The 124757-nt window shown below is 32.5% G+C and overlaps 14 protein-coding genes, 1 long non-coding RNA gene and 1 pseudogene across 19 annotated transcripts; 7 read left to right on the forward strand and 9 right to left on the reverse strand.

Moving 5' to 3' along the window:
- Positions 1–696: 696 nt before the first annotated feature.
- On the reverse strand, positions 697–2169 carry LOC105795232 (protein IRX15-LIKE). The gene has a single exon (XM_012624759.2). The coding sequence runs from the start codon at positions 1816–1818 to the stop codon at positions 859–861; it is 960 nt and encodes a 319-aa protein (XP_012480213.1). The 5' UTR covers positions 1819–2169; the 3' UTR covers positions 697–858.
- A 5964-nt stretch (positions 2170–8133) lies between these two features.
- Positions 8134–11184, reverse strand: LOC105795233 (CBS domain-containing protein CBSX2, chloroplastic). Its single transcript, XM_052628686.1, has 8 exons — positions 10664–11184; positions 10473–10560; positions 10337–10401; positions 9973–10021; positions 9203–9255; positions 8803–8918; positions 8659–8716; positions 8134–8554 (listed from the first exon to the last, which is right to left on the reverse strand). The coding sequence occupies exons 1-8, from the start codon at positions 11180–11182 to the stop codon at positions 8486–8488; spliced, it is 1017 nt and encodes a 338-aa protein (XP_052484646.1). The 5' UTR covers positions 11183–11184; the 3' UTR covers positions 8134–8485.
- Positions 11185–15778: 4594 nt separating this feature from the next.
- On the forward strand, positions 15779–19801 carry LOC105795234 (polyadenylate-binding protein 8). Its single transcript, XM_012624761.2, has 9 exons — positions 15779–16415; positions 17188–17306; positions 17418–18074; positions 18157–18234; positions 18305–18394; positions 18498–18632; positions 18718–18891; positions 18985–19188; positions 19316–19801. Exons 1-9 carry the CDS (start codon positions 16178–16180, stop codon positions 19562–19564), a joined length of 1944 nt encoding a protein of 647 aa, XP_012480215.1. The 5' UTR covers positions 15779–16177; the 3' UTR covers positions 19565–19801.
- A 1162-nt stretch (positions 19802–20963) lies between these two features.
- LOC105795236 (probable E3 ubiquitin ligase SUD1) lies at positions 20964–27155 on the reverse strand. 2 transcript variants are annotated; one of them, XM_012624763.2, is made up of 9 exons: positions 26666–27155; positions 25205–25894; positions 23832–24599; positions 23527–23738; positions 23077–23442; positions 22355–22512; positions 22112–22275; positions 21875–22021; positions 20964–21744 (listed from the first exon to the last, which is right to left on the reverse strand). In XM_012624763.2, exons 1-9 carry the CDS (start codon positions 27026–27028, stop codon positions 21244–21246), a joined length of 3369 nt encoding a protein of 1122 aa, XP_012480217.1. In that variant the 5' UTR covers positions 27029–27155; the 3' UTR covers positions 20964–21243. The 2 variants fall into 2 exon arrangements, with proteins under 2 accessions (XP_012480217.1, XP_012480216.1); XM_012624762.2 differs by having other exon boundaries at positions 22355–22515.
- A 2118-nt stretch (positions 27156–29273) lies between these two features.
- On the forward strand, positions 29274–32896 carry LOC105795237 (filament-like plant protein 7; the record flags this gene model as incomplete). The annotated part of the gene is made up of 4 exons (XM_012624764.2): positions 29274–29602; positions 30087–30202; positions 30308–30440; positions 30528–32896. Coding segments are annotated over exons 2-4 (2601 nt in total), but the record flags the coding sequence as incomplete, so codon positions are not given.
- Positions 32897–32898: 2 nt separating this feature from the next.
- On the forward strand, positions 32899–36328 carry LOC128039870 (filament-like plant protein 7; annotated as a pseudogene).
- A 293-nt stretch (positions 36329–36621) lies between these two features.
- On the reverse strand, positions 36622–39763 carry LOC105795239 (wax ester synthase/diacylglycerol acyltransferase 11). 2 transcript variants are annotated; one of them, XM_052628687.1, is made up of 6 exons: positions 38701–39763; positions 38072–38144; positions 37916–37983; positions 37754–37810; positions 37005–37142; positions 36622–36935 (listed from the first exon to the last, which is right to left on the reverse strand). In XM_052628687.1, the coding sequence occupies exons 1-6, from the start codon at positions 39445–39447 to the stop codon at positions 36780–36782; spliced, it is 1239 nt and encodes a 412-aa protein (XP_052484647.1). In that variant the 5' UTR covers positions 39448–39763; the 3' UTR covers positions 36622–36779. The 2 variants fall into 2 exon arrangements, with proteins under 2 accessions (XP_052484647.1, XP_012480221.1); XM_012624767.2 differs by having other exon boundaries at positions 37598–37810; positions 38701–39760.
- Positions 39764–46066: 6303 nt separating this feature from the next.
- LOC105795240 (40S ribosomal protein S16) lies at positions 46067–46770 on the forward strand. The gene has a single exon (XM_012624768.2). The coding sequence runs from the start codon at positions 46153–46155 to the stop codon at positions 46588–46590; it is 438 nt and encodes a 145-aa protein (XP_012480222.1). The 5' UTR covers positions 46067–46152; the 3' UTR covers positions 46591–46770.
- Positions 46771–46985: 215 nt separating this feature from the next.
- Positions 46986–49966, reverse strand: LOC105795238 (wax ester synthase/diacylglycerol acyltransferase 11). Its single transcript, XM_012624766.2, has 6 exons — positions 48933–49966; positions 48712–48784; positions 48536–48603; positions 47955–48167; positions 47715–47852; positions 46986–47615 (listed from the first exon to the last, which is right to left on the reverse strand). Exons 1-6 carry the CDS (start codon positions 49962–49964, stop codon positions 47460–47462), a joined length of 1680 nt encoding a protein of 559 aa, XP_012480220.2. The 5' UTR covers positions 49965–49966; the 3' UTR covers positions 46986–47459.
- A 1327-nt stretch (positions 49967–51293) lies between these two features.
- On the reverse strand, positions 51294–52578 carry LOC105795241 (caffeoyl-CoA O-methyltransferase 2-like; the record flags this gene model as incomplete). The annotated part of the gene is made up of 3 exons (XM_052628968.1): positions 51294–51819; positions 51928–52059; positions 52474–52578. Coding segments are annotated over 3 exons (561 nt in total), but the record flags the coding sequence as incomplete, so codon positions are not given.
- A 6640-nt stretch (positions 52579–59218) lies between these two features.
- Positions 59219–60923, reverse strand: LOC105795242 (U-box domain-containing protein 26). The gene has a single exon (XM_012624769.2). It carries the CDS (start codon positions 60711–60713, stop codon positions 59463–59465), a length of 1251 nt encoding a protein of 416 aa, XP_012480223.1. The 5' UTR covers positions 60714–60923; the 3' UTR covers positions 59219–59462.
- An 8405-nt stretch (positions 60924–69328) lies between these two features.
- On the reverse strand, positions 69329–71260 carry LOC105795243 (thioredoxin M3, chloroplastic). Its single transcript, XM_012624771.2, has 2 exons — positions 71004–71260; positions 69329–70076 (listed from the first exon to the last, which is right to left on the reverse strand). The coding sequence occupies exons 1-2, from the start codon at positions 71200–71202 to the stop codon at positions 69757–69759; spliced, it is 519 nt and encodes a 172-aa protein (XP_012480225.2). The 5' UTR covers positions 71203–71260; the 3' UTR covers positions 69329–69756.
- A 3352-nt stretch (positions 71261–74612) lies between these two features.
- Positions 74613–77671, reverse strand: LOC105795245 (ABSCISIC ACID-INSENSITIVE 5-like protein 6). 2 transcript variants are annotated; one of them, XM_012624773.2, is made up of 5 exons: positions 77486–77671; positions 75621–76651; positions 75455–75526; positions 75334–75363; positions 74613–75072 (listed from the first exon to the last, which is right to left on the reverse strand). In XM_012624773.2, exons 2-5 carry the CDS (start codon positions 76608–76610, stop codon positions 74998–75000), a joined length of 1167 nt encoding a protein of 388 aa, XP_012480227.1. In that variant the 5' UTR covers positions 76611–76651; positions 77486–77671; the 3' UTR covers positions 74613–74997. The 2 variants fall into 2 exon arrangements, with proteins under 2 accessions (XP_012480227.1, XP_012480226.1); XM_012624772.2 differs by lacking the exon at positions 77486–77671 and having other exon boundaries at positions 75621–77213.
- A 3789-nt stretch (positions 77672–81460) lies between these two features.
- Positions 81461–85168, forward strand: LOC105795246 (pentatricopeptide repeat-containing protein At4g33990). The gene is made up of 2 exons (XM_012624775.2): positions 81461–81596; positions 82388–85168. The coding sequence occupies exons 1-2, from the start codon at positions 81589–81591 to the stop codon at positions 84828–84830; spliced, it is 2451 nt and encodes an 816-aa protein (XP_012480229.1). The 5' UTR covers positions 81461–81588; the 3' UTR covers positions 84831–85168.
- A 4616-nt stretch (positions 85169–89784) lies between these two features.
- On the forward strand, positions 89785–90667 carry LOC105795247 (uncharacterized). Its single transcript, XM_012624777.2, has 2 exons — positions 89785–90301; positions 90405–90667. Exons 1-2 carry the CDS (start codon positions 89902–89904, stop codon positions 90494–90496), a joined length of 492 nt encoding a protein of 163 aa, XP_012480231.1. The 5' UTR covers positions 89785–89901; the 3' UTR covers positions 90497–90667.
- A 3509-nt stretch (positions 90668–94176) lies between these two features.
- On the forward strand, positions 94177–99705 carry LOC105795248 (uncharacterized). 2 transcript variants are annotated; one of them, XR_008194625.1, is made up of 6 exons: positions 94177–94321; positions 95158–96280; positions 96469–96652; positions 96743–97035; positions 97273–97431; positions 97518–99226. It is a non-coding gene; the product is annotated as an uncharacterized LOC105795248 (long non-coding RNA). The 2 variants fall into 2 exon arrangements; XR_001134224.2 differs by lacking the exon at positions 95158–96280 and having other exon boundaries at positions 97273–97383; positions 97518–99705.
- The last annotated feature ends 25052 nt before the right edge of the window (positions 99706–124757 follow it).

Below are 124757 nucleotides of genomic sequence, written 5' to 3' on the forward strand. Positions count from 1 at the left end.
TTTACTCAAATCCTTCCAAATTTAGAATTCAGATATGGATGAAAACCACATAATATGTAATAACCATGTTTTATTGCTACACCGACACACCTCTTTACCTTTCCACTCTTCTGCCGAAACGTACGCTTTTAATCACGTGGACCACGTGATCACCCTGGTACGAAAAGAAAATAAAGACATATCTTCAGAAATAGATAAATCAGTTCCCCGCAAAAATACCGGGAAGCTTCTTATCCGCACGCGCCTCTAAGCCAATTATTTTAAGAGTTGACATTCATACACCCTCGTAGCGCGTACCGCTCTAATTCCAGATTTTTAAATAGTAGTACCCACCGGGGTTCGCTAATCTTACGCCGCTGTTTCTTACATTCATCCTCAGCCGCACCCTCGCTACCAAAACTCATAATGCTATCCCTCCACCGACGCTACGCCTACTTGTACTTTTTACGTCAAAATACCTTCCTTTTTTTTTTTCAATTTTACCGTTTGGTTGCTGAGAAAATAACAAAATTTGATGGAAAATTTCATTTTGTCTTGCATGGGATTCTTTTTATATTTATGAGACCTTTAAAATAAAATTCAAATATCATTTTCTTTAAAAAAACAAATTCAAATTCAAATTTCAATTTCTTACTTTCCCACTTTATTTTAAAAAAAATTGATATTTTCCCCTATTTTCTCAGACACCAACCACAATTAATTAAATTTACATTTCGTAAAAACTAGATTATATATATTTTGTGGATACACTTACAATGGTTAAAAGTTTTAACCTTTTATAACATTACATTTCTGTACCTGGAAAAAAAAAAAAAGAAAAAGAATTGCCAAAGAGATTAAACGCCGTCGGAAATTCACTCAATCAACATCCTCACCCGACGATGATGAAACCGACGCCGGCGACGATAACGTCGTGTTCTTACAAAACCCAGAATTTTTACCATCGTTGGCTTCTCGTTTTTCCACGACGAAATGACCCAAAGAATCCACAGTTTCCACCAAGTTCTCGTCGCATAGAAACTCGTCACTAAAAAGACTTTCAACGTCCCTTTCGAAATCATGCACGAAAACATGCGTTTCCCTCCCTCGTTTCTTGCTCCTCGCCAACACTCCCGCCGTAAAAATCGGAGCCATCCTCCCCGGAGCATCGGGAAAGTACCCACGTGGACCGTCAATCAAGATCACGTCCCAGCTTAAATCGTAAATATGGTTCGGCATGTCGTTGATGGCAAGCTTACAATCGGAAAACAAGAGGTTTTGAACCGGTCTACATTCGTCACCGACATGGGATTTTGCCGTTGACAACAAGCGCGACATTTGACTCACTTTGGTACCGTACTGTATATCATACGCTTCGATTTCCGGGTGACTCCGCTCGAATGAAGAAACCAAGTACTCACTCTCGTCGAGAAACACGGTGTGGCCGAGGATATTAAGCGAATGCCAGAGGAGAGATTCATGGGTAAGACCGAATACAAGGAACCGACAAGGTGAGGAAGGACAGTTATGAAGAGCAGAAGCAATGACGGATAGTTCAGAAGACGACATGTGATGGGTAGTAGAGTTGGCCGCCGCGGTTGAAGCATAATGGAGGAGCGCGGCGGTTACGGAGGAAGGGAGGGAAGAAGAAGCGGCGGTGGAAAGAGAAGGTGTGACGGAATTCGAAATGGAAGTGGTGGTGAAGAGTGTTAAAGAGAAAGCTAAAGCGAAAAAAGTGATGAAGAACAAGAGGAAAAAACGGTGAGGGGAAGAAGTGGGTTTGTGGATTGAAGGGTGGAGAAGAATGAGTTTAGTATTAGGGTTGCCGGCGTTCTTCATATTTTTGCTCGCCGTGGGTTGTTCTTTTTTCAGTTGGGGGGTGTTATTTTTGAAGGGAAAGAAGGCGGAGGAATCACGGAGAAAATTGTGAGGAAGTACTGACCCCAAAGCACGAATCCCGAAGGGAAAGTGAAAGGGATTGACTGAGAGAATAAGGAAATAGTAATGGGGGGGGAGGGAAAGAGCTGGGGTGTTTTTATTGGAAGAAGGAAAGGAAAGGAAAGGAAAGGGAAAATGGTGGTGGAGCCGGTGACTATGGTGAAAACTGAAAACACTTAAAAAAGGGGTTGTCGTCGCTGTTGTCTGTTCTTAATTAATCACGTAAAAAACGGAAGAGAGAGAGGGTTTATTAATTGGTTAAAATATGACTACAGTCCCCGTACTTTCCAAAAATTAGTAATGTAGTCCCTCTACTTTTTAGATTTCAAAATTCAGCTCTAGCTGTAAATACTGCTAAATTTATAGTTGTGACATTTTAAAATTATGTGGAGTGAGTCTCCCATTGGCATGGGTATTATTGTTAATGCAGAAAGATGTAGATTCGAATACGCTGAAGCTCATTATCCTCTAATTTATGGGTTGAAAAATAGTTATAGTTAGTTCTAGACATTATATTAAAAGAAACAGATTAGTCAGGACTTACTCGTTTTCTTTTGTTTGTTTCGAGAAAAAAAAATGGTAATTGTAAATTTTCTTATTTTACTTGTTACAAAAGAGTAAAACATTTTACAAAAGCTTTCCCGTGTAAGTTGATTTCACAAAATCACGTAATCATTTTTTCTCATTTTTCATGCCATAAGTTGATTTAATTGCATGAATTTTGTTTCATGCCATTTTCATGCCCTTTTGCTTCTTCTTTTTTTCATTTTATTTTATTAAATTTAGGTAATTTGATTTATATTTTTCATGCCATTTGCTTCTTTTTTTCTATTATCAAAGTTTTAAATCTCAAATTAATTATGAAAATAGAATCTCGATAATATTGTATTTGTTTCATTTGAAACTTCATTTGGAAAATTATTTAAGAAAAATTTATCAAACAAAATTATTTTATACAGAATCGTTTAAGCACCAAAAATATCAAAATTAAAAAAATAATACAATTTGTAACATTCCCAATATCCCCAATTTGTAACAATGTTAAATCGAGAGTAAATAAGTTAAAATTGAAGAAGAAAAAACGAGTTAAATATAGATATAGATATTTTATTTTTAAAATTGGAAGTCTAAATTCAACTCATATTTTAAGTAAGTCTAAATTTTTTATCTAAACCCAATTTTTATTCTAATGATTTTTATCTAAACCTTCTCAAATTTCAAACAAATCTTCGAATGACACTTGAACAAGTATATGCTACAAAATTAAGGCTGCGTGGAAATTTAGAGACAACAAATAAAACCAAAATAGAGGGACTAAATTCAGAATTAAACCTTTATGGTGACAAGGTTGTAGACAAAATTTTCTCCATTTTTTGAAATTTGAATGGGTCTGTAATTATTAATAGAGGGTTTAAATCTGCAAAAAGAGCTTGTGAAATAGACAGTAGTAATTGATGGGGGATGTTGGAATAGCCAAAGTAATAAAAAAAAGTATGCATTTATGAGTTTATGACACACATAAGGAACTACCTTTTTTTTCTTTTAATTTTTGAAATTGATGAACTTTCTGTACTCTACTTTATTTTTCTTTTTACCAATAATAATAATAATGAGTTTGGAGATTTGGGTTTTACCTAAGTTCAGCTATATAATAATAAATGTTTCGGATGTTCGAGTCTCATCATGTGTAATTGTGATGTATATGTTTCTAGTCTTATCTTATGTATATGTCATGTGTGGGCTTTGATAGGTTCTTCCCATTATAATTCGATTTTTGTCAATTCTTTGTTTACTATATTTTATGTTGATTTAATTCTATATTATAATTAGTCGAATATCCTCTATTACCCGAGATAATCAAATATTCTCCTACCCACAAATACTTTATAAATTTACATAGAGATGAGTAAAACTCGATTCGTGTTTCAAGTTCAAACCGAATTGAATTTTACAATTTGAATAATTAAAATAATTCAAAAAATGGTCTCTCTCTCAACAAAAATTACAAAAAAATCAAATTAATTTTCAAAAATTAAAATATTTATAAATATTCCAAAATTTATATTTTTAAAAAGTTCTAAAATATATATAAAAAAGTTAAAAAATTAAAATTTTCTAAAATAGTAATTTTGGGACCTAAATAGGTTAATTAATGATTCGAGTTTATCGTACTAAAATTTTTCTTTTTTTTTATTTTTTGCTTTAAAAAGTTTTCAAATATATAGTTTCAAATTTATGTGATCTAGCGTGGAATTAGTTATACTATAACAAAATTTAATTTGACAAGTTAAATTTTTCAATTTAACTCGAACAATTTCACTTAACTCAATTCAAAAAATTTCAAATCAAATTAAAATAATAAAATAAAACTCATCGACTTAAATTTTTTTCACTCGATTGGATAAAATGCTTACCTATTTGCATATATGAAGTCAATGAGAGGGTTTAAAAGAAAATTCATGAAATATGAAACCAAAAAGTTTGGTTTTACGGTTGTGCCATTGACTACAACAGTTAGGCATGGTTTTGTAGTCTTAACTATGATTTGTCGTGTATTTACTCCGTGTTTTACGGGATTTTCTGTTATGGTTGTTACCACAAGCTTCCTCGAGCCTTCAGTTTCTTACATCCTTTACTAATGTCCTCTAATTAGGGATGAAAAAGAAAACCCTAATCGAGAGTTTTGAGATAAGATTTCATTTGATTAACATCCGAGCTTTTATTAATTAAATTTGGGTTCTTCGGGAATGATTTTGATTCGGATTTAAACTAAAAAATTATAATGAAATTCGAATTGAAGTCAATTGCGTGTAAAAATTCAATAAGTACAAAATAAATTATACAATATCCAATGAACCTATAATCTAATTTCGAGAGAAATTATGAACTCCACTTGAATGAAATCGGTTATTGAAAAGAGGAAGCAAAGAAGCTCAAAAAATCTCATAATCCTTCGATGGATGCCATCATCGAAACACAATAACATCAAGACAAAGCCATTGGTTTCGTTCTACTTTAGTCATCAGACTTTTCGAAATCAAATATTTTGGTCACTCTCGTGTTAAATGAGTGCGGGAAGCTAATGTGAGCTTTTATTTATTGGTCTAATAAGAAAATTAGTCCACTAATATTGACACAGTCTATCATTCTGATCATAAATATAACATATTCAATAAACTTAGTCCTTACTATTTAAAAAATTTATCAATTTAGTTCGAATTCTAAAAAATTCAAAAAGAACAATGGAATTCTTAATTTAGAGTGAGTTTGGATGAGCAATGCATTTACTTGCGGTCAGTGTAAAAATAATGATGACGGTGAGCTTAGGTACTGTAATGATACTGTAATAAAAGATAGAAAGTAAGCTAAACGCACCGCACATCCGAACTCACCATTAATCAATTAATAGTTGAGTAACTAAAAAGGACTTGAATCTTTTATAATAATAATAATAATAATAATAATAATAATAATAATAAAAGACTTGAATGTCAATTAAATAGATATTTTATAACAATTAACCTTAATTAAATTTGAAATTCGAATATCCATATTTATAATTTTTATCGTGTTAATTTTAAGGAAAAGAATTTAAACACATTTGACGTGTAATTATTTAATTGGTGTACTGCAAAATTAGAAATAAATAAATAAAATACACGTGAAGCGTAATCTACCTTTGAAGCAATGTATTAAAGAAAAGTAGAAAAAGCCCCACGACAATTAAAAGATATATTAAAAAACATTTTTTTCAAAATTAAAACTAATTTAAAAAGAAAATCCAAAATGTGCCGACAAAATCTGAGATACTTCTAATTGCATTACAACGAGATATTTCAATAAATACCTCATTTATTTATTTATTTATTATTTTAGTTATGAAAAACAAATATTTTATAAATTTTTCTCACCACATCATTTACAGTTCCTTTTCAATTATTTAATGATATTTTAGTAATTTTTTTCATATTATTAACACATAAATTTGGTAATTTTTTTACTTTGAACCTCGAACTCCGAACTTAGAACCTTGAATCCTAAACTCCGAACCTGAATCTTGAACCCTAAACTCCAAAATCGAACCTCGAACTCGAATAATGAACCTTGAGCCTTGAACTCAAGTTTTGAGATTTAGAGAGTTTGGGGTTTAAATTTTGATGTACAGAGTAAAAAAAATTATCAAAATTATGTGTCAATAATATAAAAAATTACTAAAATATTATTAAATAATTAAAAATAATTATGAATGATACGGTGGAAGGGTTCATAAAATAATTTCTCCATCGAATCTTTATTTTTTTCATTTTTTTAATTAAAACCGAACATATTTATATATAAAAAAGTGTTAACAAGTATATTTAGAATTTAAAATAGATATAAAATATGGGTTTTAATATATTAAAATATGAATTTATATTTTGTATACAATATTAGGGGCGGAGATAGGAGTAATACAGATGGAACCAAAGTGTCAAATGATGTTTGATAAAAATTTTAATCATCGCTCTGCTTAAATCAATACAAATATGGGTTAATATTTAATACACAAAAAGTTTTTATTTTTATTTTTTAAATATTTATAAATCTAAAATTGTATAAAACATTTTAAAAGTTTTTGTTAAAATTATTACAACTCAATTAAGCACTAAACACAGGGATTAATGATAGCAAAAATAAGACATCGTGTTTGAAAAAGTTTTGTATTGATTAAGGAAAAGTTGAAACTAAATAATAATGGTTGGCATTTGATGACCTTTTTGAAAAAGGTGTAGGCAACTTACCCTACACCACTTCCATTTTTCAGTCTTTTAATCCAATAATATATTAAATAAATTTGAAAATTCTATAATAAATAAATACACTTTAGTGATCTTTTATTTTATTTTTATTTTTATTTTTATTTTTAAATTAATAAAGACATTCTTTAAACTTTAATTAGTTGTAAAAAGTGGAATTTGGGCACTAAAGCTGAAAAAGTTCTCCTTGATTTCTTCGAGGGTTAATATAATTTTTAGTCCCCGAATTTAATAATTAGGTCCGTTTTAGTACATATATTTTTTTGGTTCACTTTAGTATTTAAAATTGACAAGTCCGTTATGGTCATTGAACTTGACAGTTATAAAAAATTGATGATGTGTCACTTTGAGATTATAACATATCATCAACTGAAAATTTTAAAAATGTAATAAAAATCTAAGTGATGATGTGGCACAGTATCATAGTACCACATCAGGTGTTGATGGAATCCAAGTTTAAAGCCCAAAATGGTTTTATTTGCGAGGTTTGGGTACAAAAGTGGACCAAAATATACAAATACCAACGCCTAAGAGTTTACTAATCCATTACTCAATATATAGAGAGCTAAAATAGGATTGTTAGGCCCATTAACCCTTAAGCTCAAGTGGTTAAGGAATTAAAGAAATCTGAAGGCCCAAAGCCTAGATCTCGTTAAGCCCAACTCAGCATTTCTGCTGAGTCCAAGGATGGCCTTTTGTACCCTAGCTCAGAGGTGACCCACTTTATGAGGTCTAAGACAGCCCATGCAGAAACCCGAGTCAGGAAACCCATCTACATCGACCCATCTTTTAGAAGGATCATGTCTGCCATTCATCAACCGATTTTCAACTCAATTAAAAAATTACTGAAAACTCTATTCTTTCATAAAATAATAAATATTACTATAAAGGGTATTTTTGTTGTTTTTTATTGTACGTAAAATCTATGAAAAAAAAAAAACACATAGTAGGATTTAAACTTAAAACATCAAAATCATTTTAACCAAAATCTCATTTTCTTTTAATAAATATATTTTTGTATAGAAAAATTTCACTAATCTAGTAGTTATATAAGAGGGATTAATTAGGAAAAAAGACCATTAAATAACCTACTAAAATGCCACTAAATAGCTATATGTAAGAAGCTCCATCCTTCCCCTATATGGTCCAGATGTTTAATGTCGATTATTGATTCATCTTCAACAGCATATAGATGAATGATTCGACATATTCCAAGCTTTTCAAAGCTTATGGACGACAATAGTCTGTTCGTCGAGTGGCAGACATGGCGGTATTGGATATGTCGATGTTGCCCTGTAACCGGAGAGTTTCGATAAAGATTGATGACTGGATTGTTGGTCATGGTGGACGGATTTTCGATGAAGGGGTAGTCATTGGTCTAAATTATCAGCAAGAAATTACCAGACACTGAAACATGGGCTTCTTAAATGTCGTTCATGGAACATGCAAATCTTAAATGTTGAAAAAAGTGTAGCCATTGTTGTCCAAACTAAACTATTCTATAACAGTAATGTAAAAAAGCACTCTAAATATTAATATTTAGATACAAACTACAGGTAATATGGTTTACTGCAATGGCATTACTGATTCTACCTAAGCTACTGTTGCCCTGTTTTAACACGCTCACGATTTCGTGTATAAGTTGTACATGGCAATGGCAAATGACCAAAAGGGAGATCGAGAATACTTGTTTCATCTGTATATCAAAGAAAGAATCATGCCATCAATTTGATGCCCCGAGATCGCGATCATCTCTGGATATTGGCATCATGTCAACTTTCAATCGAACGTTTTATCTGCAGGGCAGCTCGAACAACGTTTCCCCTTGTAATGATCCCGACCTTCGAGATGTAAATAGATATCGATTAAAATCATCCCAAGCTAATATGAATCCGATAGGCTAATTGTAAGAGAGAACATATAAACATGACAGAAAAGTTCTTACTAGTTTGCCATCAATATCTACCACGGGTAGTCGGCGATATTTGGTCTCGAGCAATAGCCTGATATGAAAAACATCGAATTAAGAACATCTAGATAACGAGACAAATGGGTTTGATGCATTAGGAAAAGCGGAGAAAAAGAATACCTAGCAGCATCTTCCAGGTTTGTTGTTTCACGAACAACGAGCGGTGAAGGTGTCATCAAGTCTCCGACCACTTTTCCGTTATTTTTGTTCATTAATTTCTGTATTTCATTGAATGTCTGCATAACAACCCGGAATTAGAAAAAAGGCAACAATTGTGCCACAAAATTCACGATCTAGACCTCTTTTGCCTGAAACCCAGCATTCGATATACAAAAAAGGAAATCAAAACAAAACGGCAGGAAAACGGACAATGTGAACATGCTCAGAGGCAAGCACCATATGCTGTTAAGTAAACTTATCGAGTTTGTGACAGAATTTAGCATCTGAATATTGATAATTTAAGACATTATAGATAAACTTCAAGCAAAACTGAAGAATCAGAAAGAGAATGCTTACGTACTTTCCAAGAACTATCAACATTAGGAAACAAGGTTGTGTCATTTTGACTGCTACCTGATAGTTCAAAAACAGAACGAGTAAGTAGCCATTTCAGAACTATTGCAAGGGAAACCAAATATAGAACCAAGGTGGCAAAACTCCATAGCTCGTTACATCAATAACGAACAACAAAATAACACAAACGGAAAAAATATATCATTGATGTATCATCGAGCTTGCATGTGGATACTAGATGGAAATAAACTAAGAAAGGGAAACCAATCCGTCAAAACTCCGAAGTAGGTGTAGCATTCACCTCTAATTCCAATTTCTGAGGTGCTCCGATTTCTTAACACTTTATAAATATGCATGCTAGAAAACACTACTCTAAGCAAGCCTTGTACACATTTTGTTATGAAGCATCAAAAGCAGCTAATGTCATTTACCTAGGCAAGGAAAGTTATCGATAAAACAGAGTTCATGAATAATAATGACTTTAAACTCACGGTGTATGTATCCGAATACCAATCACTCGTAATGAAAAGATGTTAGAAACTGATATCAGTAAATTTCTTTCACAGCGATTTGAAATAAACTTCAATAATCCACTAGCAATTGCAAAGATGAAAAAGCCTATTTCAATGATCTATCACTAAAGAAATGTTAGGATGAAAACAATCTATCTGCTTTCGTCCTTAAATAAAACTCAAACAAACAAGGAAGGGAAAACACCAAATCAACCCGAGAAATTCAAAGTTTCCAATCAGTTTCATAATCATCTTATAAACTTACCTGAAATCGAGTCGAGTGCCAACAAATCATAATCGGAAACAACGCCAACCTGCAATAGGGGAACCGGTCAGTACAATGAAGAAGGCAATAGCTCAAAATTCCCAATCCCGGACGGGTTATAGACCAGAAAAACCATCTTTCTCACCACAAAACAAATCGATATCGAACAAGATCATGATCATCAAGTAAAGAAACAGCAAATTTGTGCATTCATGTACCAAATCAACATGTATGATTCTCAGCAAAAGTAAAACAAACAAGATCTTAAGTCCATATGTGAGGTAAAAAGTATGGGATCTGGTAACATTTTCTGAAAATAAAACCCAAATTATATAAATGATGAAACAGTAATTAAAGAAGTTACCAAATTCCAGTCATCATCGATCACTGGGAAACCAGTAACTCTCTTCTCCACAAGTGCCTCCAATGCTGCAATTACAGAATTTAAGTGCAAAATTAGACCCAAAAATGGTAATGATCAAATCATCACCAGCTAATACCTTCATCCACACTTGTTGTAGCTTTGACAACATGTAAATCCTCTTTCCTGGTCATAAAATCACCCACGGTATAATTTCCATTTCTTGACTACAAAAGAACCAAAAACCAGTAAAAAAAACAACAACAATCTCTTTAAATAAAAGAAAAAAAAACCCAAAAAGAAAATAAGGGGGGGGGGGGAAAGGGATACGGGAACAGAGTTGGTGATGAGTCCAGCAGCAAGACGAAAAGAGCCATCTTTGGGTTTGGGGAGAGACAAGCAGGGTGCCAGTGCCACTTTATGGGAATAATGGTACATGGAGACAATGCAGGGTTGCTTAGAATGAAGAAAGGAATTGAAAGAAGGGAATAGCTTCAGGGTTTGAGAATTAACGAAAGAAATGGAACCCATTTTCGTTAAAAACACAACCTTTTCCCCCAAAAAACAAAAGAAAGATCCTAGCTGTATGTTAATGCTATGACGATTGTTTATGATAAACAAAAAAAGGGGGGGAAAGGGAGGTTTGGGTATTGAATAAACAGTGGGGAAATTGAGAAGTGGATATTGAAAGAAGGAGAACAACGAAAGGGGGTGATCAGATGTTACTTGTTCCGCTGAAACAGGAGACTTGGAAAGTGAGAGGAAAGTGAGAAATGGTCGGCTCATTAATGGGTGAGTTTGCTGCTTGTTCTTTCTTGGAGTCCCCACAGCCACGAGCCAATGATGCATTTGTCCATGCTTGTGGATATATTCGGTGCTTCGCAAGAAAATTGAGGCTCAACTTCGAAGGGGGTTGGTAGGTAAACTATCCTTTTCTCATTTACTCGAAATAGAAAAATGAGGAGTTTATATGATTTGGATTTTATGTTTTAATGGGTTTAACTTAACATGTTGTACTTCTAATCCTAATAAGAGTTAATAAGAGGTTGTAGTGGGTTATGACGGCTCATTCGAGTGTGAAAAGTCATAAGAAGGTTAAGATAATTAAAATTTAAATCGAGGGTTGAATAGGCGATTGGCGAATAAAGAGTTAGAGCTTTTATTTTTAAGAAGAGGAAGTGTCTTGGCCTATTTTTTAATGCTCGAAAGACTTTAAGGGTTTTTTTTTAAATAATTCTTTGAGGTGTCATGTGTCACCCACATATTAGTTTTGGATTCCTTACAAATTAGTTGGCCTTCGACTTAAGCTGTCATATCTATAGGTGTTCATCGGTTGAGCCTAGGCATGATATTAGCACTTGCCTAAGCTTAGTTTGGCTCGAAATATAACTTAAAATTTTATCCAAACCTGCTTATATTTGTAAATAGTTAACCCAATCTTATATTCGTTCCGCCCATATTGTTTAATTTTTTTTAAATATATTTATTTATTTAAAATTTTATATATAATCTCTTAACATTTTTTTAATGTTTACATTATAATAATATTATATACTATTTAATTTTTATGTGTTATAATAACATTATTTATTTGTAATTATCGTATTATTACGATTGGGTGTATAGTTGGGTTATGCTATGGAATTGAGTGATCCGATTTAAATGAGTTGCAGGGATGAATTCGTTTATTAGAGTCGAATCTTTCTCACTCGCAAAGCTATCCAATGAATTAAATCATAGGATTTGTTCTTGAAGTTATTTAATTAACAAACGTTAATTGTCGGATTATTCCCGCAATTTATTTATGACTAAAGAAAGATAGATGGTGTGAGGCTGTTCCTCCATCACTTTTACTAGCTTATCATTGAGCGAGAAAGTATTTGCAGTCTATGATCAATTCCGAAGCTGCAACTGCAACTGATGTCATGCATGAGGCTAGAGACATGTTCATGGGCAATGCTACCTGCTTAAGTCCAATGGCTTACCTGAATTTTAGGATGATTTAGATAAAAATATTAAGATCAAAACATGGGATTGAACAAAAAATTATGCCCGTTTTAAATAAGTGTTGAGCTTGTACTTGAACATTCAAGGCTTGAGCCCAACCCGTGTTTTAAATTTTTAATGTTTTATATTATGTTATTTTTATATATTATGCAATTTATTACATGTAAAAATTAAATCTATAGTCATATATAATACTACTATACGAAAACATTAAAAAATGTTAAGATGACTATTTTAATAAAAATATAAAACTACTAAATGTTAAATTAAAAATAATATAAATATTTTAAAATTTTAAAATAATATGGATGAACCTGAAATAAGCTTAGGTTAACCATTTACAAATATAGATGGATTTGAACAAAATTTTAAGCTAATATTTCGAGTTGAGCCAAGCTTAGGTGTTAGTATCTTATTTAGGCTCAGTCCATGAATACCTCTACCGATGCTGAAACTTTCATCCGATCAATTTATTCTAACTTTTATCGTTATTTAAGTTTTGTTTACTCATTTTTGCAACAATTTTAGAACCCTTTTTATTTATTTCACAAGTTTGAAAAAGCTTTGATCTCTTTATATTGTTGGACCTTTCTACTCGATTTTGATGTGTTGTTAAGATATTATTATGTGATATTATCTTTTAGGAATATTTAAATATATTATATATATTTAAGAATATGTTTAGAAATATTATATATATATATTTCTTAGCTCTACGTGACTGTTATGGTATAATTATGAGGTATTCTCTTGAAGTCTATGAATAAGATTGAAAGAGATTATCCTATTATACTCATATGTTTTTAGGTGTAACATATTTTATTTTGGTGGATTCAACACCCATCAATAATAATAATAATAATAATAATAATAATAATAATAATAACATTTTGCATAATTATCCAAACAGAAGAAAAATATTTTTGTTCAAAAAATCATTTTATTTTTGTAAATCACTTCACGAATGTTGTTTTTAGTAAAATAAACACATCCTAATTAAAAATGTGAATATCGAGTAATTTATCAAATAATTATATTTTATTAAAGGGTAAACTACAAAAATAGTCACTTTTGTTTACTTCATATTACATTTTAGTCACTTATGTTTAAAATATTACGTTTTAGTCACTTACGTTATCGTTTTTTTACAAAGTAGTCACTCTACATTAAACTTCGTTAACTCCCTAATGGCAGTCCAAATGAGTCTAAATTGGCAATTAAAACCCATTTGGACTCCCACATAGGACTATCATTAGGGAGATAATGGGGTTTAACGGTAAAGTGATCACTTAGTAACAAAACGATAATGTAAGTGACTAAAACGTAACATTTCAAACATAAGTAACTAAAATATAATTTGTGGCAAACAAAAGTGACTATTTTTATAATTTATCCTTTATTAAATTGACAATCACTAATAAAAAAATTTGATTATATATATTTAAATTCACAATCAAATTTTTTATATATATTAATAAAATATGTTTTTTTTAAATATAAAAGGATGACTTTTTTTTAGCACACCGCCTTGTTGTCTGATAGGAATAGTTACCTGCTGAAATCACCTCACACGTGTTTTTCCTAAATTTACGGTTATCAATGTTTTCATTTTTCTTGTGGGTTAAGTTTTAAATTAATCCTCCAAATTTTAAAATATTCTAATTAAGTCCTTAAAGTATATGTATTGTATCGATCAGGCTCTTCTATCAATTTAACTATTAGTTTGGGCATTAAATGTTAGCTCGGATTTTAAGCTAAGCCTATTTAAAACCCGTTGATCAAATTATAAATACATTTCTACGTATCTCACGGATAGCTTAGATCTAGTGTATTAAAAAGAAGCCATCTTGTCATTACTTGTATGAAGCTGTGGCTGAAGATTTTGTTAGACGCCTGTTTGGCACGAGTTTGAGTCGTGTTATCTCCATCTCCAACCTTTATTATTGTATATAAAAAAAACCGATCTTAAATTTTAATAACACTGTATTTTTTAACACTTCAAATTTGATAACGAACGGATTCATATTTTTTAGGCAATTTTGCATTTAGATAGTTTAAGAAATAGAGATATGCAACCCGCTGCCATTCCTATGATGTTCTTATCCGATGTCATACACTTTTTGAGGGAAATTGAACAAAATTGATGGTTTAGGATACAAAAAAAAAACTTTATTGACCAATCTGTAAATTTAGCTATAGTTAAGGGGCAATTTAATAATAAAAGTTTTTTTGGGTAAACTACACTTAAGGTTACTAAACTATTAGTAAGTTTATGTTTTTGTTACTCAACTTCAAGAAGTTACAAAATGGTCATTGAACCATTCACAAAATTTTATTTAAGTCACTAGGTTTTTAAGTTTTTGTTTTTATTCTTAAAGTCTAACTAACAAGCTTCAAACAATGATTCGATGACCGATACGATGGACCAGTACCCATTGACAAGTAGATGAATATATTTTAAATTCAAATTGATATGGTGATTAGTGCCGGAGATCAGAGAATAAAATTATTTGGATTTTATTGACAGATTTGTGAAGTTAAAATTTATTCATGAAAAAAAAAGGTAAAAATTTCTCCCCAGTCCCTCTCAATTATGATATTGAACAAGTTGGTCTGTCTCAAAAAAATCATAGCAATTTAATCCCTGTCAATTTTGAAAGCGAGCAACTAAGGACAATTAATCACAACATTAATGTTTTTCGTCAATTTTACATGTATTTGACTGGTATAATAACAATTAGCTGTTCTAGTTTACAAATTCTATCATTTAGGTCATGATTTAACAATTTTATCCCGCAATATATTTGTAAATGTGTAAATATCGAGACTAAATTTGTTGAAACTTTTTAAAATCAATACCAATTTAATAAAATATGTAAGCTTTGAGGGCTAAATTTGTTAGTACATCAATCAAAATTATGCACAATTGACAAAAGATATTAACACCATAATTAATTGTTCTTAATTACTCACTTTAAAAATTGACAGGGATGAAACTGTTCCAATTTTTTTAGAGGGACTAGTTTGCTTAATGTCAAAATTGGGAGGGATTGAAGATGCATTTTTATTGAAAAACTAAACTATAAAAGAGAAGGGGATGGAGAGTTTTCGATTAGTGTAGGCAATGCAAATAGAAAAGGGCATATAATAACGATTTTAATAACCTAATGACTTAAATGAAAACTTACAAATAGTTTAGTGACAATTTTATAATTTTTTTAAATTTAATAATTAAAACATAAACTTACTAATAATTTAGTTAACTCGGCTGAAGTTTACCATTATTATTTTTTTACTTTGTCATTTGGGGGGCCCAAAAAGAAAAACCCTCTCCTACCAAATCCAAGGGTGGAGATTTCATCCTGAGATCCCATCTTAGGGTTTACTACAGAAACAAACCTCCGAACATATATTTACTCATTTATATGTTCAGTTCTCTCGCCTTATCAGCTACACCTTAAAAAATCTCTCTTTTTCTTCTTCATTTTCCAACATCACCTTCTCACGCGCCGCCGCCGCCTACTCTTCCGCCGGCGGGAAATATCCATTCCCTTTTCTTTCCCTTCCCTCTCCTCCCTTTTATTAAAAAAAAGAAGAAAAAAAAGGTCACCTAAACAAAACAAAGTTTGCTTCTTTAGGAAAGGTTTTTTCAAAAGCACTTGAGATTTTACCATATCATTTACTATCACAATTATTTTACTCGTTAAGGTTTGTTTGATTAATAACAAGAGGAGAGGGAAGAAAGAAGAAAAAAACCCCAAAAAAAAGAAAGAGAAGGAAAGAGAAAAAAGAGTTTTTTTTGTTGGGTTTTTAGCTGTTGGTTTAGGGTTTTCAAAGATGGCGCATGTTCAAGTTCAGGGACAAAGTGGGGGCGTTAACAATGGATCTGGTGGAGCCAATAACCAGTTTGTAACCTCGCTATATGTTGGGGATTTGGATCCAAGTGTGACCGAGACTCAGCTTTATGAGTACTTTAACCATATTGGTCAGCTGCTTACGGTTCGGTTATGCACCGATTTGTCGACCCGGAGGTCCCTTGGTTATGGTTATGTCAACTATGGCAATCCCCAAGATGGTGAGTATTTAGTTTTTTTTCTCAGCTTAAAGTTCCTTTTTTTTATATTGTAGATTTGATGATTCACTAATAATGGATAGTTGCTTTAGTTAGTATTTTAAACAGTGTTCACATATATATGTTTAGTCGATTTGCATCTAGTTTTAATGAATGATAGAATGAAAGAGATTAAGTGATTAGTTTTGCTTCAATTATTGTGAACCTGATATAGGCAGGAAACTAAGATGTAAGTTTCGGTTGTGTTTGTTGAAGTTTATGCTCAATGTGCGGTTTTGCTGATGATTTTCATGTTCAGATGAGGATTCTGGCTATGTTATTGATTATATACATGTAACAAAACACCATTTTGTCTCGGTTTGGATTGTATGTATTGAGCAGCTGAAAATTTTCCTCTGGAGGTTTGGACCACTTGGTTGATGCCGTGTGAGCCATATTTATCAGCCAAATGTAAACTATGTCTATTTAATGTCGAGGGTATGACTATTTAACCTTAAGCCGGAGATAAAATAGGAAATGCTATTAATGTGCTTGTTAAACAGATAGTAAAGGAGAATGTTTGTAATGATTAAAAAAGAATGCCGGATAACGGCCTAACAGAAATCGTGTTGTCCGTAACATATTTTTTGCTGTTAAATGATTTTTTTGTTACCTTATCAGGTTTCCTTGTAAATATTATTAACTAAGTTGGTTTCTATCAGCAAGATTGAGATCAAATTGAGCGTTAGCTTTTCATTATCTTAATCACTGAATCCTCAACTCTGTTTACTTACAGCTGCAAGGGCATTGGAACTTCTGAATTTCACTCCTCTGAATGGAAAGCCTATCCGGATTATGTATTCCAACCGTGACCCCAGTCTTCGTAAAAGTGGTGCAGGGAATATATTCATCAAGGTAATAGAAGTTGTCAGTCATGTGGATTCTTTTGCTGCTTTGTTTTAAAAAATCTGTTCTTAATGTATCTCTTATGGTTTGTGTTGTGTTTGTTCTCCGTGAATATGGCAGAATTTAGACAAGGGAATCGACCAAAAAGCTTTGCATGATACGTTTTCTGCATTTGGAAACATTCTCTCTTGCAAGCTAGCCACAGATTCTTCCGGCCAATCAAAAGGTTACGGGTTTGTACAATTTGACAACGAAGAATCTGCCCAAAAAGCAATTGAGAAGTTGAATGGTATGCTATTGAATGATAAGCAAGTCTATGTGGGCCCTTTTGTTCGCAAGCAAGAAAGAGATACTTCTACTAGCAAGACAAAATTTAACAATGTCTACGTAAAGAATCTCTCGGAATCAACTACCGATGAAGACTTGAATCAAACTTTTGGTGAATTTGGTCCGATCACTAGTGCTGTGGTAATGAGGGATGCTGATGGGAAATCCAAGGGCTTTGGGTTTATCAACTTCGAGAACGCAGATGACGCTGCTAGAGCCGTTGAGTCCCTCAATGGAAAGAAATTTGACGATAAGGAGTGGTTTGTCGGGAAAGCTCAAAAAAAATCTGAAAGGGAGGCTGAACTGAAACATCGATTTGAGCAGACAATGAAAGAGGCAGCAGATAAATTTCAAGGAGCGAACTTGTATGTCAAGAATTTGGATGATAGCATAAGTGACGAAAAGCTTAAAGAGCTATTCTCTCAATATGGTACCATAACATCATGCAAGGTGCGTTACCTTATTCTCTAGAATAGCTAAGTTCAATGAATTTTGGTACTGAGTTGGCTGATCCTGTCATTAAATGTTACAGGTTATGCGGGACCCTAGTGGAATAAGTAAAGGATCAGGGTTTGTTGCGTTTTCGACCCCAGAAGAAGCTTCTAGAGCTGTAAGTTGTTAAAGGTATACGTATTCCCATGACCTTATCATGTATCATAATCTTTCTCTTGGTATAACAGCTTGCAGAGATGAATGGCAAAATGGTTATCAACAAACCTCTCTATGTTGCACAAGCTCAAAGGAAGGAAGATAGGAGAGCCAGGTTGCAGGTGTGTTCTCTTGATATTTTCCGTATCTTGACCAAATTTTAGCAGCACAGAAGGATGGTTTTGTTTCTTTAATATGCTAAAGTACGTGCTGCACTTTTAACAGGCTCAGTTTTCTCAAATGCGACCACTTACAATGGCATCTTCTGTTGCACCACGAATGCCGATGTACCCACCTGGTGGTCCAGGTCTTGGACAGCAAATATTCTATGGTCAAGCACCTCCGATTTTCCCCCCTCAGGTACCTATTGATATAAGTATTTTATAGTCCTATGGGCTATATTTTTGAAATTCATGGTTTTATTTATGGCTTTTTCTTCTGTTAGCCTGGATTTGGATATCAGCAGCAGCTTGTTCCGGGTATGAGGCCTGGCGGTGCTCCAATGCCAAATTTCTTCGTACCAATGGTTCAGCAAGGTCAACAGGGTCAGCGTCCTGGTGGGAGAAGGGCTGGAGCTGTTCAGCAAAATCAGCAACCAGTTCCATTAATGCAGCAGCAGGTTTGTTTATGACTTCTCAGATTTTGTAAAGCTCTAATACATAAGTTCATATCTTTAAAAAACTCCATCTGATTACTTCACTAAAAATGTCAGATGCTACCCCGAGGGCGGGTCTATCGCTATCCAGTGGGGCGTGGTCTACCTGAAGTTTCGATGCCTAATGTTCCAGGAGGCATGCTTTCTGTTCCATATGATATGGGCAGCATGCCAATGCGTGATGCACCACTTTCTCAACCAATTCCAATTGGAGCTTTGGCCTCGGCTCTTGCAAATGCTACTCCAGAACAGCAAAGAACGGTACGTTGCATAATACTAGTCCCTTTCAGTCATTTGTTAAAAGGGTTAACTTGCAAACACCATGCTCAATGATATTACTTAGAAGTATCCTAGTTAAATGAAATGTTCACATATGGTTAAATTTTAGATGCTGGGGGAGAATCTCTATCCACTTGTCGAGCAGCTGGAACCCGATGCAGCAGCCAAAGTAACAGGGATGCTTCTGGAGATGGACCAGACGGAGGTTTTACACTTGCTCGAGTCACCAGAAGCTCTAAAAGCCAAAGTTGCAGAAGCAATGGAAGTTCTGAGGACTGTAGCACAGCAACAGCAGCAAGCTGGTGGAGCTGCTGATCAGCTGGCTTCATTGTCTTTAAATGACAACCTTGTTTCATGAGTTGGTAGTAGTGTTGGCCTTTAATGTGCTAAAAATGAGTTGGCTTGGTTAGAAGGATTATTGATTCAGTACTGTTTTGGAACTTGAAAAATACTGTCACTGTTATGGGGTTATAGTTGTGACTGAACTTGGTTTTTCACTGTTCATTTTTATCTTTTTTGGATTTGGAATTTTTATTGTGTGCCTTTTGGGTGAAAATTTTTGCAGATTCATTGGCTTTTTTGAGATTGTGATTAATTTTGTTTTTTTATTTTTATTTTTATATTGCTTTTCAAGTTTTATGAGCTGATTCTGATTTTAGTTCTACTTGTTGAAAAGTGTTGGGGTTTAATTTCATGTTCCAAAAAGAGTTGAAATATCCATTTTAAACTATGTTAAAAAGTAAAATTAATTTAAATTATAATTTATGAAATGTTAAAATTACATATCTTAATTTTGCAAATTCAAATATATTTTAATTTATATGTCATAATTTTAGAATTTCTTTTTAGGTTAGAATTAACTTGGGAAATATATTTTAATTTATATATCATAATTTTAGAATTTCTTTTGTAGGTTAGAATTAACTTGGGGTTTCACCTAAATTAGAAAAATTAATTGCAAAATGGGGTATTTAAGAGAAGAGTATGTTTTTACGTCAACGTGTCAAGAGCACTAGTTATAAAAATAATTATTAAATAATAAATTAAATAAAAATTATGTTAATGCAAAATGTGTGGCACCTTTTAGTTTTTTTTTTTTATAATTTGGGGTGAAGTTAAAATAAAAATTAATTTTAATTTTCATAAAATAGAAGAATAAAATTTAAAATTATACCTTAATCACCCCAAACTAAAAGGAAAAAATTAAAAGTGGGAAGGAGAAAAGTTGTGCACTTGACATTTTGGTTTTATCCTTTTTTTCTTAATTAAAATAATATTTTTAATTTATTTTATTAAAATATTAATTTTATAATTGATGCCACTTTGATAAATTGATGGCATTTAATTTTACTATAAAAACATCATTTTCATAAATAATCTATAATATGCTCCATTTTGTAATATCTAATAAAACCCATTAATTTGGGATTACCATCAATATTTCTTTTGTTAAAATAATCATATCTATATTTTCTTTAATAAAATTTATCATCAACACATCCACATACTCATATCAACATATCAAATATAGACAATATCAATAGTTAAATTAAGATTTTAAATTAGAAAAAAAGGAAAAAATAAATTTGAACTTACGTAGAGAATATATTAAACGTTAATTTTTACCTAAGTTAAATGCAAAGTGTTGATTGAGTTAAATTTAAATATTTTAATATTCAACTCGATTAAGTTTACAGAAAATTTAATATTGAAAAAAGTACTAATGAACTCTTTTATGAAATAATTGAATCTAATAATTGGAGATAAGATATTAACTAAATTTGCAATTGAGTTGTAAATAAATAACAATTTGTTTGATTTCTAAATTGCTGAAAATTTGAAGAGGAACCCTAACAGCCGTGTTTACTATGCACAAGATTAAGAAGCCAATTATACTGTTTTTAACACCATTCTTGGCCAAATACTACCCAGCATTGTGAAATATCAGCTTGTCAAATTATATTTGAACAATGCATTCATACAAGCTTTCCAAAAAAAAAAAAAAACCCTTCCTAATGTGTTTCGTTAGCATCATTTTTAATTAACATGCCTCAATCTCAACCCGACATCAGCATCACGGTCGAGCTGCCGGATTATTCCAGTGCCCCTCATATTAGAAACCAGTGGTGCTTCAGAGGGAGTCCCTGCTTCACTTTTCTTCTCTTGCATGTCTTCACCGAAGTTATGAAGTCGACGACCGATAAGGTATCTGTCGTCCCTAATGGAGTTGTGGAGGTTGGTGAACCAGACATGGAATCTCTTTGCACAAAAGCACAACAAGCTGAAGCCAAGGCATCCTAGCCATGCAAATCGGTAGACTGCTGAGTTAACCACTAATGGGTAGCCGAGTACAGGAAACACCCCTCGGGCTAATACGTAAGGTAAACACAATGCTGTTAGCAGCTTCATTATGATGGGAAACACAATCTCCCGCAATACCCAGAGGCCCTGAAGCCTAGAGAAACCATCTTCTCTCACCCTTTCGAACTTTATTCGCCAGCTTTCATCTACCAATGGCATCATATGATCCAGCATAACCTGTGATATAAGATATCAACTTTTGACTGTCATGGAATAATATCCTCCTATGTCTATCACGAAAATCTAAGACATGTCGGAACAATTTCTTTTTTCTATTGTACATAATAAATTTTGGTATAACACTTACCAGTCTAGTCCATATCTTCAGAAAAATGAGACCTAATGCCCAATCCTGATAAAGAAGGAAAACTGGACTCTCATCCACAGGCACCCGCATGGGCACAATCACCAAAAGCTCAAAAAGCAGACCGATAAGAACAGGTATGACGAAAATCTGGACATTATAGTGCCAATGAAGATTTCTTAGTTAGGATATTGGGAACAACAAAACAAGTAGAAAACCAGATTATGCCAGATCACATACCCATATTGATAAGAGCACTGAGCTCTTGATGACAATGGCACTCCACTTCCAGATTTGGCTCAACAGAACTGCAGCCCTCTTTGTTCTTATGTGCTCAATGGTGTATCTAGCCCCAGCCATGGCTGTCCAAATGAAATAGCTTCCAATGACGAAAGCATAAAGGTCTACAATGAAGAAAAAAACCCATTTAGCACCAAATTATAAAGGAGACATTATAAGGGGGAAAAAGTGAAACTACATTACCATTGCACTTAATGCCATGAGTTATTGGGAGAAGAGGAATTGCATTGAATAGCGCGCGTCCAAGTGATATCGGTACTACTATTAAGGCAGAGTTAAATATAAGCAGGGTCATCCAAGCAATGACCAGCAACAGCACAATGCGAAGAACAAAGCTGTACCTGCTAAAGAATACATCAATAAAATTTACAAAGCTAATTAGAAACAAAGACAAAAAGGAACAAAGCAGAAATTATGATATCAATATGTGTGTGTATAAATAACTGGCGAAGTGATATAGCTGCCAACATTGCACATTGACAGGCACAGAATATCCAGTCCTTAATTGCAGGATTTAGAAATTAACAACTAACTACTTGAGAAAATTTATTTGGATGAATCGGATATAAAAGAATAACTTGAATACTCATCCCAGAAAATGGTAAAAATTCATATCATTCTAATACATCAAAAAGAAAAGGGAGTTAAAATGTCCAGCAAATAAATCTAAAGCCTACACACTATCCGACGTCAATAATAACATTCCTGTAATGCATAGTCAATGATTTTTTTTAAATGTTTAGAGTTTAAGTAAAGCCTACACATTCTAGTAATGAATGTACAATCTTAGAGCAGAGGTGCATGGAAATATACCGTCAAACAAAATGAAGACAGACTAAATACTGAGTGCAATTAAAGCAGACACATCAAATAATATTGTCAATCAAAAGCACCATATAACTTACTCTGAATCAGTTTGTTCATCCTCATCAAACTCCTCCGCAACACTAGAGTTCCCTGATGCCATGAGGCCTCTATTTGGATCATCATCAGCAGCAAATGCAACCATGGGCTGTTCCTGTCCACCTAGTTGCACAACCTGCAGTCTATCCTGTTGTCCTGGTTCCACATTAACATTGTCTTGGCCACCATTCTCCTCAGGGCTGGGAAGTAAAAAGTCTGTTAAGCCTAATGCCCAGCCAACTGCAGTGAACCAATAGCGCAAAAGAGACTTGATTGTTGCCCTCAATTTAAAATGCTCAACAGCAAAAGGAATGCATATTTGAAAGAGAAGCATGTCAGCTGGAATCTCGGTAAATGGATCAGATACCCTGCAACAAACAAGTCATTTAAATGGAAGCTAACAAGAAGTATACATGAGTGCAGAAATGAGAAAAGGTATGAGCAAATCTTACGATATATCAAGTGGGAAAATAGAGGGCACCATCCTCATAGCAAGCTTGACAGGCAAAAATACCAGCATCACAATCAAACTCCCATAAACAGCAACAGATAACAAGACCCTCCGAGCATGCTTGTGTACAGGATCATCGATTAAATCACGGAAAGGGTTGTAGTTTGGATCGGCTGGATCTCGCAGGAAGTACAGAACTCCATTTCGTAATACCTGCCCTTAACAAAAATGATATTATAAGACTCATGCTACAATATGGTAACAGCTTCCAAATAAAATAAATCATACTATGGAAAAGAGGATTACCCCTCGAAGAAGGCTGACAAAGATGCTTATTTGTAGCATGTACACAATTCCTACAACCCAATGTATCAATGAGCTTGCTAAAGGTGAAACCGAGAAGAACTGAACTCTTTGAGACATTGATTTCCCAAACATTCTTATAGTACATACATCTAGCCACCATCCACACATCAAAGGGAACACCCCAAGCTCAATTACAAGCAGGAAAGCAACTTTAATCATTGTCATCAGATGCCTCATTGCTGCCAAGAACTGCCTGAAGAGGGATGGCATTGTCTCGGCTATTGAAGCAATTCCATAGAATCTCCCCATTGACAAAGGCTCGCCCCTAGTGTACCTAATCAAAGTGACAATACCCAGGTAGAAGAAGACTAAAGAGAATATAAACATGTAGCCAATAGCAAGAGTTGTAACATCAGAGAGTCTTGATGCTCCAATGGTTACTCCTTTCAAAAGATCTGCTGAAAATGGTGCACTTGTGTTGCTTGAAACTTCAGCGATTGCAGTAGAGTTTGCTTTCAACATTTCTGCAACCTGGCCACGCATGCCATTTTCTTGGCCTTCAGATGTTAAATTCGTAACAGCAGTTAATGCATTCTTCAATGTGATGTTTGCTAAGGAAAGGGCAGTATCTGTCAGTGGCATGACTACTGACAGCACCGGACCACTTGCAGAAGAGAAAAGCCAAGATACATAATACAGAATGATCCGGCCTATAGAGAAAGGCACAAAAATTACAACACCAAGGAATATCATATTGCTTGCTAGAACCTGCGGGAATGGATCATCAAGTCATCAAAGAATATCGTGCTAACCAGGGAAAAAGGCTAAAAATTAAACATTGCATTAGCATCATGGAGATTGAGAGTTCCTAGCTGACATCATGCAATTCAAATTAGTACCATATAAAGGAACACAATTATAAGATTATATTTAGAGCCAGGGTAATGCATAAAACCATAAAATCATAGAATGCCATCTATTGTCAGTATTTTGGAAGTGGGTACATTTAAAGGAATAGTAATAGACGCATGAATTGCACTCTTAGAGACAGCAGAATATTCAGGATGAAGTTTCCTCCATTAAGAATATAACAATGCAAACAATCATCAGGCATCCAACCAAGAAAACAGCGGAAAACCGGTCATTTTGATCACTCAATGAAGTCCTAAGCTATAAGTCTTATCAAATTTCAATTTACACTAAACCTATGCCACTTGACACAATATCACTCAAATCATCCTTTGTTTAGATCGATGATAAGTGATAAGCTAGTCTCAGTGCCTAAAGGTTCCCAAGAAAAATCCCAAAGAAGAAGTCAAGTCAAGCATTAATAAGAAAATGTCAATTAGAACTTAAGAACCAAAGAGACTTACAGTAAATGCATTCTCAACCAAATGGAAAACAGGACCCTGCATGCCGACAAGCTCATCAAAAGGTACATCCTCAGCACCATCAGCATCATCCAGGCCATCAAACATCTGTTCAACATGAGCTTCAAGACGAGCTGCCTGCATTTCCCAACGTGCAGCCACATTTTCAGCATTCCTTCTGATCATTTGACCGGCTCCACCAATAGCTTGTGCTCCACCAGCATCTTCACCATTTCCATCACCAGCTAAATTCCTATTAGCTTGTCCTGGGGGTCGTCTAGCAGCACGAGCACCATTCCTATCCACTTCCTCTTCTCTCTCAACATCTCCTCCAAGCTCTTGCAAATGCCGAAAATAATCCCTCAAAGAAGTGGCTCCAAGAAAAATAAACACAATGCTAGCAGAAAGTAGGAACCCATGCAAGCAATCAGTAAGAATGACCGTGGTTGAAATATGGCTCAAGAATAATCTCTGAGCTTCACCAAAACTCCTCACAAAAGCCAACCGCCATATCCAAAAGGTAATGAAAGGTATAATGAGGAGCCAAACTGAAAGTACAAAACTAAGGCGCAAAAAGAACTGTAGAACATGACAAGCTTTCATTGCCATCCCAACAACAAACTCCTGAAAAGGAAGCCTTGCTGGAGCATTCTCAGCATACACGGGAGAGAAAGAAAATGCATGCTTGCAAACCTGCAAAGCAAGTCAAGCATAGTTTTAAAATCACATATAAGAAAAGGGGACAGATAGAAAGATACAAGTAGTAGAAGCTTAGAGAAAGACAGACATAAATAAACAGAGACAGGAGTTAGGGAACTGGCTCTCACGCAGCTAGTATTATGAGATGCCATATAAAATGAGAAGCCATGCTCACAACATGGAAGCAGAAAGTATCCCTAGATCAGCAAACTTCCCCAAAAGCTATGAACTCCATTCATATTGTGGTACTAATGCGGAATCAACACTTGTGCATGTCCTTTTAGCCATCAAAACCTATAAGTTCAAGGCTAATCGCTAACAGCATTAAATTTATGTCTTTGATCATGTGTTAGTCAGTTTGAAATAGGTGTGTCAGAACGCATGAGAATCATTAGAAAACCATGCTTCTCATCAACCGTATGACAGCAACCACCATCCAGTTGGAAGCATAGCTTGGCAAATTAAAATAACAAAAGTAAATTTGTTCTTTTCAAAGTATACGGACCTAGCAAGAGAAATCTCCCAAGATTTTCATCTTCAATGACATTCTTTATTATAAAGATAACCAGCAAAAATAAATTAAAAGAAAAGCCAACAATTGTCTTAATTTCTTAATCACCTTTGTTAATCATCAAATAATCATACCAAAATCAAACACCAAATCATGAAATTTAATTAAAAATAAACCTAAAACCCTAACTGAAATTAACCTAATCAACGAAAACAGCTTTCATACAAAAAGCGATTACAAAAAAAGAATCTAACCTCGCATTGGCGAGCATTGCTGTGATTCAACCATTGAAGAAGGCACTCCTGATGGACATATTTAATACTGCCGCTACACGCGCAAGGGTATCGAAGCGGATTCTCTGCATCGCCTGGGTTCCGGCAGATCCTGCAAACGTCTTCCTCTTCCTCCTCCTCCTCCATATCCGCACCATACTTCGCCTCCGCCGCCGCCCCGAAAGACATCGACGATGACGTCGCTTTTTCTTCCATCTCTGACGATGCGGACGACGTTGATGGCAACGGATGTATGTTGTCTGCGATAACGGCAACGGTCGAAGAAGCGGCGCTATCGCCGCCCGGAGGATGAGGAAGAGGCGGAGCCGCGGGAGCGATCTCCATCGGGTTGAGTTTGCGAACGACGGAAGGAGTCGGTTGAGTCTTTGTGGGATATTTGCAAATATTTTTTTACGAATTTTTTTTAAAATTTTTAATTTTTCCTTTTTTCCGCTTATGAGGGACAAATGGATTGAGGCTGAGTTTGAAACGAGTTATATTATATTGCGGGATATGTCGGCAACTCGGATTGGTTAGCTTTTTAAAAAATAAAGATAAAAATTAATGAGAGATTAAAATAATAGATAATTAATTTGTATTATATTTTTAAACAAATCTCGAGCTCTAGTTCTAACACGATAAAAATAAATTTTCTATAAAATAAAATAATCATTTTAAATTTTTTATACGATTCATATTTTAATAATTCGACTGTTAAATTTATTAAATTCGAATATTGAAGATTTACATTATTAGGAGAGGCAACTACGAACCCCAAGTATGAACTATAAACGAACATGTAGAATACAAAAAAACCAATCTAAAATATTATTTATAATAATATATATTTAACAGTTGATTTGTTTTTACTTAAAAAGAATAGTTAGAAATTTTAATTTATGCCAAACTTAACACGCATGACCTATATGAATGGAGTATGAAATATGATGATTAGATTGTTTAAATATTAGTTTTATATTGATGTAAAAGGATCTCGCTCTATTTTTCTACTATAAAGTAAATTTTAAATTGATCTAATTTAGATAAATATTTTAAAACTATATTTTCTTTAATTACTAATTCTTAAATCGAGAAGTTGATCATTTTACTTAATTTTTGAGGTTTTATTAAAATAAAAAGTCAGTCCAATGGTTGATAAAATATATGAAATTGAACTATTGATAATTCATTGAACTGTTAATTTTTTATTAATTTCACGCATATAAATTACTAAATCGCAAATTTCTTAAGTAGCAAATTACGGTAAAGGTTTAGCAAGGTTAATAAATTAGATTAATTTATTAATTGCCAATGATGTTTCGATTTGTTGTAATATTAAGGTCTTAGAACTTTGATGGTCGAAGTTCGAGTCTCGCTATGTACTAATATTATGTGTGAATTTTATACAAATTTATTTATTTTATTTTAGATTTGAATACATCCCGATTTTCAATAAATTATGTTTTTTATTAAATTTATTCTACTTCTAATGGATAAAATTTATATAGTTGTACTTGTAGATTCCTTGAAAAAATATAGTGTTTATTTTTATTTTATAAAATAAAAGAATAAATTTCATAATTAAACTCAATAAAGTGAAATATTGAAAAAAAAATAGTGATATAATAAATTAAAATATCTTACCCAACATTATCATTATTTTCCCAGCTTTCACCATGACGCGCGTGGCTGCCGCCCACTTTAAAGCAAACTAAAATTTAATGCAATAAAATATGGGTACCTTATTCAAGGCCCTGAGTCTAACCAGATTTATTTTTAAGTTTATAATATTTTATGTTATGTTTATTTAAAACACATTAAAATATATATATATTAAATATAATACGACTCTTATGTAAATATTTAAATAATATTAAGATGACTATATAAAAAAATTTAATAAAATAAAATTAAAAATTAAAAAAATATAGACGAGCCTAAAATAGACTTGGATTAATCTTTTATAAATATAAATAATTTTAAACAAAATTTTAAGTCCATATTTTGAGCCAACTTGAACAAACATGAGGTATGTTAATCTCATGCTTAGACTCAATCCGAACACAGCCATGAGCACCTCTACTCCCGTACAAACCCTTTTCCATATTTTTTATTTTTATAATTTCTTAATTTTTCTTAATTAACATCAAGTCTAGGTTGGGGAGAGAAAAATACGTCACGCCTTGCCCTGTTTTTATTTTAACTCTAAACACAACCAAATTTTATTTTTGATATAAAATTCCATATTCAATAATCATATTGAACTCCGATTAAATCCGAAATTTAAATTTGTACCCTTGAACCAAAACAAAGCTCTCTTGACCCTATTTACCTTGTACACAAAACTCGAACCCAAAACCCAACCTCTAACAGCGCGTGACACCACCTTTCTTTTATCTCCTCCTCCCTAAAAAATAAAATCCAAGAATCCCACTGCATGAAAACGACTCCATTTTTAATGGCACTTTCTACTTTAATTGAACCCCCCAATAGATCCTCCGTTGATCTTTTGATGATGATGATGATCATACTAACATTTTTCTACCCCACCTTTAGAATAAATTTCCTCCCTTTATCACCGCTCAGCTCTTTATTACTCTCTTTCACCATTTTTCATGGCTTTTTTTCCTCAAACATTTCTGAAGATTTTAACTTTGTTTGGTTGTTTGTCGGTGGAGAGTAGCATCCAATGTTATTAAAAATAAAAATAAAAACCTGCCCTTTCAATTAAAACCCAACAAAAATCCAACTATTATCATCCTTCTGGTTTCTGGGTTTATGTGGTTTGTAATTTAAGCCACAATCATTTCAGCTTCCATCACTTCAAATGCCAGTTTCTTCTTAACAATTCTCTCTGTAATGTTGGTTCAAAGCTTTAGCTGTTGTTGAAAAAACTTGATTCTCTGCATAAAAACAAAGGTGAGAGAGAGCCATTGAACTGTTCTTCTACCTATTGTTCGTGATTACCATGATAGTGATGTTGATTTTGACTGTATCTTGAAAATAAACCATTGTCACTTTCATATATAAGTGAGACTGTGTGTGTGCATGGAAAAAGCTAGCATCACCATTGTTTAATTACTTAACTTTCCTTCTTTAGATGCATTAGTTAGCAAGTTGATTTGTTCAAAAATGGTAACTATGTATGGCATGTAGTATTTGGAAGGTATACTTTAATGTTTTAATCCCTAAATACATGCATTTGTTAGAGATGCTTACAATGCCCTTTTAATGCTGTTTATAGTGATTGATTTTGCTTTTACATCTACTCGTGTTTGTGAAAAGTACTGTGTGAAGTGTATACATGGGAAATGCTTAGTGTTTGTTTTGGCCATTGTTTTATAGATTGGTTAAGATGCCAACTTATTTGATGGCCCTATAATTAAGCTGTTCTTTTGTTCAGAAACTGAAACTAGAATCATGGACCACAAATCATGGCTTTGGAAGAAAAAAACTTCGGAAAAGACTATTGTTGCTACGGATAAGGTCGATGTTTCTGTGAAACGAATTAATGAAGAGGTAAACCAAAAAGCTTTAACTATCTTGTTTCTTGATTCTTGTTTTGAGATTTTTATTTTTATGATCTATGAAAATGACCCGAGGATTGACGTTTTTGCTTGCTAGGAACGAATGGAGGGGGGACGAGATAGAATAGTAAAGAATCTAAATGAGAACCTTGCTTCGGTTCTCCTTGATAATCATGCTAAGGACGATTTGATGACAAAAAATGTGAAAATGGCACCGGTACTGAATGCAGGTATCATTTGAAGATCAGCTTATTTTGTTTGAAACGTGCACTTTCCTTTGGCTTTGTAGAATCTAATAAGTAGAAGTTTTTGTTTAGGTCAGGACATGGCTGAAGCAGATGCATTCGCTCTGAAGAAAGAGCTACATGAAGCTTTGAGGCAAGGGAAATTGGCAAATGAAAAGTTGACTCAGTCGGAGGTTGCGTTGAAGGAATGTATGCAACAGCTAAATTTTGTTCGAGACGAGCAGGAGCAAAGGATCCGTGATGCTGTTGCAAAGACATCAACTGAGTTCGAGAAAGAACAGAAAGCATTACAAGACAAGTTGACAGACACAAACAGAAGGCTTGAAGAGTTGACTATCGAGAATTCTCGGCTAGCTAAAGCCTTGCTAGTCAAAGAAAAAATGATCGAAGATCAGGAGAAGCAGAAATCTCAATCAGAAGCAGAATTCAGTGCACTAATGGCTAAATTAGATCTCACTGAGAAAGAGAATGCATTTCTCAAATACGAGTTTCATGTTCTCGAGAAGGAGCTTGAGATCAGAAACGAAGAGATGGAATATACCCGTCGATCAGAAGATTTAGCACATAAACAACATTTGCAGGATGTAAAGAACATTGCTAAGTTGGAAGCCGAATGCCAAAAGTTACGTTTACTTCTACAAAAGAGGCTGCCAGGTCTGGCTGCCGTGGTGAAAATGAAGAATGAAGTCGAAATGCTGGGAAAGGACAAGTCAGAGACAAGAAGAAGAAAGCTGAACCCAACTAGAGATTTGATCGTCAGAGGCTCCACTGCTGACATATCTCCTGAAAATCCAATCAAGAGTATCAATCTCTTGTTGGAGCAATTACACAATGTGGAAGAAGAAAACAAGAATCTCAAAGAAATAATGACCAAGAAGAATGCTCAAATCCAATCATTGGGTTTAATATGTTCTCAAACATCATCCAGGCCAACAACAGAAATTGGGATTCAGCCTAAAGAGTTGTTTAAAGGACAAAAGTCCATGGAGCTGGTAAGGAGTAGTACGATATCAAGTGAACTATCCATAACATCAGGTTTTGATATTGGCAGCTTTGATGGAACTAGCTCTTCTTGTTCATGGGCTAATGCATTGTTTCCAGAATCTGCACGCTTGGACAAAAGACTTAAGAATCCAATGGATCACAAGGTCTTTACAGTTCCAGAAATGAGATTAATGGACGATTTTGTAGAGATGGAAAAATTAGCCTTATCGGATGGTAAGGAATTGGTGCCATTTGAGCAAGGTCATGGTACCTTCAGCAATACAAAGCAGATGCAGTCAAAAGATGTAGCAGGTGAAAGATCATTTGATTGGCTTCAGGTTGTTTTGCAAGCTATCTCCAAGCACAAATGTATTTCCAACCGAAGTTCAATTGAAATTCTTGAGGACATCAAAATTGCTTTGGGTTGTAGCAGTCTTTTAAATGCTCCTGATGTTGATAAAACTGCATGTTCAATGCATCCCATAGAAGCTGATGGTCCCCATATCAGCGGCTACATAGCCTGGAAATCCCCGAACGCTTCTCCTAGTACAGGTTCACTAAGCGGAGCTTCTAGTGTTGAGACCTCAGCCGAAAAAACAAAAAAGCCACTGTTTCAGCCTGATCTGAACAAGTCAATCGGTAAAATCATTGAACTGATTGAAGGAATTGGACTAACATCTTCCGATTCTTCTGACAGTTGTCTAGAGAAAAATCAAACCCCCAAACAATCACCAGCTCATGCAGACTACTTTGTTCGTGTTTTTCAATGGAAAAGTTCAGAATTAAGCACCGTTCTACAACATTTTATTCGTGCATGTAACAATATGTTGAATAAAAGGGCTGATCTTGAAACTTTTGCTGAAGAACTCTCATTTACTTTGGACTGGATTGTGAACTATTGCGTTACTCCTAAGGAAGCTTCGAGTGCGAGGGATAAGATCAAAAGACATTTTGGTTGGAATGATTCACAAAGTGAAAAAGAAGTTGCTTATGCAAGCCATGGTGTGGAATCAGATGTGACCCACATTTCTAAAGAACAAACATCACTTGTAGACTCCTTTGCTTCTTTGCCTGATCAGAGTCACAGTGTTATCCCCCCACTGGAGGAAGAAAACAAGAGATTAAAAGATGATCTGAAGGATATGAAAACGAGGCTGGAGTCAGAAACAGACAAGAGTGAGGCCCTGATGTTACAACTTCAAGAATTAAAGGAAAGCATCGGAAGCTTACAAGCAGAACTTAATATGTTGAAAGAATCAAAGGAAATGATAGAGGAACAGGTTGAAAATCAGAAATCAATTAATGAAGATCTCGATACACAGCTCACTGTTGCCAAAGCTAAACTAAACGAGATCTTCCACAAGTTATCATCTTTGGAAGTTGAGTTGGAGTACAAAAATAGCTGTTGTGAAGAGCTAGAAGCTACTTGTCTTGAGCTTCAACTCCAGTTAGAGAAGCAGATGCATTCGCTCTGAAGAAAGAGCTACATGAAGCTTTGAGGCAAGGGAAATTGGCAAATGAAAAGTTGACTCAGTCGGAGGTTGCGTTGAAGGAATGTATGCAACAGCTAAATTTTGTTCGAGACGAGCAGGAGCAAAGGATCCGTGATGCTGTTGCAAAGACATCAACTGAGTTCGAGAAAGAACAGAAAGCATTACAAGACAAGTTGACAGACACAAACAGAAGGCTTGAAGAGTTGACTATCGAGAATTCTCGGCTAGCTAAAGCCTTGCTAGTCAAAGAAAAAATGATCGAAGATCAGGAGAAGCAGAAATCTCAATCAGAAGCAGAATTCAGTGCACTAATGGCTAAATTAGATCTCACTGAGAAAGAGAATGCATTTCTCAAATACGAGTTTCATGTTCTCGAGAAGGAGCTTGAGATCAGAAACGAAGAGATGGAATATACCCGTCGATCAGAAGATTTAGCACATAAACAACATTTGCAGGATGTAAAGAACATTGCTAAGTTGGAAGCGAATGCCAAAAGTTACGTTTACTTCTACAAAGAGGCTGCCAGGTCTGGCTGCCGTGGTGAAAATGAAGAATGAAGTCGAAATGCTGGGAAAGGACAAGTCAGAGACAAGAAGAAGAAAGCTGAACCCAACTAGAGATTTGATCGTCAGAGGCTCCACTGCTGACATATCTCCTGAAAATCCAATCAAGAGTATCAATCTCTTGTTGGAGCAATTACACAATGTGGAAGAAGAAAACAAGAATCTCAAAGAAATAATGACCAAGAAGAATGCTCAAATCCAATCATTGGGTTTAATATGTTCTCAAACATCATCCAGGCCAACAACAGAAATTGGGATTCAGCCTAAAGAGTTGTTTAAAGGACAAAAGTCCATGGAGCTGGTAAGGAGTAGTACGATATCAAGTGAACTATCCATAACATCAGGTTTTGATATTGGCAGCTTTGATGGAACTAGCTCTTCTTGTTCATGGGCTAATGCATTGTTTCCAGAATCTGCACGCTTGGACAAAAGACTTAAGAATCCAATGGATCACAAGGTCTTTACAGTTCCAGAAATGAGATTAATGGACGATTTTGTAGAGATGGAAAAATTAGCCTTATCGGATGGTAAGGAATTGGTGCCATTTGAGCAAGGTCATGGTACCTTCAGCAATACAAAGCAGATGCAGTCAAAAGATGTAGCAGGTGAAAGATCATTTGATTGGCTTCAGGTTGTTTTGCAAGCTATCTCCAAGCACAAATGTATTTCCAACCGAAGTTCAATTGAAATTCTTGAGGACATCAAAATTGCTTTGGGTTGTAGCAGTCTTTTAAATGCTCCTGATGTTGATAAAACTGCATGTTCAATGCATCCCATAGAAGCTGATGGTCCCCATATCAGCGGCTACATAGCCTGGAAATCCCCGAACGCTTCTCCTAGTACAGGTTCACTAAGCGGAGCTTCTAGTGTTGAGACCTCAGCCGAAAAAACAAAAAAGCCACTGTTTCAGCCTGATCTGAACAAGTCAATCGGTAAAATCATTGAACTGATTGAAGGAATTGGACTAACATCTTCCGATTCTTCTGACAGTTGTCTAGAGAAAAATCAAACCCCAAACAATCACCAGCTCATGCAGACTACTTTGTTCGTGTTTTCAATGGAAAAGTTCAGAATTAAGCACCGTTCTACAACATTTTATTCGTGCATGTAACAATATGTTGAATAAAAGGGCTGATCTTGAAACTTTTGCTGAAGAACTCTCATTTACTTTGGACTGGATTGTGAACTATTGCGTTACTCCTAAGGAAGCTTGAGTGCGAGGATAAGATCAAAAGACATTTTGGTTGGAATGATTCACAAAGTGAAAAGAAGTTGCTTATGCAAGCCATGGTGTGGAATCAGATGTGACCCACATTTCTAAAGAACAAACATCACTTGTAGACTCCTTTGCTTCTTTGCCTGATCAGAGTCACAGTGTTATCCCCCCACTGGAGGAAGAAAACAAGAGATTAAAAGATGATCTGAAGGATATGAAAACGAGGCTGGAGTCAGAAACAGACAAGAGTGAGGCCCTGATGTTACAACTTCAAGAATTAAAGGAAAGCATCGGAAGCTTACAAGCAGAACTTAATATGTTGAAAGAATCAAAGGAAATGATAGAGGAACAGGTTGAAAATCAGAAATCAATTAATGAAGATCTCGATACACAGCTCACTGTTGCCAAAGCTAAACTAAACGAGATCTTCCACAAGTTATCATCTTTGGAAGTTGAGTTGGAGTACAAAAATAGCTGTTGTGAAGAGCTAGAAGCTACTTGTCTTGAGCTTCAACTCCAGTTAGAGAGGTAAAGTGTTGCTTCCTAGTTTTAATTCCTGTGATTTCTAAAGGAACTTGTCAATATAGTTTCTGATTTATGAAACATAAACTCACAGTGTGGCAAAGAAAGAAACACCGAAGTATGTCATGGATCAAGAGGGGAAGCAATCTCAAAATGTAAGTCGTTAACTATTTATCCTATCATTCGCCTGCCTTGCTAAAACTTTATCTGGTCTTTGGTATTTTTCTGATATGTAACTTTTACAGTTGATATAGGTAATAGGCCATACCAATATTATATGGTGCATTGGCAGTAATATGAATGGCAAATGGCAAACTTTCTATATTAAACACTGATATTATATGTCTGCATTTTCGAACATACAGGGTTGGGAAATTACAGCAGCTTCAGTCAAGTTAGCAGAGTGTCAAGAAACAATTCTGAACCTAGGTAAGCAATTAAAAGTGTTGGCCTCACCGCAAGAAGCAGTACTATTCGACAAAGTTTTCTCCAATAGTAAAGCCGCTACCACGGCTATAAACAACAGAAGGGTGAACAAACGTCTCTCCTTGCGCGATCGAATGCTAGCCGACAATGGTAGTAAAGTAGAAGATGCAGAAAATTCAACCCTTCTCCACTCCGATAATCGCAAGACTTCAGGTTTGTTGTTACATGCCTCGGGATCATGTCTTGGTTCCAAGAATGAAAGTGCCAATGCCGGAGTTATGGCTTTGGCTATCGTACCAAGCAAGAAGCAAGGAGTAGGTTTGCTAAGGAAGTTGCTGTTTCGAAGGAAGAAAGGTTACACTAAGAAATTTCGTTACCAACACTGAGTAGCGACCGGTAATACAGAGTGATGATATGGCAACTCAAGGTAATCCTCCGTGTGTTCATAGTGTGGCAATTGGTTTTTTGTTTGCTGTTTTCTTGTCCGAGTTAATATCGTATGGTGAGAGCTTGTAGTCCTTTTGCAGAAACTCATATAGAGGTGTATAGTAATCTGATATGGCTATGTATATTTCTGGATTGAAGGGCTTTCCAAAAAAAACCCAGATAACTACAGTTTGAGTCGGTAGCTTTAACAAGAGAAATATCATTTGGGAGATTTGATCATAAGTTTATTTTCTTTGAGATGATATCACTGCAAACTTAAGATCTTGCCTTTATATTAGAAGTCAAATTGTATGTTACTTTACTCCAAAAATTGATAAATTAGTTTTTTTACATTAAAATCAAAGAGCAAATTAGTCATTTCTTTTAAAAATTCTATTTATTTGTACGGTTAAAATATTAGCGTGGCTGATGTACAGTGATAAGTTTTTAACAGTATAAATGAATAAAATTTTTAATAAAAAGATCGTTTTGCTTTTTGATCTATTGTATAAAGATTATTTTATTTATTTTTTGAGTAGAGAGAACAAAATGCAATTCGATTATTAATATGAAAATCTGTATGATACTTTTACCGTTTACAAAACAAAAGAAACAGAGGAGGGTAAAAAAAATTTCATGTGGTATATTGTAATGTTCATAAATTTTCACTTGTACACCTATCAACTTTTTTTGCCTATGCTTTGTCCGCCTCCTTTGCTGCCACTTTCATTTCAAGTAATGCATCTTCAAAGCATTTAGCTAGAAACTCTGGGTCAGGGATGATATCTTTAGCTACAAGAATTTGCATTTCGGCTTTACCGGCATAACTCACCATGTGCATCGTTAGAGCCTGCTTTTAAACGTAATTTATCATACTTCTAAGAAAAATGAAGAGTCCAAGCAACAGTTGGTGTTGTACCTGTGGTAGGCTAGAAGTAGAGACCTTGATGCTAGAGATAGGGTTGCCTGAAAGTGTAATGTCCTCTAAAGGGCCAATCAAGTTTGAGATAGTGAAGGTTGTATTACAAAGGAGCTTGTAATTAATCAAAGAAGCATACTGCAACACCAAAACACATAATTAGTAGGCAAAAACGGGTAAAAGTAATATGGAGGTCCTTGTATATTAGTCTCTATTTAAAAATTGGAGAAATTAGTTTCTGTATATTAGTTTAAAGAGTAAATTGGTCCTTTCTATTAAATATTTCATTCATTTGTACTATTACAAACTAGCAGGACTAATGGAATAACTAGACATTGATATTGACTTGCCACGTGTATCTTAGTTTGTAACCGTAGAAATGAATGAAGTTTTTAATAGAAGGTTCAGCTTGCTCCTTAATCTAATGTATAAGGACTAATTTACTCCTTTTTTTTAGTGAAAAGAGAAAATACAATCCGATTCTTAGTATAATAACCTCCATGATACTTTTACGGAAAAAAAACATCTCCAGATCAACTATCTTATAGATGTTTCAATATCGTTTTTGTTCTGTTTTTTTTTTTTTACTACACCTTTGTTCCTAACAGGGTCATTGTAAGATCCCCAATCCTGTAAGAAAAGTAAGCTTCCAGGGACTGTTTCTTCCTATCGACCATCACCTTTGCTCTCTTCAAATATTCCAAAGGATCATTACCACTTTTATGATAAAAGACAGGTAACAAAATTACCCCAAATCTGTTTCCCCATCTTGTTTCTGAATTATCCTTCATTAATTTAGATATTTCCTGACAAAGAGAAAAACCAGACATGACAAAGAGAAAAACCAGACATGATGGGCAAAATCTGAAACCGTCGTCTGTCAAACACAGTGTGTGAAACCTAAAACTAACCTGCAACCCTGGTTTTGCTCTTAAATTAACCATAGCTACACCTGTCATACGAAGGCCTTCATGCAAGGCTATAACAAGAACAATCAATGAACTCCAAATCAGTTTCTAGATTGGCACCAAGTGTTTGGTTATAGTTTTATGAACAAATTTATTTACCATTTGGTGTGCTGTGATCCAAGTATCTTGATAGTCCACATGACACTATCCCAAACAGGACATCATTAATCGTCTGCAAAAACAACGAAAGAGTTAACACTTTTCACTATTATGGGTTAATTAAGCTCAAAAACAAAAACCCATTATGCTAAATCTCATTAAAAATTGTTCTTTTAGTCCCATAATTTAGGGTCAAGTCAACCTCATGTTAGGGCCTTTGAACCAGAATTATATGGGACAGTTACATTTATTGGTAAATTCTGCTATTATTCGTTTCTGTATTTTATGAAATTATCAATGCTAAACCTTATATTTTTTTAATTTTGAAATTAGTACTTATATAAACTGATAAATCTATTTGGTTAAATTCAATTACTATATGTACACTTGACGAATCATTTTAATTCCTTATATATTTTGATTTTTGAACTTTAAATCTTTTCATAAATGATAGTTATTAATCTATTAATTGAATATTTAGTGAGTAATATGAGAAAATAACAAATAGAAGAACTCAATTTTAAAAATTTAAAAAGTATAAGGACTGATAGAAATTAAAATTCAGTAGTAATTGAGAATTTAACCTTTTCAGGTTACCTACTGTATCGGATACGGCAAGAGTTACTTACTGCATCGGGAATGGCCTTTTTGACCTCTTTCATGTCATGAAGCAAGAACTTAGCGGTGGCTAGTTTCCTTGGCCAGAGTTCCACGCCATCGCCACCAGAAACCGCCGTTTTCCGGTCAGAAACAAAGAGACTCCTCAGTAAAAACTCCAACACGAATACCAAAGTGAGCCAAGCCATCTTTAAAAACCCCCACATGGAACCCAACAACCATGGCGAATCCCGTCTTTTCTCGGTCGTCTTCTCGGGAACCATCATGGGAAGCGCGTCTGGATCACTCACCTTCCTACAACTAGCCATTAACATGGACATTAAAGAGATCCCATCACCTAAAGAATGGTGGATCCTAAACACAACGTGCTTATGCGCCGTTAAAAGATGAACTTCCCATAAAGGCTTGTCCGTACTCAATGGACTACTCACTGATAAATCAGCTACATACCGATTCACTGCTACTTCATCATCTTCTTCATCTTCATTAACCCGGTTTTTAACAACGATAACATGTCGGTCAACGTCGAGCCGGGTTTTTCTCCAGTGTTCGAATCCATTCTCGTCACGAACCAGTAAGCTACAAAATCTAGGGTGCTGCCCCATCGGCGAAGACATAATAGTCGCTTTTGCACCGTCTACGTCGATGGGGTTTTTGGTACGAGCAATACAGTGGATAACCACGTCCGTTTTCCGTTGAAGAAAAAGCCGACCGGCTGGACTCAACGGTTCGTCGGAAAAAGTTCCCGGACAAGCCATGAAGGTTAAAAAAAGAAAAGGGTAGCCGCCTAATCGGATTCTTCAAAACTGTACCGTATTTTGGTGAGAAAAAGTGCCGAGTTTCCTCTGATTTGTTACTTTCACTGTAACACCATTTTCAAGGTTTGTTGCACAAGTTTTGAGACGAACACTTTCATGTATTATCGTCGTGTGTAATTACTGACAATTTTTCCACTTTCAGAAACTGTCAATGAAAGCAACATTTTCAGACTAGTACAGATACAAGGAGGAGAATACAGTTGAATATCTTTAATATAATGCTTTTGCCATGCGGAAGCGTTACGAACGCGGGTTCTCCGTCCATCCGTTTTAATCCCTTTTTTTTTTTTTTTATCTCACTATATCTACAACTATAAAGAACTTACATTATATTCAAATCGACCTAACAATTAATATTGAAAATCAGAGAAAAAAATTATTTAAATTTTGATTCGTAGATTCGTGACATTTAAAGTTGTTTCATGAAAAAAAATTAAATTGTAGAAGAAAAAAGGAAAGAGAACTTTCGATTGATACAGAAAGTGCAAACAAAAAAAAGTCATTTATAACATCGATTTTAACAATCCATTGAGTGAAATGAAAACTTTTGAATAGCCCGATGACCAAATTGTAATTTTTTTAGTTAAGTGACTAAAACGAAAAATCATTTATAGTTTAGTGACAACTGATATAGTTTACCTAATAAAAAAAAGGTGTAATTTAAACTAAAATTTATAAATATATATAATTTGGTTTAATAATCGATTCAATCGGTTAGTTTATTTTGAATCAAGTGGTTTTTCTCTTTTTTTTTTTAACAATCTTATTATAGACTTTGATCATATATGATTTTTTTGACACTGCTTAAAACTACTCAATGTCCCTTCTCAACCCATAAATAGGAGGATAATGCGCTTCAGCGCACTCGAACCCACGTCCTCCTATATTGACAATAATGTCCATGCCAATTATTAATAATAATACTTTATATTTTGTTATATAGAAAAAAGTTAATTTTAATATTATGTATTATATAATATTTTTAACAATAAAATATTTTAAATTAAAAATTATTAAGTATTATTAAATTAAATAGTTTTATTATGGCTTAATTAGATAATTGTTTTAAAAGAAAAGATAAATTTTATTTATAAAATAAAATAAATTTTCTCTTCAAATCTAGTGAATTCATTGCATGTGCAACACGTGTCACATTTTATATTTTTAAAATACATCATATTCTTTTTTTTTTGAACCTCAAAAAATACATCATATTCTAATTCCACTTGACAGGGACGATTTTTTTTAATAAGCGGATTTTGAGAAAAGTCGAGCTTAGCATGAAAACGTCTACTCGGAATATTTACAAAATTGAGCTTTTATATATTTAATATTAATTAAGTTAAAACATCTTTGAAGATTATTACTACCAACATCATTTTGTCCCATTCTATGTTTAATATATTTTTGGTTTAAAGGTAAAAAAAAACAAACTCCTTAATAAAAAACTAATTAAGTCATTACGAAAAAATAACACTCAATCGAGTCTTTGGTGACTTAAAAAAAAGTCAATCGGCCCATTCCGTTAATACAAACTATCAATTAATTGGTTTGACTGTTAATCTCGCTAACATGGTGGATGAGAACCACCAGACATTGCCATGTGGCAATATGCTGATGTGGCATGCCATAATGATTGTATGGTGGCTTTCTTTCGTCACGTCAGCGAAGTTAACGAGCAAATTGGTTAACTGACAATTTTCGCTAATAAAAGTATCCAATTAATTTTTTTTTTACAATGGTTCAATTATTTTTTTTATTGATGGTTTTTTTTTTTACCATTAAGCTTACATTTTTGTGCTTAGTTATCCCAAGAATGGTATTTGTTGTAAATCATAGCAGCTCCAAAAACAAAGAAGACAACAAATTCAATGAGAAGTGGTGTAAAAATTTTAATTTAATTAATCGTAATTTTAAGAAAATAGAAAAATTGAACTTAAATCAATATCCAAAACACAATTTATTTTTAATTTCAAGTAAATTTATCTATTTAAAATTAAAATCGAGTCAAATTGGGAGGCAGACAAAAATGGGCAACATGTACCCCACTAATCCTGTTAGATGACGAGATTGGAATGATTAAAGAAAATCCACTTTTACTTAAAAAATGAAACATGTCTTATAAATAAAAGAAGCAAAAACATGAAAGGAGAATTTACATTTAGAGCCTTCATTATACTTAAAATTTAATATTTCTAAATTAATATAATTTTATCTCTTTTTATAATGTCGGAAAAAAATTAACACAATTAAATGATGGCTTTAATTATTTTCATCGAAATATTAGCATTATAAAATTGAATGATAAAATTATAATAAATTAAATTATAAAAATTTGAACACACTGAACAGACAAAATAAAAAATCTAAACTTAATTAGCAGACACCATCGGACCGTACGCAACTTAATTCTAAATTCACACGCAATGAAATTTGACCTTCAGAATTCAAAATAAAAAGGTTTTATTCCTAATTTTGCTCCTAAAATATACTTTAATTTTCATATTGGTTCTTGAATTTTCTGGAAATTTTTGATACTTACTAATTTTATTCCTATTTAACCAAAAACAATACCAACCGATAAGAAAGTGACATGCGGCATGAAAAACTAATAATTTAAGTATTACTTCCAAAAAGAAAAACTTCAAGGACTGATCTGAAAATTAAAGTATAGTGTAAGGGTGAGTTTGCAATAAAGCCAAATCAAAATGGCTGATTGAATTGTCGTGTTGGGGTTTTATCAGCTTTCAATTAAAAGCATTGATGACAGGCACAGTTATCTACCACGTGAACCGTCTTTGAGGAAATTAAAGGCGGCCCGAAAATAAATATTTAAAATAAAGAGTGACTTACAACACTTAGTTTGAATTGAAAATCAACTTTGTAGGTCTTTGATGAAGCACCCAAAGAAATTTTAGAATTTTTACAAAAAAATATAAAGTTAATGTTACTTTTATGCAATTGATGTAATTCATCTTTTCTTTTCACCAAAAAAACAAAATAAATGAATATTGGAATTAATAAATATTTGAGGAATTGGAGTTTTCTCGAAAGATGGTCTTCTAATCTAGCGGGGTTATGATAATATGTTAATTCAATTTGATTGTTTTGAAGTGGTTATAGCTATTTAAGAGAGGTCTTCTGAAGGGTCTAACTCTGCTTTGATTAGAATGGTTCATCAGATGCTATTGCGGTTCAAACAGTAGAGTATTAGCCACATTTCTAGAGAAGAAAATCAGGGAGCGAATTATTTGATCAAATTAGTCCAACATAGAACTAATGGTTTACACTTGTTTGAGATCTCCCGTTGGAGGGGTTGATCTAGTTTATGTAATTAGTTTATTTATTCTACTTTTTCACCCCAAAAAAATACAGATTTAGGTTTAAAAATATATAATAAATAAAAAATTGAAACTAATAATAATATATACGTAATGAGCGTCAGACGATATCAAATGATATTATAATAACATATAATAAGTAATGAAATGTATTGTTTGAAATTGAACCCGTGTACTTGTCAGATGGTTAGAGTGTTCATTGCCCCATGTGTGACATGGGTTTGAGTCGCGTTGCTGTTAATAATATATAATAATATATACGTAATGAGCGTCAGACGATATCAAATGATATTATAATAACATATAATAAGTAATGAAATGTATTGTTTGAAATTGAACCCGTGTATTTGTCAGATGGTTAGAGTGTTCATTGCCCCATGTGTGACATGGGTTTGAGTCGCGTTGCTGTTAAGGCTTTATCCTCATCTTGTAATTCACAAAAAAATGTATTATTTGAAACTAATTAATAATAACACATTAAATATGTACGTTACTTTGTGGCACAATCTCAATCAATGACATTATTAATACTAGATTTTATCACACCCACAATGTGGGTGCACAAAAATATTTTGTATTAAAAATATATTTATAAAGATATATTAACAAATGATTATTAGTAGAGACAAATGAGTTTTTATATGAATTTCTTGGTTTTGTATTCAATTCTTAATAATATTTTAATTGTTTTATTTGAATGTTGTATAAAAGTATGAAAACATGAAAATACTCTTAAAATAACATTAATTACCCTTCAAAGTAAGGGTATTTTGATAATTTCTCGTGACACCGACTCAATCAAACACTTTATATATATAATAAGTATAGATGTATGTAATTGATGGAAGTAATAAAGTGTACATGATAATATTGAAATGTATAAAAATATAAAATGTCCAAAGTACTCTAAAATAATATAACTTATTTTAAATACGAAGACATTTTATAATTTCCTTAAACGAGCTAGTATCGATTAACTCGTGACACCAGTTCAATTAAAATTTTGAATATTAGTATATATATATTAAATCATTCAAACCACACATAAAACACTATAGATTATTGCACAGATATTATTGTTTATATAAAAAAATCAAGGAGAAACAATCATGACCTTGCGGTCGTCAAACTAACCCAACAATAATTTTCGATTAACTAATAAACTATTGTTAATAGCTCAATCGACATGTCGTATTACTTATGTACAAAAAGTTAAGCTTTATATGCAAATTATTCTACTATTCGTTTCAGAGTCTAATCTTACAAAAACCATCATAATCAATAGTGGATATTGACATTAAGATTAGGGTCACAATAAAAAAATCAAAATAACTTGGAGGGTTTAATGAGAATGTTCAAAAATTATTAAAGATTAAAAAAATTAAAAAAAATCTCAATTCAATTACCAGTTCAGCCGATTCGTATCGATTCTCAATCTAACCATTTAATCAGATTCAAATGTCACTTTTCAAATTTACCAACCCAAAATAATCAGATCTGTACCATTTCTTATTTTAGGTCATGATTAAACTATATCAAACAAGTATGAGCCAAAAAATAGCAAATATAGTACATCAATCTAAAAATTTTAATGAAATGTACATCTTTTATAAGTACTTTCTATATTAACATTTATATTTAAATTCAAATTTATGTTATCTATACTACTATAAGTAGAAGACAAGTGTTCTTTTTTTTCTTTGCATTATTAATAATAATGGTTAAATTTTAATTTTAATTATTCTATTTTCGTGTAAAATGATAAATTTTCAATTCAGTTTCTATATTATACTCAATTTTGAGAATTAATTTTTATATTTTTATTTCATCATAACTTGATACCTCAACATTTATAATGTCATTAATTAATTTAAATATTTTATTTTAATTAAAACGCTAACATGAATTTTAAGAATTGTTAGCATTATTAGAATTCTTTGTTAAATTCAAATCTATTACAATATCAATTTTTCATCACCGATTGACGAGTGAGTACTTTTAAATCCTAGAATGTCATACCAAGAATTTAATAGTAGAATTTTAAAATTGTCAACAACTGAACTTGAATTTTAAATTGAAAAACAAATAAGCTAATTAAAAAATTAAAACCAAAAAATTAATTAATCCAAAAAATTAACCCAGCGCGAACTGTGAGTCGAAAATCATACTAATATAGCTCAATTTTTTATTAATTTATTATACAAACTTTGTAAATAAAGTGTTCATCATATATTCAAGTAAGATTACTTTTTTTCTATTTATTGCCCGACCCCCGATGAATTCGATAAAAATAAATGTTATAATTCCTAAATTAAATTAAATTAAATTATTATATGATGTTAATAGTGAGGTGTATGACATGGTGATTAAATATAATGTGATTAAAACAAAAAAATGTTATATAATGTAATTAAATTAAGTCATTAACGGGTCTCATAATTATATACTAATAATTAAGAAAATATTTTGGAACTCGAAAACTATCCCAAAACTTAATGTTTTCGTATATGCTCTCATACCTTCTTTTATATGGTATATACGATATATATGATTGTTGCATGCAATTATATTATTTTGTAATTTGTGTTGAGATTTTAGTTTTAAAATTTAATTATAATTTAATACATGATGTTTAAACAACAAAAATATTATTATTATTAATGACAAAAATTAATATTAAAAACTAAATTTAAAAAGCGAGACCCGCTTTAAATATAACTAAAACAAAGAAGTATTTTGGAACTTAGAAAATTATCAAAACCTCAAAAATTTCATGTATATGATATACATGGTATGAGCACGTTCATATTCATTTAAAGTAAAATTTGACATTTTGTGTATTTACTTCGTAATGATTTTAATTTATTATATCATGATTTAAGCTTTAATTTTTGTCAATATTGCAAATGTTGGTTCAAGATTTTCAGAATCAGATCGGTGATTGTTGTTCGATTCAACTGAATAAATTAAAAAATTTATTTTTTTAACCCAATTTAACTATCATTTCAATCGATTCGCACCGGTTCATGAGTAAAGTGATTGAAACCCTTATTCCAACCCCTTTAGAATTCTAACAAATAACCCGAAGTTTAGTTGGTATTCCTAATGGACTCATACTACGCTGGTTTAATTAAAAGCCCAAAATGATCCAAAACGCACCGTTTAACGCTTTCAAAAACCCTAATGTCCTAACGCAGCCTTTTTATATATAATCCTCTTAACGCCGCGCATTTTTGCAGTGCTAGGGTTTTTGCTTTAAGGTAAGAGTCGATTGATTCTTCGAAAACCATAAACGAAACCAAATATGGCGGAGAAAGCAATCGAGTCGGTTCAATGCTTTGGCCGGAAGAAGACGGCGGTAGCCGTAACACACTGCAAGAGAGGCCGTGGTTTGATCAAGATCAATGGTTGTCCCATTGAGCTTGTCGAGCCCGAGATCCTCCGTTTCAAGGCCGTCGAGCCAATCCTTCTCCTCGGCCGTCAGCGTTTTGCCGGCGTTGACATGAGGATCCGAGTCAAAGGTGGAGGTCACACTTCTCAGATCTACGCTATCCGTCAAAGCATCGCTAAAGCCCTTGTCGCTTTTTACCAGAAGTACGTTGATGAGCAGAGCAAGAAGGAGATTAAGGATATTTTGGTCGGGTACGATAGGACTTTGCTGGTCGCTGATCCCAGGAGGTGCGAGCCTAAGAAGTTTGGTGGAAGAGGTGCCAGGGCAAGGTTCCAGAAGAGTTACCGTTGAAGAACTGTCATGGTTCGTTTTGATGTTGTTCTTAGTGAAATGATATGGTTATGCTTGTTTTGAATTAAGGTTTTATTATATGGATTTAAATTAGCTGTGACTGAGTTTCTGAATTTTTGGATGTTTGTTTTGGTTGCTTAAATTTATAGATAAATGCTTAAGACTGTTATTGCCTTTTTATATTTAATCGTGTTTTTTCAAGTTTTATTATCTGGCTGCCATTCAATGATTTTTTGGGGCTCAATGCTAATAGCTTTGAGATGTATTGTAGACCCTATGTTAGCTTATATATACAATTTGGTATGTAAATGTTTGTCTTTGCTTCTGAGTCTTGGTAGACAAATAGATTTCTTCATCTTGCTATATACCTATAGTTTTATTTTGATGATTAGTTCAAATTTAAGGTTTAGATATTCCTTTAGTTTTGTGATATGTCTTCTGCTATGACCATAATATGATAAGAAACTTTAAAGACCTCCCTGAGTATAGAAAAGGTACTTTGTTGAAGGAGATGGCCTTAAATAGATGTGTATGAATGGGGTTGAGTCATGCGCTATAAACCTGAAGCTTTAGCTTTAGAGCAAGTTGCATTTTAGGGGCTGAAGTTGATAATTTCATCATCAAATTACTTTTAGAATAATCCTCCTAAAGCCACCAAATAAATTAACATTTGATGAAGTCAATGGGTCCCGATACTGATGTAGTAGTCGGAACTCAAAAGTCCTAGGACTTGGAGTCAGACTAAAAAATATGGATGGTCTTAAGAGCTTAAAGAACAATAAAAACAGAAGGTAAAAGGGATTCCACAGATTCATGTGATAAATCGTAAATGTGATTGTTTTTCTCGTGCTGTTTGATTTGAGGTTTTTCTATGCTTTATTGGTTGCAATTGCTGCCGTTTTCATTTCAAGTAAGGCATCTTGAAAGCACTTAGCTAGAAACTCTGGGTCAGGGATGATATCTTTAGCTACTAGAAGTTGCATTTCAACTCTACCAGCATAACTCAACATGTGCATTGAGATTGCCTGTATTAAACAACATTAAAACTTGTGAGTGTCGTGCATATAAAGTGTCATGTGCTTGTGTAGATATACGTATTGAACATGAGTATTAGATATACCTACCTGTGGTAGGCTAGATGTATTGAACTTAATGTTAGAAACCGGGTGGCCTGCAAGTGTGATATGCTCTAGAGGGCCAACGAAGTTTGAGATAGTGAAGGTTGTATTGCAAAGGAGTTTGTAATAAAGCAAACAAACATACTGCAAAAACCAAAGATAACAATGCAGTCATTAGGGTATCTAGTATCTCCAAATCAACTGTTGTATGATATTTTCATTATCTGCTTGTTTCTTTTGCTGAACCTTTGGTCCTAGCAGGGTCATTACAAGATCCCTGATTTTGTATGTGAAATAGGCCTCCATGGAGTGTTTCTTCTTATCATTCATCACCTTTGCTCTCTTCAAATACTGTAAAGGGTTATTGCCACCTTTGTGATGGAAAACTGGTATCAAAATTGCACCAAATTTGTTTCCCCATCTTGCTTTTGAATTCTTTTCCATTACTTCTGATAGTTCCTGACAAAGTGAAAATCAGTAGTTCACCTTCCGCAACCCATTTTAAGGTCTCAAAGCGCCAATTGCTAACATCAATAGTGTTTTATCTATTATTTGAGCCGGGCTGAACTTGAGTTTGATTCAAACATCAAATTTTAAGCTCAAGCTATCGAGTTACTCAAGCTAGATTAAAGTTTGTGTATTGATTTATGCTCGAACTTGAGCTTGATTTAAGTTTTGTTCATTGGACCTTTTCATAGTTAACTTCTAAAAATGTTTATTGCATAATAAAAAATGTATTAAAATTTCATTCAAGTATTACTGAGTATAAGTTCGATTAATAGCTTGAGCTTGGTCCTATCGTTGAAATCTGGAAAGCTGAAACTAACCTGCAACCTTGGATTTGCTCTTACATTAACCATGGCCACCCCAGTCAAACGAAGGCCCTCATGCAAGGCTAACAACAAAAATTGGAATCAAATCAGTTCTGGTTTTTTTTTTTTTGGGTTGAAAATTAGTTCTAAATTAGTGCCTGGTTTGATAAATGTTTATGAAGTAAGATTACCGTTTGGTGTTCGGTGTTCTAAGTATCTTGATAGCCCAGATGACACCATTGCAAGCATAACATCATTAATGGTCTGCAAATTTGCGTTAGGTCAGTAAAAAGTTCGAATTAAAATTTTTAAAAATATATAATCTGTGTAATCAAAACCGGATGACTAGGGAACTCGTGGCGTTACCTGTACCGATAGCTATGGAACAGATATTCATATTCTAGTTACTTACTGTATTTGGGATAGCCCTTTTAACCTCCTTCATGTCTTCAAGCAAGAATTTAGCGGTGGCCAATTTCCTCGGCCAGAGTTCGACGCCGTTGCCGCCTGATATCACTGTTTTCATGTCGCACACAAACAAGCTCCTCACCACAAACTCCAACACAAACACCAAAGTGTAACGGACCATCTTAAAAACCCCCCAGAGAAGACTTAACAACCAGAACCAATCCCTTCTTTTCCCGCTCTTAATTCCCTCAGTCTTAATGGGAGGAACCGCCGCGGGAACCACCGCGGGAACATCTACCTTCCCGCTTCCGGCCATCAACATGGACATCAACGAAAACCCATCCCCTAAAGCATGATGAATCCTGAAAACGACACACTTGTGCGCCTTTAAGAGGTGTAGTTCCCACAAAGGCTTGTCCATACTCAACGGACTGCTCACCGATAGATCCGCTACGTACTGATTCACCGCCACTTCACCATCACCATCACCATCACCCTCATCATCGTCAAAACCTTGGGTTTCGTGTTCTCCGACGAACTTACCCGGTTTATTGAGCCGGTTGTTGATGACGATGAAATGCCGGTCGATGTCGAGCTCGGTTCTTCGCCAATGCTCGAACCCGTTTTCGTCACGAACCAACAGGCTACAAAATCTAGGGTGTTGGACCAGCACCGATGACTTTAGAGCCGTCTTTGCTACGTCTAAGTCGATGGGGTTTTTGCTAATGGCTATGCAATGGATGACCACGTCAGTTTTTGGATCAATAAAAAGTCGACCGGCAGGGCTCAACGGTTCGTCGGAAAAAGTTCCCCGAGAAGTCATTACAGTATAAAAAAAAGGGGTATTTGAATTATTCAAAATGACACTGACCGGAAACTGTACTTTCTCGCCGTTTGCTTTGTATCGGTTATTTGTACTACAAACAAAGCTCTCTTTCAACATTGATGTTGCATTTTTAACGTGAACGGAATGATAACCGGCCCCTAATTGATGCATGATGACAAGTTTTTCCTGCCGGGAAACTTGAAAGCTCATTCAACCGTTAATATATTTACGTTTTAGTCGTTAACTTTAAAATATTACAAAATATATCCACTAAACTATCTAAAATTTTTTGTTTAAGTTAGTTAAAATCGTAAATGTATAGCATTCTTTGTTCTCACATCTGACACCAATTAAAAGGGTAAGTTTCCCTTCCTCTTCTATAATTTAGTTTTTTTTTTATAAAATAATTTTGAACGTTACGAATTTATGAACCAAAATTTAAAGAACTTTCTTCTTTGATCTTCCATATCGATTATTAGATCAGCTTGGCTATGAGATATATTTACTCGCTGATTGGTATTATTTCATAATACTGATTAACAAATTATTGTTCGAAGCTTGTTGGACTTTAAAAAAAGATTTCATGGTCCAATGACTTAAATGAAAATATTCAAATAATTCACTGATTAATTTGTAGATTTTTAAAGTAGAATGATTAAAATGTAAATTTATAAATAATTTAATAACCTTAAGTATAATTTATCCATTTATATGGTATTTGTGTAACGATGGGAATTGATGGTGTTGTTTTGTCATTCATTTGGTGCTTTTGATTGTGGCATACTAACATTTATGAAATTTTGTTTGATTTTAAGTGTTGGGAAATTCTTAAAACTCGATTGAGTGTTTATATCTTACTACCATAAGATACCACTCATTATAGTGTAAATATGCTTGTTTTATTCTTTTGTTTTTGGTACATGAATGGAATAAATTAAATCTGTTCATGAGTTGAGTCGGGTCGGATTTTAATAAAATTTTAGGTTCGTTTTATGGTTTCGATTTGACCTGAAAAATGGGTTAAAATTTTTGCTCAAGTCTGATTTGAATTGTAGATGCTAAACCTAGACTCGACTCGTATTTAAAATTTATTTTATTTTATTTTTTTATATATAAATAATACATCAAAACACTAAAAATATTAAAATAAATGTTTCCCAACAAATTAAAAATAAGTTAAAAGAAATGTTTATACTTAAATAACACTAAGATAGGTGTAACTTAACAAACAAATATCTCTAAAATAGTAGCAAAATTAATAATAAAACAAGGATTATACAAAATCCAAACAATAACAATAAAATAGTAGCAACATAATAGTAAGATGACAGTAAACAGTGAGAAAACGATAGCAAAATAACAAATTTTTTTTCTTTTTTGCAAATTTTAGGCTGGTGGACAAAAAGACCTTACTGAAGACTGAACTTATTTTTTAAATGGGTATTATTTTTTATCAAAATTTATTTTTTAAATTTATATTTTTATCTAAATTTTCTCACTTTTCAGATTTAGTATAAATACATTAAATAAATACATATATATCTTAAAATTTCCATTGAATTGATTATAATTTGGAATGTTCAAAAATACCAAATTAACATATAAAAATATGGCATCCTCCAATCAGCCAATACATAGGGTGGTGGTGGGTGGCCAGGTGGGATCACATTGAATATTATCAATACAGTATGCAGAAAAGACACTAACGTCGTGATCAAACTTCGTTGGAGACAGCGGCGGTTCATTTGAGCCGACGGCAGAGGGTGATTCCATCGCCGACAGGAAGCATACAGATCTCAATCCTGGGGTCAACAGCAAGAGCCTTGTTGAGTTCCATAACAAAATCTCTATAATACCTGACGAACTTCCGGAGCGGAGCATCCGCCGGCGCCACCACCGACCCATTCCACAGCGTGTTGTCGTAGCCGATCAAGCCACCCACTTTGGCCAGTTCGATCGACCTCTTGTCCACTTTGACCAGTTCGATCAACCTCCTGTGGTAGTTCAAGTAATTGTCTTTATCAGCATCCACAAAGATAAAATCATACGACCCATGATTCTTTTCCTGCAAATTTTTGGAATTTTCAATCACAGAAATCATTAATATAAACTCACTCTATTAAACAAAATCTGAAGAACCAAATTGATGGGGTTGTTGAACAAAAAAATTTACATCTTGGAGTAGTTCATCAAGAACCGGCATTGCAGGGCTTTCTTTGAACTCGATTTTGTGTGCAACACCAGCTTTTTGGATAACAGGTAGACCCAACTCATAGTTTTCTCTATTAATATCCATGGCCAAGATCTGCAAAAAGCATTGAAAACCCTAATTAATTTTCCTTTTTTTTTTTTGGTTATTTGGTATTTGAATTTGACAATTGAGTCCATTTTGATCGCTGAGCTTGACAAATATAAAAATTTGATAATCTGACATAATCTCAAAGTGTTATCTAATTTTGATAGTACCAAAGTGGACCAAAAAGTATAGACATAAGAGTAGGATAATTTTTCTTACTTAGTCTCTAAAATTTTTTTATGATCTAGATTGATCCATGAATTCAACAAATTGTCTCCGTTTTTATCTTTATAATGACATATCATTCTGATATTATAATATTAAAATGTCACATCATTACAAATATTAAAATTGAAAATAATTATCAAGTGTATAGATGAATGTGAAATTTTTTTTCTAGGTTCAAAGGACTATCATTTGTACCTTTCCATCATGAGGGAGAGCAAGGGCAGTGGCTAAAAGAGAATAGCCAGTGTAAACACCAATTTCCATGGTGTTCTTGGCATTGATCAACTTAAGCAACAAGTTATGTTGTCATCAAGTTCCTATTTTACATTTCACCTTCAAAATCAAATTAAAAATCCCAAACCATAAATGACAATTAGTTGGAGAATCTAAATGAAGAAATAAAAACCAACCATGGGTGCTTGGCAGTCAACTCTCTGAGCTCTTTCATGGGTTCGGGCTCCCTAGGATACACACTAGTTTCAAGTATATACTGCACAAAATCAAAAACCCATGTCAGAAAATGATCAAAAATGCATTTCTTTCAAAAACTTTCAACACAATCAAACAAGTTTAAATCTTGAAAGGATGGCATTGATTTACTTGGTAAAGATCATCAGTTTGTAAAAGGCTTTTGTGTCCAACTTCTTGGTGCCTACCAGCTTGAGATTGTTGCTCTTGTGTATTGGTTGCCATTGCTATGAATCTTTCAAAAAAATTGCTTATTGCCTTTGAATGGTGGTAAGCTTTGTGTGTGGAAATCTTTCAAAAAAATTTTGCATTATAAAATGGGATTTGGGATTGGGACCCTATTCATAGCACACCATTAGGGCTGGCTGCATGGGTCAAAAATAGTAGGACAATGACTCAATAATGAATATTCTTAAATATAAGTTTTATAATCTTACAGGGTTAGCTAGAAATTTTTGAGGTCAAAATTATATTATATATTTTTATAATAGTAAAAATATAAATTTATTATTTAATAGTTTATATATTTATAATTTTTAAGGACAAGTCCTACCAATCCTTTTGAATTACATGAATGAATTAAGCCTAATTGACAATAAAATCAATTATACTTTTTCTTATAACATATTTCTCAATTTAAAAAATATCTTCACTCATTTAATTAATTATCCCGGAAAACAAATTTTCAAAAAAAAAAGAAAAAGAAAAGACTTATTGGGTTAAAGAGATTTTAGCATGATTTATTTTGGTTAATTTTTTAGGTGTAAATTATTAAACTATTGTTCTTTAGGTCAATAATTTAACAAAAATATTTAGATGTATTATCTAATTAAATTGATTTCTTAATTTTCAAAAACATGAAGACTTTTAATAAATTAAATTAGATAAACTGATTCCTCAAATTTTAAATTGTGAATATGTTTTAAAAAGTCTAAAATATCATTCAAAAGGTTTAATTGTTGGTTTTAGTGTTAAATGCTAATTTAGATATGGTATGCAAGGGCGTAATTGGAGGGTTGGTAGGGTTCTCGGCCTCTCCTAGAATGAAAAAAAAATTTCCATTTAGATATTTTAAAATTTTAAATTAGTACAAATAAAATTGCATTTTACCCCTAAAAATAATAAAATTTTGATTTAATCCTTTAAAAATTATAAAGATATAGGCCTTAAAATGGTGAAATTGCATATTTATTATTGTAAATTACAATTTAATTTCGACCCCTTATAAAAAATTCCTAACTTTGCCCCTAATGACATGATTCCTTTCTTAAACACGTATGAATCGATACATATATTTAAACTGTTAAATTCAAATTAACATTTTACGTCAAAACAAACAAAAAGAAATTTAATTAAAACGATATGTAAATTTAAATATTCAATTACAACATTTAATTTAAAATTTAACTCATAATTAATCAATTGTGGTAAATTTTGATTTTCAATAACTTTGAGCTATAATTTTAAGCTTTTAGTTCACATTTAAGCATGATAGCAAACATGGTTGTCAAAATTACAATAAGATAACATGCCTTTCCACACTATTTACAACATAAACAAAAATAAAAATTTAATTCTACATTTTACATAAAATTTTTAATTATACATAAATAAAAAAATATAACCGTTTAAGTATTAACTCGATTGGCATGAACATTGTTGTCAATGCAAGAGGACGTGGGTTCGAATGCGCTGAAGTGCATTATCCTCCTATTTATGGATTATGATTAAAACCTATAATGAGATTATTGCCTTCCAACCCAAACCCAAAATTGATTTCCCCCAATTTCATTTTTCATTACCCATCAAGTAATTGCATTGGCAACTCTATATTTTTTTAGAATTTTTTGGATAGGTCGGATCAGGTTCGAGGTAAGATTACAGATGATATTAGTATACTTTATATTTGTACAAATCTGATTTGATTTGAAATATGAGTCTCTATAATTAACTAATTTAAACCATGTTCATATTAATTTTTATTTTTTAAATAAAAATATTTTAATTTAATATTTAATTATTCTATATGTTTTTATTTATTAAAATATTAAACGCAACCAACTTAAAGATTTTTTAATATTTACAAATCATTATAAATTTTATTTTTATATGATATGATTTACATAATTTATAGAAATAAAATTTATATTAAAAAATCAGAAAATGAATTGAGCTAAGTTGTTGGAGCCCAAACCTGGTCTCTGTTTAAAACAACCCTAATTTTCTTTATCTAAATTCATTTTTTAAATTTAATTCTTTTTCCAAACCCTGTTTTTAAAATTGGATTATACTGGCTAGTTGGATCAGGAACCAATCAAGACACCGATTTAAAATAAGGGATCAGAACGACTAATTCGTGAATCGACTGAACTGGATTTTTTATTTTTAATATATATTAATAATTTATTTAATCAAATCAAAAATTGATAATCTGACTGATCAACCACCAACTTAATTCTGAAAACCTTGGTCCAAATCCTTTCAAATATCAACAGAAGCTTGCCGATTGAGTCTTAGCTTGATTGGCATGGATATTGTTGCCAATACAAGAGGATGTGGGTTCGAGTGCGTTAAAGCGCAATATCCTCATGTTTACGAGTTGGGAAGGGACTATGGGCATGGGTTCAAATCATGTTACCTCCATTCCCAAGCCTAATATTGTATTGAAAAAAGAATTATACGGAAAAATTGATATATTTATTTATACAGAGAAAGTGTTGACAGGATACAAGTTTAGCGACCAACTAGGTACAAATAGACAAATTCAGGGACAAAGTTATATATATTTAATAGAATGCTTAGAATTAGCCATAGCCCCTCCCCAACCCTTAAATAGGAGGATAATGCACTTCAACGCATTTGAACCCACGTTCTCCTGCACTAGCAACAATACCAGTACGTCAATCGAGCTAACACTCAATCCACACAAAGTTATATATTATCCCTAAAAAAAACAAGGCTAAAAAAGTTTGAAAAATATGAACTGTTTTACCATTAAATCCAAGTTGGTGATAATAATCTGTATGTGTATATATATACGTTTTGTTTTGATTCATATATAGTAACGGCATTGCCTTATGATTGTATTTTGGACTCATCAAAACAGTGTATTCGTCCTTTGTTTGCCACCTTTTAAACGCCTCCTCTCTTTACCTTCATCATCATCATCACGTCTTCCCTTAATTCCCCTCTCTCTTTCAACCTACTTAGCTATCATCATGTCTGAAGAAGGCCGCCATGAAAGCTTCTTGTTGTGGGAAAAAAAACCACCAGTCACGGCCTTAATCCATTTCAGACAACAACAATAATTCACCTGGTCTTGGCGAAAGGGAGTGAATCAGATGATGAACATGACATGCATATATGGACAGAAAGAGAACGAAGGAAGAAGATGAGGAACATGTTCTCTAATCTTCATGCTTTGCTCCCAAGGTATTTTATTTATATTTATATTTATATAACTGTGAATGATATTTTAGATTTAGAGGGTTCAATTATTTACAGACCTAAACTAATTCTGAAATTTAAAAATTTTGGGGGTCTCAACAAGTATGAGTGAGGATATTAATATATTAATCATGACAAACGATTAGTGTTTTTCATTCTACCCATCGTTGAATCGAATATTTATCGAGCTTTTAGCACAAATAAGCGTGTGTTCACCCAAAAAACCAGGCCTTTTGGCCACTATTTGCTATATCTTGGAGAAGCATAAAATGGAGGTGGTGTCTGTTCATGTTTATGATTCAAGGCCGTGTAAGTTTTCCATGTTTTTACTTGATAATTTTCTTAGCTTCTTATTCATATCATTTAAAGATTTCAAAATTAGGATTAATTGCCCTAATGCCTTCAAAATAACATTAGTATTACACCGATTAGCATGGCCATCAATTTAAGAGTTATATATAGTTGGAATATAACATGAAGCATATTTAAAATACGTGGATGAAATTGTAAACCGCATAGACAACTTGGATCTGAAATGTTAAAAAAAAGAAAGATAATGTCAACAAAATTTTAGAGGATTATTTATCTTCTATGTTTTAATAAGTCGAGATCCAAGTTGTCCATAAAATAGGTACACACGTGTTTATAATTTCATCCACGTATATGTAGGGATGAAGCTAAAAAAAAATTGGGGGGAGAGATTAAATTATATATTTTTATGTGAGCTAAAATGCAATTTCACCATTGTATTGACACATATATATCTTTATAGTTTTTAGGACTAAATCAAAATTTATCATCTGGGGACAAACTATAATTTTACTATTTATTTACTTAAATTTTTATAAATTTTCAGAGAATAAAAGCATAATTTTCCATTTAAGGGGCAAGCCTTTCCCCTGCGTACGTTTTTTGAATATGATCCGCATCATATTTGATTCGACATTTAACAAACAAGCTAATGACTAAGAGGATGGACTAATTTGATTGCTACAATACCAATGATTTAATGACTCAATCAAAATATTTCAAAACTTGAGATCAAATTAAAAATCTATATCGTAATTTGATGACATTAGTGCAATTAACCCCTTTTTTTATGGTATTGCTGGCTTATAAATAGGGTTGGATTTTGATACTAACAGTTGTATATGTTGGGTGAAATAAACAGGCACGAAGACATGTTTAAACAAGCTTCTATAGTGGTCCTTCTAATAATGTCGTCTTTAGGGTTCAAACTCAAGTTTTCTCGTTAAGAGTGCAATATATTTTAACATTATATCAAATTTAAACTTATTTATAACATTATAAAAATAGAAAGATTAAATTCTATATTAAAATAGAAATTATATCTATAACCTGTATGAGACCGATGGCTAAACCAACCCGATTTACATCAATTTCGAGTTTGAGTCATTCAGGGTCTGTATTATTTTTAGTTTGGATCATTCAAGTTTTGCGTCACAATGTTTTAGATAAAATTATTGTGTTTTAAGATCATTTCAGAGTTCCGATCATTTCAGTTTGAAATTTTTTTTTAAAGTTTACTTTTTCTTTAAAATTCAAAAGTGAATTTCAAATTTAAATTTCACAAATGAAATGAAATTTTCGAGTTTGAATTACAAGGAGACGTCAACCTCTACAATAGCTACTCAAAAAACATGAGCCAATCCATGTGATACCATCGTGTTTTTATATAAACTCCCACCAACATGTGACCCATCCATCATCTCCTCCGCACATGTTTGAATCACTATTGCAGGGTTTAAATTTGGTAACTATTTTCGTATTACGGTCTAGATTTTTTTTTGTCAAAATTAGTCCTTGAACTTGATAATCGTTCCCATATTAGATCCTGAATTAAGTAATTATTTCCAAATTGAGGCTTAAACTTTTTTATCTAAATTTAATAATTTTTACCATATTGGAGCCTAAACCTGACAATTGTACCTAAGCTTCGGAGCTTTTCAAGAAAATATAAGTGACTAACTTATATCAAAAAGATTTTAAACCTCATTATAAAAACAATTGTCGAATTTAGACCCTAAAAAGTGATTTAATCCAAATTTAAAACCCCACACACCCCTATCCCTAGTACCACATTTCCCCCCCCCCCCCATGATTCACTGCACGTGATTCTTATGTGGACCTAAAAGCATGCACGCGAGAAACCATTGAAAATGCTATAACCTTAGCCATCTTTTAGCCACTGTCAAAAAAACAAAAACCCAGTCTCAAAGCTTTAACCCCACCAAAACAAAGCAACAAATAGTAATAAAAAAGGAAACCTAATTTTTCACTGTCAGATTTCAGACTAAAAATTAGGGCCTGAGGGGCAATGAAAAAGAAAGATGAAGAGGAGGCTGGTCTGGTCTGGATTCCAGGGGACAAAATTTCAGTGTTTTAATGTGATATTTTTAAAAAAAAAATTAAGCATCAGCTTTCTATAACCAGAAACTGGATTCTGTACTGTGTTTCCAATTTGTGGTGTTTCTTTATACAAGCCAAAATAATTATAACAACTCAACCTTAAAACAAAAAACATATGCAGATTTTGTTCACAAGTTCTTGATATTATTGTTAAAAACCTAGTTCGATTCTCGTTCCGAATATGAAGCAATTTTAAAATTCGTGGTTAATATTTATCCGTTTTATCTTTATGGATACATAAAATACAAAAGATTAATTATTAGATTCGCTTCATTATATTTTGGTTTTGGTGCAATTGATTTGGTTATGTTTAATCATTATTAAATTTATATTTTAGTTATTTAATTTTTAAAAATTATAAAATATTTAAAAGTTTTCTTAAAATCATTATCTTATAATCTTTCTTAATTATTCTCTAAATTCCAAGAAAGGACTGCTTAACAGCTATGAAACATGTGTTCACTCACATCCATCATAATAACATTGGAAGTCAAATCAAATTAATTTTTTAAAATAAAAAGATTACATTAAATTTTATAAAATTTTAAAATATTTTTATATTTTAATTAATTAATTGAAATTGGAGCGATAATGGTTGATAGGAAGAAGAAGAGAGGTAAGTTGTTCATATTGATTTGCTTTTAACAAAAATTCTTAGGTACAAAAAATTAGATACATGAAAATTACAGTCTTCCTCTATGTACTTTGATCTAAACACTAAAAAAACCCAGAAATTATGGTTTTAAATTTGTAGGTTTTTGATTTAAGCAAAAATAATAAAAATTTAAAAATATTGGTCGTCTTTTTAATGGAGAATCTGGGTGAAGCACTTATCGTTTTCAAAAGGGTACGATTTCACTGCAAGCGAAATCATCCGAATTTCCGATGGAATCTTCAGGCCACGAATCCCGAAGCAATTTAAGCAGCATTTGAGCTTTCCTCTTAGCCCTGTCCGTACAATCGCTTTGAACCAGCAGCAGCAGCTGAGTCAGAACGCCCGCGCTCACCGCGTCCTTTTGACTCTGTTCCGATTCCGAACAGAGTGCCATCAGCGCGCCAGCGGCGTATTCCGTGGCCCTGTCGGAGATCCTCAGTATCGTCTTTACCAAAAGCGGGACAGTGAGCGCGTGTGAGGCGAAGGCGGAGCAACCCGAGGGGATCCGGCATAAGAGTTCTATCGTTGCTAGGGCTCGTTCGGCATCACACTTGTCTAGATCAGTTAACCGGTCAATCAACGTTTCGGCCGCTCCGGCTTGTACGGCTTTGTGCCTAGTTTGTTTCAGTAAGCACAAGGCGAAAAGAGCTCGAACGCCGATCCTCAACGCGCGTGGATACGAACTTAGGTTTTTCAATATATCGGTAACGCCGGCGAAGATTTCATCCACATTGCAAATCTCAGCTCGGAGATCTGATGATCTCATTCCGGCGAGAACGGTTTCGATGAGTGAAGCTGAGTTAACTCGTACTTCGATCGAGGAATGGAACAAGAGTTCCGACAAATACACCACTCTGTTCGAATCTGAACCGATCCCCGTGCACTCAGACTCAGTGAGTTGAAACATCACCAAAACCGCAAGCGCCTCCTGGCTCAACTCCGACGAACCGGAACTCACATCGGAAAACAAAATCCTCATCAGTATCTCCCTAGCCTCATGAGAACAAATCACGTTCCGATTCTTCTCCGACTCCCGAGCCAACCCCTTGAGTCGAACCAAAGCAGAATGACGAACCGAAAACGGATTCGAAACCGTTGAAGCCTGGTTCAACAACGACCTAACCATACCCGGTTCAGCCGGTTGTTTAGGCGTGGGAATTCGTTCAATACCAAAAGCCCGGTTCGCAACGCACCAATCTTGTATAAGCCGGCGAAGTGTATGGTTAGGGATGAGAGTGAAATCCGAGAGCGGTGCTCGTGTGACCGGACAAGTGGTGTTGCCGGTAGCAGCCCATGACTCGATACTGGTTCGGTCATAGGTCTGGCCGGTGCTAACAGTTACCGGGTCACGCATTAATTCGAGTGAGATTGGGCACCTGAAATAGTACGGAACTTGAACATTACACAAATCTAAAGGTTCTATACTTCCAGGCATCTCCAAAGCAAGAACAGATAATTTTTTTTTCTTTAAAAAAAAGGACACTGGAAATTCTCTGTGAGTGATGCGTGGTTTTTGGTTCTGAAAGCTTTATATGAAAAAAAAGAAGAAAAAAGAACAGGTTGGAACAGAGAGACAAGGTCCACACGTGTGACAGTTACAAGTCCGGTCTCTGGAACCTAACTGGCTAACCAAGCAAAAGGTTTGGTCAAAGGAAATGTGCTCACTTTGTTTGGTTCCTACTTTTTCTGTTTTCTTTTCTTTTTTTCACCCTAAAATCTAACTTCTGATTACACCCACTATTGGTTTGCGGTAATTGTACCATCCAGTTCTTTGTCTTTATATATTAGATAATAAATGGTGGAACGTAGCTCCCCCAAGATTTAAATTTTTTTAAATTTCATGCTATGTCCTAAAAATATAAGTAGATTTTTGTAATTTTTCAAAAATATTGTTTCTTTTGGATCGATTATTTTTATGTTTAGATCGATTGTCATATTAGAATGCTGTTTCTTTTGAATCGATTGTTACGTAGCATGTCTAATTTTAGCTTGGTCCCCCCAAGATTAACATCCTGGCTCTGCCACTAATACGCGTGGCACACCACGTGTAATTGTTTTTGTTATTCTGTTAGCCACGTTAACCGTAGAAATGGATTAAATTTTTAATAGAATGATCGGTTTGCTCATTAATTTGATGTACAATGACTATTTTACTCTTTTTTTTTGAATAAAAGAGATAAAATGTAATCTAACTTAAAATCGATCTGAATTATCTTGATATTTTAAACTAATTTAATTTACAATTTATAATTTTATCTATTTTCTATTTAATGTATGGTTAATTATATCTTTATGAGGTGAAACGAGGCTTTATATTTAAAACAATAAATTTAAATTCAAAATATTATATAAAAGTACTTTTAAGAAATACGATCTTTTATTTATTTGGTTTTTTGAAATATTTATGATTTATTTATTAAAAAATTGGTAATTAGACTTACTAATAAAATAGTAGAGGGACTAAAATCATAGTTAGACTTTCATCATTGACGTAAGTGCCTTTTGCAATTAAATCCTTATAGTTTGGTGTTTTCATACATACTGCACCATCTTTCTTTCTTTTTTCAAAACACCAAATATACTATGATTGAAGTTCATTCAATTTTATTTTTCATAAAAAAAAAAAAAACATTGAATTTCTTCTTCTTCCTTTTTTGTGTGTGTGGTGCATGCTGTCATGGTTTGTATGTCCCATGGGATTAAAGAGGACAAAAATTAAGGGCAACGCTTTTACAGTCTGGTGCCTGGTGGGGTGTCAAATCTTTGCTTTATTATGTGACTGAATTGAATTTTTTTAAAATTATAAAATAAAAATCAAGCCAATGGCACCTTTCGAGCTTTTGTGGCTTAAAAAAAAGGTGGCAATGACTAAAAGATTCCACAAATATTTCTTTCTTTCTTTTGGCTATAATTAGCTTCATAATGGAATTCTTAGGTTGCTTTTAAAAGCCATTAAGAGTAAAAGTAATAAAATATCAAACAGAGAAAATTTTTGGATTGCTTTAATTGGGTTTTTTTTTTAAAAAAAATTGTTATTCAATTCTCGATTTTCGTATTAAATGAGTTTTCTTTTATGAATTTTGAATATGAATATCTGTTTTACCGTTAATGTTTAGGTAGTTTTTATTTAACATTGCTGTCAATGTAACAGAATGTGAATTACAGAAAAGTTATAGATTGTTCTAAGCATTACATCGAAAAGAGCATATATTATACATTGAACCCACGTCTTCTTGCACCCGATAAAAAAAATAAAATGTTGATAAGGAAAATGGGAATCTAATCTCAATCAAATAGTGGAAGGAAGAAAGTGATTGGGATATTTAATTATTATGTTTGAATTGTCTGATGTTAATACAGTGGTAGTGGCAGTCAAAGGTCAAAGACTAAGATATATGTTTATTTTTATAAACAGAGGAATACGTGGGGTCCACCCTCCAGATTGTCTCCCCACTTTTTTTTGACCAATCAAAAAAAATCATAAAATAAATAAGATAAAAATGGTGAATAATAACATCAAATAGAAGTGGGTGGGTCCAAAGTGAATGGACGATGTTGAATACATTGGGCCCCTTACAATATTCTTTTCCGCTCTATATATACTATTTACGTCACCACATATAGAGAGTTGTTCATAGGTCGGATTCGATCGGATTAATTTAGTTTGCTTTGAGTCGGATTTAAATATAATGGAATGAGTTGTTTACGGGAGACGGGTTAAGCTGAGTTTAGTAGTGTTGAGCATGAAAAATAAAAAATCGATTTGAATTGAGGTGTTTGAATTATTTATGAAATTTTGAAAAAGATATTTAATTTATAATTGATTTTAATTTTTATGATATAAAAATATATAATTTTATATTTAAAATAGTGAAAGTATTTTTTTTTGAAAATTTAGTGTAATTTAGAAAGAATTATGAAAAATACTTTGACATTTTGTTAAATCATATTCGAATGTCATAAAACAAAGGCTATTACATCAATTGTTGCGACAAAGATGAGAGGTTCATGTCCGACATATTTTGAGGGTTTAAAATGGGGTTGCGGATCATACGGCTAAATGTGCTGATACAATGGGACTCTTTGCTCCGTTTATTTATGAATTGGTTATCGTAATTGCCTAGTGTTGTCTCTTTTCTACCAAAAAGAAAATCTAAAAATAAAAAAAATTGAACTGAATTATGATGAACGGTTAACAAAATTTGAAAAGAATCGACCGAATCGATATCAACCTTAAAGCTCGGGCTTGAAAATTATTTTGGAATTTGGTGAAGGTCTGACCTTACCCATGATCACCTCTATAGCAAACATGAAGTGTTTAGATTTTGCATTTCATCATTACGTGAAATCTTTGCACATATTTATTTTAATTTAAGAATTTTGAGATTTCGGGTTAGAATTTTATTTTATGTAAATTTGTAGATTTTATCTTAAATTTATTCGGATTAGTTAATTGGTTGTAGATTTAATTAATCATATTAATGGAGGGCTTAAAATAGTAAATTTGGAAGGGGATGCCTAAAAGAGAGCAAAAGGAAAGAGAGGTGGAAAAAGTCGGTGTCGTCTAGCGGCGGAGGCGCACACGCGTGATGGGGAACAGTGCGCCCCACGATCCACGCGCCCACCCTCCTTGCTGTATCCCGTCAACCCGGCAATGACTTGCCGCTACAGCCTACTCAATATTTGCCTGCCCCGATGCACGTGCCAAACCAGCACGTGTTTCCACCTCCTTTGAGTGTAACAGAGTTCATTCATTTATGGTTAAATGTTGCTATCAATCCCTTATACTATACGAATATTATGAATTTAGTCTTTACACTCTATTTTGGTTAATTTCAATTCTTGTATTTTTCCGAAATATCTAATGGTAGTAATTAAATCTGTTAAGTAAAATTTTGGCACGAGCCGTGTATTAAGTTCTTCTTAAACATTTTTAATTCTTATACTTTTTCGAATTCAATTCTCATTCAAACAATAACCGTTAAATCTATTAATTAAAATAACCAAATTAGAATATATAAACTAAATTTGTAGCTTATGCATCATACAAGGACTAATAGAGAAAATTTACCTTTATTTATTTGTTTATGTATTAAACAAGATAAGCAACAAATTATTTTTCACTTAGAATTTTGGCATTCAAAGAAAAACATTATCCAATGACTCAACATTGAAGTTTGTGCCCTTTCAATTCGGTACAATGCATGAAACTTTTAGATTTTATAGTTTTTAAATTTAGGGTAAAATAAATTTGGATTCCCTTTTTTACTTATGTTCCGTCAAGAATTCCGTCAAGGAACTATTTGTAGATTGAGCCTTAGTTCGATTATCATAAAGATTATTACCAATGTAGGAGGATGTAGGTTCGATTTTCAAGTGTATTGAAGCACATTGTCCTTCTATTTATGGGTTGAGGAGGAGTTATTGGTAGCTCTAAACATTATATCAAAAAGAGCAGATATCATCATAACCTATAACGAAATTGTTGTGGAAAAAAATTAAAGCGTTAAAAGTCTCTCATTATATATTTATTTTACATTTTTATTATCATAAAAATTTAGTTTAATTCTTTAAAATTTGTAAACACATAAATTACATTTTACTTATCATAAAAATATATAATTTAATTCCGAATCAAATTTTTTTTATTCCCCTGTTTTAGCATGTGAACTTGAGAGGTACAACGGTAGCATATTTTCAAACACCCCACAAAATAACTTTCTAGTGGAGCACTTCACCAATTCCATTTATCATCCAATAAAATTAAAGAAAAATACTTTTTTTCTTTTTTAAATATCATTCATTGTACTAACCTCTAATCTCAAATCTTATCATAAATTTAATAGAAGATTTCCAAGAATATGCCATTTTTTTTAAAAGTTATATGTAAAAGCATCATTATAAATATAAATATAAATAATATATACACAAATATATATTATAAAATTTAAATAATATATATATATAATTTACGTAAAATAAGACTCGAACTCGAACTCGAACCCGAACCCGACCAGGACGCTAACCCATCAAAAGCATCATTGGCAGGAATATGCCATAAAAGATGACAAAACTCACCCACAGATTCCCCCTATTTCCCTACAATATTTGTCAAAGTCTAAGATTGGGTGCTTTCTACTATCGTATTTTGAGGGATTTATTCCCAATTAACCCCCCTCCTTTTTTGCATATTAAATTTGGGTGCTTTTGATTTAATTTAATTTGTTTAAATCAGACTTACAAATATACCACCAATTAAATAATTGGACCGAATCTCACATTTAATAAAAAGGTACAAATTTCAGTAAAAGATATTTAAACCGACATAGTACAATGTACAAGGACCAATTGTAAATAAACAAACTAATTGTTTAGATTTGAGTGTTCACAATTAATCACAGTATTCAAAAGTACACAGCTGGGTTTTAAGTTTTGGTGCATGTTAATTGTGGCTGAATTGTAGTTTGGGTCCTTTTATTATGTTTAAATTTAAGATTTAGTCTATGTACTTCTATTAAGTAGACTTGATCTTAATACTTTTGTGACGTAATTAGTTAGCGGTCAAGGGCGTAGATAAGGAGCAAGAACTTTGGCCCCCTTAAAATGGTAAAATTTTCATTTAGGCCATTCAGGTTTGGTGGAATTGCAAGATTTATTTGTTTGTTTTTTTCTTTAATGTACATTTTATGGTAAATATTCACGTGGAGTGTACCTCGCATTTTGGATGAAATAAAGTTGACGTCGTGACATGGAAGAGCCGACGTCTCGCCAAACCGATAAACGACGTCACGACATGGCGACGTGTTCCTTACTAAATCGGGTTTCTTCTCCCAATTAAATTTTGCTATCTTTTCTCAGTCGAACTCTAATAACTCTAGATATTTTAATCAGATTAGCCCACGAATTTCAGCCTATAAATAGGGCTTTTAACAACCTTAGAGAGAGTGATTCAACAACACAATTAAGAGAGTTTTGTGGGAATTTCGGGAGAACTTTATATTTTTGGGTTTGGGTTTCTTTTTGTTTCTCCTCTTGTACTCCTCTTCAATTATTTGCTGCTTTAGTGAAGTTTCTTTTACCCATAGTTTTTTTATCCTTTTTTGAGGAGTTTTTTCAAGTAAATATTTATGTCTAATTTTTTCTATTCGTTCTTGTTCGTTGCTTAATTCAACTTTATCCCCAACAATTCAAGATTTGAGCTTGCTTTTTCTAACAACATTGCCCCCAAAATTCGAACTTGCAGTCTCTTTTGAAGAATGTGTCTTATGCAAATTAATATAATAATAAAATTACATTTTAACTCTGTCAAAAATTATAATTCATTTCTAACGCATTAAAACAATTTTCTCGCCACGACTCTATTAATAGTCTCGGTTTCTTTTTTTTTTTATTCCAACATATCATGTTGACATGAGTTTTTGTATTAGTGGGGTTTTTCTTTTCTTTTTAAAAAATATAATTATTTTAATTAAAATAAGTAATGGTGAAACTAATGACATCGTAAAAATAGAGAGGTTAAATTATGTCATATTACAGTAAAGGGGTTAAATACCAAAATATGAACATAAGAGAGGGATGAAAACCGAAATTCGACCCTGAATTTTAGAGGATAATAATGAAGCCATTGAAGGACTTAAAATAATGGGAATTAAGGTTTCTTGAGCTGTGCACGAATAATAGAAGGATTACTTATTTTAATGATGAAGTGACCATTGATTAATGCAGGATTAACTCTTTAAGTGATGGACCATTAAGGAAGGAGGACCCCAAGCCTAAGTATTGTTGACTTCACCCCCAATTCGGTACTAAGCTAAAATATTAAACGAATCTTAAACTTGCCATATATATATATATATATTTATATTTATAAATCATTTTTTGAAAACTTAGGAAATTAAATCATTTTGAAAGAGAATGTGTGAAAACATATCCAGCTGCATAATTGGCAAGAAAGCTCGTCCAACTGAGCAAGTTTTTTACACAGTTGGCAGAAAAGCTCATCCAATTAGACGAATTTTCTACACAGTTGACAGGAAAGCTCTTCCAACTGAGTGAGCTTTCACACCCTCTAAAAAAAAGGGAATATTTTCTTAAAATTTCAAAAATAATCGACCTATTTGACCAATTAACAAAATTTTTTGGCATATATGACCTATTTAACCCTTAAAACTTTATTATGTGAATTTTTTTAATACTTTTATTATATCTAGATAAATTTCGAATGTTTAACTTTTACTAGAAAAAGAAATTCTATCGCATGCATATAGGCATGTGAAATCACATATTTAGAATATAGATTTGTGTTTCAGAGTAACATATAATAACTAATGAAATGTATAGTTTGAAAATAATTAATAATAACACATTAAATATGTACAATATTAAAATAAAGAAATAAACTAAATGGTAAGTAAAACAAAATTTAAACATATGAATTTATTAGATTAAGAATACTAAATGAATATAATTATTTATCATGATGTCGTCATTAATCATAAGTTTGCGTCCAGTTAATTTGAAATACCATCTCAATCAACAACATTATTAATAGTAAAAATCTTATCACATGCGTCACATGCGTATGCGTGTGAAAACCACAAATTTAAAGCACAAATATGTACGAATTATTAATAACACATTAAATATGTACGAATGGTGCTATCAATCTTAGGTTGGTGTCGAGTTAACTTTATGACACCGACTCAATCAAATACATTATTAATAAATATACAATTGAAGGAGGTAATAAAATGTGCATGGTAAAATTAAAATGTATACAAGTGTCAAAACAAAATTTTAATTGAGTGATAAATTAAAAGTTTTACTGACGCAATCAATGCGGGTTCAAAGAATATGACTTATTTTAATTATGAAAAGACATTCCCGTAATTTCCCTAATTGAGTTTGTGATTGACTCGTTACACCAACTCAATCAAGAGCCTAAACAATCATATAGATATTCATAAATTATTAATCTTTTAATTTCCGTATTCACATGTTTTTTATATAAGATGATTTTGTTCGTCTCCATCTATTTTTATAGTTAAAAAACTCTCTGCATATCAACATGAGGTATAAGTGACACATATGTCACTATTTGATTATTACGCCAACCACGCCAATTTTTAATATTTATAAATAGATGAATTTTCTAATGATATACTCTTTGATTTAATGTACAATGACTAGTTTATGCATTTTTTAGTAAAGGGATAAAATGTAATCTAACTCCTAGTACAATGACCTCCATGATACTTTTTACTCCATATTAACTTTTTAATGTTTAATTTGATGAAAATCATAATTAAATAATAATATTAACAATTAACTTCCGTCAAATCAACCCTAAAGTTCAAAAAAATTTCAACCATCAAACTACATTTTACAAATTAAACATAAAATAAAAAAATTCACAATTAATATTAAATTTATTCTATTAACAAAATCATGAAATTCAAACCTGAAAATATTAGCAATTAACGCTGGCCAAATCAATCTTTAGAATCCGAATTAAACTCTAAAAAGTAATATCATTATCTTTGCACACCAAAATGTATAACTTTTCAAATTATAGATATCACATTGGACAAAAAAGGAAATACAAGTATCATATTACAAAAAGAGTGTCAATCTCGAGGACCAAATAATGTATTAACCCTAATCTTCAATAATAATTGTAACGACCTAAAAATAATTGTTTTGGAGCTATGATAATGGAACACAATCATTTTTATGAGTGCAAATAAGACACTGGTTCCCAAACTACTTATGTTCGACTCAAGAAAAACTTGAACTCGGCTCAATAACTATCGAGCCAAGCTCAAACTATTGGTCAAGCTGAATTTGAGACTTCGTAATGCTCAGCTTCCCAAACTACTTATGTTCGAAGAAAAACTTGAACTTGACTCAATAATTATCAAGCCAAGCTTGAACTATTGGTCAAGCTGAATTTGAGCTTAATTATACTCAGCTCAAACAACTTACAAGCCTTACCGAGCTTTCATTTTTAATATATTTATATTATTAAACTACATTATTGCCCTTAATATATATCCATTATTAACCCTAAGTTTGATTTTTGAATTTGAACTTGAATACAAAAATTTATATCTTGGGCCAAGCCCGAGCATAAAAATAGATGTTCGTCAAAGCTCGAGCAGAGTATCGAGCACTGAATTTCGAGTCAAGCTTGAGCTCGGCTCAGCTCGATTACACCCCTAATCATTCTCACTGATTAATGCTTCCTATCTTCAACAAAAAACTTTTCTAGCTTGATAGAACAGTACACAAAGTAATCCAAAAGAGAATCTGGGTACACTGGGAAGATTGCATCGGTAACATCAGTTTTATAGTTTTACGGACTCCAGTTTCACTACCATGATATAAAGGATGAACAACTTGTGCACCGATTAACATTATATACACCAGAGAGGGCAAAAAGCTTTACCGTAGATCCTGGTTACGCACCGTTTCATCGTTCATGATTTCAGAATCCTTTCTATGGCAGCTATATAGTACTCCTTTGGCATGGTACCAACAACAGACTCTTTCCTCTCTCCGTTTTTGAACAGTAACACCACCGGTACGGCCATAATGTTATAAACCTCTGCAACTGGAAAGTCGGTGTCAGTATTGAGAATAAAGCAGCTCACTCTATCAGCATATTCACTTGCAATCTCATCGATAATGCGGTGGACCATCATACAAGGACCACACCAGCTCGCATAAAATTCGACAAGAACGGGGGCATCACTATTCATTACTGATTTCTCCCATGTGTCTTTAGTAACCACAGCAGCTACACGACATTAATGAAAAAGACTATCATTGAATATAGACACACATGCTCTATGAAAATTGCTCTTAATACATGAGAAAAACAATTGATCAATTTTCTAGTGCACAACAACAAACAAGTTTTTTCAGCTGATAGATCATATTCGTTTTACGAATTAAGCACCTTTGAGAACATCAAATTCACATGCAAGTTCATAGTGATTGTTACAGTATGTGAAATTTTTGCCGGAATCTAATCTACCAGGATCGACATGAACAACATTTTAACAGAATTGTTCTGCATTACACTTTCCTAAAATTGAATGAAATCAGTTGAATCGCTCTTCTATTGCTTTGGTCCGTAAACCCTAAAAGACCAAACATGTTAGAGCATCCAATTTCCAACCAAAAAGACCAAAACATTGGCAAAAAGTGATCTTTGATTCTCATAGTTCTAACAAAAATCCTTTCTGAAAAAGGTTAAGTTTTTAACCTTCTAATGCTAATTCAAAAGCACTAATCCTTCGAAGTTCAAACTATTTCTTAGACTTGGTAGTAGCTGCTACAATTATCACTAACTGAGCGTCTTAACACATAATTACACACCCCTTTTTGATTGCTTTAAGCTAATAGATTTTGCAAATTCCCGGAAAAAATTTGCCTGTTTTCTTTTCTCATGTTTCTGCGCAACCAAACAATTAGAAGCTAGTTGCTCCGATTACGACCTATTTGATCAATTATAACACACATGCAAACCCCTTCTGATTTCTTTAAGCTAAAACTGCCAAATTCCCGGGAATTTTTTGCCTGTTTTCTTTATTAAGTTTCTGGGCAACCAAACAATCAAACACTAGATAAGCCATAAATCCCCCCCCCCCAAAAAAAAATCAAAATCAAAACCCAGAAATTCAAACAGTATTATATAATGGAACAAAGCGAAAGAGATTACCTTTGGGGTCATGGGCAAAAAGGGTTTTGAGAGTGATAGAAGGCGCATTGCGACGAAGCTTAAAGGACCCATTTTTCAAAGGAAAGGAGATGTTCAAAGAGTTGGGATTAGAGGAAAAATGAGAAGAAATGGCGCGTGGGGGAGCGAGTTTGGCAGCCAAGTGAGATGATGGAGTAACCGAAGTAGAATAAGAAGCCATCGGAGAACAGAAAAATGACGAAAAGAGAGGTCTTTTAACTGAGAAATTGTACAAAATAGAAGTGTACCTTAAATGCCGAGCCCCATTGGATATGGTGTTAGTGGGTATGGTAGGGATGGGCCTAATGGGCCCACTGTAAATCATTAGCAAATACATGACATGCTTAAACTCGAGGAATTTGATGTTTTAGGTTCAACTCCCGTTTTTATTAAATTATGTGTTAGTAAATATTAAAGGTTAAATTTGTTATTGTCCTAACTTTAGAATTATTCCGTCATCTTTCCATCATCCAAATATCAGAACTAAATAAAATAAGACAAATGCAATCGATTGTATGACCATTTCATAACTTTTTTTCAAGAATATAATTGCAATAAAAGGTATTCGGTAAAGAACATTATGGAAAATAAAATTGAAAACCCGTTATTAAAAAGAAATTTAGTTTCTCTAATTTTTAGATTTTAAAATTCAGGTCCAATTTTTTTTTATTAAATTCGGGTTAATTACAATATCTTTTTTAATTATATGGCTATCAACCGAGTAGCTTATTATTATTATTATTATTATTATTTTAAAATATCACAACAACTAATTAAACCAAAAAAAACATGGCAATCAAGTGAATACTTTTTTTCTTTTTAAATGCTATGGTAACTAATTTAAAAAAAATATTAAAATTGAACCTAAATTTTAAAATTCTAAAAATATAAGGACTAAATTCATAAAAACAACCTTATTAGCTATGCTTTTTCTATTCCCAGGAATCTGAATAGCCTAATAGATCAAAGGAAACCAGAAAAAGCTGCAGATTCTCCATTCTTACAACCTTTTTATCATCCCCCTTTCAACAAGGCGACAAACATGTATTTTAAAGATTTCTTCAATTCATAAAAATTGAAGTTGTTCATAAGTAGGGTCGGATTAGGTTTTAACAAAATTTTAAGCTTGATTGAGAAGTTCAAGCTCAATCCAATAAAATTTTAGAGTTATTTGAGCTGATAATACTAAGATCTCAAATCAATTTTCGAAAATATAGTCGCATCTTTAAACTGATCGAACATGCCATCAATCCGAGTAAGGATACTTGTTTTTGATCGTCAACTTATTCAGTTGTTGATAATCAATGCATAGCATGAAAGTATCATCTTTTTATTTCACAAATAACACCGGCGCTCCCCAATGTGATATTCTCGGCAAATAAACCCTCAACCAAAAGCTCTTACAACTACACTTTCATCTCCTTGAGATCCTTCGGTGTCATGCGATAGGCGACAATGGATACTGGTGGAGCACCAAGAAACACCTCAATACCAAATTCAACTTTTCGATCTGGCGGCAAATTAGATAAGTCTTTCAGAAACACCTTAGGAAAATCCCTCACGATACGAATATTTTGAACTCTCAACTCCTTACTTCCAAAATTCAGTACATAGGCTAAGTAAGTAAACTTCGCAACTTTTACTCAAAAACTTCTTAGCCTTAGTCGCTGAAACCACATTAGAGAGAAATTATGTTCTCTCTCCAACGACCACAATCTTTGATCCATCCTCAGCTCTCAAGCTGATTCGCTTCGAATCAAAGTCTACTTTCAACTTGAGTTTGGGCTAGATGAAAATATAAATCTAACCTTATTTTTCGAGTCTATATTTTTACTCAAATTCTTTCACTTTTTATAAAAGTTTCGGCCTAATTTACTCAAATTCTTTCACTTTTTATAAAAGTTTCGGCCTAACCCTTGGACAAATCTTCAGAAAAACATGTGGATTTTCTGGGTTTCACTTTCACTAGCCAAACATCATGTTCTTGCTCTTGCAAATTTTATTCTTTGGTACTAATCGAATTAAAAAGTAGAAAAGTAAGGAACATCCACGTCAGTAGGATAAAGGGCTTTTTGAAAGATGAGGCTTTGATTTTGCCACCTGTTTCAGTTCAGTACAAGATTAGAACATGTCTATCACCAAGACAAAAAGTACAAAAGCTAAACGTGCACGTCTTTTGTTCTTTCTTTTAAGGTTGTTCTTCTACACATCTCAAACCTAATGTTTTAATCGATCTTTAAGTCACCGGTTTTCCAGTTACTTGTACCCTTTTAAATTAAATAAATTATTAAACACTATAAAATTCAATTCAACCGTCGATTTTTTAACTCGAGTCAATCAAATTTTTTGTCTTGTTTTGGATCAATGTACAAGTTGGTTTTAAATTCAACCGATTCATCCGACTAATCTAATTTGATTTCAATAGAAATGATTTTAACAGCCGGGTTGATGGTTAAATGCTTTAAAAATTTAAAAAAATAAATAAAAAGGTTTATAAAACCAGTTAGGGGTGAGCGTTTGATCAAACGGAGTGTAAAAGTTTCAAGTTAATTGAGCTGACGAGTTATATTTTATCATCCTAACTCGATTTGAATTCTTTTCGAATTGAGTCGAATGGAATGAAATTCGAATCGAATCAAGTGAAATTGTTCGAGTTAAATTAAAAACTTAAACATGTGAAATTAAAATATTATTACAATATAACTAATTTCACGTTAAAGTACATAAATTCAAAGTAAACTAATAAGAAAAGGATATTTTAGTATTATAAATTTGAATTGTTAATAAACTTATTTAGTTCCAACATTTATTATTTTAGAATATTTTTAAAATTTTAACTTTCTTTATATATATATATATATATTTTAGAATTTTAAAAATATATATAAATTTTGAAATTTTTATAAATATTTTGAATTTTAAAATTTATTTTGATTTCTTTTTTATAATTTTTTTGTTGAGAGAGGTAATTTTGCTCATTTTCAAAATTAACAAGGACTACTAATTTATTATTCGAATTGTAAAATTTAACTCGATTGAACTCAAAACTCGAATAACTCGATTTGATTAACTCGAAATTCGAATTTTGTCACGACTTTTTCGAATCGAATTGAGTCTTGCCCACCCTTAAAACCAATTCAACTGCTAAAATTTTTTACTTAGTTTTCGATTTTTTTTGCTGGTTCTTTGGGAGTCTTGTTCGATTCTCAATCCAACAGATTGATGTAGTCTAATTGGAATAACATAAATTTCATCCAAACAAAACAAAAAATGGCGAAATCATGGCTTCAATCCCTCTACTTTGCTCAATTTAATACTCATTCTTTAATTGACATAATTTAGTATTCTACTTTGATACTATTATTAATTGGTCCAAATACTTAACGTTAATTTATAATATTGACTAGATTTCTCTTAAAAGTACCCTTCTCAACACGCACAACAACAACAACAAAAAATCCATATTAACACGATGAGTTAAAACAAGTGTTAAACCGGAATGGTTAATGGTGTTAACTATTTAGGCTAGCTAATGACGTTATAAAGAGTAGAAGGATCAAATTATAAAGTATAGGGACTAAAGAGACCAAATGAGACATATGCAAGGAATATATAAAGCTCATGAACTTAAGCTTATTTGATACAATGATGGAGAATGTGTTATAAATTCGAAGAGTGAGATTTAATGGAGGTTAAAAACTAACCATGGTTACTTAAAACAGCCAAGGTTTTTTTTCCTACATCCCTTTGTTTGTGTCAAGGTTTATACCATCTGATAGGCAAAACTGAAGATCAAAGCCAATAAAGAAAAATCTAATATACAAAACTAATAGTATGAGGTTCATAATATTCATCTCAAAAACCCTTTTTGATTCTATACATAGAGATGCCTACCCCTTTAGCAGCATCGATACGGATGATCGATGATCGATGCACGCTGCAATCCCCTGGTGTTCGTACCGCCAGCCGAGATTTTCTACCAAGGGCATGTTATTGTTCTTCTCAAGCATCGTCTTTTACGTCCCCATGGTCGATTCACTTTCTCTAGCATCTGTTCGAATTAGGCAACGGAAAACCGAAACATATCGGCATTATAATGAGGTTAGCAATAGAAAGAGACAAAACATGTATGTTATGCGGGATTTGCGTTTTAGTACTATCGCTATGTGAAAATACGGTGCATCGAAAGGAACATCCTAAAACACGACAGCATTTCAATGAATATCCGTATGTCATTATACTATAGTTTCCGAAAGTTTCTATTTCTTTAGGCTTTTCAAGTTGCAACAAATCTAAAATCAAGGAGCATTACCTGGTTTTTCTGCATTTCCATCACTTCCTCCTGCACCAACCAAAGTATGGTTAAGGAGGGCCGTCTACCGGACGTTTTTTCAATAAAACACGAAGAATCTTAGTTAGCAGATAATAGGAACCTGTTTCTTCAACAATTCTTGGTTCATTTCTTTAAGCTTTGCGACCTCTGCTTCGAGTTCCAATGTATAGGCCTACAAGAAACTCACAACAGTTGATTCAATATATCCACATAAACGAGCTTTATTCATACACGAAACAAAATGGAGGCTAAATGACCCAACTCACCTGCTTGCGAGCTCGTGATCTTGCAGCTGACTCTCTGTTCTTAATCATTCTCTTTTGCCTTCTCTCAACTACTTTCTCCAAATTTGCACCGCATTTTCTTCCTCGGCCGAATATGTAAGGAACTGGTGATGGCGAAGTGGTATCGATGCTGTTCTTCGAAACCACATCAGAAGATATCTGGCTTGCGGGTGAGCCTAAACCAACTATCCCCATCCCACCACCCTGCAGCCCTGTGTTCTGAACCAGATTATTATTCATAGAAGGGTCACCAATTCCAACCACTGAACCCTTAGCACCCGGACTAGCGAGCTGTGTCGCATTCATAAGGTGCATAGGAGGAGCAAAAGCAACTACTTGTTGCTTGGGAAACAGTGGCTGTGGCTGCTGTTGCAGCTGTGACGATGATTTGACTCCACTTGCAAACCCATTGTTTGTATTTGCCTGTTGAAACCCGAGAGCTAAAGGCGAGTTGTCAGCGAAGAATCCACCATTGTTCACCATCCCAATCTGTTGCATATCTTCCCTTACAACACCTGCCCTTGCCAAGAACTCCTCAAGCGTCATCGTTCCTAGCGTCTGTTGCCTCTGCGGCAAATTCGCTTCTCCACCGGTACTTCCATCATTACTGCCACCATCACTTTCTTTCATCAAGTACTTCCATACTTCATCGACCGTTTTTTGACTCAAAGTCCTCGGCAACGACAGCGACCCTTGTTTCTGCAAATTCCCACCAGAAACATCTCCTCCTTCTCCCGCACTAACCGAAGCCGTCATAGCTGATTGAGTCTCTTCCGCCGTCGATATATTCCTCAACAATTCATCCATATTCATTGACCCAAAATCCTTCCCAAGTCCACCAAAAGTGCTCTGCAACTCATCAAAGGTCAATGAATATATAGATGACTGCCTAACCAACGGCGAATTCACAACCGGCTTCGACCCGTTGTTCCCATCACCACCAAAGTTCTTGAAATTTAAATGAGATCCCATTTTCCACAACAGCAAAATATTATGGCCACAATCAAATTGCCCTATAAATTCCATCAACTAAAGTAGATGAGATGATTATGACATTCACTTTCCTTTTCTTTAACTTAAGATCTAATACATGTTCACCAAACAAAGCAAAGTGCAAGCTAATCATATATATCATTCTCACCATAGTTCCAATTACAGCCATTTTAATCCCAAATTCCATTAAACCAAAATTAAATCTAATCATAGCATTCATGAGCAAAACAATAAAGATTAAAACTTTCATGTTAAAATCTTGAAATTTTCAACATTCTCTTCAGCAAATAGTAGAAAATATACAATTATACACATAAACAAACAAATTTTCTTGCAAATCCTTCCAAATTATGCAGACAATAAGGATAAAGCAGAAAGTGTATATATAAATTTCCCAGATCCACAAACAATATATTAATCCTAGAGGTAGAAGCTAATTAACAAGTAACAAGTGTCCAGCTGCTATTTCACAGAAAAATAAAATAAAAATCAAAGCTTTAACAAAATCTAAAACCAACCCAAATTTTAACCATTAAACCCATCAACAACATGTTAAAATATTGAAAAAAAACCCCAGTAACAAAAAGAAAATCAAATGAAGGAAAATATATATTTTTAATTTTTTTAAAAAGCAGCTAAATTAGCTCAGGTAACAAGATCCCTTCATTAAAACATTCAAAATAGTTTCTTTAATCAAGCAAAACTAAAATTACATAAAAGGCAAACAAATATAACAAAAAAATTATAAAACAGTAAAGAACAAAGGAAGAAAAAGGGAGAGAAAGGGTAAAGTATAATAGTGATAGAAGAAACGAAAGAGACTGCTTCCTTTGTGTTCTTTTTTTTTTCTTCACCTTTAAATTTTTATTTTTTCGGGTTTAAAATTAAAACCCAAAAAATAAAATAAAAAAATTTTGTTGAAAATCGAGAGTGTGTGGTGGTGATGGACTAGAGCGAGCTGAAAATTGTGTCGTTTTTCTTTGAAGAAAGGGGGGAAAAAAACACAGAGGGGAGGCTTTAGCTTTGTGGAGACGACAAGTGTCTATTGTCGCCTCGACGCTTAGTCGAAATTTAAGGAGCTTTTTCCCCAGATTTTTGAGGATTTAATTGTAATTTCTATCTTTTGCAAGGTTAAATTATTGTTTTAGTCCCTATATTATGTTCAAATTTGATATTAGTTTATATATTTTATTTTAAATAATCTAAATCCTACTTCTAAATCATCTCGAGTAAGTAATACAGTTAATTGTTTTTGGTTAAAATGTTGATGTGGATTTATAAATTTTTTTACTGAGTTAATTTAGAGTTGTCTATGGGTCGGGTCGCTCGAAAAATGAGATAGTTTGGACAAAAATATAGTAAAAAAATAGGGTTAGTTTAGAAAATGGGTCGGACCTCGAATAAGCTTTTCCTAAGGTCGGCCCGAATTTTCAATTTAAAAAAACCCTACTGTTTTCGTTGTTGTTTTTTCATATTTTGTTGTTATTTTATCACTTTTTGCCACTATTTTGCTACAATTTTACTATTATATTGTTAATATTTGGATATTATATAATACTCGTTTTATTGTTAATTTTGCTACTATTTTAGAAGTATTTGTTTATTAAGTTGCACTTATCTTAGTTTTATTTAAGTATAAAGACTTTTCTAAACTGATTTCCAATTTGTTGAGAAACATCTATTTTAATATTTTTAGTGTATTTGATGTATTATATATTTTAAAAAATTTATATAAAAAATAAAATTTTAAAAAAATACGAGTCCGAATTTTAGCATCTTTATTTAAGCTGGGTTTGAGCAAAAATTTAGATCCATTTTTTGGGACGAGTTAAGCCCGGACTTGACAATTGGATTTTATTAGGACCCAATTCAGCCATGAGCAACTCTCAATTAATTGGATACCAATTGAATCAAAAAAATGACTTGAAAACGTACTATTAATAAAGTAATAAACCAGATATTTAGGGATTGAACACCCAAATTTGATGAAGATTTTACATAAAAATTTTACCACAAACCTATGATTTAATTGATAAACAAAATATTTATAAATATATATTTATATAAAATTATTTATCATCCAAATCATACGTGAGACATGATTTAAATTATACTTCTAAATCATCTTCGAGTATAAATGTTATAATGTTCAAAATTAAAATATAATACTAAATCTCAAATTTAAGAATGGTAGAGGGACTAATATCAGAATTTGACCTCTTTTGTTATAATATTCGAGTGGGATGAGATTGCTTTAGTGGATGAGATCATGCAACGTGGGCCACTAAATTTTTGGTTTGAATTTTGACTTTACACTGCCAATTTACTTAGAGAGACGTGGAGTTTTGCGGCCGTTGGATCTGCTTTCCGACAAGATTGATCGGATGGTTTGTTCATATGATAAAAAATTGTGTAATATTGACGATGAGATCACAATTTTCATAATTTATTAGTATTTATTTTAAATTTTTATTTGTAAAATTTTTATTTAATATATTAAAAAATTAGTATTCATTATGAATAATACTTGATTGATCTTAAAAATATATGAAGTAAAAAATAAATTGAATTATATATTTAAGTTTTCAGTTAACGTTAGTTATATCGAGAATAATTTCTGCTTTACTTCTTCCCGGCAAAGAAAATGTATATCGTAAAATAAACATATTTTAGTCAAATGTAGATGTGATATAATTAAAGGGTTTGTTAATATAATATGATACTCAGTAAAACAACTAAAAATGGTATAATTGGTTCTACTCGATAAAGGTATTAAAATGGGCGTTATTCATACAGATAATCTGGAAGTAGTCGGGATTTTACACAACAATGAGACGGCGGACTCAAGAATCACTGTGGTTAGGAGGATTAAGCTTATTATGAGAATTGAAGGGCAATAGAGGATAAGATTTATTCCTGGATAATGCAACTTAGTTGTCGATTATATAATTTGAAATGCATTTGAAATGTTAAATACAATAATATTAGTAAATGTTTAAAAATTATTTGTTAGTCCGATTTCAATTTATACGATAATGCTTTTTTAATTAAAACTCAATCGATATTTATATGATGGTATTAAATGAAATATATAAAATCAATAATTTTTGAAATATCTTTTTAAAAGAATGAAGTGGATTTCACATGTCATGGGGTCACACCATATCATCATCACATGTGTTGCACCAAATGCACATGATTATGATGCAAACTCTGCATGTTTTTTTGCATAAATATGAACTACACAATGCACATAGAAACAAAATAACAATTTTTTTTTTGAAATTTAATGTTTTAATTTTTAATTTTGAAAATTTATTCATTTTTCTTATTTAATTTAAAATTTAAATTTAAATTTAATTCATAATACTATGATTTGGTTTATGTAATTTAAATTTAAAGGAGATCTATTAACAAGTATGGGAATTAAAATGTTAAAAATTAGAAAAAAATAATAATAATTAAACTAAAAAAACAAGTATTGAAGTAGAGGTGCTCATGGGCCGGGCCTAGAAAAAACTTTGGCCAGCATCCTAGGCCCGGCCGGCCCAAAATATTGGACTAAAATTTTGTCCATGTCCGGCCCGGAAAATTCCTAAGCCCCAGCCCAGCCCATTTTTAATAAACACCAAAAATTTATTTAAAAAAAGTATTTTAAAAATATTTTAAAATTTAAAAAATAAAAATATATATTTATAATGTATTCAGGCCGGGCCCAGGCCAAAAAAGTGGTGCCTAATGCCCGACCCGTTTTCTAATCGGGCCTCGTTTTTTTTGCCCAAACCCATATTTCGGGCGGGCCGTCTGGCCGAGCCGCCCGGCCCATGAGCACTTCCAGATTGAAGTCATGATTAAAACTTAAAATAATTATATTATTTGTACATTTTAGGTTTAGTCTTTCTATTTTTATTTAAAGGAACGTAGTTTTTATACACTTCAAATTTAAAAATCTAAGTACAAATGCTAATATAGTTAAAATTATTCTATTAAAGCCGATTTAACCTTAGCTCGATTGGCATGGGCATTGTTACCAATGCAGGAGGACGTGGGTTCAAATGCGCTGAAGCACATTAACCTCCTATTTATGAGTTGAGGATGGGCTATGGGTAATTTTAGGCATTCTGTAAAAAAAAAAACAGATATGATCAGAACCTATAATAAGATTGTTAAAAAAAATCTTCTATTAAAAATTGGTCCACATAGAACAATTGAATTTAAATTTTGAAATCCAATAAAGAAAGAGATTAAATTTTAAATATATTTGATTGTTTGTTTAACTTAAAGAAATTTATAAAATCCCAAAAACTCGTTACTTTTAAATAAAATCTAACAAATAATTTATAAATAAAATCTAAAAGCTTCCTATTGCATTCTTGTCAACTTGAAGAAGTCCTCTAATTTGTTTGCAATTTATTTAGATAAAATGTAATTTTGTTGGGTTTTCAATTTTTTAACTTGAATTTTAGAATTTTTGGTATTATTTTTAAAATTTTTAGATACATTTTTTATAATTTATAGTTTATTTTATATTTTAAATATTTTATAAGTACCGAGTTGAGAGAATGTGTCAAGTTCCGGGGCTAAATGAATATTTGAGCCTTATAATTATAATTAAATATAAAACATATAATATTATTTATATAAATAATAATTTATTTTGTAACTTTTAGCAATATATAATAATCATTTAATTATATGTGTTTGAGGATCACATTCTTTAAATGTGTAAGTATTGAGGATTAAATGTGTTAATATGCCAATTAGAAAAATTCCACGTCACTTTTGCGTATAGCTTTAACGGGTGACTTAAATTTTAAATTGAGGAAAGTTAATGACTCTAATCCCTAATTTCTAAAACCCTAATTGGCCTACCCCTTCTCTCTGCAACTCAGCATATCGTCATTCGAATTTGTACACTCATTTTTGCAACATCGTCTTTACCATAACATTTATATGTATGTTCAGGTATGATTATCTGAGCTTTCTTCTTGCTTTCTTCTTTTTCCCCTTTTGTTTACATTCAATTTAGAACACTGGGTAGTTAAATGATTTTATTAATGCTTTTGCATTTAGTTTAATGATGGGGTCATTCTCAGAATACAATTTTATTGGATTGAGAAAAAAAGTGAAGATTATGTTTCCATTTCACCACTTAATATATTCACAATTATCTGTAACTTGAATTTTCTAATTAGATATCATAGGGGAACCATAGAATCTATATTGGATTACTGTTCTTCTGTAAAAGGAGTCGGAAATCTCTCAACAAATATATATCTAATTAAACCGCATAGGAGAAGTTTTCGAAGTGTTAGTTTGCTCAGAGCCAGTGGACCCTTCACCATGTCTGGTAATGTCCTTGGTCTGGGTTTTGTCTCCAGACTCCATCGAGAACCGTGCGGGATTTGCGGAGTGGGGGTGCCTTGTCTGATTGTGCTGATAACCTGATCAAGTGAATCCCGTGCTGCTCTCGATGGAATCAGGAGACAAAACCTCGAGCTGGGACAATACTAGACGTGTTGAGGGGTTTGCTGGCTTTGGGTGAGCGACACTTCAGAGACTTCTGTAAAAGGAATCGGAAATCTCTCAACAAATATATATCTAATTAAACTGCATAGGTAACAGGTTGAACAATTTTTTTTTGTTGATAGCTACTGGTGTTTGTGTCTTGTAATTGCTAGACTTAGGCTATATTTTTTGTTTCTAAATCTTTTCCCAATTTGCAGTATGCCTTATGCATTATCTATTTTACTCAGATTGGTGTCCACCTACAGAAGTAGGCATATTTCCGAAAGTTTGCCGTTGTTTCAAGCTCGTCGCACCTTGTTTTCAACATCCGTGAATGCTCTTCAACGCACATCAGATGAAGACGGTGACAAGAGGATTGATTTCGACCATCTATTCAAATCCTGCAACCGGTTGCACCTTGCCAAGCTCCTCCATGCCCTTGTTGTTGTTGCGGGGAAAGCTCGAAGCATCTTTTTTTCTGCCAAGCTTGTTAATGTTTATGCCTACCTTGGCGATGTCTCGTTCTCGCGCCGCACATTTGATCAAATACCCAACAAAGATGTTTATACCTGGAATTCAATGGTTTCTGCTTATGTACGCACGGGTCATTTTCGGGAAGCTGTAGATTGTTTCTATCAGTTTTTCTTGACCTCTGGTCTTCGACCTGATTTCTACACTTTTGCTCCCGTGCTAAAAGCTTGTAAAAATCCACTCGATGGGATGAGGATACATTGCTTGGTACTAAAACTGGGCTTTGAATGGGATGTCTTTGTCACCGCTTCCTTGGTTCACATGTATACCCGATTCAGAGCTTTAGGCAATGCTCGTAAATTATTTGATGATATGCCAGTACGAGATATGGGTTCTTGGAATGCAATGATTTCTGGATACTGTCAAAACAGCAATGCTGCGGAGGCATTAGATGTTTTGAATGAGATGAGATCAGAAGGGGTACTGATGGATCCGGTTACTATAGTTAGCATTCTTCCTATTTGTGCACAGTTAGACGATATTTTGAATGGAATGTCGATTCATGTATATTCTATAAAACGTGGGTTGGAGTATGATTTGTTCGTATCTAATGCTTTGATTAACATGTACGCGAAATTTGGTGAGTTGGCAAATGCGCAGAAGGTTCTCGATAACATGGTAGTAAGGGATGTGGTCTCTTGGAACTCGATAATTGCTGCTTACGAGCAGAATGATGATCCGAACAGGGCGCTAGCTTTATTCTACGACATGCAACTAACTGGAATTAGTCCTGATTACCTGACGCTGGTGAGTGTAACATCTATCGTTGCTCAATTAGGTGATTCTTGGAATGGTAAGTCCGTCCATGGATTTGTCATGAGGAGAGGTTGGATTCTGAAAGATGTCATTTCCGGAAATTCAGTGGTGGACATGTACAGTAAACTTGGTGATATGAGTTCTGCACGTGCAGTTTTTGAATCCCTTCCGGTTAAAGACGTGGTATCTTGGAACACTTTAATCACCGGTTACACTCAAAATGGTTTGGCAAGCGAGGCAATCGAAGTATTCGACATGATGCAAAAGGAAATAGTACCAAATCAAGCGACTTGGGTCAGCATTTTACCCGCTTATTCCAATATAGGCGCCTTGCGACAAGGGATGCGGGTTCACGGACTGTTGGTTAAGTCATCGCTCTATTTGGATATCTTTGTCGGAACCTGCCTAATCGACATGTATGGGAAATGTGGGAAATTAGATGATGCTATGTCCTTGTTCTATGAAGTACCGAAAATGACATCTGTCCCCTGGAATGCCATAATATCTTGTCACGGAATTCATGGGCATGCTGAGAAAGCTCTAAAACTATTTAGAGAAATGCGAGAAGAGAGAGTGAAGCCGGACCATGTAACTTTTGTATCACTGCTCTCAGCTTGTAGCCATTCGGGTTTAGTTGAAGAGGGTCAGTGGTGCTTTAATGTGATGCGGGAAGAATACGGAATTGAGCCTATTTTGAAGCATTATGGTTGCATGGTAGATATGTTCGGTCGAGCTGGGCATCTAGAGAAGGCATATAATTTTATAAAAGACATGCCAGTAAAACCCGATGCATCTGTTTGGGGTGCCCTTCTTGGTGCTTGTAGAATACATGGAAACATTGATTTGGGCGCTTTTGCATCCGAACGTTTGTTTGAAGTGGATTCTGAGAATGTCGGGTACTATGTTCTGATGTCTAACATTTATGCGAATATTGGGAAATGGGAAGGAGTAGATAAAGTAAGAACACTAGCCAGAGATATGGGATTGAGGAAAACTCCTGGATGGAGCTCGATTGAGGCGAATAACAAGGTCGATGTCTTTTATACCGGAAATCAAAGCCATCCGAAATGCGAGGAGATATACAAGGAGTTGAGGAATTTGAATGCTAAAATGAAAAGTCTAGGCCATGTTCCAGACTACAGTTTCGTTTTGCAGGATGTCGAAGAAGACGAGAAGGAGCATATCCTTATGAGTCATAGCGAGAGATTGGCGATTGCATTCGGGATTATTAGCACCCCTCCTAAAACTCCTATTAGAATATTCAAGAACCTGAGAGTTTGCGGTGATTGTCACAATGCAACCAAGTACATATCCAAAATCACCGAGAGAGAGATCATCGTACGGGATTCCAACCGTTTTCATCATTTCAAAGACGGGGTTTGCTCTTGCCGTGACTATTGGTAAACATGAATTCAAGAAACAACAAGAACGGAGTACACTCTATAAAGCTTAAGCAGTTGAGCCGGAACTTGGATTGATTATCATTAAACCATACTTCCGGCACGAGTTGCACTGTATCAGACAACAGGATGTACTCATTCAAATCTGCTTTACCGAGAGAGACCATCAAGCCTGATTCGAACCATTTTTCGTCATCATGAAAATGGGGTTGGCTCTTTATATGCTCTGGCAGTTGAACTGGAGCTTGGATTGATTACCGGTGAACCATACTTTCAGCATGATGTACCCATTCAAATCTGCAAACTGATATGACTTAATAGAAAAGCTCATCATTTTTGCCATTCTCTAAAAGTCTAATTACTCTCTGCTTTCTTTCAACATGTCTGATTAATGTATTTTATATTTATATAAATTTTGATACGGAAATAATTTGTATTAGGTTAAAATTCTGGTCGGGTTGGTTGGAATGGGAACTGGCCGGAGTATTGGTCCAGAGGACATTGAACCGATTAATCCAATAATCGGTATGGATCAGTTGAACCCAACAAAAAGCTCATTGAACTGAGCCTTTGAATTGGATTTTTAATAAAATTTATGAAATTTTTAATGATTAATTAATTGAACCGGTCGAATTAGTAGGACTAATAAACTTGTGGCCTGACCGGTGGTTGAATCAGTCTAATGCTAAAAACATTTGTTAAAATATGTCATAAGTCCTTGTAGTTTTTGTAAATTTAGAAGTTAGTTCTATTTTTCAGATTTCAAAATTCAAGTCCAACTGTTAATATTGTTAAAATTATTTTGTTAAATTAATTCAGGTATATTGTATCGTCATTTTTTAGTTACATGGCAACAAGTGAGTATATATATTTTTATCGTACCAACCGATTTTAAAAATATATATAACAATGTTAATAATTGGATTTAAACTTTGAAATTTGAAAAGTAGAGATTAAATTCTTAGAAATAAAAGTACAGATATTATATTTTAAATTTATGAAAATTACAAAGACTTATGACATATTTTAACTTTTGTATTATATAAATTTTGAGATATTCTTGTACTATAGTTTTTTTTTTGGTGATTTTAGTCTTTCTGCGGTAAATTGATCATTTTAATTGATTAAAATTTTAATTAATCAACATATATGTATAATTTGTAAATTTAGTCCTTATATTTTTTTTTAATTTGAAATCTTAATCTTGTTCCAAATAGTATGTCTGCTATGTCAAACTTTGCTATTAGTCTCATATTATTCGTAAGTTGCAAATTTATTACATATTCTTCAATTTGATCATTTTAATTTTGATACATTTTAATTTTAAAATTTCAATATTGATTCAAACTTTTATTTGTTAAATTCGTTAATTAAAATTACGTGATTTTTATAATTATATGTAGAAATAATATAATATATTTATCGCATAAGATTTTGGAAATAACACAATTTAACTTAACAGAATATAACGATTACCAAATTTTGAAAAGTAAAAAAAAGACTAAAATAATCAAAATTAAGCACAAAGATTAAATCCGTAACTTACGCAGTGCATAGACTAATAACAGAATTCGTTTTACTTTTTTGAAAAGTGTATTTTTTAATCTTGTTGTCAACTCTTTTCAATTTTTCTTTTTACAATTCTTCAAAGTTAAAAATGACAAAGTGGAATAAGATAATAACAGAGGGACTAAATCTGCAAAAAACACATAAGAGAGATACTTTTTATAGAATTTGACTTTAATATTGTGAGGTGTAGAGGTGGAAGGGAAATGACAAGGGGTCCATGTGCTTATCTGGACTATGCTTCATGCCAACATGGAAACAGGGAGAAAAAAGATCATTCACAGTTTGACTTCATTAGTCCTCACAAATCTTCATAATTGCCAGCTCAGCCCTTTTGACAATAAACAGCCAAAATCCCCTTTTCTTCATGATTTTTTTAATTTCATATGAATATTTTTATGAGGGTTAAACAACTTATTAATCATCAGATCAGACCCTTGTGGTAAGGTAAGGCTGGTCTCAAGTCAACTATTAATAAGTTTGTATTTGGAATTGGTTTAACTACGAAATTGGCCTCCAAATTATATATATTTTTCGTTTAGGTACTTAAAGTTTTCATTCTACTTTAAAATTGGATGACAGTCTAATAAAAACGTGACATGTGTCATGTTATTATTCTTCGATATCGTATCATGAGATGAAATGAAACAAAATTAACAATTTAAATATCACTTTTGACAATAAAAAAAAACTTAAGTGAAAAATGCGCTATAATTTCAAGTCAATTTTTTATTTAGACCATTGATAATTAACAACATCTAGAACCATTAAAATAGGAAAAAATAATTTTAATAATAACATAATTAATTATGAATTTCGTGCGAATTAAATTTTGGCATTGTTGATTAAAGGTAGATTCTTTGGATCCTTAAGCATTCAAGTTTAAATCTTACTATGTGTAATTACGATACTTGGATTTCTAATCCCAATATGTGTCTATGCCTTGAATGAATTTATCCAATTTTTTTCGGTTCTTAATATGTTGTGCTTTATATTGGCTTAGTTTTCTACACTCGTATTTATTTGTAAAATAGAAACTTTCAAAACAAAATTATGGATTCCATTTTTAAAATATTGGGAAGTTGTCTCTACTTGGGTATAAAGTTGGGTCGGGTTAGGCCATTGTATGGTATTAAAACAATCTTGCTTAAGTTTTATCGAGTCCATCCATATTTGTAAAGGATAAACGCAAACCAATTTAGAATTGGCTACAATTTAAAAATTAATTTAAATTATTTTTAATCTACTATTTAATAATTTTATATGAATTTTACTTTCATTACTTTTAAATATAATATATTTTTTAATGTTTACATTATAGTATTATATATTATAACTTTAATTTTTATGTGTTATTGTAATAAAATAAAACACTACATTCCAATATTCAACGGATTGATTTGGGCTGGAGCCTTGAACGTTATAGTCCAAGTTTGGCACATATTTTACACAACCTAATTTTATTGCCTATACTCTTCCAAATATTGAACAATACTTCTCATTTGGGCAGATATCCCAATCCTTAAAACAAGCGTACTAGGTTTTTATATTTTATGAAAATTGAAATTTTAGCTCGATTAGTAGGGGAGGAAACATAATTTTTTTGTGAGGGGCCAAAAACTAAGTTATATTTTTTTATAAGAACTAAAATGCAATTTCACCAATATATTAGTTTACATCTTCATGGTTTTTAGAATGAATAAATCAAAATTTTCTCATTTTTGAGAGGTCAAATTGTAAATTTACCATATACTATTCATAATTTAATAAAATTGAAAAAGATCTAAAGGAGAATTTTCCATTTGAGGGAGCCAAGCCCTATTTGCCCCGTTGCCGCCCTACTAATTAGGTAACATTATTAAACATTATTATTAAATCATGAACACAAAAATCAATCGTTCAACAATTTATAAACAAAAAACGAACAAAAAAATCAACAGTTTAATAATTTATATATAACAAATTAACCAAAAAAACAATAATTTAAGGTCTTGTGTTTACATTACAAACATGTAAATTAACTTTCCAATTCTTGTAAAATAAAATAAAAATCTAATTAAATATTAAAAATCTACAAATATTATCCTATCAGTAAATATTCCAAAATCATGAAAACTAAAATAATAAAAAACTAAAATGTACACAAATATTGAAATGAGTATTTTTTTTGTCATTTAAGTAAAAAAATATAATTTTATCCTTAAATTATTCGAATATTTTTATTTAAGTAAGTGAATTAAAATATTAATTTTATTTAACCACGGAAGTTAGATGAGATGACAAGGGTCCAAGGACGTAGTTATGGGGCTGGTAGGGCCTAACTCCCTTAAATTAGTAAAGGTAAAATTACACTTTAGCCCTACTAAAAATGATAAAAATTTGATTTAATCATTTAAAAATTATAAAGATATAGGCTAATAAAATAGTGAAATTGTATTTTTATTATCGTAAAATTTACAATTTAATTTCGACCTCCCTAAAAATTTTTTTGCCTTCTCCCCTGCAAGGGTCTCTCTTACTTTAACTAGTAGTAGATTGTTCGATCCTCGTCCTGAGTATAAAGTAACTTTAATACTCATGGTCAGCATCTACCCCTTAATGGGTCTACAAAATGCGAGGGATACATTAAAAAATAAAAAAAATATTAAATTTTATTTTCAAATATTGGAATTCACGTTATGTAATTAAGATAGGTATTTAAACTTGAAAAATAAGCTGACCCGAATTATTTAAACCCAATGAAACTTTAAACCGTCCCACACGAAACAAGAATTTAATAAATTTATAAATAATTCACAAACTAACTATTAATTGACAGCTTTACCCATGTGCCCATTAATGATTAATGAAACTTCTATAATTTTGTGTGGACCCACTTTTGACCCACCGTACCTCCCATTTTTTTATTTTACAGATTTAGTCCTTCTACAGTTTTTTTTATTCAATTGTATAAAAAATATTGTGAAGTATATATGATATCATCACATGTTACAAGAAATAAGTCGTGTTAAATTATTTGATAAAATTAACGAAAAAAAAGGATGGCATTAGCATGATTGTTGGAACCAAATGGTTCGGTTGGTTGAACCGAGAATCAGTAGCCTAAATTTGAATTGGTTTTAAATTAGTTTAAATATTTTAAAATTTATGAAATAAATGTTTATCCTTCTATTATCATTAATTTGCATTTATTATTTTCCTTATTTACATATTTTTCAAAATAAAAAAATAAGGGATAGGAAATGATACAATTATAGTAGAAAGATTAAATTCGTTAAAAATATATAATACAGGGACCTTTTAGAAATTTGACCAAAATTATTAAACAAACCAAACCATATCTGTGTATGACCGTGTATATATAGAGATGCAGATACTCACACTTTGGAGAAACGTACTAAACACTTTGGAGAAACGTCCCAAATTTTCCTTCTTCATTCCCCCCAACCGACCTCCAAAAAACCATAGCCGCCGTTGAAACAGCGGCTTGTGACGGCGCTGCTGAACTCATGCCGAAACGTTACCGTCCTCCGCCTCCACCACCTCCTCAACTACAACCACGGCCTTTATACAAGCAGCGTTCGTGGTCTCCCGACGTGGAACGAGACGAGGCGTGGCTGAGACGGAAGGAAAGCCACGGCCACAGCCACGGCCACAGCCACGGCCTCCGCCGATCTCAGAGCTTCTCAAACGATGATTTGGAAGAGCTCAAAGGCTGCATCGAGTTAGGTTTCGGTTTCGAACCCGACTCGCCTGAATTGGATCCGAAGTTATCCGATACTTTACCCGCTCTGCCGTTCTACTGTGCCGTCAACCGTCAGTACAGCTGTAGATTGTCGAGGACTTCGTCGGCATCTTCGATAGGATCTTTCAGTGACGCTGGCAGCACAAACACCATAATTGATCAAGGTCAGTTTTAAGTTTAAAATAATTTTAAAATTTTCTTACTAAATTGAAATTAACCGTATTAAAATCAGGTCCTTGATTGTTTTATTTGAATTTCTTGATATAGGCGATGATCCTCAAACGGTAAAGACTAGGTTGCGACAATGGGCGCAGGTGGTGGCTTGCTCGGTGCAGCAAATTTCAGGGAATCCAAATTGATTTGCCGTTGGAGGTTTTCTTGTATAAAAAGGATAATGGAATTTGATGTAATTAATTACATTTTCATTTAGGTTTATATAATTTATGAATTTCAATTTTTTTTTTGTAATATATGATTTTCATTCCATTGTAATATAAATTTTGATCATTGCTTTTTGTGGTTTTGGACAACATTTGCCTTATCATTTCATTGTAATCTAATTTTACTTATATATTAATATTAATCATTTTAATGATTATATATTTTAAAATAAAAATAATAAAAATTATTTACATGAAAATTTTGTATCAAACTACATGGTTGATATAAAACTTTGGTTTTGAACTTATTTTAAAAAAAATCATTTTAAATTTAATCACGTAAAATTTGACGTGGCATTTAATTTAATATTTTTAATAACAAAATGATTTAAATGATATAATTTTGATAATTTAGGACGTAATTAAAATATTTTAAATTTTAAGAATTAATTTAAAATAAAAATGATGCTGGTGCAATTAACTATATTTGATTTTTTTTTTTGAATTACGTTTTATGTGAAGTTTTATAACGTCGAAATTTGAAGGTATTAATGTAGGGACCAAAATATTTACGATATGATAAAGAGATTTTTGGTTAAATATATTCATGAACTTAGTAACGTCAATTTGGATTCTAAAATAGGAATATTTTTTGAGGGTCTAAAATGGTAATATTGAAACATGGAAAAAGAAAAACTTGTCAAATACTATAAGTGACGCATTTTGAAAATAAAAAGGAAAAAATTTTCTTTATTAAGGAATTAGAAAATATAACTAATTAAAATATTCCTTGCCTAAGTTCGATTCCTTATCCTCACCTGTCAAGTAATTGAGTTTGTTTAAACACTGATGGGTCAGTTAGAGATGGAAAAGGTTTTGCAGTTGCGGAAGGAATTGCTTGTGATCAAAATGGAAAATGGATGCTTGGCTATAACAGATACTTGAGGAATTGATCTGTGTTGGATGCAGAATTATGGGGTATATTGGATGGTATGGCTATCTTGATCGATCGGGGTTATGTTAATATCTTAATTCAATCTAATAATCTTGAGGTAACTAAAATCATTCAAGAGTATTCTTCCGAGGGTTCCAATCTACGTTAATCAGAAGAATTCATCAACTTTTACTATAGTTCGGACAATGGAGCACATGTCACGTATCTAGTGAGGATAATTAGGATGCTGATAACCTTATCAAGCTAGTCCAAGATAGACGTCATGGTTTAAGAGTGTTTGAAGTATCCCCATTGGAGGGGAAGGTTTAGTTTTTGTAACTTGTTCGCTTAACGTATTTATCCATAAAAAAAAAAAGTGGTTGATTGAGTCTCAGCTTGATTGTCATTGGCATTGTTGCCAGTGCAGGAGGGCATGGATTCGAGTACGTTGAAGCGTATTATTCTCCTATTTAAGGGTTTTGGGAAGGGCTATGGGTAATTCTAAACATTGTATCATAAAGAACATATATGATAAGAACCTATAATGAAATTAATGTTAAAAAAAGTGACGATTTAAAAAAAAATAGTTTTGTTAACTTGAATTTAATAGCAAAAGCAACAAATCCAAGTTCCTTCTCTTTGTAAAAAAAAAAAAAAAACATTGATATATTCTATTCTATTAAAAAAGAGAAGTGTCGGTTTACCTGTTTTAAGACCGAAAGATAATTAGGGAACACAGGATGACTGTTTAGTGCATTAGGGTTTTGAGTGGAGTGCAGTACTCCTACTAAGTGATATCTTAGGGTATTTATAAGAGAGGTAAGAGTCCTATGGAAGGCCTAACCAGGTCCAAATTGACAGGGATATAACAAAATACTTTAAGGCAAGCTACACCTAATGTCATAAAATTATTAGTAAGTTTATATTTCAATCACTGAACTATTCAAACTTTTTCATTTAAGTCATTAAATTATTCAAAAGTTATTATTTAAGTCTTTGGGTTATTAAGCATTTTTTTTTCTAATATAAAAAAATTCGGGTAGCAAGCTCCAAGCAACGATCGACGATCATACGATGGATAAGTACCCATCAACGAGTAGAATTAACATACCTTATATCCAAGTCGACATGACGGTCAATATTGAAGATTGGAGAAGTAGTGGGTTTTAGTTGTTTTATTTAAAAATTTTATATGAAAAGATTAAAATACAATAACACTTTTATAATAATATTTATTACTTTCTTGAAAAAATAATTTGAGTCGATGTTTGTTTAACTCCTGATATCAAATTAGTCAAAAAATTTATATATTATTTTATAAATAAATAAAATAATTTAAACTAGTTATTAAAAAATCCTCTAAACTATCACCTCTAAAAAAATCATATATTATTTTTAAAATACCAACATTTAAATGATAGATTTATGACACCTATAACACGAGTGAAAAATATTACGTAACAAATATATTTATTAATAATTTACATAAAAACCAAATAATGCTTTAGTTGAAATAGTAAAGTTAAAGGTTTTATATGCATTGTGTTTTTCCATTATGAGTAATTTTATTGATTTATAAACAAAATATAAAAAGATATAAATGCCCTCATGATAATTTAACTTATTTTATAAAATGAATGGTTTTTTTAGTAATTTCGTAAATAAGTTGAGACTCGATTGATGTGTGACACCAAAGGCTTCATTGTAGTATAGATAAATATATAACTTTTACATAAATTGTTTTATCCCACGTTGTGAATGTCACGTAATCTAATACTTTTGCCAACAACAGAAAGGAGAAAGCGATTAAAAATTAGGTGTTAGCATTTAAAGTTCAAAGTTCAAATCCCGACAATAACATTCCTTCTCTCAATTTTAATGTCCCACAAAACCAGGGACGAATTTAAGAGGGGCAGGCAGTTGCCTGACCCTCCCAAAATGAAAATCATGCAAATTATTTTTTATAAATAATAAAAATTTAAGTTAATATATAGTAAAATTATACTTTAATTTAACTCAAAAAATAAAATATATTGTGTTTAATCCTTTAAAAAATGATTAAATAAGAAAATTTCTTAAATATTTATAATTCAATTCTGGCTTTTACTAAAAATAAAATTTAGGTTCGCCTTTATTAAAAATGATATACATTTTAAGGTTTTTAAATAATAAAATAAATTATATTTAATACTCGATAATATATAACATAATATAATATCGATAAATTAGACGAGGACATACCATATAAATATTTAAAACTAAATTCACTTTTCACTTTTTTACTATGTATAATTAACTATCAAAATTGATAGCCTGACCGACTATCAATTAATTGGTCCATTCGGTTTAATTAAAATATTATTAAATAAATCAGAAAAATAAAAATTCGATTCAACTCATCCGTATTGATATGTAGGTCAATCGACACAACCTCTTTCTCAAGATTGTAATAAAATATTATTTAATAGACAGTTGCTTGTCACCTAATATTCCAGCATGCACTTCTTTCTCTTGGGATTCGGAAGAATAAATATCTGGTTGACAATTGCCGAAGATATTAAAGATGACGTGGCACCTATCTGATGTATTGACACGTGTAAAAAAGTCGCCATTTGGAGCCTTCATTGGCCCAACACCATCGCTATCTCGTTCCCTCGCGATTTTTTCCCCGCTATAAATTGAAAACCAATTTTCTTTTTCCCTTTCAAATTAAAAACAAATTCCACCTTTTTTGTTTTATAAAAAAAGAAAATAATCTCCGGCGGAGTTTTCCGTTTCCGGCTCCATATTCGAATCCTCTAAGGCTTGTGCAAGTGAGTTGACTCGGACGAACTGAGAGCGTCAGAGATTCTACCGCAAATGCAAGACTGGTAATCTTCCTTTCTAGTTGAATTTTATTTTTCATTTCAGTTATTGCTTTGCATGTGTTATTCTCAGTTTATAAATTTTAGTAGTTAGCTTTTAGTGATATGACATTGTGACCGCAGATTTTATTTTTTTGCGGCAATTGTTAAGGTTCCATTTTCAGTTAGAAAATCATATTAGGAAAAGATAAAGAGAAGAGAAGATCTATTTATTGAAGGATTTAGCTGATTTTTGTGTTTTTAATTGCTGAAAGAATGAAGATTATTTAGTATGTGTCTTTATAACCTTTAGTTTGCGCATCTATTTATATTCTGGAATAGGAGGTCACACAGGCTGTAGAGCACTTTTGAGTTGCTTTAAAATTTGAAAGCTACTGATCTTTTACTGAGAATCTCAGTTTTTATAATGCCAAATAGTTTTGTAATGAAATGGAAATTCGTATGTGAAATTTTAACTAATATATTTGTTTAGCACACATTACTGCTTGTTGTTTTTTGCTTTTTGGCCAACTACTGAATATTTGAATTATTTACTGGATCCTACTCTTTAAATGCCAATCATCAAGCAAAATCTTGATGTGTAGCTGTGGTGATAAATTTTTTTGGAAATAACCACTGAAATATTATAATATGGATAATCAGAGTGGATTACCTTGTTAATTTGGATTTGCTTTTTCTTTCTAAATGTAAATTGAATTTCTAATTATTTTAGTTGTGAAGAAAGTTTTAGGGTTCTATTTCTCACTTTATCTAGATAGAATTGGCTGCAATTTTGTTCAAGATTGGTCACCGATAGTTTTTGAATGGTATAATTTTTTCTTTTCTTGTTCTTTATGCTTCAGAAACTTTTTCAAAGTTTAGACAGTAGCTGTTTACCATTGGACAAGTCCACAAATACAATGGTGGATTCGGAGCAAAGGTTGAGTGGATAATCTATTCCGGATTCTTGTTTATATGCCATCAATCTTGAATATATATGCTGATTGCTGAGGTTAAAATTCAAGGGCTTTTTTTGTGTGTGTGTGTGGAAAGGCTATGCATTATTCTGCTTGCCAATACTAAACATTTAAATACAAATAGTGTATTAAGACAACCTTAATGGAAGAAGAGTGTTCGCTTGGATTTAATGATTATTAAATTGTCTTGATATTTCTTTTATCAGTTCCCCTCATTGCTGTGTCTATGGATCATTATACTACGAAGCTATGGCACCAGACAGTCAAAGAGATTCCTTCCCGAACCACTCGTGTAGTCTTCTTCCTGCCTCCCAGTTAGACCCTATCTCGCTTTCCAAGTCTCATTTGAATGAGGCGCCGCCGCTACTAAATGCAACTCTCATTTCAACATTCTTTCTTCTCTATTGGAATTCCTTCTCTATCTGCCTAGAGAACCTCTCTTTCTACACCATGTGAACTTGACTCCTGAACACAGCCATTCCTCACCACTCTTCAACATGGCAGCAAGGTCTCTGTCACTGGCAGCACTCACACGACCACTTTGAAAGCTTTCATACATCATTCTAGGGTCATGGAGTTGATTATTCTCTTGAGAAAGAATTACACAAATATTTTTAATGATCACAAAAATATAGTTCTCTCTCAACATTTTCAGAACGCGATAACTCCCTCATTGTAAGTATGATATCATCACTTCCTTAATTCATTTAGTAAGGGATTCTTCTGCAGGTGATTAGGTTCCTTACTAAATTGCCTTGCTTATTAATTCTTCACTTGCTATCAATGTATATTTTCCTTGAACAACTTCAATACTGGATTCCTTCAGTTAGTATTGCAACTTTCTCTTGCACTAGCTAGCCTCCCAACCTAGGCTTGATTATTTGTTCAGCACCTTATTCATCTGTTTGCTAATGATAAATCTATCTGAGAAATCCAAAAAGGTGAGGACAATTGGGTAAAACCTATCAGAATGATTCTTCAGCTGATTGAAGTCACTTTGGATTGGATGGTAAGTTAAAGAATGTCCTCTTGTTGTGGGAATCTCTTTGTTCTTTATTAGTTAAGCTTACTTAAATTATTAGATTTTTTCTCCGCCAATATTTGTTGTTTACTTTTCTCTTTATAGCTATAGCTCTCTTTTCCTTGTGTGTTTAGCTCTAACGTTCTCCTTTGTTGTTTTAATTTTTAACTCTGCAGGATCAAACTATGGTTTGGACAAATGAGAAGCAAATGCAACTCTTATCTTGATTTCTTAGAAGCATTATTTCTTAAGCAGTGGCATAGTTCTACGAATTTGCATGGTTCTCACTGAGAAGAGAAAACGTGGGAGCCTTGTGCAACCCCACAACTTCCAGCAAAAGGTCATAGATTTTCCCATCAGGTCGGACACTTAATCTGCTTATTATCTTCACATGTTGTTTTTATTTCAATTAATTGCTTTGTGCAATAACTTATATAGTTATCTTGTCAGATTTTCGTTCTACAAGATGACTGCAGACCGAAAGATAAACTATCAGAGTAATGACCCTTTGTTCGGCAGCACCCGCTGATTCTTGTGATATCATGGGATGTTCACGGTTACATCACTTACACCTGCAGGCAAAAGCAGCTCAACTACATTTCCTCTTCCGAGAGAAATTGTGGTGCCCAATGATGGAATCTACATCTACTCAAGAAGTAATACAACTCACAAATCAGCAAGTAGTTCAGGGCAGCATCCCATATATCAGTTCTGCAATCACAGCTTGGGTAGCTGTACTGCTGGTAAATCTAATTAGGCTTCAATCTGCTGGTATATATATATATCTTCTCTTTATTCATTTCTAATACAAGTTTCAATATTCCATGCTAACTGAACTCGTGTATACTTTTGAACTTATGTGTGAACTTTGCCATGAACATTCATCATTTTCCTGATTACTGTGGAATATATTTAGATAAGAATGATTAGAGTTTTAATTTATTAATTTTTGCTTAGTTTTAGTATTTGATCTTTCATAGAGGTGTTAGATCAGAACTTGGTGGATGAAGACCAAGGAAAAAAGACCAGCAATATCCGGTGCAAAAAGCTTGAAGATGATGGCAGTTCTCGATGCTTCGAGCCACGGTCAAGTAAAACTTTAACTTTTTGCCTGCCACTTCATTTTATGTAAAAAAATTGTAAGTTTGTTTAAGACAATGTTTTACTTTACATGTTTGTATACCTCACATTTATTTATCATCCATGAACTGAAACTCTTCTTCAGGTGAAAAGTGGGTACAATAGACAACTCAATCTTCAATAAAACATATGCAAAAGGAGAGAAGAAGAAACTGGTGTGGAAGGGATGCTGCCCTGAGAGCTCTGTCTACTCATACATGTTGCCCGGTATAGCCGTTCACAATCGCAATTGCCTAAAATAAACTCTTCGAGCCAGTTCTTTCGTTTGGCTTCAAAAGCACTCTTTAGAAGTATTTTGCCAGTTTTGAATGGCAAAAACTCTTGTTTAGCATTGTTTTTGCTGCAAAAACAATTACTTTTGAACAGTCAAAAGCAATGCTAAATACGGACACTCCCTCATACTTTGATCCCTACTAACCCTTCAGATATTCCACTAAACAGGGCCAAAGTAAAAGGCTGTTTAGGTTTTTCTTTTATACAACTCTTATTACTATCAATAACTTTTCTAAACTCTTAACTTGGAAGAAAAATGCAGTTCAGTGCGCGCAAGTGATGGCCGTAACTAAGTTATTGAGCGTTAAGGCTCAATCGATTGTTCAGCTTAGCTTAGCAATTTTAACCCTTCTCACATAAGTCCTTTTCTTCCTCTACCTTAACTTCTTTTTTCATCCAAAAACAATTCTTGCAGTTCCAAACTCTTATAGTATTCTTTGTTTCAACTTGTGGAACAACATCTATCCCAGTTGTTTTCCTTTTCTATTGGTTTCCTTGCCTCAAGCATTGCCATCTACTTTCATCTTCCACCCCTAAAAATATGCTGTTGATATCGCCAGCATCGATGGAGGTGAATGCCGGAAGTTTAGACCCTGGTCCAAGAGTGGATCAAGAGCAATGTTGTTGGAATTGGTCACTTGGGCTAGGGATCGACTGGTTTGCTGGTTGATATTAGATTGGGTTTTGAGCAGTCAGGCTGGGAATTGATCGGCGTGTCGGGCTGAGAGTCGACTGGTGTGCCGGTTGATATTAGATTGGGTTTTGAGCAAACCGCTAGAAATCGCCATTGAATCATCAAAAAACCAATTGAACAACTTTTTTAAATATTTTTCCAACTTATTAGTCCAAAAATCCAGCATAAAACCAAAAATTGGGTTGGATTTTACCGCTTTTGTGTTAATCAATTTTATAGAATTTTCCCCTATTTTTATGAGTTCTTTTAAAAAAATTTAGATCAAACAGTTTAGTTAATTACCGATCTTTTTCTTATTCTTAAAATGTTTAGGGAAGTAATCGCCTTCGATAAAATTTGAACATCGAGATAATAACTCTCGTTGGGTCAAGTTTTGTGAATGAAAGAAAATAATATTAGTAGATTTAAGGGTTTGAACTAATCCGATTTTAAGTATAGATAAAAACTTCCCATAAAGATGGAAGGAAGGATTGAAGTTAGAAAGGTTGATATCATGAAAATGTAATTAAAGAAAGAGTCATTGCATGTCACAGGTTTCGAAAAGAGCTAATGAACCATTCATCATATGGGAATATTTGGCAAGATTCGAATCTTGGTAGACCTTGATTGTTGGGAAAGTTTTCAAAGGGTTAAAGTAAAAGTATTTGGAGTATTTGTGGTGAGAGTTGAATTGTAATATCTTCATTTACTAAAATAATCTGACAAATTGGTATTTATACATTAGATCAAATAGGAAGTTAGTATTTTGTTAAAAAATCTTTCGTTTTTATTATTGAAAATTAGTTCTTGTATATTAATATGTTGCATGTAATTGTCTTATCGATCTAGTTAGTTTTTAACTGTATAAATGAATAAGATTTTTTTTTTGATGTAACGGATATAGATTATCTTATTTATTTTCTGAATAGGAAATATAAAATATAATCCGATTGTTAAGGTGTTCATGGTATTTTTATTATTACATGTGTTAGTGTAATTTTCTTCTGTCAATGGTGACAACAAGATTCATGATGGGACTGGAAACTATCAAATAGTGCAACCACAAGTGCCCTAATCGATACGTATCTCTCGTTTGTGACAAGGAAAGATGGAAAGCATGAATCGATACGTAGCTCTGGTTTGTGACAAGGAAATATGGAAAGCATGGGTCAGCCGATGTTAAAACAAAGACAACGGTGGGCAAATTCAGGGATTGGTGTTGCCTGATTTGCTTGGGAATGGGATTTAATATAGTGACTTCACAATCATTATTATATATATTCATTTTTATGGGGGTTTTTAAAATATTTCCTGTCATATTGTATTAATATTTATTACATCAATAATTATGAAATATATCATTACACCCACATCAAAAGATATAGTAAGGAAGTTTGATTTTTTATGAAGAAGTTTTTGAATTGTTGCCCAATTAGAATTGATGAATTCTTCGATTGGTTGATGTTGTTTTAAGTTAAGTTGGGATTTTGTTTCACTTAGTCGAGTGGTGGGCATAAGTTCAGATCTTGTCATGCACGGATGCACATTTCTTTTTGGTAGGTGAATATGTGTTATTTACGATATGATTTAAGTGATCTTTCTGTTTTGTTAACCGCTTCAAGTACTAAGCTTTTGTCAAAGTTAGGAGACAACTTTCGACTTGACATAGAAACAATATTAACCCCTTAAAGAGCTGATGGACGATATTTCGTAACTCAAATGGTAGATTCACGTATTTGCACCTACTTATATCCCAATTCATTTCAGCCATCAAAAGAATTGAAAAGGAATTGTCAAATTGCAGACTAGTGAACAAACAAAGACTGGACCATAACAAAAACAAAATCAACCAATCCCCGGGATCGCTTTTGAATGTAGTCTTGGGCGCCATACATTGTGACCCTTTACGAATACAAGCCACACAATATATATATATATATATACACACATACATACATGAAAGGTTCAGTTTATGCATAAACATTGTTGTAAAGAATCATCGAGCTACCGAACCGATAACGACACAAATACCATAACTCGACATAGTTAATGTCCCCTAGAATTAGCCTCTTGGAGACTGTAACGCTTTCAAATGACCACATATGTTGCAATAATATGAGCTTTAGATATTGTCGAATATGATGTTAAATGTTAATCAATGGGGTTGGTCATTTAGTCTGCTAGTTTTTGAACTACTGTTCGCTTTCATTTTTTTTCTTCTAATTCTTCACATCACTGTCTTATTGCTTTTCTATGAAATTTCCCAGTACAGGTGAAAACACTTTGATTGCTCATTTGCTTTCTTGGTGGGAAATTTAAGAACGAAAGGAAATGATCAGAGGTCGGGTTAGACACGGAATTGTTTAACAACTGATGATAAATACTAGCAATGTGGATGATTGAATTAAGGTTTTTAAATCAAAGGTATAAGCACAAGAAAGGGGTTTGCTTCCTTGGTTGAATGGTATAATTGCACTTTTAATGTCTCTCTAATGTAAATAATTCAAGTTAAGCCTTTTTTAGTGAAAAAAATTACAATTTTGGCCCCTTTCGAGAGTTAAAAATTCAATTTAAGCCACTTTCAAGACAAAGTTTTCAGCTTGGGACCCTCTATTTTTTTTTTTTAAGTTTTATCTCATCTCCCTTCACATAATTCTTAACTTTACCCTTAAGTGGATTTAATTTCTATCACCTTAATTATGACTAAATGTCAAACTTTATTCACCCTAAAAAAGCATGGGAGTAAAGTTAAAATTTTTAATGATCCTTGAATTAATGATGATGGCAATTTTTAGTGGATGTCGTCCTAATTGAGGGGTATGCTCATCTAAAAGCTTGTGATTTATTTCATTCTAATGGGAAGTCATAGGACACAAATATTGTAATACCCTTTGCCCAACCCGATCGTTGAGTCTGAGTTATAGAATGCTACATCCGTTGTCGGAGCAATTATCGTCAAACATATTTTAATTATATTATTTAAACGAACATTCATGTCTTAAACATGTTCATAATATGATATAAATTAACTTTGGGCCTTAATCGAGCTTATAAAAGCTCTTTTATTCACTTGAGCACGAAATAGGAATAAATTGTAAAGTTTTGAAAATTCAGGGTCAACGTCGTGGCGTTGCGAAATAGTTTGTCATATCACGACATCAGGCCACTCGATGTCGCGACATCACATATTATCGGCCAGCGTTGCGACGAGAAAATGTGGTTGTCAGACGAAAACTTTGTTTTTGGAACAAATTAAGCCATTTGCACATTTACCTACACAAGATCACTTCAAAAACATACCAGACATCACACATAAACCAATTCAAATCAATCAACCCAATATGCCACAATTTGGCACTCAAACATACCAATTCAACTTATACAATTATGCCTTTTAGCCTTTCAAAACAAACACTTTTCCATTCCATTTCATGTACAACTATGCCATTTAAATACCATCCAAAATGTCACAGCATAATATTAAAACCAACACATATTCATATAGGTATTAACTTTATCAAAGATGGTTCAACTAAAACTATTATTTTAGGTTAACAAAGCAACACCTATGTACATGGTGGGCATATGGGATGAGGCACAATTGTGCATAATGAGGAAGGCTGATCCTTTCATGGTAAAAACTTTGGCAGCTAATGAGGCTCAGTCTTTGCTTCGATCATGCCACGTGGATGACATTGTTCTTGAAACCGATAGCCAAAGGCTGTGACAAGCTCTCTGATCTTCTAAAGGCTTAGGGCATTTCTGATTCCGAGATATTATTATTGGATTGTCATCATATTATTTCAGATTTTCATTCTTTACTTGTCCATTGGATTCGTATGGACGCTCATACATTGGCAAGAGTGGCTTTATTGAAAGCGAACTATTATGATTCTTTGTTGGTATTGTCAATGCTGATAGATTGGAGCATTTGGATGAAATGTATATAAGGTAAGCCTGTTGGCTTAGGTATAGTTGTGCACTGTCTTCCAATATTTTTTTTTAATGAGTAGGATTTTATTTAAAAAAGAAACGTTGGAGTAGAAAGAAAATGACCTGAATGCATAATTAAAAAGATAATTAATAATATATTACATTATATAATCATAAATAACTATTTTGAATGGACAAGGATGAAAGAAAATAGTGTATAAAATGAGCAGAACTTTAATGTCTGGGGGGCCACTGGCACTGTTATTTCAATGTTACCTACTCTGCAATGTGTCATGCCAAGATCTTGTGTGTATATCTCATTGATCCCACCAAATTTTTCAATAAATTCGATGTAATAGTAAACCATCCACTTTTGCAGATCCTACTACAACGATCATAATCTTCTGATATTATGTATAGATAAAGAGAAATATAGATAGATAATTTCGTTACATTTATCATAAAAAAAAAAAAAAGCTACAAGAATACAAAAAAATGCTTGAGCAATTTATCTGTTTCTTCTCACCATGGCATGGGGCATGGGGTCAAGCAATGGAGGTGGTGGGTTCATTCGTTCATTCATTTTGGTCATAATTACTCGCCGTATGTTCCAAAATATGGAATCAAAAGCCAAAGTGAAAAGGAGCACTTGGCTGTTTGGCTACTTCGAGGTGGATTTGGTCATCGTTCTGGGTATCAGGAAGCACTTCCTTTTTCTGTTTGTTTCCTTCCATGATTTAGAGTGGAGGTTTTTCTATTAGGTGTATCAAAAAAGTAAACAAGAGTTTTAAAAACTCAAAATAAAATAAATTTATTATATTAAATTAAAAAAATTAAACTAAGTGTAATGAAACATTTAAAATACAAAAAGAATTTTCATGTCACCTGTTGCATATCAGTATTTTAATTACCTCGAAATAATAGCATTATTAATATATTGGAGTAATTTGTATACATTTGACAAGTTGAGTAGTAAATTGGACAAAAAAAAACACTTAAATACCAATTTAGGAAAAATGTCCAAGTTCAAACACCAAATTGAACCCCAAAATGCTTAAGTATCGAATAGAAAATTTTAAATTTAGGTACTAAATTAAATAAAAAATTAGGTGCCAAATTAAAAAAAATTTGTCAAGTTAAGCCTTTGCATAAAAGTTAGCTATATATAATCAAGAGAATCTTCTTCATATATATTTTAATTTAAATTTAAATATTGAAATACGAGTATAAAAATATTTTTAAAATATCATTTTAAAAATTGATTAAACATTCTAACATTAAATATATTAAAATTTCATCACACGCGCATGTGTATAAACTACTGATTTAGAATATAAATGTGTGTTTAAAAACAACATATAATAAATAATGAAGTTTTGATTGAGTGATAAATTTAAGGTTTTACTAATACATTTAGAGCGAGTCCAACCCGCACCATATGCATTTGTTAAAATAAAAAGATTAAAATACCCTCGAATAATATGACTTTGATCATGGAAGACATTTTCGTAATTTCTCTAACCGAGTTGGTGTATGGTTGACTTGTGACACCAACTCAATCAGATATTTTATTAATAGTACATATATACAACTGATGGAAATAGTAAATTGTGCATATTAAAATAAAAATGTATAGAATATACAAAAATGAAATTTCAGTTGAGTGGTACATTTAAAATTTTACTAATGCAATTGGTGAGGTTCAATTTTCACCTTATGCAAATTTTTATTAGTTTTTGTCAGAATGAAATGGCTAAAATACTCTCGAATAATACGAGTTACTTTAATTACGAAAGGACATTTTTGTAATTTTTCTAATCGAGTTTGTGTTTGGTTGACTTATGACACCAACTCAGTTAGAGGTTTTATTAAAATTAAGTATATATAGATATACAACTGATGAAGATAATAAAATGTGCATAGTAAAATAAGAATGCATAAAATATATTAAAATGAAGTTTTGGTTGAGTGGTAAATTTAAGATTTTACTAATGCAATTATTGCGGGTTCAAATCCCCCTATGCAAATTTTAATTGGTTTTTGTTAAAATGAAAATTAAAATGCCTTCGAATAATATGACTTACTTTAATTACGAAAGGGCATTTTCATAATTTTTCTAATCGAGTTGGTGCCCAGTTGACTCGTGACACCAACTTAGTTAGCGATTTTATTAATAGTAAGTATAGATATAGATATAGATATAGATATACAACTAATGGAGATAATAATTTGTACATATTAAAATAAAAATATATAAAATATATTAAAATGAAACGTTAGTTGAGTGGTAAATTTAAGACTTCATTAATTTAATTGATGCAGATTCAAATTTCATGGAAAAACATTTTCATAATTTCCCTAATCAAGTTGGTATCTGATTGACTTGTGACACCAACTTAGTTAGAGGCTGTGGCAGAGCTTAGTAGAGACTAGAGGTGCTCATGGGCCGGGCCGGGTAAGGGGTGTTACATTTAGTGGTATCAGAGCTACGGTTTAGTCGATTCTCGGACTAACGTAGCGAGTGTAATAGACTATCTATACATGCCATAATTGAATAATGATAGTGTGACGACTCGACATCTTAAAATGTTTTTTATAGTAATGGATTCTAACCGAGATACGGTGATGATGCTCAAAGTAATGTGCTGTTGAAAGTCGATTTGAGACTCGTGGTCAAGGAGATGAGGCTCGAGAAGCTTTTCTCCAAATGATGAACAATTGGTACACCGAGTTTGTTAGAACTAATCCTAATGCTCAACCTCCTCCGCCCCTCCTATTCCTCAAGTTGTTCCATAGCTCCTCAACAAACTGAAGTGTTAAGATTGTCAAAGCCTCCGAGTGGACAAAATTCAAAGTATGGAGCCAAGAGTTCCGAGCTAATGTAAATGATGATCCTGAAGAGCGAGTTACGGCTTGATAATACCATCGAGTGTTGGATGAATTATCTTGTACTCGGAAGAAAGTCTCAAATGTGCTATCTCATTGTTGAGGATTCACTTATAATTGGTGGAAAACTTTAGTGTCGATGGTGCCTAAAGAGAAAGTTACATGGGATTTCTTTCAAGAAGAATTCGAAAGAAGTATGTGAGTCATTTCATTGATCAAAAGAAAAGAGTTTCTTGAATTGAAACAAGGCGCATGACGGTAGCCGAATATGAACGAGAATTTGTCAAATTAAGCAAGTATGCCCAAGAGTGTGTATCTAATGAAGCTACATTGTGCAAAAGGTTTGAAGATGGATTAAACGAGGATATCCGATTGCTAGTGGGAATTCTTGAAATTAAAGAGTTAGTGGTACTAGTTGAAAGAGCTATCAAAGCTGAAGAATTGAGCAAAGAGAAAAGAAAGGTGGAAAGTGAAGCAAGAGATGCAAGAAAAGATCAATGGGCAAGTCATTTCAATTTCAAACGAAGAAGTCTAGAGAAATGAATACTCGATCGAATGTTTCTAGTGTGAATTTTCAAAGAGATCGAGGAAGACAATATTCAGGTTCCAAAGCTCAGGCGACTTCTATGGCAAGTGTAGGTAGTGTTAAACCTACTAGACTGGAATGTCAACATTGTGGAAAACGACATTTAGGGGAATGTTATTTAATCAGCCGAGCATGTTTTAAATGTGGATCTCAAGATCATTTTGTGAAAGATTGTCCAGAAAGAGAAGAGATAGAAAAGTTTCAAAATGTGAGATCGAGCAGTGTGACTACTAGAGGAAGACCATCGAGAAATGTGGGGACTGGAACTAGTGGTAAAGGTGTAACAAAAGACACGATTGAAGATCTGAAGTGGGAGCTCCAGAAGAGCTTATGCCATCCGAGCTAGAGAGAAACATCTTCCCCCGATGTGATCACTGGTATATTTTCTCTTTACGACACTAATGTTCTTGCATTGATTGATCCTGGTTCTACTCACTCGTATGTATGTATGAATTTAGTGTCTGATAAGAATTTGTGTGTTGAATTGACTGAGTATGTGATTAAAGTGTCGAATCCTTTAGGCAAGCATGTGATAGTTGATAAAATATGCAAAAATTGTCCTTTGATGATACAAGGTCAGTGTTTCCCTGCCAACTTGATGTTGTTGCCATTTGATGAATTTGATGTTATTTTGGGGATGGATTGGTTGACATTGCATAAGGCCAAGATAGATTGTAGTCAGAAAATTCTTGAGTTGAAGTGTAGTAGTGGTACAGTTCTTCGGGTTGAAACAGATAAGTCAAATGTGATGCCAATTGTGATTTCTGCCATGTCTGCTCAAAAATGTTTGAAAAATGGTTGTGAAGCATATCTTGCTTATGTGTTGAATACAAAAGTGTCTGAAACAAAGATCGAATCAGTGCCAGTGGTATGTGAATATTTAGATGTGTTCCCAGAAGAGTTGCCAGGTTTGCCTCCGATTAGAGAAGTAGAGTTTGGTATTGAAGTAATGCCAGGTACTGCTCCAATATCGATTGCTCCTTCTGAAATGGCACCAACTGAATTAAAAGAATTAAAAGTGCAATTGCAAGAGTTGATGATAAAGGATTCGTCAGACCAAGTTATTCTCCGTGGGGTGCTCCCGTGCTATTTGTGAAGAAAAAGGATGGGACATTGAGATTGTGTATTGATTATCGTCAACTTAATAAAGTGACAGTAAAGAATAAATATCCATTGCCCCGAATAGATGACTTGTTTGATCAGTTAAAGGATGCCACAGTGTTTTCCAAAATTGATTTGAGATCCGGATATTACCAATTGAGGGTTAAAGAGTCAGATGTGCCAAAGATCGCTTTAACCCGGTATGGTCACTATGAGTTTCTTGTAATGCCTTTTGGTCCGACTAATGCTCCACTATTTTTATGGATTTGATGAATCGGATTTTCCTACCTATTTGGATAAATTTGTGGTGGTGTTTATAGATGATATTCTTATTTATTCTCGAAGTGAAGTGAGCACTTGAACATTTAAGAATTGTGCTCTGATTCTGAGAAAAGAAATTATTTGCTAAATTTAGTAAAAGTGAATTTTGGCTCATGAAGTTGGATTTTGGGACATGTTGTCTCGGAGATGGCATTCGAGTGGATCCGAATAAGATATCGGCAATAGTTGAATGGAAGCCTCCAAGAAATGTATCCGAAGTTAGGAGTTTTCGGGCTTAGCGGATATTACCGTCGATTCGTAGAAGGTTTTTCGATGATAGCTTCACCGATGACAAAATTGTTGCAAAAGATGTTAAGTTCGAATGGACCGAGGAGTGTCAACAAAGTTTTGAGAAATTAAAGAAGTGTTTAAGCGAGGCACCGGTGTTAGTGCAACTTTGAGTCGGAAAGGAATTTGTTGTTTATAGTGACGCGTCATTAAATGGGCTTGGATGTGTATTGATGCAAGAAGGAAAAGTGATAGCGTATGCTTCTCGACAATTGAAACCGCATGAACGAAATTATCCTACCCATGATTTAGAGTTGGTCGCTATTGTCTTTGCTTTGAAGATTTGGCGTCATTATTTATATGGTGAGAAATGTCATGTTTTCTGAGATCATAAAAGTTTGAAATATGTTATGACACAAAAGATCTGAATTTGCGGCGGCAAGATGGTTGGAATTGATGAAAGATTATGAACTTGTAATAGATTATCATCCGGAAAAGCCAATATAGTTCTTGATGCTTTGAGCGAAAGTCTCTCTTTGCTTTGAGAGCTTTGAATACAAGATTAACATTGATGAAGATGGATCATTGCTTGCGAGTTAAAAGCTAGTCCATTGTTTCTTCAAGAAATTTATGAGGCTCGAAAAGTGGATAATGAATTACAAAGAAAAAGACTCGATGTGCGCAGGGCGATAATTACGATTTTCGGATTGATTCGGATGGATGTTTAATGTTTCATGACGAATATGTGTTCAAAAATGTTGATTTAATTCGAAAATTTTGCAGGAAGCACATGATAGTCGCTAGCGATTCACCCGTAGTGTAAAATGTACAATGATTTAAAGAAATTATATTGGTGGCGGGTATGAAACGGGATATCTCGAGTATGTGACAAAGTGTTTTGTGTGCCAACAAGTAAAAGTTGAACACCAAGTACCTTGAGGTTAATTCAACCTATTATGGTGCCCGAGTGGAAGTGGGATAGAATTACTATGGATTTTGTTTCGGATTGCCATTGTCACCGAAAAGAAAGACTCAATTTGGGTAATAGTTGATCGATTGACTAAGTCACTCATTTCATTCTGTGCGAATGAGTTTTCACTTGACAAGTTAATGAATTGTATATTCTTTGAGATAGTTCGATTACATGGTGTGCCTGCGTCTATTATATCTGATAGAGATCCACGGTTTACTTCAAGGTTTTGGAAGAAATTACAAGAGGCATTGGGTACTAAATTGAATTTTAGTACAGCATTTCACCCCCAAACCGATGGACAGTCTGAAAGAGTAATTCAAGTGCTCGAAGATATGTTGAGATGTTGTGTATTGGAATTTGAAGGTAATTGGGAAAGATATCTACCTTTGGTGGAGTTTGCATATAATAATAGTTATCAATCCAGCATAAAAATGGCACCTTATGAAGCGTTGTATGGACGAAAGTGTCGGACTCCATTATATTGGACTGAACTTAATGAAAATCAGTTACATGGAGTCGATTTGGTAAAAGAAACTGAAGAAAAAGTGAAGATAATCCGTGATTGTTTGAAAGCTGCATCGGATCGACAGAAGTCGTATGCGGATTTGAAAAGAAAAGAGATTGAGTTTCAAGTGGGTGATAAAGTATTTCTGAAAGTGTCTCCATGGAAGAAAATTTTGAGATTTGGCCGTAAAGGTAAATTAAGTCCAAGATTTATTGGTCGTATGAAGTGATAGAAAGAATTGGTCCAGTGGCTTACCGATTGTCTTTACCACCGGAATTGGAAAGAATTCATAATGTGTTTCATGTTTCTATGTTGAGGCGATATCGATCGGACCCATCGCATGTGATTTCACCGACTGAAGTGGAAATTCGATCGGATATGACATACGAAGAAGAGCCGATTCGAATCTTGGCACGAGAAGTAAAACAGTTGAGAAACAAAGAAATTGCTTTAGTGAAAGTGTTATGGCAACGACATGGAGTGGAAGAGGCAACATGGGAAACCGATGAGACTATGAGGAAACAGTATCCCAACTTATTCACTGGTAAGATTTTCGGGGACGAAAATCCCTAAGGGGGGGAGAATTGTGATAGCCCGAAATAGGGCCTAATCGGAATAGTGGTTTCGTAACCACAAATCCGAAGTGAAATAGTTTAATTTTATAAATTTTTATTAATTACTGATTGATTGAAATATTGTGTGAAAATATGGATAGAAAATTTTAATGATTTAGTGCCTAATTGAATTTTTAGGACTAAATCGAGAAAAATGCAAAGTGTGTCTAATTAGTGATTAAATGACTTAATTGAATTATTGCATGAAATTGGAAGTGTTTATGTGGCAATTAGACCATAAATTAGTGTTATGGACACAAAAGGGTATTTCTAGAAAATATCTAAGTAATGGGTCAAGGGCATTTTGTCCAAATTGAATAAAGACAAAATAAAGATGAAAACAAGTGTTCATCTTCTTAAAATCAGACGTTTGCTGCCAAAAAAATTCATGTCACCATAGCTAGGGTTCTTGAACTTCCTAAGCTCAATTATCAAGAAAGAAGAAATAGTGGAAGTGATCGGGGAAAAGAGAAAGTTATCGACTAAATTACAAAAATAGTCGTTTTGCATCCGAGGTAAGTTACGTGTAAATAATAGTTATATTTTTATAAATTGTGAATTATATTTGATATGTGAATTAATATTCAATGTGGAAGGAAAATTATTCATGAATTATTCAAGTGTTAAAGTGTTGAAAATAAAGTGTTAAGTGTAAATTCCCGGTTGAACTTAGGAATAGAAGTGGATACAAGTGACATGTCACTAGAGATCAGTGTTACAGTGTTACAGTGAGTCCCGGGTGCTGGGTGATCTAGCATGTGTTGCAGACACGTGACAGCTTGTGTGAGCAGGCCCGTGGACATTTCGGTGTTATTGATCGGTGGTAGCTTGGCTACGTTTGATGGTAACCGGCTACATTTCATGGTAACCGGCTACATAACAATGGTAACCGGCTACATATCGTGTTGCACTTATGTGCTAAATCTCTACGTATCTGTGTATATTCCGAGTGTTCAACGGGATTAATAATGAGTTAAAGTGAATATAAAATGAAATGTGTATGCAGGTACATTTGAAAAGAATGAGCATAGTGATAAAGGTTAAGTGTGAAAATGTATATGCAAGTGAATTGGTAAGATTGTGCATGTATAAGTGATTGAAATTGCTAAGAAATGTTTTGATTAGTTATATGTTAAAAGTGTTAATTATTAAATGAGTAATTATTGTTTACATGTAACTTACTAAGCTATTTATAGCTTACACATTTCTTCTTTTCCTTTGTTATATAGTGATTTGAACTTGATCGAAGTGGGGATCGTCGGAGCTCGTATCACACTATCATAATCATCTCGGTATTATGTGCTTTTCAAAATGTTTAAACTATGGCATGTATGGAGTCTTGATCATTTTGAGCATGTTCAAATGATATAGCTAATATTAGCTATTGAAGTAGCTATTAAAGAATATGTTTTGGTGTTATGTATGTTAAAATGGTAACTAATTCAAAAAGCAGTTTCTTTGACAGCAGCAGTGACGTGAATGTGAAAAATCACCATAAATAGTAGAAATGGAATTAGAGAGTGAATTATATATGGAATTAAAGCTTATCAAGTCTATTTTTATATGAAAGAAACGGTGTAGGCAAAGGAATTCTGTATTTTGAGATATTTTAATTTTAGTGAGATAGGGTCAGAATGGTTTTTGAAGTCCCCTGTTCTGACTTTGAAAAATCATTATAAATTGTACAGAAAGAATTATGGGTCATAATTTATATTTTTAGATTTCTTAGTGAGTCTATTTTCAAAAGAAAAAAACGATAACCTTATATGTATTCTGTACAAAGAGATAATTGATTATTAGTGCCGAGAGGTCAGATCTGTCGAGCTGTGAAACAGGGGATACTTTAATGAATAAACTGTACTAATTGGCCAAGTCAAAAATTCTGAAAATTTTATGGTAAGTAGTAATATGAGTCTAGTTTCAGGGAAAATTTACGGATTTAAATTTTGATTCTCGTAGCTCGAGTTATAATTAAATTAGTGACAGTTACACAGGTAGACAGTTTTGTTGTGAACAGTGAATTTAATTTTAAAGGCAAATTTTTATGCTCCGAATCGGTAAGTTAAATTGGATAACATCTCGTACTCGATTCCGGCGACGGTCTCGGGTAAGGGGTGTTACAACTATAGCGTGAGATAAAAATTTAACTAAACACATCACACCGTACCTCATCACCTATCCAAACTCACCGACTTGAAAGCGAGAGGTTGAAAGAAAACGAAATGGGGTGCAAAGGAATCTTTGCAGATAGCATAGCATGACCCAAAAATGGAAATAAGAAATAGACAAATGCTGTATAACACTCTTTTTTTCGACTATGTGTAAAATCAAAATTAAATGAATGTCCAATCTTATGCTTTGGCCGGCTATACATGTAAGCTTATGTGCTTGTCACTATTTTCATTTATAAGTTCCAAAAAGGATAACATTTAAGACCAGAGATGAAAAGAATATGTGTCGGGTTTAGTATTTGATATATTATCGGTATATATATATTTGATTGTGGATATTAATTGATGTTTAAATGAACTATTTTATTTAATGATTTTTAAAATCAAAATCATCATATACAATGCATGATGTTTAGTATTTGATACATTGTCTATCATGTTTTCTCTCAAAATTATCAAGCTTGTAGTTCGTTTTCTCCAGAAGCAATTGTCGTTTTTAGTTATGTTTTGACGTATATATGAGATTTGTCAAAATAAGGATGATATCAGATTTATTGGAAACTGTTCTTGGAAGATTTTATCACGATAGAGCACGGTGATGATGTTTGTAAATTTGGAATATGAAATGAGGACAAGAAGTAGAAGGATAGACCATCTGAGACTTGGCCTTTTCTACACTACTAATACGGCGAGTCTCTTGAGGCTCTTAGTAATGATTTTTTGGTTAACCAGAGTTCATCATCAACTTGGTCTGATGATGGTGGCCTAGGATATAATTTTCAATAGTTTGATCGATGTGTTGTATTTTCGGTTTATTTTCGAATTCTTCTAATGTTGTAGTTACTGTCATTTTGTCTTTCTCTTCTTGCTGGGATTATTCTACAAACATAATATTTATATTTTAATTTTGTATTATCATTTAATGTTCCTATTAATAATAATTTTTTTAAAAAGAAAAATATAATTCATATTTTTCATAATCTCTAGTGGGATCCAAGTGAAGACTTTTTTAATCTTTTAGGTATACCCTAAACCCTAGTAAAGGCTAAATGTACCAAACTCTGCTGAACGTGAACATTGGCATGATTACAAGTATTTAGAAAGGATTTGTGGATATAATAAATTCCCATTGATATATGACTTTATTTGGTCCATCTCTGATTCAGAATCTATTGAAAATTGCAGATGCCCACATCTGCCCTGCAATGGCTATCACTTCAAAAACGATTTGCTGCTATCATACACATCTCCAAGCATATATCATCTGCTCAGTGCATATATCTATTGGAGATTGTGTTGTCAAAATGAACGGAGGATTCCATCCTTCCTATTGGTCTTAAATGTATTTTTCTTACGAGAAATTAAAATATATATAATTTTATTATTTTAATAGTTTATATTTTTATAATTTTTTAAATGATTAAAGTAAAATTTTATTATTTTTAAAGGGTTAAAGCGTAATTTCATCATATACTAATTTAAAAATTATAAAACTTAAAGGGTCGAAATTGAAATTTTTCATTTTAGGAGGCCGAAGCTCCTACCGGCGCCAACCGTGATTACACAAAACTAAGAGATTGAGTTACATCTCTACTATATTTAACTTGTTAAGGGTCTGCCAGTTCTTTCAAGAGAAGTTTTTGAAGTGGCGTTCGACGAGCAGTCAATAAAACCCACAACAACTGAAGGTATTGTCCTTCGGGGAGGGTTTTGTCTCCCATGCTTTGTCGAGAGCTAGCGTTGTGACTATACGTAGGCCTAGCTCAAGTGGTACCATATTCCCCAACAAGTGACCTATATGCCATAGGTTAGAGTTTGAACCCCACCAAGGGCGAGACACTTACGTCCCGTTGATGGGTGGTCATACGCCCATGTACAGTTGAGGCGCTCTTGGCTCTGTGAACCAGGCCCTTAGGGTAGTTGCTCATAACGCGCTAGCTCGTGACAGAGCAAGGGAGACAAAACCCTCTCGGGGGACAATACCTTCGGAGTGTCCCAAAGGAACTGATCAACCCTCAACAATAAACATATTTAAATTTTGATTTGCATCGTTTTAAACATGCTACCCGTCATATTCAAGTTAACATTAATACTCAAATGAATAGGATAGCCTTACTAATACGATACTTTAAAAATCCAATCAAAATATTTTAAAACCCCTATTCTTATAAATGAGTTTTTAACCTAAAATTTCAAAAAATTTAAAACCTCATATTTCTTACCCTTAAACGAATGATTCACTCCAACATAAATGATTCAAACTAAAATTTAATTTCAATACGCAATTGCCTTTTACAAATTTGTTTGGGGTTATAATCAAAGGAAAGAAAAAGGGCATGCAATTTATTAATGGAAAGCCATGGACCAAGGCAAACATTTGAGGCATGACATGAACCAAACAATGTACTTACTTTTGGGTTGAAATTATGTAAGTACTAGACACGTTGATTGTTTAGGTCAAATGGGTATTTTGCTACCATGTGTTTAATTAAAGTTGGAAACTTTAGGCTTATTTTTTCATGTCTGATTTAGCTAATTAGTGAAATTAAGGATAAAGCAACATGTGGAAGAATAGTACCCATTTGAGAGAATGAGAACAAAAAGAAAATGAAATTAAACTTATCCACAAGAAAATCAAAATTTATTAATTAATTTTGAAGTCAGTTTTCGTGTTCATGTGATTTTACTTGCCTTTTCGAGCTCTTTCCTTTTATGGTTCACAATCTTTTGAGTTTTAAATGGATGTATTGTTTCCGGATACGGTTTATATAATTTGGTATTTGAGTTTAATATTCTTTTAGTGTAGTATTTATGTTATTGTTATGGTGTTCATCATTACTGACTCGTTATCCAATTAAGGCTGACCTGATTCTCTTACTTTATGGCCAAGTCGAATAGTTCACATCTAATGGGTTTGTGCTATCATGCAGGCGAACACATACTCAGGGAGTACGTGTTGATCTTACAATAGGATGTGTGCTGGTATGCACGGGGACCTACCTAGTACGTCACATCCAGAGACCGTGCCATATAAATAGGAAAATTGGCCTCCATGATGAGGGGACTCACGAAACACCCAACAGTTGTACAAAAAAGCCATATATATTAAATTCCGATTTTAGAGTTGATTTGATTTAAAAAATTAAATAGAAAATTAAAAAAAATCACAATTAACATTGAATTTATTCTGTTAAAAAAATTCACAATTAGCATTGAATTTATTCTGTTAACATGATAATAGCAGGTTTCATCCCCTCAATTATCAATAGTTTAATTTAAGCCTTCTGTGAATAAATAAAATATATGATCTTTAATTGATATTTAAAATGGAATAAATACAATATATGTGAAATTAGAAAAATTCATTATCCTTATATCAAATAATTTATTTTAGATTATGATAAGATTACTTATATTTCAACTTTATCTGGATTTTAAATTTGTATCAATACCTAATCCATCGGTTTCCTAGGTTTTCGAATCATGAATATATGGTACCCACAGTTCCTCTTGAACCCATAAATATTATAATTAATTAGATCAGTTTTCAAACCTAATAATAAATCGAGTCTCGGACAAATAAATAATTTCTTTTATATACAATTTTCAAATGACGAATGATATTAGTAATTTTTACGTTTGTAGAAGTTTATGTGATTATTAATTAAATATTTAATAATTTTATATATTTTTCTGTCGTATTATAATTTTTAATACATTACCGACTTGATATATACATTATTTATATTATATTATTATATATTATCATCAATTTAATTGAGATTAAATCTTTACTGTCGGAGCTCAAACTTAACTTATATTTTAAACGGATTTATTTTTTAAGGTTGGGTCGAATTTTTTAAGAATTATAATAAAATCTTACAACAAAATTCTATCATATTTATTATTGATTTTGTTCCTTTCTAGATTTGATATTTTCGAGAGAATTCGACTTACTTCCTTTTCACAACTTTTTCTTGAAAGAGACCAACATTTTCTGGTTTCTTTTATGTTTTATATTATTTATTTATGTTTCGAATAAATATTAAAATTATGCATAAATTCTGATTTAGTGTAAGTATATATATTAAATTTTGATTGTGGTTCAAATATATTTTTATTTAATTGTGTATAATTAAAGAAAGAGTATATTATTTTTATATTTAATAAATATAATTATTTAGATCATATTTGACTTTATTTTATAAAATTCTCAGGTTATAAAAGTATAATATATTAATACTATTACTAAGTACTGAGATTTAGTTTATATTTTAATAAAATTTACGAATGTGACCAAAGGTGAATCCAATTTTTTCTAGGAGGGCTGGAATTTAATTATAATTTTTTATAGATCAAACTACGAGTTTATTATGTATTAATTTATAATTTTATCATTTTTGAATGGAATGAACATAAACTAGTTAATTTTATGGGGATAAATAAAGTGTATTTTTACTATATATTAATTTATAATTTCTTTATTTATAAGAGGACTAAAGTGGAAAAAGAAATCATTTTTGGGTAGCAAGGGACCTGCTAAGAATTGAATCCCTTGTAATAATTAGGTAACCTATTAAAAATGGTGTTGTAATAACTGAAATATATAATTGTCAAAAGTACCGGTTAAGTTGAATGTATTAACTTTTAATATTTTATAAGTATAATGATGTATTTGGTCCTTCAACTTTACAGAAAAAAATCATTTTAGCCCTCTATTTTATTTCTTGTCTCTTTCAGCTTTTGAACTTGCATTGTTTGTCAAATCACTCCAAAAAGGATAAAAAAGTTAACGTCTATTAACTTTGTTGATGTGGCATCCATGTGGATGCCCAAGTGTATGTCACGTTAATAATTAATTAAAATTTAAAAATTAAAAACATTTTTTATATTTTGATACTTTTTAAATATTATTTTAGAACTTTTATATTTAAAAAATTAATTAATTGCTATCGTGGTATCCATGTGTATGCCACATCAGCAAAGTTAACATATATTAATTTTTCCATCAATTTTGGGATAATTCGACAAACAACACAAGTTTAATGATTAAAAGAGGCGAAAAATTAAATGGAGAACTAAAATGACTTTTTGTAAAGTTGAAGGGTCAAATAAGTCATGATGTCTATTTTGTATTATATGTTAAAAATTTATTATACGTTATCTTCCTATTTATAGGTTAGAGAGGGGCTATGGGTGATTCTAGATATTATATAAAAAAAGAACAAATATTATCAGAACTTATATAAAATTATTAAAAAAACACTATTATATATAATATCTAAATTGATAATATTATTAATTCGTCAAAACAAGTTAAGCATCCAGCTGATTCAACATGGTTTTTGGGATTTTCATGTTACTTCGACTATGTGATAGAAGAACAATAAAGTGGTGTTTGATTTACAGAATGTAATTTACTTACGATAACATGATTATCAGTATGTAAAATTATTTTGCACATTATACGACATACTTCATTACTCTAATTGATGCATTTAGGTGGAATGTAAAATTAACTAGAAACATATTTTACCCAATTATCCTTGTTATAGAATTAGTTCTTTTAAACAATTTTAGGTCTTTGAATATTTTTCGGTTTCAAATTATGATAATTTATTAAATTTATTTTTATTACACTTTGATTTTAACATCTAATTCAGTTAAATAATGATTGAATACTTTTTCGAATAATTCAAATTATTTTAGAGAATTTTATATTAATATTCACGTATTAGTAATATATTAATTATCGATACTTGTATTTATCTTAAATTGGTATCAAATAATTTATGTTTCATTTTATCAAAATTTCGATATATTTCGACACGTTTCGTTCTCGTATTCTCATGATTTTTTTTATATAGACAATAATTTCAAATATATATATTATAATGATTAAAAATTCAGACATATTTTTACATTATATTGGGACAAAATAACATGAGGGTAATCACCAATTAATAATCAATTACCGACATTTCGACCAATTGGACGGCTCAGATGTGAACTGTTTGACCGCAGTTCAGAACTCTCTCGATTTGAGCCACCAGATTGAAGGCACGTGTTCGATCATGATCATCGTTTATAGTGACTTTTCACTTCAGCGATGTCTTCTCACTGATTATGACGTCACATATATTTTTTAATGGGTGAAAATTATCTAGTGGGCCTTTGGATCACCAAAAGCTAGTGCTCTCTACAGTCGAGAAGCTACCACGTGTTGGGTCAGTACTTATTGGGTCCACCGTATTAGAATATGACTTTACGTGGCATGGGTCCGGCCTGATCTGGTTGGTTAAACGAAAAGATCATAACGGCGCGAACATGTGAGCTGTGATGCACCGCCGTATCAATGCATGGGTCCCATTATCAAGCCCCTCCGCGTTAATTCAATCTCGAAAAGACAGTCCTGCCCCTGTACTTTCCATTTTAGTGTTGTTACGTCCTTACAAAGGTATACCATTTTTTTTAATCATGCTTTACAATTGAGTTACATTATTAAAAAAATTATGAGTTATTCTTATTTGAGTTAATTGCATCTGACATCCTCATATTATGATTTTCATTTCAAATCAGTCTTTAAACTTTAAAATATTCTAAAAGCATCCTAAAACTATCGATGTTATATTAATCAAGTCCTTTTATTATTAAAGCAATTAATGTAATCATTATATGACATGCCAAATCTTATGTGACATAATTTAAAATGAAATTTTTAAAGAAAAGTAAAACATAGCTGCGTAACTTTTAAAAGTTAACTAAAAATAAAGTAAAACCGAAAAAGAGAAAGTGAACGATGTAGCATTTTAAAAGTTTCAAAAACCTCAAAATTAAGAATTTTAAACTATGTCACATAAGATCTAACATCTTATTTAAAGGTTAAGTTAATGATTTTAATAATGTAAGGACTTTATTGATATAACCTTGATAGTTTAGGAATGTAATTAGAATGTTCTAAAGTTTGAGGAGCGTTTAGAATAAAGGTTATTCTTTTCATTTTTAAGGTAAATTATTATCTAAAGAAATTTCTTTTATTTATTCCAATAAAATATTGATTTATCTCAAGAGTTTATTAATTTGTATAAAAATTAATGACTTAGATGTATGATTGCGAATTTTTTTTTAATTTTTAGCTCGACCGACATTGTTCTTATTGCAAATTTTTGGATGACATATGTTCAAACGTGCTTAAGTGATGTAATATCTTCCACTTTAGTAATAGGAGGGTTATGGTTAATTTAATAATTGGATAAAAATAGCCGATTGACATGGGTATTGTTGCCAATGCAAGAGGGCGTGAGTTCGAATGCTAAAAGCGCATTATCTTCCTATTTATGGGTTAGGGAGGGACTATGTGTAGTTTTAGACATTGTGTCAAAAAGAGCATATATGACCAGAACCTATGAGCAGATAGGCATTGTGTATTAATCTCTCTACTGTGCTAAATTTTGGGACTTAATATTTATACTTTAATGTGGCATAATTTATTGCGCCCACTATTACAATGTTATTAGTAACATTGCTAAATGCTGCCATTATCCAATTGACATGTAAATTTATTATTGGTTGAATATGATTAAATAGATTTCCACGTGTCTTTGACTAAGAGATCGAATAAATATAAAAGAAATGCATCATTAATTTGGTGACAACAACTAATGATGCTATCAATTTGGACCTATTAATAATATTATAAACGTCGAAAAATCAATCATGTTAAATTAAAGGATGATTATTTCTCAAATTTCAACATTGTAAAAGGAGTAAAACCATAATTAGACCGTAAAAATATAAAAAGAAATCCTGGATTAATTAAATAACATTAGGTGTATTTTTGGTCATAGCATTAGGTTGCCTTATTTATGTTTACTTCTTTAAATTAGATATGGAAGTCAAAATGATCATAAAGTACTCCTTCTTTGGATTATTTATGTGATTAAGTGGATAAAATGTTATGATTAAAAATAATTTAAGATATTTTTTGAATGGACCGACCAAATAGGATATGTGATTTATATGTTTGGCATTGTTAGGCAAATTATATATGTTTTGCAAGTAATTAATAATTTTAGACGTAAAAAAGAAAATAAAAAAAATTGTAATAGAAGACAGTACAAAACATATAAACATTTGATGAGAGAGATGGGGTTTTTGGTAAAAATACCATGGAAGCCCTTGTATTAGGAGTTATAAATTGCATTTTACTCTGTCTACTAAAAAGATTGGTAAATTAGTCCCTGTATATTATATCAAAGAGCAAACTAGTTATTTTGTTAAAAATTTCATCCATTTCTACTGTTAGAAAACTGGTGTCCTTATATATCAGCATAAGGTACACGTGGCAAGTCACATGGAACAGTTTGGTTATTCCATCAACTACACCAATTTTTAACAGTAAAATGGATTACATCTTTAATAGAAAAGACTAGTTTGCTCTTTAGTTTAACCTACAAGACTAGTTTGCTCACTTTTTTAGTAAACGGGACAAAATGCAATCTGGCTTCTAGTACAGGGTCTCCATAATAATTTTATCTGGAGTTTATTTTGAATAAAATAGGCTATCATTAATGAAGGGGATTTCATATATTTTTAATAAAATTTGAGTCATTTGATACCTATTTCAATGCTACTACACAAACTTAACATTTTGTACACAATTGGCCAACTTTACTTGCACGAAAATACTTCAACACATACCATTCAAATGCAATTAACCACAATTTATTTCATATAAACTTATATCACTTGTTCAACCATTAAACATATCATTTCAATATCATAGCATACACATCAAGTAATTATCCAATTGCCAAACATTTACCTATATCAAGTCTTCTTGAAACATACATATTTACATCCAGATATGCCATTTCAATTGTCATAAACATATCACAAAAATGTTTACTACAACATTCACATTCATTTAGGCATTAAATTTTTCAAAATCATGCTTTAGATAGGTTTCAAGAAATATCCCACAATCAAAGATAACATAGACAGAACACATATATACATGCCACAATTTCGGACTTAAAACATTTGAAAAGCTATCGATTCGAAAACGAGATAGTGTGAGCTTCTGAACAATCCGCCTGATATATTCCACAAAGTGACAATGCACAAGGAAAGAGGAAACATTGGAGTAAGCACATTGAATGCTTAGTAAGTTTATATGAAAAGCTACCGATTCGAAAACAGGAGTTTGAGCTTCTGAACGATCCGTCTAACATATTCTACAAAGTGACAATGTACAAGGAAAAGGGAAACATCGAAGTAAGCATATTGAATGCTTAGTAAGTCCATATGAAATTTACTTAGCTTACCTTAACAATTCAATAAGCTAATCATCTAACACAATGGCAATCAATATGACATTCTTTGACATATCTTGAAACAACTATCACATAACATCATATACAACCAATAGGTTAGTTCATTTGTATATCAAGTTCAATAGATTAGAAATCATAAATCACATTTCTATTTGAAATCATCTATCATTCAATCTATATTCAATTACTTTTAATATTTCCATTTTTATTAAGTTAAAGTTTCACCTAAGAGAACCTTAGAAAATAGAACTTGGATACACGGGACTATATTGCTTACACAAGTTGACAAAGATCAAGGTTGCTTATACAAGTTGACGATATAAACGGATTTGCTCACACAAGTTGACATCGTATCGATGTTACTAATCTAGGCTAAACCAACAATACATATAAACCAAGAATCCACAACAAATGTTGGATCTCATATCATCATGTAAATCTTTGATCGATTTCGTATTTAACCCTAATGGCATGCTATACGTATCCTAATCTTTTACTAAGTTCATATGGCCATCATAATCGTAATCGTATCATTTCAAATCCTGTATCAATAAACACATGCCATAAAAATCTTGTAAACATTCCATGTCAATTTTGGTATCTTGTACCTATTCATAATAACCATAATTTTCCTACTTTGCAATTTAGTCCAATTGATGCCAGATTCATCCATTTCATAATAATCTAAATTATATAACAAATTAAACATAATTCAACACAGCAATCAAACAAAATAGTAAGTTCCACATGAACTTACCTACAAAAACATCAAACAACCAACTCTTCAAGGACTAATAAATAATTTTACTTTTCCTCGATTATCTTGGTTTGATTCAATTCTCGATCTATACAATTATTCAATTCAATTTATCAATACCAAACATTTTATAACATTCTATTATATGTATGAACCAATTTAATTTCATTGTCTAATGCCCCTAAAGTTTTTTATTTTATTCAATTTAGTCCCTAAAAGCGTAATTGTCATAACTTTCAATTTTGAGCTTCAATTTTAAAAACAATCTCAATTACATCCTTTTAGGACCCTCTACTATCTATAATTACATAAATTTTTCATCAAATATTCAATTTATACACTTTAGTCCTTTTTGACAAAACTAGCAATTTAAACTTAACAAAACCCTTTTTCACATCTAAGCTTAAAATCTATCAATTTAGTATTAATTTCTTTAAGAAATAAACAATGAAAACTTTCAAAAATTGGAATAGTTTTGCAGATTGGTACATGGGCTAGCTAAATCAAGCTCCCATAACCTCAAAAATATAAAAATTACAAGAAAAAGACTTAATTGAACTTACCTAATTCTTATCAAAAGTTTGAAAGCTTCAAACCCTATTTCTTTCTATTTGCTATGGTGAGGAAAAGATGATAAGCAAAATGGTTTTATTTTTATTTTAATTCAACATATATTCTATGTTTAAACTTAATAAATCTTAATTAATTAATTAATTAATTAATTAAACATTAAACTAAATTAACAAAACTTAGTGGATTTCACCTTTATCCACCACTATTTGACCAATTAGAAATAGTCTAATTACTCATCTGGTACTTTGGCGATAAAACTTTTACAATTTTGTCCCTATACCTTAATTAACTATCAATTCAAAAAAATTACTAGACCAAATTTTAATAACCTTTATACTAGCCTCGTAAATATGCTCAAACTACGGAAATGGGGTTCCAAAATCGTTGTTTTTGACACCACTGAAAATCGGGCTGTTACATGACTATTCTTGGCACATAATGTTGTAACTAGTCACATGTCAACATTAACATCCAAATAGGTTAGACACACTTACATATCATGAATAACATCACCTAACACCAAAGTACTTACATGCCACTTATCAAGTTACAAACATATACCATTATGTATTCAATATATTTTCAAGCTTTCTCATTTCAATTAAAATATATACTGCCTGATGGAAGTCTAGTAAAATAGACTCAGATACTCGAGTGAACTAGGTTGCTAGTTTGAGCTAAACTTATATCAAGTTACCCGTCTGGGCTAAACCTATGTCACGTATTACCCGAGAGTTTGCGACTAATGTTAAATCTCGTTACCCGAGGATATGCAACAAAGGCTAGATCTTATTATATTACCCAAGGGTCTGCAACGAATGCTAGATCTCGTTATATTACCTAAGGATCTACAAAAAGTGCTAAATCTCGTTATAATCTATACAAGCGCGCATATGACCCTATTGACATGCCAATTGTATCCTAACCTTTTACTATGTGCACATGGGCATTCATTACACATATTATCATTACTATAGTTATTCACATTTACATATTTTACTCAGTTAATAATCACATCTTACATTTCCATCTCATGAAATCATTCAAATTTTCTCATAACATCTCAATTCAATCCTTTACTAGTCATATATGCCAAATTCACTAGTGTTTTAAATTAGAATCAAACATACATCTATCAAATTAAACTTAGCACACATATCAATCAAAAGAAATAGTAAATTTCATATGAACTTACCTGTTCAAAATATGAAATGAGTGGATGCTTCAGGGACTAATCCAAAATTTTAGCTTTTCCCCTATTTGCTCCACCTTGATCCAAATCTTGATTTATTAATGGCCGAGAGCTTCAAAAGCTTGGGAGGGTTTTCTTTTGCTTTAACAATGGTGGGCGATTTAAGATGGTGAGGAAGATGACAATTTTTCTCTTTCTTTCCACCAAAATTTGGTATTTATAGGTTAATTAAAGTTTAATTAATTTAACTAATCATATTTAGTTAACTTAACTAATTATTAATCATGTTAAATGAATATGCCATTATCATCCACTACTAGTTGATTAAAAAATGGTTTGATTACCATTTTGGACCTTTGGTTAATTGCTCTTCAAGTCCTCAAACCTTTTTTCAATTAAAAATCTATAGAGATTGAACTTTTACAATTTAGTCCCTAGGCCTTAATTAACTATTAATTCAACAAAACTACTCGACCAATCTTTAATATATTTTTATACTAACTTCGTAAATATTCATATTTAATATTTACAGACTTAATTTACTAAAACAAGATTCTAAAACTATATCTTTCAGTACCACTGAAAATCTGACCGTTGCAGTAACTTTATCCTGACTTATTTGCTTGACACTTTCATGCACTAGCTTGTTTCTCAACCACCACAACGCATGCATCACAACAAAAATAACTTGTCTAGAAACATCATTCCATGCTTCAAACATATATTATAACTAGGACCATAATGGGTTATTATCAGTGAATACCTAACAACTCCTAACTCTCTCTCATAAGACGACAATCCAAGATTACATGAGTTATGGTCTCCCTACCATCTCCATACCTAGGAAACATAGCGTCAGAAGTGATTCTTTTGAGATATAAATTTTCCATAGTAGGAATAAAGTTGTTGTAAAATCTCCAAATTGTAATTTTAAGTTTCGATGATCTTATAATATGCCAAAGTAGATGATAGAAATTAGTAGCTTCTGTAGAGATACCATTATAACCCTCATTGATCGAGGGTGCCAACCTTGACACAAGCAGCTTGTATCCTCTTTTTATTGAATACTATTTGGTATTATCCAAATGCCAAACCAGCATATCTGGCACATTAGCATTTGCAATGGGCACACAAATTTTTTCGAGCCTCGATCGGGTTAAAACTTGTAGATATTAGAATTAAGCTCCAAAACTTACTATTTGGT

This window comes from Gossypium raimondii, chromosome 3, assembly GCF_025698545.1.
Source record: "Gossypium raimondii isolate GPD5lz chromosome 3, ASM2569854v1, whole genome shotgun sequence".
NCBI lineage: Eukaryota > Viridiplantae > Streptophyta > Magnoliopsida > Malvales > Malvaceae > Gossypium > Gossypium raimondii.

Bases quoted from the DNA above. Each gene is read 5' to 3' on its own strand.
- LOC105795232 (XM_012624759.2), bottom strand. From the start codon at position 1,818: ATGAAGAACGCCGGCAACCCTAATACTAAACTCATTCTTCTCCACCCT.
- LOC105795233 (XM_052628686.1), bottom strand. From the start codon at position 11,182: ATGCATCATTGGCTCGTGGCTGTGGGGACTCCAAGAAAGAACAAGCAG. The intron at 9,256-9,972 runs GTAAGTTTATAA...TTGAACTATCAG, and splicing joins GGCACTCGACTCGATTTCAG to GTAGCAGTCAAAATGACACA. The intron at 8,919-9,202 runs GTACGTAAGCAT...GTTGTTATGCAG, and splicing joins ATGTTGATAGTTCTTGGAAA to ACATTCAATGAAATACAGAA.
- LOC105795234 (XM_012624761.2), top strand. From the start codon at position 16,178: ATGGCGCATGTTCAAGTTCAGGGACAAAGTGGGGGCGTTAACAATGGA. The intron at 18,075-18,156 runs GTGCGTTACCTT...TAAATGTTACAG, and splicing joins GTACCATAACATCATGCAAG to GTTATGCGGGACCCTAGTGG. The intron at 19,189-19,315 runs GTACGTTGCATA...GTTAAATTTTAG, and splicing joins CTCCAGAACAGCAAAGAACG to ATGCTGGGGGAGAATCTCTA.
- LOC105795236 (XM_012624762.2), bottom strand. From the start codon at position 27,028: ATGGAGATCGCTCCCGCGGCTCCGCCTCTTCCTCATCCTCCGGGCGGC. The intron at 22,516-23,076 runs GTAAGTTATATG...TGTATTCTTTAG, and splicing joins GATGAACAAACTGATTCAGA to CAGGTACAGCTTTGTTCTTC. The intron at 22,022-22,111 runs GTATGTGATCTG...TATAATGTCCAG, and splicing joins CAGTGCTCTTATCAATATGG to ATTTTCGTCATACCTGTTCT.
- LOC105795239 (XM_012624767.2), bottom strand. From the start codon at position 39,447: ATGGCTTGTCCGGGAACTTTTTCCGACGAACCGTTGAGTCCAGCCGGT. The intron at 38,145-38,700 runs GTAAGTAACTCT...TTGTTTTTGCAG, and splicing joins AAAAGGCCATTCCCGATGCA to ACGATTAATGATGTCCTGTT. The intron at 37,811-37,915 runs GTTAGTTTTAGG...TCTCTTTGTCAG, and splicing joins GAGCAAAACCAGGGTTGCAG to GAAATATCTAAATTAATGAA.
- LOC105795240 (XM_012624768.2), top strand. From the start codon at position 46,153: ATGGCGGAGAAAGCAATCGAGTCGGTTCAATGCTTTGGCCGGAAGAAG.
- LOC105795238 (XM_012624766.2), bottom strand. From the start codon at position 49,964: ATGAGCTTTCAAGTTTCCCGGCAGGAAAAACTTGTCATCATGCATCAA. The intron at 48,604-48,711 runs GTAATCTTACTT...TTTTGTTGTTAG, and splicing joins AGAACACCGAACACCAAACG to CCTTGCATGAGGGCCTTCGT. The intron at 47,853-47,954 runs GTTCAGCAAAAG...TGGTTTTTGCAG, and splicing joins TGACCCTGCTAGGACCAAAG to TATGTTTGTTTGCTTTATTA.
- LOC105795242 (XM_012624769.2), bottom strand. From the start codon at position 60,713: ATGCCTGGAAGTATAGAACCTTTAGATTTGTGTAATGTTCAAGTTCCG.
- LOC105795243 (XM_012624771.2), bottom strand. From the start codon at position 71,202: ATGGCTTCTTATTCTACTTCGGTTACTCCATCATCTCACTTGGCTGCC. The intron at 70,077-71,003 runs GTAATCTCTTTC...AATGTCGTGTAG, and splicing joins TTTTGCCCATGACCCCAAAG to CTGCTGTGGTTACTAAAGAC.
- LOC105795245 (XM_012624772.2), bottom strand. From the start codon at position 76,664: ATGGAATTTATAGGGCAATTTGATTGTGGCCATAATATTTTGCTGTTG. The intron at 75,364-75,454 runs GTTCCTATTATC...TGGTTGGTGCAG, and splicing joins AAGAATTGTTGAAGAAACAG to GAGGAAGTGATGGAAATGCA. The intron at 75,073-75,333 runs GTAATGCTCCTT...TAATTCGAACAG, and splicing joins TGGAAATGCAGAAAAACCAG to ATGCTAGAGAAAGTGAATCG.
- LOC105795247 (XM_012624777.2), top strand. From the start codon at position 89,902: ATGCCGAAACGTTACCGTCCTCCGCCTCCACCACCTCCTCAACTACAA. The intron at 90,302-90,404 runs GTCAGTTTTAAG...TTCTTGATATAG, and splicing joins AAACACCATAATTGATCAAG to GCGATGATCCTCAAACGGTA.